Raw genomic sequence first — 144179 nt, 5'->3', positions numbered from 1 at the left:
CACATGGCACGGCTCAGAAGGGAAGGTGTGGCATGTAGCATTATGTATAAGCTGTGGAGAGTATATGAGGGAAATGACTAAATTATATATCCAGGGAGGTGTGATGAATCCTAAAAGTGTCCTTCATACATAATCCAGGTTTATCAGGGCACATATCACACATATATATAAGTATCTGTGACGGTTGTATGGTACTTTGTCACATGTATGTTATTAGTAAAGTCTTTTTATATATAAGTATCTGTGAGGGTTGTATGTTACTCCTGTGATGTATGAAGGACGGCAGTGGGTGCTACAGATGAATTGTAAAGACTAAAGTTGAATAGAATTAAAGGAACCCATAGGAACTTAGGAAAGAGAACCCAAACCCCAGTCAGCATAATGCGAAAACTTATGGATGGCTTCAAAGTATATCCTGCGCATTGCCATGCGGAACATCGAGCTGTGATACAATAAGTCTGTGCTCCAATTGTCCCTGATTTAGTGCTTTTTTACCAGTCCCATGAGAAGCACTATGCCCCAATATTTCTCCATCTCTGCTGCACTGACAAGGGTCCACCTGTGGGGTTGTGTGTAAAAAGAAGTGGGGTTTTGGGCAATATATTGTGCAGCATAGAGATTGGTCTGGGATACATTCATAAAAATTAGGTCCTCACTAAAAAAAATAACTTAAGAAAGTCCACTGTTCTGAGCCCTAACATGTCTCTGTGTATCCCAGGACTCACTCTAAAATCAGGGACGACCTGAAAGGCATAGATACTGGGGGTCATCCATGTCCCAGACACTTCAGGAGAAGTTTCAGGCACTTCACCGAAAGCCCAAAGCACTTCTTCAGCAGAAGTCCAAAGCACTTCTTTAGCAGAAGCCTAAGGCACTTCTTCAGCAATAGTCCAAAGGCGCCTTCTCGGGGGTTCCTTGGGGTTACTTTGGGGTGACAAGGTAGACAAATAAAATGGACACTCATCATCACTAGCAGTAGTAGTGCACACTACAACCTCCTCCACACTCTGAACTTCTCTACACGACTACTTCTTGTCAGGCTCCAGAGGTAGTGGACCAACGCGGACATTGACGTAAGCCGACACCTGGGACCAGAGTCTAAGTGGCACCCTGTTTTCACTTGAGCCACAAATTGGGTTGGACTTGCTGCGCCTTGGTACCACCAGGTTGTTCCACAGGTGCGAGGTACATTAACAGAAGGCAGGTTTGTGGTCAGGGAAAGGCAGGATGTCAGGACAGGTGTCACAGGATCAACGTCAGAGGCAAAGCAGAAGGTCAGGGCTGGCTGCGGAGGAGGGTAAACAGGAACAGGTCTGGGGTCACAATGGGAAATCAATACAGGAGCACAGGCCAACAATACTAGCTTTCTCAGACGCATATAGCACAAAGATCCGGCAAGGTGTGCAGGTATTCTGGGAAATAGCCAGCGCAAAATAACAGCGCACTGGCCCTTTAAATCTTCTGAAACTGCGGTGCGGACCTACGAGTCGGAGATGAGCGTGCATGGCTGAGGAAGCAGAGACAGGAGCGGGGACAGGTAAGTGGAAGCTGCAGGAGATCGGGCACATGGAGGACACCCATGACACTACTACTCCTCCACACGACTACTACTATTCCTCCACACTACTACTACTACTACTCCTCCTCCACACTACTCCTCCTACTATCAGATAGCACTTAAAAGTGGGGTTGGGGGGGGAAATAAAAACGGATGATGGGGGGATTACAGAAGGAAAAATGGACAATTGGGGGGTAATAGAGATTTTTGGGAACAGTAATGTGAGACAGATCACAAGCACTCCTCTCTCCAACACCACCAAAAGCAAAATAAGCATGGAACTACTTCTATCTACCCTCCAGGGCTATAGATCACTGTCATTGACCAGTCTGTATTGACTGCCCAATGGCAGCGATCGACATCTCAGGACCAATCAAATCGGTCCTTTGATGTCATAGGAGAGTTTCCCCTAGCGATCTTGGCCCTTCCCCATCGCCCCAAGCTGTCACAAACGCAGGAAGTGCCTGTGTAATACTTAGGTAAATATGCAAAGTGAATCTTATTCACGAGGCCCCTTTCCCACAAACATTTTTTTCATTCAATGTGATCCATCATTGCTTTGGACACACACTAAAATCTGACATATAGCTATTCAATAGATCTTTTCACAAATGTTGCTGTGCATTTGTGTTGCAACGCGATGGGTCAAAAGTTTGCTTCACTATTGATAAATCTGCGCCATTGTGTACAGAGTTTGGTCAGCATTCATTCAGATTGCATGCTCTCAGCTACTGTGCAACAATGCTTTTTTTTTTTTACAAACCACATGCAGTACAAACCATGCTTCACCTTTTTCGGATTCTCTCTGCTCTCAGCTGCTCTGAGAGGAAGAAGTGGCACAGGAAGAAGTGGCACAGCTTTCGGGGAACTCACTACCACCTTAGGCATTCATTAATAATTTCCATGAAGCAACGGGTTAAAGTAAAGTCAGAAAAATGTAATTTCTGAACACAGTTTGGAGGATTATGATTACAGTTACATCTTGTTTTTTTGTTTTCAAAATGTCTACCAATCTGGTGATTTGTGTTAAGTATGTTCCTTTTTTATTACTTTTCTCAAACCACTCCACTTTTTACTTTAGACAACTTACTTATTACTTTTAAGATTTAAGTAATCCAACTTTTCAAAAAGTCCCAAATTTAGGTGCAAATCCACTCCAGACCCTCAAGGGCAAAGGAAAAACAAATTTGCACATTTTTAATTGAAAAGTTGCAGATACTAACACCTCATATGCCACATTTATACAGCTGTCTACGCCACTAATCTGATGTGAAAAATACATCTAAAAGAATTGCTTAGAAAGCCCAGAGTAAGAACTTGCCTAACAAGAAATTTGTCCCAATGAACTACTCATTGTAAACATTTATGTAAAAGACGTGCCATTGTTTCTTTTATTCGGAATATATTTTTAACATGCAATAATTTGAGACATCTTTTTTAAAATATAGATTGATGTCAAGAATTGGGAGATTATAGTATTTGTATATTTTTTATTGGTACTGGTCATATATTTTATTACCAAGAGATAAAGAAGTAAATACATTTTATAAAACAGTACACATACACAAGTCAAAGTCCATTTGGCATCCATGCAGACGTTTTGCTGTTATGTTTAAAAGCATCACACAAATCAGTAATAACAGCAGTGGGGCGAATTGGTGAGAAATGATGCAAGATACAACAAGTGCCGTCCCACTGAGCTTCTGACAACATTCACTTTTTTCTCAACTCTTATTTCATTGTAACAATTGCACACATTTGGGTAATTGTGACTGATTTTCTAAAATACATCATTTTCAGGTTTCAAAGTGGGAACAGTCTTATTGAAGCAATAAAAATATATTTCTAAAAGGCACCACATGGTTAGAAAACAACATGCATTAGTCCTATCACAAGGAATTTGACAATTTTATTGTTTGAAAATTGCTTACCCTGGTTGTATATGTTTTTATGCACTAAATGTCAGCAATTGTAGCTGTGATCTAAGTGATCCCGTTTAATCCTTGGCTTTGTAGATAGTTGGGGAAAAAAGAACTGAATGTTCAGTAAAAAACTGTAATCCTCAGCAGGTTTACCACATACATAATTTGGAAAATGTGCAGGGGCCCTTATGGATCCATATAATGTGCACCAGAGTGCACAATATTCTAAAAACATTTTATGAAGAGTATTGTGATGTGACAGCATTGTTGTTTTTCTATCACGATTATGTTCACACATGTACTAAGAATTTGTTTTGAAACACATTGGGGCTCATTTACTAAGGGTCCGAGGAGCAAGCACATTTTTGTCGGGTTTCCCGACAATTTCCATTTTGCGCTGCATTTAACAGGGGATTTTGGCACATGCAAATCAGGTGGCGGGCCGTCGGACAACCCGATGGATTCGGACTACGCGCGGGATTTAACATTTCGAATTGTGTCGCAAGACACACACTTACAAGCACCGGGAAGAAGAAGGTAAACTCCGGCGGACCTTGGCGGAGAAGCGACACATGCAGGAACTCGGGCGCATGAGCTTTGTGAATCACCGGACCGTCTGAATCACAAGACCAGGTAAATAAATTTGTCATAGTGGGTGCATCAGCTGAAATTCCTGATGAAAAACACATGTTACTACTAACCGAATGCAATTGTTTTGGTCAAACACATATGTGTTCAGGGCTGAGTTTCACTTGATGTGCCTGCAATGCATTTCAAAAAGCTTTCAAAATGCAAAACTTATGGCCACCTGGAATGTACTGCATATAGTGATTTTTGGTGTGCAACCATTGCTAGGGAATTAAGGAATTAATTGAAACCAAACTTTTCTATTTCTTTGTCAGACAACATATACAAAGTAATATAGGAAGAAATTTTATACATACAGTGGCCAAATACATTTAACATCTTGCCGATCAACGTGGAATATATATCCGTTGCTGGACTCTGGCACTTAACGCTCAGCAGCACATATATTCACCGCTGAGCTGGTGCCGGTTCAGCTCTAAATTGGGGCTTGGCCGGCATCAGTATACACAAGATGTCAGCTGTAACTAAAAGCTGACACCCCAGGGTAATACCCGCAGTCGGAGTAAGCTCTGATCACAGAGGTTTAACCTGTTAAATGATGCGGTCAGCGCGACCGTTGCACTTAAATTACCTGCATGTGGTCTCTCCACCACAATCAGCACCCCTGCTCCATCTTTGGGGGGTGCTAATCGTTTCTATGGCAACCCTGAGGTACTATCATGACCCCCAGGCTTTTCACAGGCAGTGCCTGTAAGATCCAATCTGTGACATGCATAGGCTGACTGAGCTAATACCCTGCAATACTTCCAGGCAATCAGATAATTACTTGTTCATATCCTATGGTGGGACTAATAAAAAATTGTAAAAAATTATTTTAAAAAATTCTTAAAAATATATTTATAAAAATGCCTATAAGTACCATTGAAGAGTAACTGTAAAGGGTTTTTTTCCCACAAATCAATAGCTCTTGGGATGTAAAACAACTTTGCCTCTTATCTGCCTATTACCTATATTCAGTAGTTTTCTTGCTATGGCTTGGGAACCACAGAAGAGACCATGATGGGTATTTGTTGAGGAACAAACCATGCAACAGGACTGGCAATCTGGCCCCCAACAAAGAATTTTCCCTGTCTTCCAACTAAGCACAGGAGCATGGAGCTGCAACCACGGAAGACCCAGCAGGAGGGGCGAGGTGGAGTGAGGCAGTACATAGAAGGACAGTCTCTCCTTATGTAGGGCTCCAACTTGCAGTTACAAGGGCTATGTGCGGTACCAGACTGGATCGGAGAGAATCTGGCCACTGACTGAGGTGATGACCAGGGGCTTCTCGAGGTTAGTGAATCGCGCCAGACCCGAATCCTCGTCGGACAACGCACCGCGGGATCGCAATGTCTACAATGTGTCACAAAGAAAACTATCTCAAAATCATTTTGGTAAGATAAAGGGGCAGATTTTTCAAGCTGTCTGAATGTCAGAATATTCTTAATTGCCCATGGCAACCAATTACAGCTCAGCTTTCTTTTTACCAGTGCTCATGAATATTTTAAAGGGGAGCCGTGATTGGTTGCCATGGGCAACTAAGAATATTCTGGCTTTCAGACAGCTTGAAAAATCTGCCCCAAAGTGTTCAAAAGTTATAACCATATTAAGCAACACATAGGGGCTCATTTACTTACCCGCTACAGTCGCGATCCCGCGGCTCGTTGTCCGCGGGTCTGCAGGAGTTCACCTGCTTCTTCCTGGTGCATGTAAGTGCTTGATCTTGTTTTTTAAATTCCACTGTTTTTCCGAATCCATCGGGTTGTCCGACGGCCACGCCCCCCGACTTCTGTAGCGTGAAAGCCGGCGGTTATGCACCACAATCCGATCGCGTGCGCCAAAATCCTGGTCCAATTTGGCGCAAAACAGAAATATTCGAAAACCCGACGAAATTGCGGCATTCGGGCCCTTAGTAAATGAGCCCCATGGTCATACAAAGTGGCTGCGTCCTGAAGGGTTTCAACATCACAAACAATAAAAACAATCAATCAGATCTCAAAACATTTTCAATGTATCAAATTCAATTTTAAAGCAAATCTTAAAGGGAATCTGTCACCAGGATAGATTCTGTAGGTAAGCTGCAGCCAGTATGAGGTATTGACCCTAAAGTTATTTGTAACTCATACCATCATTTGGACTGTTATTAACAGCAGGGCTGTGAAAAATGCATTTATATTCCAAGATTGCTGGACATGGAGCATTATGGTACTCTGGAAGGTAAAATCCTATAACACAACTTCCACTCTGCTTTGAGTGACAGTTTAGAAAATACAGTAATTACTCAGGGTAAAGAGCTGTGATGTGTTCAAGGAAGAGACCTCACACATCCCTGGACCAAACTGCTCCAAGTTCAGCTACAATCCTGTAATGTAAATACATTTTTTTTACAGTCCTGTTGCAACTAACAACGCATACTAATGTGCGATATGCCACACTGGTTAAATTTTTTCACAGTTGGTCAGAGGTAATGATGGGTTTCTTTTAAGTTTCCTTCCATGTGAAAATGTTCATCATTATGACAGAGGAAGGAAAAACATCATCAATCGTAAAAAAAATGTACAATATCATGGTTAGCCTGTGATTTTGTGCAAGTTTTTAAGTTTTGCTTACTCTTCAAAGACTGCTACAACAGGACAATATCACAATAAGTTGGGGAAAATCCCCTTAACTAGGTAAGCAGTAAAGTTTAGGTTTTTAGATTTTTTTTTTATTTTTTCCTTTTTCTCTTTCCTCTTGTCCTCTTGCATTTATTCCTTTCCATTTTATTTTATGCTTTATCATGCTTTCTAACTTTTCTTTTTTCCTTACTCTCTATATATATCTAACACTTTTTTATGTGAAGAGTAGATTTCTGGTGGATTCACTGTGATAAACTATTGAACGTACCGTATAAAAGCCATAAGCCTAGTTTTCCAATACAATTTTTAGATAAAAAAAATACTCACCGTCCGACGCTGACCTCAGGCGTCCTCTTCTCCCTGCAGCACCTCTTCAGGTTCTCACCGGCCCAGTGGATGCACTTCTTTGCTATCTGCCAGTACACAATCTGTGGCATGGCAGTGTCACTGCCTGCTGACGTCATAATTTGTGTGGCGGCAGATCGCATAGACATGCATCTGCCAGCCCAGCCAGGAACCCAAAGAGTTGCTGCGAGGAGACACCAGGGGTCAGCCTGGAGGGTAAGAAGTACATTTTTTTAAGGAGGCACTCTGCTGGGCTTTATATTAATTAGGGGAACTCTGCTATGGGCATTATATTATTGGGGGCACTCTGCTATAGGCATTATAGTAGTGGGGGCACTCTACTATGGCCATTATATTAACCGGGCAGTCTGCTGGACATTATATTAATTAGGACACTCTGCTATGGGCTTATATTTATGGGGCACTCTGCTGGAGGTTATATTTATGGGGGCACTCTGCTGAATATTTTATTAATGGTAGATATTTTAGAGATTACACACTGTAGTTCAGATTCTGTGACTGATATGTATGTACCACTCATCCTTATATAACTGTAAAAGCATGTACCTTCAAAGCTTTCATACCCGCTAGAAATCTGTTTATATAGTAGGAGAAAACAAAAGATGATAATTATATTTTGATGTATTGTTTGCAATATTGTTTTGTAGTAGGTTTTTTAATCATAGAATTTTATCAAAATAAATGAGATTCATACTGTGCTACTTTATGTACTCATCATAAAATAAATATTAAGTTACATTACTAGGTATAGCTACTGTAACTAGAAGAACAATATAGTAGTTAACCCTTTTTAAGGACACTTTGGTAAATAATTACTCTATGCAGTACATTACCATATATAAATATAACAATACAGTAGACTAGCCCCATGAGAAGACCCCTTCCTTAACCCCTTTGCATCTCAGCCTTTTTTCATTCATTTTCTACCCCCCACCTTCAGAAATCTATAATTTTATTTTTTCCATATACAAAGCTTTGTGAGGGCTTATGTTTAAATGAAATGTATATAGGTTGTATTGTATTAACTGCTTCATGTCAGAGAATTATATAGATTATCCTAATTAGTGGGATGTTGCCGCATTGGTACGATCTGTATCATCCTGCTGATCGCACAGGCACTGTCAGTGTGTTACATATAGCCGGGTCAATGCGTCTGCCCGGCAGGGAGATCTCTCCTTGCCGGGTATTTTAAGGCCCCTTCTACACTCGCGAGTATGATGCGATGAACTCACATCACACTCGCAGCGCTTGCTGCTCGGATCACACAGCGCGAACGCTGAAAACCGGAACTAAACTCAGTTCCGGTTTGCAGCGTTCGGGCCGTGCAATCAGAGTAGCATCGCATCATACTCGCAAGTGTAGAATAGGCCTAACCCCCTTAATTTCTACAATAAAGCATGATCACGGCAGCTAAGCACAGAGACAGAGGGAACAGTGATCAGCTATCGCAGGTTCTAGGTGTGTTGAAGACCTCTATGTCCGCCAGGTACCGTGTCCTATTACACCGAGTCCAAGACTGGGTCTAATAGGCAAACGGTCAGTAAAACTCTGACATTAATAAGAAATAATAAAAAAAAAAATGTGTGCTTAAATAAAATAAAATTATTCCCCCCCACACACAAACAAAATTGGTATTGTCTCGTCCGTAGCGACCTTGGCCAAGCAGATATTATATTGTTGTATTCGTATTGTGAGGCGTATGAAAAATAAAAATAAAATACTAATTAAAAATTGCAGTCTTCCTAACTCCCAAAAATATGTAATAGAAATCAATTAAAAAAAAAAGTCAGTACCAATATAACCAATACCTTTTCCCACAATAAACAAGCCCTAATAAACATATTTTCATTGAGGAATAAAAACGTTGTAGCTCTCAGAATATGGCCACATTTAGGCAAATGCGGTTTCCTTAAAAAAAGTGTTTTATTTGCTAGAGTACTGTACATACGTCCCCCCGGCGGTCATGTGCATGGGGCCTTACTCTTACTGTCAAGTGATTGAATTAGGTCTACACAGCTTAGTGGACTGATACAATAAATATATTTCTCATGAAGAGTGCTAATAGCTATGTTAATGACAAATGAAATAGAAATCATAAATCAAAGATAGACAATATTATGGCACTGCCATGACAAAGAAAGAAGATAGATAGATAGATAGATAGATAGATAGATAGATAGATAGATAGATAGCATTTTATGGTGTTGCTAACTGGTTTTAGTAAAAGGTTACATTATGTGACAGAAATGTTAGCATGGTATCTGAAGGAAAAGGTGTTTTTTCCTGGAAGCCACTAATTGGAAGAGATGAAAGAAAAATTGATCTGGTGCTATATAAATTATACAGTAGCCTTACTTTTATGTTGATTAAAAAGAAAGGCTGGGATGTGATGCTCTGTAACAGATGTTTTTGTTTTTTTCTGGGGATCTGTCTCAAAGCTTCAGGCACTTCCTTATTTACTGACTTATCATTTCTGAATCATATAACTATATGAGCCATCTTTTCTGTGTTACATGCTACAATATATATTAAGTACTTCAGGTTCTTGGTAGTGTGTAAATGCTATAATGTTTTATTACTTAGTAGACAACTAGTGTAGACATAATGTAGACTGTAGTAAAGTAGTAGTTATAATATATATATATATATATATATATATATATATATATATATAACATTCAGTAGCAATAACATTCAGAATATTATCTATATTATACAAATACTTTATGTATTATATTATAGCCAAAAACAACAAACACATTAAAATACATAGATATGTAATTTAAAGTCCAGTGGTCCATGGTAATACTCGCATACCCACAGGTGCTCCCCTCAAAATATCTGCACATCGGTTGTCACTATCAAATGAATGGAGCCAAACAGCAAAGTTCAGGTTTATACTAACGATGTCTGGGTCTTTATTCAAGTCTAACTCAAACCCCTGTCTGGTAACGCCAGGAATTCCACTGGTAAGTTCACTGGTGACATTTAAATTGATCCGGCATGTGCCTGCTATTATCAACATGCTGTTGATTCTGAAAGTCGCCATTTTCGGACATCATGGGGAGTGCCGATCCTCCCAAAATTGCGGCATGCAGTGTACTGGCACATTAGTACCGGCTTGCAGGCACCACATCCATTTAAATGGTGCCAATGACTTTGCCAGCAGCATTGAAACAGTTAACGGTGATGACACTGATCATGGGTGTTACTGGGTTCCTGGTCCTGGTCCCAGACAGGATTTTTAAGTTAGGGTCTGCCCGAGTAGAGTGTATACAGACCAATATGACAAGTGTTCTCAGTTGTAGAGGATAGAGGAGGTCCTACTAAAACCCACGTATATCGTCTGCAATCTGGCTTTCTTAGGGTTGGTTCACACAATGTTAATTGCCATACGTTGTAAGGACATGTCAGGAGGATTTCAACTTGTCCTTACAACGTATGGCACAGATGCAGGGGGAGGAGTGTACACCAGCAGCAGATAGCGATTGGATGCTGCTGATGAACAGAGTGTTCCCCCAATAATGTCATTGTCGTAATATGGACAGTGACATCACTGAGTCCTCCCTTCTGCCGAGCAACACATGTGCTCGGCAGGACTGGGGGTAGAGATACAATATGCTGCATGCGCTAACCATAGCCGTTTATTGCCTCCATTGAGCGCATACATTGCTCAGGTGGAGACTGCTGGATGAAAAGACATAGCCTGCTTTTTTTGGCGCGTGGCCAAATAGTTTCAAGTTAAAGCATACTCCCCTCCGACTTCTTCTTTCCACAGCTCCGTCTTTTCCTCTTGCACTATACTATACTCATTTTATTAAATGAGGTTCTGCTTTGGACATTTCTGTAAAGGGGGGCTCTGCTATGAACATTTCCGTAAAGGGGCCTCTGCTGTGACCATTTTATTAAAGTTAGTTCTGTTGTGGATGTTTCATTAAAATCCTTCATCCTGGTCGTAGATGTCCTTCAAAGGGGTTTTCCGAGAAACGAAAATTCTTACATTTCAATCTCAAGTGATGTTAACACAATAAAGATAATTTTAACCCCTTATTTTACAGTATTACTCAGTTTTATTGCTGTTTTAGCTCCTATAACTCTTCTGGCTGCTCAGTGCAAAATTCCAGGGTGTGGGCAGGGACTCTGTAAGCAGACACATTGGGGGTCATTTACTAACGGCCCGATTCGAGTTTTTACGACGGGTTGTGCCGATTTGTGCCGTTTTGTGCCGATTTTCCCTGTATTGCTCTGGGATTTCGGCACACACGATCGGATTGTAGCGCATCGGTGCCGGCGCGCACACGACAGAAATCGGGGGGCTTGGCCGTACGAAAACCCAACGGATTTGGAAAAACCGTCGCATTTTAAAAAAAAAAAGTGTTGCTGGACTCGCACTTACCTGCACTTAGCCTGGCTTGGTGAAGATCAGGGCATTCCGATGAACTTCAGCGCAGCAGTGACACCTGGTGGACATCGGAGGAACTGCCTTAGTGAATCGACAGAAGACCCGAATCCACCGCAGTGAACGCGCCGCTGGATCGCGAATGGACTGGGTAAGTAAATCTGCCCCACTATTATACATCTGGTTCTGTGGGGTGACAATGTGGTTACATTATCAGGGTACAGGTGTATATACACTTTCATCTGGCTTCTGACATTTTACTAAAACACTGACACAGAAAGAGAGATGAGACAGACGAGAGATGCATGATGCCTATTACACATAGGCTGACAGAGAGAGGCTGATAGACTTTTACACTGGTACACTGTGAGCTCTGCTACTTCTCACAGATATGTGCCTACCTCCCCCTTCCCCCGGATCACTTATCTCCTTGTAGCTTATGCAACACCCCTGCCGACCTAGGGATCCTATCTGTAGGATCCCTCTAGAGGAGTCTGATCAACTCACTTTTAGGGTAATACAATCATTAGAGGTAATTACCAGTGGTAGGCCCTGTCTGTACAGCAAGGGTTAACAGGGTATGTGTTTTGATTTACTGTCATCCAATTGTAGTCCAATCTGTAAACTGGAGTGAGATTGGAGAGTGAGCCATCACCTGACCAGGGTTTGATAAAACCCCTGGACAGGAAGGGGCAAGTCCTTTTTCCAGCAATCACTCTTACAAGAGAGATCTTAGAGCACATGCTCTTGCTACAGGCCTCCTAGGCCTCAGCTCTCAATATAGAGCGCAGACTGTCAGTGACCAGAGAGATAGTGTGACACACCTCCAGTGCCACACACAAAACACCCAGGATAAAGCTGCAGCTTCTATACCTGGACACAGCTACCTCCCAGCCTGCACCTACTACCAGGATGGTGAATCTACTCCTGAGGATCACTCTCCATGACCACTCCAGTAATCCGGAATCTCCAACAATCCAGCATCTGTAACCAGATTGTTTGGCTCGTTGCCTGCAGTGGTTTGAATAAAGAACCATGAGTTATTTTTGCACAATGTTGCCTCCATATCCGTTCCCTGAATACGGCTGTAACACCAAGGGCACCCCATCCATTACCCAGGGACTCATACTATGGACATTAAAGGGGTTGCCCCAGGGAGATTCAAGTACATCAGCCTCTCCCTCTACATTTTCTTGCACACACCACCTGCTGGAGACCTGCCCCGGCTGCCTCCAGGCCCCAACAAAAGGCTAGGCCCCCAGTGGGGGATGTTGCACTTGTAGTTTGCAGCCCTCTCTCTCTGCTCACAATCTTCAGGTTCAAAGTGATCAGTGAGTGTCTCTGAGCTCCATGCAGGGGGGTTAGCCACAGGCATACAGCATATGTATGGGCAAGGGTCCAGCATATGAGAGACAGAAATCTCAGCTCCACGATCTCACACAGAAATCCAAGATGGTAGCAACCTCACCCTAAGTCAGAAGTTACAGGGTCGTGTCTAGGGGTAACTGAAATTGTGTACACCAGGACTGATAGAGACAGGTTGGACTAGATTAGATATTAGATATAACAAATATCTCAATTAAAATCTTAAGGAGGAAAGCAAATTCAACCAGAACGGCAAGGGTTGGAGGGAAGGGATGTGGGGTAACAGAAATCTATACAGTTACATAAGGATCTTTCACTCCTCCACTGTTTATTTGCTGTAACAGAGCATCTAGACCAGTGGTTCTCAACCCTCCCTAATCCTGCAACCATTACAAAACAATCATATCCCAGCTTACTAGTCTCTTCGCAAGACTTAATAAATGTAATTCTTTAAATCTTTCCTCATAACTGAAAGCCTCCATGTTCCACATCACTCATGTAGCTCGCCTTTATTTCTTATTTACAGCCGTAGGTTACCGCTGACATCCCTCGACCCCCGATGCCGGTTCGACTCCTGTGCAGAGCTGAACCGGAATCATCTCTGCGCAGTAGCTGTACTGCGCTGAGTGCTATTTGCAGAACTCAGCGCAGTACAGCTATGGCGCAGAGCGCTAAGGGGTTAATATTGTTGCTTGAATGGATGTATTAAAAACATTTTCTGCAAAATTTTCTGCAGCTTGAGTATAATGGGAGGTGAGTGCCTCTAAACTCAGAAAGGTGGATGAGCTTCCTGGAAAGAACAAAGGGGCAAAAGAGATGAAAAAATGTTTAATGAAATTACAATAGAAACGTGATTTTACACACAGTCCCCCGGTTACGTACAAGATAGGTTCAATAGGTTTGTTCTTAAGTTGAATTTGTATGTAAGTCGAAACTGTATATTTTATAATTGTGGTTCCAGACAAAAGAAAAATTGCCCCAGTGACAATTGGAGTTTCATGATGTTTTGCTGTAATGGGACCGAGGATTATCAATAAACCTTCATTACAGACACTTTATAGCAGATCATTGCAGTCTGGGACTAAAGTAAAGCATTCAGAGAGCTTCACCAGAGGTCAAAGGGGTCTGTCTGTAACTATGGCTTGTCTGTAAGTCGGGTGTCCTTAAGTAGGGGACTGCCTGTATTTGGATTTGAATCCCTGAATTGAATCAATGGCAACATCTGCATGGTGTCCTTGAACATATATTCTTGGTGATCTAGTTTTTCTCACACAAGAAAACTTAATTGGCTTCCTAATGAAAAGTCTGAATGATTTCCTGAGATACCTGAGTGCATTGTGAGAATTATAGTAGCACTGGCGACAGGGATTGGTGACAGTTTCTTTGTAGCATGTATTGGCACTAAATATAAGAAAACGCAAGTATAAAACATTTACTTATAATGACAGTTTGTCAAAAGAAACAAATGACTGTAAGTTTACACCAAAGTCATCTACATTTCTGTGCATGTTTGTGTGGTGTAAAGCACCAGTAGGTTATTAAAGACTCCAGCCTAAAATTCATCTTTTTTTATAGTTTGTGAGATTGATGCATGTCTTGTCTGGGTGACAAATCGAAAATCAATCAGATAAATGGATAATGACTTGTATATTCCACGACTCCATAACACCAAGTTCTCTATGCAATGTAGATAGAGAACTTACTAGGAGTAAAATGTCACTCAGAATTGAATTTATCAGCATACATTATTCCAATTTAATTACACAAGATGATATTCATTGAACTAGATTTATGTGTATAAGTTCTCATTTGTTATGTGCTCTCCTTTTTATGGTATTATGAATGTTATTGCTGTATTACTATTTCATCATTAGCACAGAAATATTCTATTTTACATTAAAATGAAGATGGTTATTATTCATGCATTTTTCAAAAACAGTCGACTGATGAGACTTAATGAGACATAAATAAGAACAGGAATAGAGGCAAGAAATGTAAAATAAATGATGCAAATAATGGTTTATCCAAACAACCTGAGGGTTTTCTCCATATGAACTAGCTAACATCCACATATATAGACCCTGATCATTTCTAATGAAAATATATTATTATGGTTTCCATTTATCTACAATTACTGTCAAACTTAATTAGTAGAATTTCTGTAGTTGGGCCTTCTTTTCCTTATATGATTCTATTAGATGGTAACTCCAGAATAAATAGTATTTAAGAAAGTTTTGTTAACTTTTTTGTAAAAATATATTTTAAATTATAGGACCTGTTTACATATGTTTAATACTGTGTTTGACTATATAGAAATGAGCTGCGGAAACTGATGGCATAAAATATGGTTGACACTGTAAGGGTTTGTGGACACACATAAATGCCATTTGCACACAGTATGGACTGTGGTTCATAGACCCCCATATAAGCCTTCACTGTGCATCATTAGTTACTCTGTGCTCCATTGTGTGTTGCCTATGTACAGTGGTGTGCTCTACTTAAAAGCAATGCATCTGTAATATTTATTGTAATTTGGTATGTCATAGTGTTTGTTGCAAATATGTTTCTGCTGGAAACATGTGGAATGTAACGGCCCATTAAGAATGGCTGAGGAATGCGCTAATGTGCGTGATCTAATTCTAAGGCTATATTCGGTCCTTACTAGTCTGAACACACCTTTATTTAATTCCTGGCTCACTTAATTGATTTCCACCACACTTAACTTGTTGCAGACAGTTAAGTTAGCTGAGATGGACATATTCTTCCTTCACTCACATTTCTCATCTGCTGGTCTGTGTTGTCTGGATGTCAGGGATCTGGCCCAATTATCTTCTGGACCAGGTCTCTGATATCACATTAACCCCTTATCACCAGCGATTGTTTTCAGCTTAATGTCCAGACTCGACTTCATGTTAGTTGAAAAATTTAACTGATAAGTTTTGAGCTTCATTCTGAAAAAATATGAAAATTTGGCGAAATTTCTGAAAAAGTCTTCATTTTCAAAGTTTTAAATGTTCCGCTTTCCAGGCAGATAGTTAAACTTCTCAAAGAGCCTGATAACTAACATTTCTGGAATGTCTGCTTTATGTTGGAATGATATTTTATGAAAACGTTTTCTTCCAATTTTGAGGGACAATTCAGCTTTCAAGTGACTTTGAAAGGTCTAAATTACCCCACGATAGACAGTAGACCCCTCAACGTATGTAAAACAACTTCTATAAGTGTATTAACCCTTTAAGTGTTTCACATGGGTTAAAACAACATGGAAGTGCAATTTAGAAATTTTTTAATTTTTTTGGAAATACATTCAATTAGATCAAAAATGACACTTTCATTATGAATAAAATGATGACATGCTCTGCAAAGTTTGATGCCCAATTTCTCCCGAGTGCACCAAAAGCCCATATGTAACAAGTAGACAGTACTCAGCACTCATGGGAAGCCACCAGGGTAAGTGTAAAAGCAGTCTTCTTTATTAGCATCTCAGGAAACGTACAACGCACGTCTTAGTAATGATCTGATAAAACAAGTCTTGTTGCAGTACTTAAAACCACCTGGGTTGATGACGAAGTGGGGCGGCAACCTAAGAGTGAGACAGGCCCTCCTTACCCACCGCGGATATCATCAAGACAGGTAATATACAAACTATTTACAAAAAATATATATGTGAAATTGTTTTTAAAAACAATTGTATACTGAGACATATTGTGAGAAATACAAATGATTTTTCTTAGTCATGGAAAGACAAATATACAGATTACAGTTTATCATCAGCTTGATCAAATGTTTAAAGGGGTATTCCGGGAATATGAATGTCTGACACAAAAACCCATGATGATATAAATAAATGAATACAACAATATTCAATGTCATTAGTTACAAAACAGAGCTTAAATATTTTGATTTTATGATTTACAAAATTTATGGCCTCTCTAAAGGAGGTGGAGTTATCACTAAGATGGCCGCCACTGGAAACTACAAGTTCCATGATCCTTTAGTTCTCAGTAACTCCTCCTCCCTCTTATGCTCTGCTCCCAGTGATGATGTAACAGGTTTTCTTGCTCTGTTACCATAGTAATGATGTGTAACTGCCATCACCACAACACTGGCCCTACTGGATGCACTGCAACCAACAGACTACAGCCAAACCTAGTGGTGATTACATGACCTGCCCAGGCAGGTGCAGGACATGTGATGTGGACATGTGACCAGCGGCCATTTTCTGTTCTGTGTCTGATCCGCAATGGACCGTGCGGGGGAAATTAACGGACTGATTAAAGGGCCAATAACATTTTATTTCTTCATGTCAGTCTATGTCACCAGCATTTTCTACTAAGGGAAGCAAAATTTTAAATAACAACTAATTGCACATTGGCTTATATTTTGAGTACCCATATGAGTTATGCTGATTCCTGGAATACCCCTTTAAGTACTATACTACCATGTTCTCATTTGTATTAACCGTATGTTACCATTTTTCAGTGCGGAAAAAATTTATTATGAAACCCTGTATCAAGTGATACATTGTTATTATGATCTTTTTAATAGGTTATTTAAAAGGATATTTAATATATTCCTATCATAAGAATTTTATTTTTACAAAGATTATTTATCGCTAGATTATTATGTGTGAATATGTCATCATGTTTGTCCTACATAGACACCAAATTGTCTAAAAAGATGTCCAAAAAGATACTTTCAAAGCTACAGGGTTGTCAGTCCTAGCTATAATTTTAGCACAGAACAAGTGAACACCAACAAAGAGCCAATTTATCGAAATAGTTAATACCAGCGGAGCATCAAGCCGTTTGTCAGTATACATTTAATATGTTAAATACATTTTCACATTAAAATTCAACTATATCCCCTTCAAAAGAATCCTTGAGTATTAGGGGTCAGTATTAACAACATGTACAACATGCCCACAATCCACCAGACTCTCTAATGTTCCAAATTTGCATCTCACGACTTCTTGAGGGTTAGAAGTTAAGATGAGAAAACATTATTATAAAACATTTAACCAGAAATGTGCCAATTTGATCCACCAGAATTCAAAGCGTATTATTAAAATGTACTATTAACATTAGTATAGAACCACAGTCCCAAAAGAGGCTACAATAGACCTTGAATGTTAGAAATCAGTATGGGTAAAGTCTTACTCGTAGTCCACCAAGTTCTCCGAAACTAAGCACATTACTAATTATTGGTCCAGATTCAGACACCAGAGAAATATGTTAGTACTATAGTTATGTATTACTTATCTTTCTTACTTGACAAAAAGTTCTTGGAAGTTAAGAGTTTGTATAAACAGTTAACCCTACTCCTCATAGATTAATAAGCCAGACATGCAGGCATTAAAGGTAGTTTTCCAAGGTTTAGTAGAACAAACTTATTGCATTAGTTACTCTATTGACACAAGTCAAAGGAAGTCCAGTAAAGAAAATAAATTCAGGAGTACACGAGGATAGAGCAAATGACTCACTATTAGTTAGTTTGATCAAGTAATGCTGTGGAAGAAAAATAGAGAACGAAAGTATGACCTGTATAGGCCAGACAGCCGTGGCAGCAGAAGGAATCTCCCATTAAACCTCACGGGACTTCCAGTAGTTCCGAAAACACGTGAACTCTGATGTCTCCTAAAACTCCTCATCAGGACGCTGGCAGGGACCTCCACACAATATCCAGAAAAGCCAATGGTTCCCTGTCTAAGGCTTACCAGTGCTCAATCCGCTCACTTGGACGCTTGATATGCTTCAAACTACCCTCTTTACTTCCACACCTGGTCTACACGACAGCTGCTGAAAAGTCACATCCTCAGATACAACTCTAGTGCCCCGTTCACAGTGCAATCTATTGACCTCAGACTCTCAGGCTTAGCTGAACAAAGCTGCAACCATGGTTCTCAGCCCCGTCAGAGATACCAGGTATTCACTTAGAGACCAGGTAATTCACTAAGATACCAGGTAACACTAAGGCCTTCATGATCCTGGTGCTGCAGGGTGAGGATTCGGAGTGACACCACATCCACTCACATGCTCTTTCTGTTTCCTCCAAATGTCAAAAGAAATGTAAACATCATGGCCACAAAATAACTGCTGAAAAGAATATATTAATACAAGAGTTGGTTGTAGACGGTGGGAATAAGAGACTTGGCAGGAGAAGAAGGGAATAAGTGGGTTGCTTGAAGTGCAGCAAGCCTTTGGGTTGATCCATTGAGCAGTTCAGTTAAGATAGCAAGAGAAACCTTTGTGCAAGCACCACCCATTGTTATGACAGAGGATACATTGATGGAAAATAAACTCCTGCTGTATATACACTGTATTACATATTCTTATGTTTGTAATATTTATTGAAAGTCTAGGTTTTGTTGTAACATATCTGTCCTTTGCTGTTTTTCTTCTTATATGGTAGAAAACAGGTTGAAAATATTTAGAGGCAAGCTGTTTGGCGTCCAAATGGACTTTTATGTGATGCACACTTTTATAAATGTTCTTTTTTGAGTATAAGATAATAAAACATTTTTACTTGTTTACGCCGGTAATCCGCCCTATCTGTACCAAATTTCCAGCACAGGATCTTCGTGGAACGAGGTCCACTGTCAAGACTACTGCAAGAAATTCACAGAAAGCCAGGAGTAATTACCGAGGAACTCCTCTATTTTTAACCATTTCAGAAGCTGGTGAGACTGTTCTGTGGATCAAATACAGATTTATTTGCATATTGGAGTAGAGCACTAACTTCTTTTTGGTTTTGTTAGCATTTTGTGACCAATTGGGAGTGGGCCTTGTTAGTTGTTCTTCTGTGTTTCCCTTAGTCTAAACATCAAGCTACTAGATTTGAAAATGTAACGTAGTCTAATTCTAGACCAGTACTAGTGTGAAAAATTCATCAATAATGTTGCAACCATGTTCTTGTCTAATTATGGTAAACTGGCATGGGTAGTATCTCTATGTATGAATAGATGTATTATTATACCTATGAAGCACTAAACTGTTACAATGTTACATTAACATTTCTATCACTAAGTTCAGAAGCATAGTTAATATTTGAAAAATTGCTAAATATAAACAGATTAAATTAAACCAAATAGATAATGTTCCATCAAAGAGATTAAAGCAATCCCCTGCTGAGGGGAAGCCTATCTTAGAAGCCCATAGATAAACAGGGAGCATCTGTGGCTTTGGAGAAAGCAATTATATGTGTACACAGATAAATACAATGTAGCAATATAATCACATAATTATATAAATATGTTTTTAACTGTAACAACAACAGAATTGCTCTTGATAATTAGCCTCAAAAAACAAAACTCCTCTGATAAATGAATCATAATTTGGTTATTTTTATATTTTTACTGTAGAGCTTATACAAGGGTGAATAAAGTATAAATTAAGAATTAACTTCAAATTCACAAATATTTCAATATTATTTGTTTACTAGATGAAATCAGGCTATAAATATTAGATCACAAACCGTTTTACCCATCTATAAACTACCCAATGTTGATAGGGTTTTCACACTCTCCCTGGGGAAAGGGAGGAAAAAAAGTTAAGTTTGTCAACATTGTTGATTAAAATACATTAACCCCTTAGTGACCAAGCTCATTTTTTCAAATTTTCAAGAACATTTTAGAATTATTTTAGGAACCATTTTATTTTATAGGGCTGTTTGAAGTAGGATTAATAGAAACCTCCACAAATCACCCCATTCTAATAATATTACCCCTCAAACTATTCAAAAGTGCACATAGATAGCATGAGTGATAACCATTTAATTTTTTTTTACAGAAATGAAAACAAAAGGAAGATTTTTATGTGGAATTTACAAAAATATTGTGCAGTTTCATCTAAGTATGATGACACCCCACACGGGGATGTAACCTGCTATATGGACGCATTGCAGGGTGCAGAAGGGAAGGAGCGCTATTGAGATTTCATCACTGGAAAAGTACAATTTGTTACACAGTAAAAAAAGGGCAGATTGGGTCATTTGTAAGGAAAAAATGTTATGGCTACTTAATATCTTCAACTCATATTTCTGGTCTCATTTTTTTTGTAGATAGATACTTTAACCCCTTAACGCTCTGCGCCGTAGAACTACAGGGAATGTATGAAGAGGGCTCTTGGGCTGAGTCCTCTTCATACAAGGGTGGGGGTTGTTGCATATTGCAGCAAACCCCCACCGCTAATAACCACGGTCGGTGCTTGCACCGATCGCGACTATTAACCCTTTCATTGGGCGGCGCTTGGGCACCACCATCTTTATTCCGATCGCCACGTCCCGAACGTCATCGGGGGGCGGCGAACGGTTGCCATGGTAGCCTCAGGTCTTCGTTTGACCCGAGGCTATCTGGCTTCTGCAGATTCGTTACAATGAGCCAGTGGCTCATTGTAATGAATGAGCTGCAAAAATGCCTTATATTGCAATACAGAAGTATTGCAATATATGGTAGGAACAATCTGACCATCTAGGGTTAATGTACCCTAGATGGTCTAAGAATTACTGAAAAAAAAAGAAAAAAAAAGTTTAAAAAATAAAAAAAATTAATAAAATATTAAAAATTCAAATCACCCCCCTTTCCCTAGAACTGATATAAAACATAATAAACAGTAAAAATCACAGACACATTAGGTATCGCCGCGTCCCAAAATACCCGATCTATCAAAGTATAAAAACGGTTACGGCCGGCGTTGACCTCCAAGACGGGAAATGGCGCCCAAATGTCCGAAATGCGACTTTTACACCTTTTTACATCACATAAAAAATGGAATAAAAAATGATCAAAATGTTGCACAGACCTCAAAATGGTAGCAATGAAAATGTCGGCTCATTTTGCAAAAAATGACTCCTCAAACAGCTCCGTGCGCCATAGTATGAAAAAGTTATTAGCTTCAGAAGATGGCTAAATTTTTTTTTTCTTTTTGTACACATTCGTTTAATTTTTGAAAATGTATTAAAACACAATAAAACCTATATAAATTTGGTATCACCGCGATCGCACCGAACCAAAGAATAAAGCTGAGGTGTTATTTTGAGTGCACAGTCAAAGAACGTGTCGCACTTCCGTTTTTTTTTTTCAATTTTTCCACACTTGGAATTTTTTTTCAGCTTCGCAGTACACGGCATGTTAAAATAAATAACATTACGGGAAAGTAAAATTTGTTACGCACAAAATAAGCCCTCTCACAGATCTGTACACGTAAAAATGAAAAAGTTATGGATTTTTGAAGGTGGAGAGCGAGAAATGAGCAAAAAAACCCTGCGCCCTTAAAGGGGTTGTGTCACCATAGCAAATGGCTGTAATTGGGTCCAATGCATTGTGACCAGTACTTTCACCATTTACACTTATTACAAAATCTGCAGCCTTACTGAGATAACTCATTTTGTCCTGCTTGCTGGCGCCCCCTGGTGGTAGCTGTGTCCCGTCCTGAGCTACAGCTGATCTGGCCGAGTCTGCGCACAGAGATTCCCCCAGCTGCTCTGCACTACAGATCACTCCAGGGGCTCACAGCTCTTCTCCACACTGAGAGATCAGCTGACACACTGCAGCCAATAGGAGGTGAGAGAGGAGGAGGGGCAGAGATTGTGCTGTGATGGCCACTGCTTACGAACTTCACAGGAGCTTCCAGGAGCAGATACAAGGTAACTGCAGCCAGACATGACTATCTGCTGCACAGAGGAGTCCTCCCCCAACATGGATCATAGCAATGTAGCAGCCCTCTGCTCCCTCCACCAATAGTCAGCTCACACAGGAGGCTGCAGAGATAACACAAGTAACAGGCTGATGCAGTCCTCCTCCTGTACTCTCCACCATTTACTGTCCCTGCATGCTACCCTGCTGTCCTGCAAAGGGGCCCCTGTGCCTGACTAGCAGGGAAGTAGCTAAAGATCAGTAACATGTGAGAAGCTGTCACCTATTTATCTATCCAAGTCCTATTATCTATCACATCTATCTATCTATCTATCTATCTATCTATCTATCTCATATCTATCTATCTATCTATATAAAATAGAAAAATAGGAGTGCCGCCTATTTTTCTATTTTATATGGACTGTGGGACCTAGCCGTCCCGTTTGTGCGTGCACCCAGCCATACCTGTTAAGCAGTGCCGCTGTGAACTCTCTTTTTTCTATCTATCTATCTATCTATCTATCTATCTATCTATCTATCTATCTATCTATCTACAGTATCTATCTATCACCTGTCATCTTTCTATCCATCTCATATCTATCCATCTCATATGTATCTATCTCATAAATATCTATCTATCTAGTGATTTAGTTGCAATTCCTTACAAAATACACAGAAAGAGATGCAATTAACGTCCCCAAAGTAACATACAGAAATACAAAAGTTTATTAGTAAAAGTCATAAAAACAACTGAAAAGGTCCATGTTAATGCACCTAATTTTGTGCAATCAATGCATACAAGTAGAGCAAAACAGTGGGGCAGATTTACTTACCCGTCCCATTCGCGATCCAGCGGCGCGTTCTCTGCGGTGGATTCGGGTCCATCCGGGATTTATTAAGGCAGTTCCTCCGATGTCCACCAGGTGACGCTGTTGCGCTGAAGAGAATCGGAACGCACTGGAATACACCGAGTCGGGCTGAGTGAAGGTAAGTGCAATTTTTGCAACACATTTTTTTTTAAATGCGGTGGTTTTTCCAAATCCGTCGGGTTTTCTTCGGCCACACCCCCCGATTTTCATCGTGTGCATGCCGGCGCCGATGCGCCACAATCCAATTGCGTGCGCCAAAATCCCGGGGCAATTCAGGGAAAATCGGCGCAAATCGGAAGTATTCGGGTAACACGTCGGGAAAACGCGAATCGGGCCATTAGTAAATGACCCCCAATGTATTCTCACAGCATCATTTAGGTCCCGCGGACAGTAAAGTGTAAATATGTCGGAGGTCTAGAAAAATGCAGGGACGGCAAACTTCATGCGTATCCTCACTTTGTCACTTTGGAGTGACGATACACGTGGGGTTTGCCTCCCCTGCACCCACCTAGACTTCACCCATGCATGTCAGCCTGACTGACCATGATGCTGTGAGAATACATAGTACATGTGTAGTGTGCAGGGGGCGCCAGATTCAGGATTTCTGGCACACGTTCTTCATGAATCTGGTGCCCCCTGCACTGTTTTGACAGACTGCACCAACTTTTTTTGGTGCACTTTTAACATGGAGCGTATGACACATTTCTATTGGACTTCTATTGGATCAGTAAATGCAGGGACTATTTGAGCACAGCAGGTGGAAGGAGACTCTGAAGGCTGAGCGCTCTGTAGCACTGAGTTGTGCAATAACTGCCGCTATCAGTGCTGTCCATGTACCTGGCTAGGCCCCTCCCACATCTGCTTCTGTGTGAAGCTGAATAGAGGCTGAGCATGCATCATAATAACAAATAGGAAGGTATCTTTAATTCCATATTACCATTACAAATAGATTTTTGAAATATTTTAACCTCTTTGACAGCTTTTTGCAGTCAATTGTTTTGTGGCATAACCCCTTTAAGGGGTTAAGAAGTAATAGTACGTCACATGCCGGGTGCGGGTGCATGAAAAGGGCTGATGTGCTGTGGATTTCTCCATAGCCGGTAAGTCTTTGCTGCATATTGCATACTGTGGAGGGAAGGGGTTAAAAAGTATATTAATAGTCCCTTTTTACACCACATGTAAAAAATGTAAACATCATGGCCACAAAATAACTGCTGAAAAGAATATAATAATACAAGAGTTGGCTGTAGAAGTTGGGATTAAGAGAGTTGGCTGTGAATAAGTGAGTTGCTTAAAGTTCAGTAAGCTTTTGGGTAATTTATAAGGAAAAAATGTTATGTCTACTTCATATTGATCCAGTTCATGTTTCTGGTGTCATTCTTCTGCAGAGAGATGCTTTAAGAAGACATTTTTAAAAAGTGTCTATTAATAGTCCCTACAGACAGCCATTTCCTAAATGTATCTCTTCACTGGGCTAAATTATGAAGTGCATTATTATCTTGGCCTGAATCATGTTACATTTTCAGTATAGACCTCATAACAGCTTTCTGAAACTCACTGCAGGGAAGAGGTTAGGGATAATAGATGTTCCATTCATCTTTCTACCAGTTTTCTTCACCTATTTCTTCTATTGGAAAAGAGGTGGAGCAATCCCCATACAAGCAAATTTGGCTACCACAAAAACATGTATCTAATGTTTGGGCCCCTTTTGGTGACTTCAGCCAATAGCTATTAGTATTGCCACTAACATGTAAATATAAAAAATATGGAACTCCAGTGGATAGACAGTTTCCTATTGGATGTAGTTGTTATATAAGTGCATTATTGCTACATGGTTTAATCAAGTACTTAGACACAGGGAACATTTTGTTAAAATCTGGAACTCCATCCAAAAGCACACATAAAGAAACTAGTGTTTATTGCTGAATCTAACTGAATGTCACTTCCTCTTTCTTTCAATGACTGTTATTTGTCTTAATGCACTTAGGAAGACATCCTTGGTAAAAGAAATGTGTTACCAGTGCAAGTTATCTATGGGAAGCTAAGTAAAGGTAATTGTAGGACAGATTAGATGAGGCTAAGTTGATTTCTTAACAAAAATAAAGTGGGAAGTGACACTGAAAGAGAACTGTAGTTATTAATGGAAAATAGATTTTGTTTGCCCCAATAATATGCAGATTATATTAATCTATGGGTAGTTTATAACAATCAATTTAGATTTCTATTTATTTATATATAAAAAATATTTTAAATCCTTCCTCATAAATAAATTAAGCTGCACTAACGAAACAAGAAAATACAGTCACAATCTATTCTGCACTCTTCTTTTGATAATGTTTTTTTCCATTCAAGAGAAACTTTATTAAAACATCAGCTATAAATACATTGATAATGTTTTTTATTGAGATCACAGATTCCATGAATAAGTTGATTGTAGGTAACACTGCTGCCACAATGGAACCCAACACGTGTAAACATTCCATGAAGTTCCCATGAAAATGAAGCATTGCAAGAAAAAAACAATTTAGTATCCTGAATTATCCTGATGACTTGTCACTAAATGTAGTAGGAGTTTGATATCATTTTCCTAGCATTTCCTAGCATTTGTATGTTATACCAAACATTTTGCAGTCTCTCAGAGGCTACTTTAACAGTTTTAAGCGCTGAACACATTCCTTTTATGTATCCAAGGGTAGCACAGCACGCACACTTTGGGGAGTAGACACGGTGTATGCAGGATATGCCCCCTATTTACTATTTAAATGTCCTCAAGTCTGGTAGTTGTAAAGCATTTTCCCAGTGTCTGGAAATCTGCCTGCTCAGGGGCAGACTTCTAAATGTACATATTACACTTATATACACACATATTTATATACCTTCACGTATAAATATATAGTTCTTCACTCTACACACACATTTAAACATTCTTACACACATATGCATACATATAGAGCATATACAAATCACATACACAAACACACACACAGACATACAGCATATATACATCATATACACATACAGCATTTACACATCACAGATACACATACTGCACAAAGTACAGCATAATATGTATATAATGATGCACATCCTCTATTCTTTAGTGTTAGGTCGATGATGGGGCCCCCTGACACTGCAGGCTCCATGCTCCTGCTGCTCCCGCTGTAGTTATGCCCCTTTGCTACTCTTTCAGTCTTTCCTCTTATTCTGTGTAGTATTGTGGAAGTTTTCTGGTAGAGTAGGAAGATATGTTGTATGCTGATAAATGCTGCTAAGTATAGAATAGAACTAATATAGAAAGCTCAATTGCTGGGCCTAGTGGTGGTGGAGGTTCCTGCTTTCTTGGTTTAGTCTGTGCTTTTTTTTTTGTTTGAATAAAAATGTCCAGATTCCTTCTGTACAAATATTCCTAGCATGGTGACCACAATACTTAACTCCGACCAAAGCACAAAGCTGGTAGCTCTTCTTTTGGAAGAGTAATCACCTTACAGATACTTATTATGTAAACAAGGGTATGGATAGAGCTTTTTATAAAAAAAAAGTTTATCCAGTTTTTTTTAATTGACAGCCTGTGTTTTGGATAAAACCTGTGAGTCAATCATAATGTATTGATCTACTGTTCCAGATCACATACTTACAAAGTTATGCATACATAGAAAGAATCAAACAGGCACCCACGGTATAAAAGTAATATTCTTCAGTTTACTATTCACCTACAGAGTTTTTCTCTAGCTTAGGAAGGAGTAATCAGCCTTTTAATTTTTTTTACATGATATAAATAACATATCATGCAAGATATATATACATATACATCATGGAATGTACACAAGGTGTTTTCAAGGTCATGTAGATATCTCCCTGGCACTAAAAAGATTAAATTCTTCTTGAATAACTTCTCTAGAAAATCAAGTAATTAGGACAGCTATTAATATCAAATAAATAGGGGGTTTGAGAAACCCCTATCAATACCACTGCAAGTCAGCTGCTTCATACTACACATACGGTACCTTTCTAGTGGCTAAGGTTGGTGTATCAACCTTTTATTACTTAAGTGAATGGTTTAAAGCTGAAGTACCAAATACCAACACCATATAAAATATGATGCATGCAATAAAACCTAGTATAACCAAATATAAATAAATTTAAACAATCATGGATGCAGAGCACACATGAAGTGTAGCCGCTCTCACAAATCTAGGTTGGACTGATTATAAAGGTTGTCCAAGTTTAGCAAATAAATGATTGAGTAATGGAAAGTTATGCAGATTTCCAATACACTTTCTGTATCACTTTCTCACAGTTTCTACATCTCTGCTTGCTGTGATTCTATAGGAAGCTTCATCATTTACTTCCAGTGGATAAATATCAGTCCATGGCCATGTGGTGGACACGCAGGAGTATCCTACAATTCTAATTATTCTCTGTGATAGTAACAAGCCATTTATGACCATGGAAAGATTTCTATACAATGAAGTATGCAGAAATGTAAAAAACTGTGGGGAAATTGATACAGAAAGTACAGTATATTGGAAAATTGTATAACTTTTCATCATACAAACAATTACAATTGCAAGCCCTATTTCATCAGTTTTAAAACCAGGATAACCCCTTTAAGGATTGTCTATTTTGTCAGTAAGCTGCACTGATTTTTTTTTCAGTGGTCAGCAGCTTGTTAAACCTGGGCATTCATGCAAAAAGAGTTTTTTGAAAAAGGCCATCATCATAAAATGGAAAACAACTTGTGACTGTTTGTCATTTTTCGATATGGGTAATACAAATAATAACAGTCCACTCTTCTAATAATAGCAATTTAATGTAAAAGTTTCAGTTTATATATTGGAAATGCTGTTACTATCTGTCAGATGCATTGTGTTTCAGACAGCAAAATATTCAGGACACAGTGTATGTGGGTAAACAAATACAAATTGTTGTTTGGGCTTATTATGAATTCACCATTTCCTTTTTGTTTGCACAATGGATGGAAGGAGAAGTATAGGTAATTACCATAGATTTCAAAACAATCAAAATTCACATAGCATTGATAAAATATACATCATGACCACCTTTCTAAAAGTTACAGAAAAGATCCAGAAAAGAACATTGGGAATATTGTATCAAAAAATGAAATTCAGTGGTCTCACATGTTTCAATATTAGTTTATTCTAGAAGGGCCACCGATAGCATTGTATTTTGAAATGGTGGTTATTTATCATAAGCCAGCGCTTGTTGGTTCCCTGCCGTGCATAAGTCATAGTCGAATACATCAAAAGACTCCGGCCTCTTGATGTATTCAGAGGGGGCCTCCCCAGCATTCATCTCCAGGGCCTGACGTAGAAATAAATGCAACCCATATGAAAATTCACTGGCTACGCAGGCGCAGACACAGGATCACCTGTGACGGCTGACCTGTGGATGGCCGCACCCCTCCCCGCCCCCCTGGCATGAAGGTTGTGGATTGGGAAAAATAATCGCAAATGCTAGCTATAAATATCCCCACAATAACACTGTGAAAAACTAGTCTTTGGCTCCAAAGCTGCCAGTTGGACTTGCAGTATGTCTTTTTCTAACCTTTTTTACTATGATACTTTCACAAAGGGTGAAAACTGACAGGAGCACTTGGATAACACCTTGTTAGGTGACACAGTGAGTACACACTCACTATAGCCAATCACATTCATGGTTAAAAAAACATCAATGGTTTCCTAAAAATAATACAGAATACAGTAGTTGATAAGGTTAAGGTTGTTAAGGTTCTACTTTTAAAAAAGGTATCTGCACATATTATGGTTGAGAGTTAAAGGAAATGTACCATTTGTTTTGATGCATTATGAAGCAAACATACCTTAAGAATGCTATAGCTACACAGATGCAGAAACATATTTTGTTTAATCTCTGAGACAAGTGGATTTGCTATAAAAAGAACTATAAAATCATGATAATGAGGCTATATTGCTCCCTTGGCTGACTCAGCGTTTCTTCTCACCCGAATTATGCACTGCTCCAGCCACTGTGTTGTCCCTGACAGACAGAAACAATCAATCGATGCACCATCCCCCAGCTGCTGTATATGAGTCATCAAGTTCATGTTGATTAGTCCTGTCTGTACAGTTCAGGAAGCTCCATATGTAATGTGTTAATGTAAGCACTCAAAATCTATAAATTTTTTTTGAGCACAACTACTCAGTTCAGGAATTAACCTCTCTGGGACCACCCGCTGCAGTTCCGGAGTCTGCAGCAATGTCTTTTTTTGAAGTCACTGCAGTTTCCTACTGCTCTCATGCTAGCCCCAGTAGCAGGACCCGAGTCTCCGGGTGTCAGAGACAACCAAAGAGCCTAGGGAGAAGGGAGTTCTCGTTTATTACCGCTTCTCCTTTCTCCCCTCCTCACAGCATTGCACTGCAGCAGTGCAATGCACAGAAAGGCAGAGCAAATAAAGGTAGCACGCAAAAAAAAAAGTTATGTTCCTTAAACTGCCACTTACTAAATGTCCGGTCACTAGAGCCTTTTCAGGCCAAGTCACTAAATAACAAGATATGGTTCTGCATCAGTGTAGCTACAGCATTCTCAAGGTGTGTTTGATTCATAATGCATAAAAACAAATGGTAGATTTCCTTTAATCCTGGTGGCCTCCATCTTGGATCCGATTTTTTTCATCCCACTACTTGGCATGGAATATTAAATACCATCACTATGAAGTGCAATTTGTTACACAGAAAACAAGCCCTCTTTATGTGGAAAAATAAAAAAGTTATAGATTTTTGGAGACGGGGAGTTAAAAATGAAAACGCAAAAACAAGGGCCTCGGTTGGAAGGGGTTAATTGGATACACAGGTCCTCCTGGTGGATGTAATGGAGTAAACCCAATATTGCAGTGTTCTTTTGGGTCGAATATCGCATCCAGCAACCTAAAATGTCAAGCTAAGAAAACAAAAGACAGATTAGATAAATGTGATATTTTATAATCTGGTTTAAATAGTTATCAAAACATTCCCTTCAAGAGAAATAATTCCTATTTGCATCAAAACATCCATGTCTGTTGTCCCAACTCCAATAAAAGGACTTCTGATGGAGGGCTTCTTGAGACACATTCCAAGAAATCAGTAAGGCAAACTGCTGCTTGTCCTCTGGGGAGTTAATTTCATTTTTCAGATGAAATGATAATCCGTAATTATTCATCACTATTACAAGCACATGTTCACAAATACAAAGAGCAAACAACAACATGTATAACAGCTATTTCTCAATCTTTGAATTTACATTGTTAACTTAAAGGAAACCTACCACCACAAATCTACCTATAAAGGTAGATCGGGTGGTAGGTGAATCAATGGGACGTGAGGATAGCACTTTTTTGGAAACTTTTATTACCCTAATATGTAAATTTTGTTATGCGGCTACTCGGGCGTGGAGTAGCCGCATCTGAGGTTACACGAGGCGGATGCTCCACGCCCCGGTAGCCACTTTACCCCTCCTACTCACCATCTTTGGCGTGCAGCTGCTCGTAGCTGCGTGCCCCCGTCCGACGATCCTGCCGTTTGCGCTGCGCATGCCTTACTGATTGCCTTACTGCGCAGAACAGCTTGCCCGCGCCTGCGCGGTCACTGCTCCGAAGCCGGGGCTGCAATGGCAATTTGCATAACTTTTATAACTATATTTCTGCAATCGCGGCATGCAGAGTTATAATAAAAGAAGTCCTGAAGAACATCAACAACTGATGGTAGATGTCCTATAAAGAATGGTAGATCTTGCCAGAGGGGACACACACCATTACGTCAGTGTGCTTTACAATCCTTGATACTGGCAGATTTCCTGTAAACTACCAGCAGCCTAAGGTTGGGTATGAAATATGCTTTCTAGAAATCCCTCTTTTCATGGCATAGAATTCTCCAGGGTGCACTGTATACCAAGAGTCTGTGCCCAGTAATGATAAATTCCCCCCAATGGATTTTATTTAATCGTATCAGTGTGTAAGGGGGCTGAATAAATACGGACACCACACTTTGTTTTTTATTTTGGAAAGATGTGCAAATCCACTTTATAAGTGCGTGAATATTTTTGCAATTTACTGTATAAAATCCACTGTTCTTGAGTCTAGAGCAGGGGTCGGGAACCTATGGTTTGCAACCCAGATGTGGCTCTTTTGATGTCTGCATCTGGCTCAGAGAGCCCGGTGGGCCGATTAGATGTTGCCGGTCTGCGGCTGGTTAAAAAATAAAAAAAACATGTACTCACCTTCCAACCTTCCCTCGCAGCTCCACTGATACAGTCAGGCAGTAACAGCTCTATGGATGGCTATATACTGGAGTGGGGCTGGATGTCTATATACTGGGGGGACTGGCTGGCCATATACTGGTGGGGCTGGCTATATGTAGGGGGTGCTGTCTGTATACTGGGGAGACTGGCTGGCTGTATACTAAGGGGGGACTGGCTGTATACAGGGGGAGGGCCAGCTGGCTGCATACAGGGGGGGGAGCAGGCTGACTGTATACTGGGGGGGGCAGGCTGGATATTTACTGGGGAGGGAATGGCTGGCGATATACTGGAGGGACTGGCTGGCTATATACTGGAGGGACTGGCTGGCCATATACTGGGGGGGGGTGTCTGGCTATAAACATGGGGGGCTGGCTGTATACTGGATGTGGCTGGATGGCTACATACAGGGGGGGCTGGCTGGCACTATACAGGGGTGGCTGGCTGGCAATATACAGGGCTGGCTGGCTGGCTATATACAGAGGGGTTCGGCTGGCCATGTTATGTGGCATAGTAGTTATATTCCTGTACATAGGGGCAGTATTATAGTAGTTATCTTCATGTACATAGTGGTATTATAGTAGTTATATTCTTGTTCATAGGGGACAGTATTATAGTAGTTATTTTCTTGTACATAGGGGCAGTATTATAGTAGTTATATAATTGTACACAGGGGACAGTATTATCGCAGTTATATTCTTGTACATGGGGGAAGTATTATAGTAGTTATACTTTTGGACATAGTGTGCAGTATTATAGTAGTTCTATTCTTGTATATAGGGGGCAGTATTATAGTAGTTCAATTCTTATACATAGGGGGCAGTATTATACTAGTTATACTTTTGGACATAGGGTGCAGTATTATAGTAGTTCAATTCTTGTACATAGGGGGCAGTATTATAGTAGTTATATTCAGGCCCGACGCCAGCACCCGGCTAACCCGGGCAAGTGCCGGGGCCCCGGGGTACTGGAGGGGCCCACTCGGGTCCCCGGATCTCCCCGGGTCAGCAGGACATCTGCCCCGCTGCCCGGGAGGTTCCTTCCCTCTCTCGTCGCGATCTGTGTCCTCCGGACACAGATCGCGATGAGAACATGTGCAGTCACTCACTGCTTTCCCCGGCAGGAGCTGCAGCATGAGAGGTTGAAGGACCTGTGATGGGGAAAGCAGTGACCACACAGAGAGACCTGCATCAGTGAGGTGAGGGGGAGACTTACAGGGGACAGGGAATATACAGGAAGAGGGGGGGCAGAGTGTATACAGGAGGAGGGGGCAATGTGTATACAGGAGGAGGAGGGGGGCAGTGTGTATACAGGAGGAGGAGGGGGCAGTGAGTATACAGTATAGTAGTGAGTATACAGGGGTAGGGGTGGCACTGTGTATACAGGGGGAGGGGTGGCAGTGTGTATACAGGAGGAGGGGGGCAGTGTGTATACAGGAGGAGGGGGGGCAGTGTGTATACAGGAGGAGGGGGGGCAGTGTGTATACAGGAGGAGGAGGGGCAGTGTGTATACAGGAGGAGAGGGAGCAGTGTGTATACAGGCGGAGGGGGGGGGCAGTGTGTATACAGGAGGAGGGGGCAGTGTGTATACAGGAGGAGGGGGAACTGTGTATACAGGAGGAGGGGGGCACTGTGTATACAGGGGGAGGGATGGCAGTGTGTATACAGGGGGAGGAGGGGCAGTGTGTATACAGGAGGGGGGATGTGTACACGGAGATGGGGGGCAGTGTGTCCACGGGGGGGAGGGGGGGTGCAGTGTGACTACTGGAGGGCGGCCCATAAAGGGGCCCACTAGAGCTCTGTCGACTCAGGGGCCCACTAAAGCCTAGAGCCGGCCCTGGTTATATTCTTGTACAAAGGCTGCAGTATTAGAATAGTTCTATTCTTGTACAAAGGGGGCAGTATTATAGTAGTTATATTCTTGTACAAAGGGGGCAGTATTATAGTAGTTATATTCTTGTACATAGGGGGCAGTATTATAGTAGTTATAATCTTGTACATAGGGGACAGTATTATAGTAGTTATATTCTTGTACATAGGGGGCAGTATTATAGTAGTTATATTCTTGTACATAGGGGGCAGTATTATAGTAGTTATATTCTTGTACAAAGGGGGCAGTATTATAGTAGTTATATTCTTGTACATAGGGGGCAGTATTATAGTAGTTATATTCTTGTACATAGGGGGCAGTATTATAGTAGATATAGCCTTGTACATAGGGGGTTGTACTACAGTAGTTATATTCTTATATATGGGTTTACACATCTGAAGAACTTGTATAATGGTCAAGACGTTTTTATAAGGGAATCGAATAAAAATAATTTAAATTTGAACCAGCCATCAGCTTGTTATATATACTTATATACAACGTGCAACGTCAGTGGGATTGCAGAGAAGCATTTTCTGGATAACAGACTGTGGGAGTACCCAAAATTGGTTAAGTAAGAGTTAAAGCTGCTTTCAGTTAGTCAGTGTGATAGGCCTGCCTAAATAAATGGGTTTTGAGAGCATGTTTGAAGCTTTGGGGGTTGGGTTTTAGTCTGATAGGGGATTTTTGAGAATTGGTGCAGCTCTGGAGAAGTCCTGGAAACATGAGTGGAAAGTTCGCATTAAGAAAGAGTATAATCTAAGATTACTGGCAGATTGAAGAGCACTGGTTGGGTGATAGAGTGAGATAAGGGAGGAGATTAAGGGAGGTACAGCATTATGAAGAGCTTTGTGTATGAGGGTGATTAAATTAAACTGTATTCGGAAGGAGATGGGGAACAAGTGCAGTGATTGGTGAAAGTCTTGCATGGATTGTAGAGGAGAGTTTTTATTAAGTGGAAGACCGATTAGTTGAGAGTTACAGTAGTCTAGACAAAAGTGAATCAGTATTAGTTTTAGAGGTTTCAATTGTAAGAAATGGTCGGATTCTAGAAATGTTTTTAAGGTACATATGGAAAGAGAAAGCAATATACGGTGCAAAGGAGAGGTCAGAGTCCAGCACAACCCCAAGACAGTGGGCCTACTGCCTTGGTGATATGGTGACTTCAAACACAGAAATGGAGAGATCATGGTTCGGTAGGTTAGTAGCAGGTGGAAAGACAAGTTCCGCTTTGGAAAAATTAAGTTTCAAGAAGAGAGAGAGAGATGGAATAAGATTCCTCAAACTATCACTGCAGTTTGCAAAAAAACACATGAAGGACTCCGACAATGAGAAGTAAGATTTTTTGTTCTGAAGAGATAAAGATTGAACTTTTTGGTGTTAATTATAAGCTGTATGTGTAGAGAAAATCAGGCAATGCTCATCACCTGCCAAATACAATCCCAGCAGTGAAACATTGTGGTGGCAGCCTCATGCTATGGGGGCGTTTTTCGGCTGTAGGAACAGGAGCTGGTTGCAATTGAAGGAACGAGTAGTACTGAGATATCCAGGATGAAAATCTCTTCTAGAGTGCTCTGGTCCTCAGACTGGGTCAAAGGTTCACCTTCCAACAAGACAATGCCCCTATGCACATAGATAAAATAAAAAAGCAGAGGCTTCAGAACAACTCTGTGACCATTCTTGACTGGCCCAGCCAGAGCCCTTACCTAAACCCAACTGAGCATCTCTGGTGAGATTTAAAAATGTCTGCCCACCAACGTTCACCATCCAACCTGAGGGAACCTGAGGACCACAGGAAGGCAGGACCTCTGAAATACGGCTAACAGGACCTCTGAAGGACGGCTGACAGGACCTCTGAAGGACGGCTGACAGGACCTCTGAAGGACGGCTGACAGGACCTCTGAAGGACGGCTGACAGGACCGCCACAGGATTGCAGGACCGCCACAGGATTGCAGGGCCGCCACAGGAATGCAGGACCGCCACAGGAATGCAGGACCGCCACAGGAATGCAGGACCGCCACAGGAATGCAGGACCGCCACAGGAATGCAGGACTGCCACAGGAATAACACAGGAAACCAGGAACACGGAAACACCACGGAACACGAAAATCACAGAGGCGTCTGGAAACGCTCGGGAACACAGAGGGCTTTCTCTTCAGTAACAGGACATGAAGATCCGGCAGGGGATGCTGGGAGTCGCCAGGCTATATAGCCGAGCCAGGAATGCCAGAGCCAATAAGGAGGACGCTGGCGCTTTAAGGCTGGGAGAAGTCCGCGCGCGCTCCCTCTAGTGGCAGGAGCACGCGACTGCATGGAAGAAGCATGCGGCCTACACGCTGGGAGCAAGAGTGCAGGCCGGAGCCTGGAGAGGTAAGTGAGAGCTGGGGGAGCGGGGACCGCGGCAGCAGGCACGGGTACACCCTCAATCCGTACCGAGGATCATGGGCGTAACCGTGACAAGACTTATGGCTGTACTAGCTCAAAAGGTGCTTCTACTCAATACTGAGCAAAGGGTCTGAATACTGATGACCATGTCATATTTCAGTTTTTCTTTTTAGTTTAATAATTAGCAAAAATATCTACATTTCATTTTTTCTGTCAAAATGGGGTGCAGAGTGTACACTAATGAGCAAAAAAATAACTTTTTGATCTTGCCAGTTGGCTGCAATTCAACAAAGGGTGAAACATGTAAAGGGGTCTGAATACTTCCTGTACCCACTGTATATTAATATACCAATAAACAGTATGTGCTGAGGAGGAAGGTGATTGCCAGTTGACTTTTCGCCTCAGGAAGCAGAAAGACCTGGTGCATCCCTGATTACTATCTGTTAGCACAGATTGCAGCACACAACAATCCATCCTTCAATGTTCCTATCAGGTAGATAACGCCAGGCAAGGAGAGAGAAGCTGTGAAGTTAGTGATCAGATCATTGTAAAAGCACTTTATAGGAGAGGATGGTATAGTTATCTAAAATGTCAATGCCAAGATGAGAATGTTCAGTTAATTCATCTACTATATAAATATGTTTCTTCAATTGAATGTTATTAAAAAATATTTTTTTTGCCCCAGTGACATTTGGAGTTTCACATTTTTTTGCGTTAATGGGACCAAGGATGATCAATAAAGCTTCATTACAGACACTTTACAGCTGATCATTGCAGTCTGGGACTATAGTAAAGCATCCAGAGAGCTTCACCAGAGGTCACAGTGGGCAGAGGGGTCCGTCTTTAACTAGAGTAATCTGTAAGTCTGGTGTACTTAAGTAGGGGACTGCCTGTAATCATGCTGTCCCTTAGAAACAAGATTGCTGTCATTGGATATGACTACCTCTCCAGTAGGGATTGCACAAAGAAATAAACAGTTTTTGCATTTGAAATGTTGGGTAGTTACAGTATGTCCTACAGCCATCCTCCAGAATGAATCTCTGAATTAGGGGTCCACAATGATGCATGTGGTGGGCAACTTAACCAGGGTGCGGGGGTGGTCGTATCCAAGAAAACTATCTTATTTCTAAGTGACAACATGGCTACATTTCTGGGGAATTATCTTAACACTAGTAATTTTTTTTAGTGACATCCAAATGAAGAAATAGATGTATATGGAAGATAAATTAAATGTGAATGTCTAGATGGGAATACCCCTTTAAGGTGGTTTGAATCACTAAAGAATGTTCAATAGCATATGGATGTTACAGACTTTACAGCCAGTAAGCAGAAGACTTGCCCCAACGTAATATTGAACAATTACTGAAATAACAATTAAACAATAGAGGGAAACAGTGAATAACAATTAAATAATCAAGAAAAACTGGGACTTTTTTCCAGTGTAGTAATTTATGCTTACTGCACTTTTAAAGATCATTTTCCTATTTGTGAATCCAGCATACACTAGCTTTGTTCTTGGTTGTGGTGTTAAATTTTTTATGTTGTCTATTTAAAACAAGAGTCCAAGCAGTAATGTACTAGTGAATAGTTAATGGAATAGTGTTTTATGGATTCTGAAATATAAATAAGAATTCTGGAAAAGTGTTTCATCTTTGCTTACATCCTTTCCCTGTAGGACAACGAGTTTGTATGCAGTTTGTTGTACTGTTTTGTCTTGTCCATAAACAGTATGGACTTATGGGAGAATATAAAACACAAGGCTTTTCAGGACAGTGTCCAGAGACATTGCAGTGAGGGAATCAAATATTAAATATAAAGATAGAATTGCCATGTGTTCTGACAGGGGACAGACTTGTTGAGCTGGAGATGTCTCGGTCTTTGGAATAAGCTAGAAAAATATTATATAGTAGAATTTAAATATACTGAAAATAAACATTCTTTGTATTTCATACACTGTGTGGTTCATATAAGCAACATTTGCAAGTTAACCTAATTAATTTTCTGGTGACATCTGGTAGAAAAATAAGAATGTTATTTGGTCTTTGTAAACAGTCTGCTTGTTGCCTAGAATATTTAGCTGACATGTGTCAATTCAGTATGAGCAGAAAAATTGTCAGCGTGTTCCATTCCCCTCCTGTTTCTGTCTATTACAGCATAACATGGCAGGGAGTCAAGTCTTCAATTTTATATCTTCTTTTATTGCTGTTATTGTCAAGTTGGTTTTGACTTCTGTGTCTCCCTTCTATGAGGGTTTCTCAATAATGGTTTTATCATTTCTCTAATAGTGTTGATCTGCTTTGTTGTTGTGTCCATTCACACATATTTGTTGCTCCTTCCAATCAGACAACCTAGAAGATGTTTTAATTTGGGTCTTCATCTTTTCATACCTGTTTCCCAGAGCCATGTAAAATATTTCATCAGTGAAGTTTTCAAGATACAGACTACATTGCAAAGATTAACAACCAGTAGGATCCCAAGCAATCAGGAGACAGTTCCCCTATTCTTTCCTGTAAATGAAATATTACAGGGAATATTCTCATGCAGTCCCACAGAAGTGGATTGATCACCAGTCACACGTGTGTACACATTGGGAATAGTTAATTGAATATGTACAATTATAGCCTTATTGGTTTGTTGGCCATGATCTGTAGTTACCCATTAAAGGTGATCATTGAAGTTATCTGAGGATAACGTATGCAGTGTCGGACTGGCCCACCAGAGTACCAGAGGATCAATCGGTAGTCCCTAATTCAAAGGTCCAGGAGAAAACATCCCAATTTGGAGGCTGCTAAATTCTATTTCCTGGGAGACGATGAAGGGTGGGCCCACAGATCAATTTTCTCTGACAGGCCTAAGGAACTCCAGTCCGACACTAACTGTGTGACACACAGATGGGTCACAAGGGTGATGCCTCCCAAGGATTAAGGTAATAAATTGGCTGACATCAGGGGCGTAGCTAGGAAAAAAGATCTGGGCCACATCATTTGGCCAGAGCCCCGAATGTCCCTGTCTCCTGTCCGTCAGCTCTCTCCACTATCATCTCTATATGCATCCCCTGGATGCATATAGAGATTATAACTGTAGTGGCGAAGGATGCCAGTAGCATCCAGCTCCACTGCAGAGCACATAGAGCTCCACTGCAGAGCATCCAGTACCATGGATTAGTTAGATCTGCAGGTGGCGATGGTATTGCGTCTCCTGCTTTAAGTAGCTTCCTACAGCAACTTGTAGCCGGAGACACGATGTAGTAATGTAGCGCGCCTCTTTCTTCACACATAGAGAAGAAGAGGACATTCACAAGTGAAGAGAGGTGAGCATTAGTGTTATTTTTTTTGTTATACCGTGTATGAATGAGGATTTGGGGGCATTACTGTGGGGTGGGAGCTATCCATGAGTTAGGTGAAGGCTGTAAATGAAGTTCTATTACTCAGCATGAGGGGGCAATTCCTCAAGATGGGGGCTATCAGTGAATGTCAGGGCTTGTACTAAATACATTTGGGGCTAATAGTGAGGGGCTATTAGCGAGTGCTTGGGCCTAATAGCGAGTGTGTGGGGCTAATAATGAGTGTGGGGGGCTATTATAAAATGTGGTGGCTATTAGTGATGGGGCTATTGCTGAATGAATGAAAGGCTAATAGTTAGTGTGGATGGCTGTTACGGAGTGTGGGGGCTAATTACAAAATGTGGCTATTATTGAATGTAAGGCAGATATTAGTGAAAGTGAGTGTGGGGGGGCTATAACTGAGTGCATTGGGACATTAATGTGTGGTGAGGTGCTTACTGGGTGTGTAGGGGGGGGGTCTATTTCTAAGGGCATTATTACATGCTAGGCCACATTACTAAGTGTGAGGGTCACAAGATAGGAGTGTGATGTAAAGTATCTCTCACTACACTGTGTGGGGCCATAGTTGGGGCTTAATTGTAAAATGAGTAAAAAGGGATATATTACAAAGGACTGTTTCACACTATTCTATTATAAGTCTGTGGTCACGGCCGTGACAAGTGCCATGACAAGGACTGATGACTCTGCTACATATCGGGGAAACAAGATCAATATTATCCAGAGAGTTCAACCCCCAACATAGTGATCAGTCCGTGGCACAGGACACCCCAGGACACCCATCATGGCCATGATCACAGAGTAATGTAAAACAGCCCTAAGTGTGAGGACCATAATTGGGACATAGTAAACCAGAATCTAGAGCAGTGATGGCGAACCTTTTAGAGACCGAGTGCCCAAGCTACAACTAAAATCCACTTGTTTACAGTGAAGTGCCAACATGGAATTTTAAGCAGTAACTTATTGCAGCCTGTTCTTCCACATATTTCAATTGTATCAGCCCCTAAGGCCACCAATACAGTTGAAAGAAGGAGGGAAAATTCAGACTATCATTGTAGCTTCTCTCCAGAGGAAGAATGAAGGGTCCAGCAGGATGACCTCCAACAGAAAGATTTGGTGGATTTGTTCCTGTTTGGTGAACTCTGTCCTGGGGTGACAACCTGAGTGCCCACAGAAATGGCTCTGAGTGCCACCTGTGGCACCCGTGCCATAGGTTCGCCACCACTGATCTAGAGTATAATGCTGTGTGAGGGGAGACAATAAAGTGAGACTATATGCATTGGGGCCCGTGCCCCAGATCTTTTGTGACCCTAGCAACGCCCCTGGCTGACAAATATTCCTACATTGATAAACTTATTGGGGCTCATTTCCTAAGGGTCCTGCAGATAGTCCGATGATTTGGGATTTTGGCGCATCGGCGCCGGCTTTCATGCAACACAAATCGGGGGGGGGGGGGGTGACCGTCGGGCGACCCGACTGATTTGGACTCAGGCCCCTTTCACACTTGCATTTTTCATGCACGTTTTCTGCGCGTGCTTTTGACGCGCAGAACTTGCATTGCACTCTGACCCATTGTAAGCAATGGGTCTTTTCAGACTTGCTTTTTTTTTCACGCACGTTTTTTTTAACGCGCGTTTAAATCTCGACATGCTCTACTTTTGCAAGTCACGAGCATGAAAAACGCACCATACAAGTCTATCGAGACGCATCAAAAACGCATTGCACTCTGAGACACTTGCAAGTGCAATGCAAGTGCAATGCGTTTTTCACGCATCAATTGCCATAGAAAAGATACAGCTCAGCCCTGAAATTGCATTGAAATTGCATTGAAAACATGCATGAAAAACTGAGACACTGAACAAACTCTGACTGAAAACTGATTGCACTCTGATGAAAATGTGCGTTTTTCACTGACCAACCCCTGATCGCACCCTGATCAGACTCTGACGTGATCTTCAACGCAAGTGTGGAAGGGGCCTAAGTGCGGGATTTAACTTTGAAATTGCATGCCAAGCACTTACATGCACCGAGAAGAAGATAGCTGTCACGGGTGCTCCCGTGATCCCCGTCTCGGATGGCAGGCGCACCCGTGTACCTGCGTGTGCACCCGGACCACGGCAGAACTTCCCTCCCCTCGCTCCAGCGGTGGTCTCTCTGACTCCCGTGGTCGATAATTGCCACTGGCCTTCTATAAGTTTCTGCCCCTTCCTGTGACCCTTTCCGGATCTTCAAGCCATCCCCTGAAGAGAAAGCTCCCCTGTGTATCCTGCGTTCATGTGTATCCTGCATTCCTGCGTATGCTGCATTCCTTTGAATCCTGCGTTCCGTGTGCCAGTCCGTTGCTCTGTCCCTGATATGTGTGCCAGCTCCTGCGATTCCTGACGTGAGTCCTAGTGTGCCTTCTTGTGCTGTTCTCCTGCTATCTCCCCGTGATACAGTCTGTCTCCTTCATTACTACCTTGGCAGCCACCGCGGGCTATTCGCACCTGTGGAACGACCCAGCGGGTAAGTAAATGTGCCCCATTGTCTTCCCTGTTTATGATATGTTTCCTGTATGTTTATTACAAATTTTAATAAAATACATAAAAATAAAAAATAAATTAATAATAATCTTTATAAAGTGCCCTAAAATTACATAGTGCTTTAAAGATTCAGGGAACATATACAAATGAAATGAGACATTACAGAGTAAGTAAGTCATATGAAACAATAGAAATGAGGGCCCCAATCGAAGTTCTATTTTATGTTTTTCGGTGTTTTGAAGCTGAATTATTTCAAGATTTATTTTTTGCTCCTTCCAAGGGTCACAGCAGTTTTAAACTCATCAGTTTTATAATTAAACCTGCGTATACTAGGAATTACCTAAGTAGATGTTTGGTCTATGTGTCTGTGGGATAAAGAAATTCTATTGTCTTCATTTGGCTTTTGCATAGTAAAGCAGTTAGAAAACTTCAATTTAGGCCAGCTGGCTATATAACATGCTCACAGCTTGTGCGGAGGACAACATTTCAGTTTTGACAGATACAGGGTTGCTGGATGGATTTTAATCTTCATGCCTGTGCTTTGTCCGCTTTTATTATATTTGATGAGGGTATTTATATATATATATATATATTACACACACACATACCTAATATATAAAAGTTGAGGGTATGTATGTCCACTAAAGGAATCTGCACCATCACATTTCCCGACTATTTCCGATCTGTGCTGCATTTAACAGCGGTTTTTGGCACACACAATCAAATTTTGGTGCTGACTTTCATGTGGCCGTCGGATTCGGACTAAGCGCAGGATTTAAAATTCAAATTGTGTTGCAAGACATGCACTTACATACACTAGGAATAAGAAGGTGAACTCCAGCGGACCTCAGTGGGGAAGAGATACATGCAGGAACTCGGCGCACAATCTTAGTGAATCGTGCCGGACTTCATCCTCGTCGGACAATGCACCTCGGGGATTGCGACAGGACTGGGTAGTAAATTTGCCCCATTGTCTGCTGTTGCTGTGGCAGTTAGAAGCTGAGCCGTGATTGGTTGCTATTTGACACAGGTCATTAATATGAGCTGTGATTGGTTACTAAGCATAGACAATAAGTTTAAGACAGATTATGTCTTAGATAATATACATAGGGATACAGAGATAGGGAGAAATTTATCAAAAATGTGAAACTGTTCCAGTTACCCATGGAAACCAATCAGAGAGCAGTTGTAATTTTATAAACAGCTGTGGGAAAAATAAAACTTGAGCTCTGACTGGTTGCCATGGGAAACTACAACAGTTCTTCCAAAGATAGTCATTGACAGAGAGGATCAGAAAAAAAGTCAGTCAGAGACAAAGGGGGACATGTATCATTATTTCTGCTAGTCAATTTGTCTCATTTTTGTGACTTTTGACGTATTTGTGACTTTTTTGCGACTTTTCACTTGCGTTTTTCAAGTACGCCTTGGTCTGCACCTTGTGCAGTGTGCCTTATGTATCTTACTTTCCCAGATGTTCCATGCGACTTTTCACCTGTATATCACTTTTTTGCTTATTTTTGCATCTTTTTAGGCACAAATCTGAACCTGGTCCAGGGCAGGTGCAAAGGAAAGATTTTTTTCATGGACCCTATTTTAACATGTAAATTGGAATTATTCCACATGCTTTAAATGTTTAAAATTTTGCACAGTAATCTGTTTTATGAAAATACTGACATTTTTGCATTTACATTTTTTTTTTAATTTATTGGTTACTTCTAAGGGTGCAGTCACACGTTGCATTTTGATTGCTTTTTGAAACCTATTACAACAGCTGAGGAGAGGTGATTTGCCTAATTACATTACTGTTAACATCGCGTTTACTATGCATTTTGTAAATGCAAATGTTAACAGTAATGTAATTAGGCAAATCCCCTCTCCTCAGCTGTTGTAATAAGTTTCAAAACGCAAGCAACACGCAACGTGTGAAAGCACCCTTAACACCACGTGTGACCGCAGCCTCATATGTTATCATCTCCCTGGGGTGTGACTAGAGTGCCTAAAAGTGCTTGTGTCCTCTCCTGTATATAACCCCTCACATGGCTTGTATCCTCTCCTGTATTTTACCCCTGACGTGGCTTTTGTCCTCTCCTGTATATAACCCCCGCTCACATGGCTTGTGTCCTCTCCTGCATATAACCGCTCACATGACTTGTGCCCATGTGGATTTGAGACATTTGCAAAAAAAGAAGCCAAAATTTTCCGCCTGCAAGGATAGGAAAAACTGAACATGTATCACAGGTAAAAAGACAGGATCATACATAAGGTGCAAAAAAGAGCTGCCAAATGTCTCAAAAATTCACCACAGAGAGACAAAACTATGATACATGTCCCCCAAAGACAGTCAGAGAAAACTATATTCAGAGACATACAGAGATAGTGAGAGATAGACAGAAACAGCCAAATAGAGACAGTCAGAGACAGACACAGATACAGAGACACTCAAAGTGAGAGATAGAGACGAATAAATATTTTTGTTAACACATAGTATTTTGTTATAGATAAGAGAAGTTATTTTAACATTCGTGGTTGATCCAGCTCAAACAGGGTGATGATTATCCTCACCTGGTGCACAGCCCAAAGCTACTACAGGCTGCTACAGCACCTTCAAATGGAAAAAGGATCCGGTACTTCCCATTTAGGTGAAGAAATCCTTTTCTTTATTGGTTAAAATCCGAAATAGCAATCACAAATTCAGGTACATCGTAATGTTAGCGATCGACGCGTTTCGGCTTATAGCCTTAGTCATGATCTAAAATTGTGCGAACAAACCCAGTTTTAAAAAGGCCTCCTCACATAGACCTCATGTCCCATGGGAGGGGAAAAGGTGCAAACCAACATTAACCCTTGGATTGCTGGCATATCATATGTTAAAGAGAGATCACTGATTATACAAATGTGAACATAAGGCTATGGAGAGCATGTCCTAAGACAGACATATGCACACAATTCACTAATGTTCGAAAACATATTATAAACATTATCTGTGTTATCTTCACACAGTGTGCTTCTTTGCAAAGATACAGTGAATATTACACAAGTTTTGTAAACAAGCTAGTCATTATTACAAAGTAGCTATCTCATAATTATTGTTAGTGATTTGTCTACATATCTAATAGAGACATCTATACATGTTACAAAAATGGTAACCACATGGTAGATATTGAAAAAGTGACAGAGCCCCTCCAAGCATATCCCCACAGTGGCCAAAAAATAGATCTGGACCAGTGATAACGAGCCTTTTAGAGACTGAGTGCCCAAACTACAACCAAACCCACTTATTTAAGTGCAAAGTGCCAATATGGCAATGTAAGCAATAACTTGTTGCTATTTGTTTTGTCAGGGCTTTTAATTGTATTAGTGTCCCCAGGAAAGTTGAAAAAAGATTATCATTGTGTGCATATGTCTAATGTCTTAGGGTAAGCTCTCCATAAGCTCATGTTCCCATTTCTATGATTAGTGATTAGAGATGAGCGAGCACTAAAATGCTCGGGTGCTCGTTATTCGAGACGAACTTTTCCAGATGCTCGAGTGCTCGTCTCGAATAACGAGCCCCATTGAAGTCAATGGGAGACCCGAGCATTTTTTTGATAAAACTGAACAGTAAAAGAACAGTGCAAAAAAAAAAAAATCCAGATGTTTGCAGATGTGTCTCCCGCTAAGTTAGAAGATGTGCACGAACATCTGGAATGTGAAGAATAGTGTTATTTCAATGTGTTCTGCACTTAAATGCTCCTGTGTTCACTGTTTTTAATGTTTTAATTCTATTCTTCACATTGCAGGTGCGCGCGTGTCTCCCGATAGGTTCGGAGATATGCGCGCACAGCTGCAAAGTGAAGAATAGTATTAAAACATTAAAAACAGTGAAAACACGAACATTTAAGTGCAGAACACATTGAAAGAACACCATTATTCACATTCCAGATGTTCCGAACATCTCCGAACCTAGCGGGAGACACGCGCGAACACCTGGAAAGTGAAGAATAGTGTTATTTCAATGTGTTCTTACAAGTAAAACATCTGAAAACATGTGTAATATTTTTTTTTTACAATAAAAATACTTTTATTCAATTCATTTTATTAATTTACTGCTCGATCTCGAGCCGGCAAGATACTCGTCTGAGTAACGAGCCGGTCCGAGTATGCTAATACTCGACCGAGCAGTATACTTGGACGAGTATACTCGCTCATCTCTATTAGTGATCTCTTTAAAATACGATATGCCAGCAATTCAAGGGTTAATGTTGGTTTGGCACCTTTTCCCCTGCCACTGGACATGAGATCTATGAAGAGGCCTTTTTAAACCGGGTTTGTTCATACAATTTTAGATTATGACTAAGGCTATATGCTGAAATGCGTCGATCGCTTACAATACAATGTACCGGAATTTGTGATCGCTATGTTGGATCGCTTTGTGAATTAGAAGTGACATATTTCTAAGATTTGATTATTCCCAGTTTTAAAGTATTCTTCTGTTGAATATTGAGGAATGTTTCTTTAAAAATAAGGCTGATAATATGCAGAAATAATCGAAATGGAAATGGTAATTGAATCAAAACCAATCTAACAAAAGGTTTGACAGAACACAGCTTGTAATCCTCTGCCATATAGTATGGCCAATCTGTAGGCTGTGTTCCTGGCAGAGCTGTCAGGATCTCTCCTTGCTGTTGAATGATGTCTTTGTTTCCTGTAATTCATAGCAATGAACAATTATTCTCCAAACTATACAAAATTACATTTGAAAAACAGGAATTCAATGCTATTCAGAGATGACAAGTAGTTTTTTTTTTTATCAGCCCTGATATAAATTTCTCCAAAAACAAGAAATGTAAATGTATACATTTAGACTTCATGATGTCTAAATTCTGGATGTAGTAGTACATCACAGGCGGCAGGGTCTTCCTGGAAAGTGACATACTACTACGCCCTGCTTCTGGAACTAGCTGCTGAAGGGAGCCAGTGCCAGAAGACGCAGGTGTCAGCTGTATATTACACCTGACACCCGCCTTTAAACACGATCAATCGGAGATTCCTACAATCCCAGGTGTTAACCCATTACTCGCTATGATGTAAGGGTCTGACGTGAATCCGATGAGGGGCTGGCTGGCTATATACTGGGGGATTGGCTGGCTATATACTTGAGTCAAAACAAGCAATCTTGCCCTGACTTGTGATGTCCCCTGCCTTCCACAAGCAACAAGAAATCACTTTGCAAAGTTTCCATAATGTCCTTTACTGCAGGTAAATTACAGCTAAAGGCCATGATAGAAACCATATATTTTTTCAGCTATTTTTTGTTTCAGGTCGAACACTGCAGCAGCCTGCAGCCAATCATAGTATCATAGTGCAGTTTGCGCTGTTTTTAGTGAATGTGGGCCAAGGTATCACTAGTTTAGGGCTAGAGTTTTTTAGGTTTGTTTCTTTTTTTATGCAGATTTTGTTGTAGATCTTTGAGCCATACTGAGTGAATTCTGCAGTAAGTGTTTATTTTCTATTACCTATTCTATGTACCCAACTCTCAATCCCAGTATAAAAGCTGCTTCAAACATTAAACCGTTAAAGGAGGTTGTTTTTGAAACTGGAGTGAATTGAAATACCCCTCAAAACTACATTGGTCCCTCAAAAAAAAAAAAAATAGTTTAGTAAATTTTCTTGAAAATTCTGAAATTTGCTGCTAGATTTTCAAACCTTCAAGCATCCTTGACAAAAAATTCACATTTGTGTTCAGAAATTCCCCTCTCCAATATTATATTTTTTTTTCTTTCAGTAACTGACAAATATATACGTCAGTATGGCTTGAAGGCTGTATCAAGAGGACCTAGGTGATGAGCTCCCAGCCCCCTCCATGCTGGACACTAATCACGGCAATTATTATTTTAGGCGCTGTAGTCCATTTAGACCATGGCGGCGTATGGGTGACTCTCTGACACTCCCATGCCTTCCATTCATACTGTCCTCTAAGGGTACGTTCAAACGTTCAGGTTTTCAGATGCCGTTTGTGATCTCCAAACCAGGAGTAGAGGGAAAAAACAGTAGGTGCAGCTTCTCTCAATTCTATGTTCTGACCCATTGTGATCCACCTGCTTTTGGCTTCAAAAACTGCATCTGAAAACCGGAACATTTGAACAGCCTACCAAGGAGCTGAATGGCAAAATTCAAATTAAATCGAATTTCGTTGGTGATTCGCGGATCAATTAGAATTGATATTTAAAAAGTCCTCCTCATCATGCTGTTCACATGTTGACATCATGATCCCAAGATGACACCTAACAATTGATCAATAGCAGTGTGTTATCAGACAGAAGTGGCCTCAGAGAGTCACAGAAAAAAAAAAACAGATAAACTGGAAGAGCTACATTAACCCCTTAAGGGTGCAGCCATTTTGTAGATAAAGGCTCAGCCCCATTTTTTTGTATTCTGACTTCCGTTGCTTTTTATGGTTAGAACTTTTGAATACTGTTACTTATCAAAGCAATTATGAGATTGCTTTTTTCCTCACATGTTTTTAGCGGTAAAAGTTGGCTGATAAGTTTTGCGTTTATTTACAAAAAAAATGATGAATTCTTTGAAAAATTTGCCATTTTTTTATTTGAAATCATTCCGCTTTCAGGCAGATAGATTTACCACCTAAATACCGTATTTACTCATGTATAAGCCGAGTTTTTCAGCACATTTTTTGTGCCTCACCTCGGCTTATACACGAGTCAATGATAAAAATAAATAAATTAATACTCACCCTCCGGTGTCCCCGATGTTCCTCGTGGCTCCCGGCGGCTCCCAATCCCTGTCGCGGCTCCCGGCGGCTTCTTCACTCTTCACTGGCCGGGAGATCGCGCTGGCCGCCGCACACTGTGATGCGACGCTGTCGCCGCGGATGACGTCATCAGCGGCGACAGCGCGGCATCACAGTGTGCGATGGCCAGCGCGATCTCCCGGCCAGTGAAGAGTGAAGAAGCCGCCGGGAACCGCGATGGGGATCGGAAGCCGCCGGGAGCCGCGACGAACAGTTAATTAAGTTTATTTCTTTATCTGTATACTAATAGGGGCTGCTGTATACTACTGAGGGCAGACTGTATACTGATGGGGGCAGGCTGTATACTACTGGGGACAAGCTGTATACTACTGGGGGCTGTGCTGTGTACTACTGGGGGCAGGCTGTATACTACTGGGTGCAGGCTGTATACTGCAAGGGGACAAGCTGTATACTGCAAGGGGACAAGCTGTATACTACTGGGTGCAGGCTGTATACTACGGGGGCAAGCTGTATACTAATGGGGCAAGCTGTATACTACTGGGGACAAGCTGTATACTACTGGGGGCAAGCTGTATACTACTGGGGGCAGGCTGTATACTGCAAGGGGACAAACTGTATACTACTGGGGGCAGGCTGTATACTACTGGGGGGCAGGCTGTATACTACTGGGGGCAAGCTGTATACTACTGGGGGCAAGCTGTATACTACTGGGGGCAAGCTATATACTACTGGGGGCTGGCTGTATACTACATGGGGGCTGGTTGGCTGTATACTATATGGGGGCTGGCTGTATACTACACCCTCGGCTTATACTCGAGTCAATAGGTTTTCCCAGTTTTCGGTGGTAAAATTAGGGGTCTCGGCTTATACTCCGGTCGGCTTATACTCGAGTATATACGGTAAGTTGCTGAATAACATTTCCTATATGTCTACTTTACATTTTCATATTTTTTTAATTGTCTGGATAATTTATTTTGATGTCACGTGGCTACAAAATTGAATACTGATTTTCCGTATTTTCAGAATTGACAGAATTTTGGGATACTGTTTTGAATGAAAGTTTACATATTTAACATAAAAAACCCTAAATAATCAACCCATTTTCAAATCTGCAGTCCTCAAACGATCAGAAACAGCTTTTAGGAAGATTGTTAACCCCTTCAGATCTTCATAGTAATTACATCAAAATGGAGGTGAAATTTACAATGGCCAAATTTTGTCAGTTATTTAGCCCTAAATTTCACACATTTCCAAAAGATAAAAAGAGAAAACTCATCCTACAATTTGTTATGCAATTTCTCCCGAGTACAAAGACCCCCCACATGTGGCTGTTTCTTGTTTTATGGGCACATAGTGTGACACAGAAGGGAAGGAGTGCCCTGCAGCTGCCAGGATTTTATTTTCTTCATGGGCCCCTTTTGTAGGCTATAAAATTTTAGCTTTTTCGTTATTGGGGCCATGTGATGGCATTTTTTTTGCGGGATGAGATGCTTTTTCCAGTTTTACCATTTTTGATCTGATCAGTGGGGGTCTCAGTGCTGAAACACCCACAAAACACGAAAATGAGGGGATCCGATGGGGTGCCACGTAAGTCCGTCGGACTCATTGTTGTTCCTTCAGACTAACAAAGCAGACGTACGCGCATGAACATTAGTCCAGCAGAGGTTGTTTTCGTGATCTGTAGAAAGTATTAACCCCTTAACGCCGAAGCCACTTTTCACCTTCCTGACATGGCCCATTTTTTCAAATCTGCCTATAAATGGTTATAACTTTGAAACGCTTTAACATAGCCAAGTGATTTTAAAATTGTTTTCTCGTGACACATTGTAATTCATGTTAATTGAAAAATTTTGGTTTTATGTTTTCCATTTATTTATGAGAAAATCAGATATTTGGTGAAAATTTGGAAAAATTCATTTTGCGGGAACGCACCTCCGGCCAAGCAGTACTATTACGTCAAATGTCAGGAAGGGGTTAAAAGTGGGTATTGGGTTGCAGTTTAGGGCAGTAATGGTAAACTTTTTAAAGATTTATTGCCCAGGGTACTTTAACCCTAGGGTGTCTGATCACGCCCACCATATACTGTAGTACTTCTGTATTGCAGTATATGGGGATTTTGCAGTGCATCTGTCTGTTACAGATGCTGCCTAGAGACAGGCCTAAGAGTTTTAACATAAACTCCCAGCTGTATTGGTAGCCAATTGTCACGCCCCAAATGACGTCACAGGTCGTGGCGATCGGAATGAAGACGGTACCCTAGCCGGCAGCATTTAAATAGTTAACACCCTCAATGAGCATGAGCCCTCTTCATACACCCCCTACCGCATTAGAATGTTCAGGAACTTACAAAATACAGTAGAGGGGTTAAAGACATGATCGAATGGTAAGCTTTTGTGTCAACAAGATAATGTTTAAGCATTCTCCTTTTGCATGACGGTAAGGAAATCTACAATATAATCCAAATCAAGCATGATAAACCTACTCATAGATCCAGACACAGTGATTGTGTCAATATTCTTATATTTATTATACACGACCTACTTCCTTCTAAATTACATTTTCTGAAACTATGCTCATAAGCTCCTTTGTGCTGTAGTTTCACAGGCTGCTACACTGTACAGGAAGACTTCTACATCCTAATGTGTGCTGAAGCTTCCCATGCTGCAGTGAGATTTCAGAAGGCAGAGGGAGGGGGAACTGCTGAGGGAGCAGTGAGGAGTGTGAGACATGCTGCTCTACAGTTTGACAGCCTATGAAGCTACAGCATGAAGGGACTCAGGTAATGCCCCCCACCAATTGCACTTTTGGTACATTAGCATAGTTTTAAAAGTTGACTTTAGAAGGAAGGAGGCCATGGATAACAAATATAAGAAGGATACCACAGTCACAGTGCCAGGATCTATAGTAAGTGCCCCTGGTTTATCATGGTTGATTTTGTAGATTTGTATATTTCCTTTAAAGGGGTTTTCCTATTTCAGCAAATTAATGTTAATGTTTTTATGATAAAAGGTTATACAATTTTCCAATATACTTTCTGTATCAATTCCTCACAGTTTTCTAGATCTCTGCTTGCTGTCATTCTATAGAAAGTTTCTATTTCCACTTCCAGTGGACAGAAATCTGACCATGGTCACACAGGAGCACAGCTAGTATCATAGAGAGTAATCAGATCTGTGGGCTATAACAAGCTGTGCACCTGGGGCAGACTTCTGTCTGCTAGTAGTAAAAATAGAAAATTTCAATAGAATGACAGCAAGCATAGATCTAGAAAACCGTGAGGCATTGATACAAAAAGTATATTGGAAAACTGTATAACTTTTTATAATACAAACAATAACATTAATTTGCTGGAATGGGAATATCCATTTAAGCTACTGCAATATCACATGTTGGTTTCAGCAAAATACGATAAAATACTGCTACATGAGAGTTGGCAATTATTATTATTGTTATACCTCAAGTGAGATGTTGACAGGTCATTGTTATAATATCACAACAATCTGGACTAAAGGGATATAATACTACCTAGAAACAACATTCTGCTATTTGTATGCAGTACATATAGCATCATATAATGTGTACAAAGCAATATCACCATAATAGGTGTCATTTGAACTATTAAAGGGTCAAAAGTAACCCTACAGAAATAAAGATTAGACATTGTAAAGTCCATAACAAGATGTTATCCTTCCATTTTTTTGTGAACATATCAGTTGTACATTGCCATTTGTAAAGAGGAGGGGTTTGTGATAGGAGCATGATGGAGGGTATAATTAATAATCACTAATACATGACAATGTGTAGAATGGAATACAATACATTGCCCACATTGAGGAAGTAACGCTGGGTTAAGGAGAGTAAAATGTTATAGTTAAGGTAAAAAGCAATTCCGAATATTTTCTTGCAGTTGCAGATAATGTGAATCATGCAGGGAAACACAGCATGTAATACTGAGACTGTATACGTAGTGATGCACTATGATTCATTTGATGAATTTTAATGGTGGTTTGAAATGGAAAAGTATAAATTGTCCTTGTTATGGAGAATATGACATCTATAACTTGCACCAGAGAATCTAGCATTTAAGGCAGGAAAAGGATTATAGGGAATGCATATAATGCAAAGGGAATATTATTTTAGCAATCATTGTATCTTTGATGGAATTATTGTTGTATCGCAAAGTGATATACGGCCGATATATGTCTCCCATACATTGCAATGGGTGCACGCCGTGCACCATATCTTCCTATGGAGAGGGGCGGGGTGAGCTGCACTCTCCCCCAGCACTGCCGTGTGCCCGCCATGCTATGTATTCCAAATTTTATATAGGTTTTTTTTTAATTTGTGTGAAAAGAATTTCAGCATTCTGCCATACTCTGACTAATAACTTATTAATTTTTTTGGCGTCAGGAGCTGTGTAAGATGTCATTTTTGCAGGACTGTACTACCTTTTGATCACATTTTATTTCAATTTTCCGTTACGATGTTCACCACCGTGAATAACTAATAGATTTATGCATTCATAGATTTTTACTATTTTTAGACCACCTAGGGTACTTTAACAGCTGTATTGCAGTATATGGTGGATTTACTCATGATCAGATATACTGTAATGTGCCACCGGAACATAGTTACAGATCTTCAGAAATTAAATGACTGGGAGTCTTGTAGGGACTCCAAGCTGTCACAGCAACAGTTGGTCTCTCTCCAATGACATCACAGGGAGCGACGATCACAGCCAAGATGGTTGTTACAAGACTGCGTTACAACCCTTATAAAGAAGAAGTAGTTCTGTAAGTGATTGAGAACAGAAAAATTGTCTGTGGTATTCTTTTTGTCTGTAATGTCTACAACCCACAGAAGTTGCTGAGGTAATGCAGCTGATGCAGGATGGCACATCAATGCAAGCTGTGGCAAGAAAGTTAGCTGTGTCTATCAACAGTATCCAGAGCATAGAGCAGATACCAAGAGACAGGCTTGTACAACCCAGCGTTAGGACCAATACCTTCACCAGGGCTCTGAGAAGTCCCAGAGCCCTGCAAAATAACCAAGCACATTTGGGACATCATGGGGGTCATTTACTAAGGGCCCGATTCGCGTTTTCCCAACGTGTTACCCGAATATTTCCGTGCATCGGCGCTGGCATGCACGCGACGGAAATCGGGGGGCCTGGCCGAACAAAAACCCGACAGATTCGGAAAAACCGCCACATTTAAAAAAAAAAAAAATCTGTCGCAGAGCTTGCACTTACCTTCACTCAGCCCAACTCGGTGAGCTCCAGCGCATTCCAATGCTTTTCAGCGCAGCAGCGCCACCTGGTGGACAGCGGAGGAACTACCTTAATGAATCCCAGCCGGACCCAAATCCAGCACAGAGAACGCGCAGCTGGATCGCGAATGGAACGGGTAAGTAAATCTGCCCCCATGTCTTATTCCTTCCAGAAAATGACTAGTGCTTTACCCGATGAGGACCAGCCCATAAAAATAAATGGCATGGGTGTATGGAGAGCACTAGAGATGGGCGAATTTGTTAAAATTCGTTTCGGCCCGATTCCCTGAATTTTTCGAAAAAAATTGATTCGACCCGAATCAAATTAAAACGGATCACGTTAAAAACAGGCATTTCCTGGCTGCAGAGAGCCGACCTGAGGGCCAAGATCCCACTATAACATCAAAGAGTGCACTATTTTTACACTGACATCAGATGATTCCATATATTACGACAGAACCTGATCTGTTAAACGCGGATACATGTGGAAAGCCCCCCAAAAGAGTGGAGAGGATGTCGGCAGTAATTTTGCATTGACGTCACTGATCATTTTGCCCCTCTTTTCACGCGTCAGTGTCCTCTTTCAATCGGTCAATAATCCATCAGTGTTGCTAAAGCCAAAAACAAACAGGAATTGATCCAGAATATAGATGAGCAGCAAATGGGATACTTGCATGTCCTCTGTATTCTGCATCCACTCCTGCTTTTGGCTATCAATCCTGAAGCTTTTCATCCTTCTGACAGATGAAATGAAGGGGAAAACCAAACATAGTGGCAACGTCATAGAGTGATGGAGGGTGAAAACAGCATTATGGAAATCACAGAGTGTTCCAGGGTGTCAGCGGTCAGTTGGCAGCAGCATGAGTAGGCTGCAGAATGGCACAATGACAAATTATGGAGGTGGCGGAAACATGGTAGGCCACAAAGTGGCACAATGATAAGAGTGTGGAGGTGGTGGCAGCAGCAGAAGCCCACAGGTGACAGCAACATGGTGGTAGCAACAGGGATAGCCACAGAGTGGCACAATGATTTAGTGTGGAGGTGGCATCAGCAGCAGGATCCCACAGGTGGCAGCAACATGGTGGCAGTAACAGGGAAAGCCACAGAGTGGCACAATTATATAGTGTGGAGGTGGCATCAGCAGCAGCAGCAACAGTAGGCCACAAAGTGGCACAATGATAAGAGTGTGGAGATGGCGACAGAAGAAGCAGCAGCAGGAGTCCACAGGTGTCAGCAACATGGTGGCAGCAACAGGGAAAGCCACAGAGTGGCACAATGATATAGTGTGAAGGTGGCATCAGAAGCAGCAGGAGCCCGCAGAGTGGCACAATCATATAGTGTGAAGGTGGCATCAGTAGCAGCAGCAGCAGGAGTAGCACAATGATATAGTGTGAAGGTGGCATCAGAAGCAGCAGCAGGAGCCCGCAGAGTGGCACAATGATATAGTGTGAAGGTGGCATCAGAAGCAGCAGGAGCCTGAAGAGTGGCACAATGATATAGTGTGAAGGTGGCATCAGGAGCAGCATGTGCCTGCAGAGTGGCATAATGATATAGCGTGAAGGTGGCATCAGAAGCAGCAGGAGCCTGCAGAGTGGCACAATGATATAGTGCATCGGTGGCATCAGTAGCAGCAGCAGCAGGAGCCCGCAGAGTGGCACAATGATATAGTGTGAAGGTGGCACCAGTAGCAGCAGCAGGAGGAGCCCACAGAGTGGCACAATGATATAGTGTGTTGGTGGCATCAGAAGCAGCAGGAGCCCGCAGAGTGGCACAATGATATAGTGTGAAGGTGGCATCAGAAGCAGCAAGAGCGGCAGAGTGGCACAATGATATAGTGTGTTGGTGGCATCAGAAACAGCAGGAGCCCGCAGAGTGGCACAATCATATAGTGTGAAGGTGGCATCAGAAGCAGCAGCAGCAGGAGCCCGCAGAGTGGCACAATCATATAGTGTGTTGGTGGCATCAGTAGCAGCATCAGCAGCAGGAGCCTGCAGAGTGGCAGAATGATATAGTGTGTTGGTGGCATCAGAAGCAGCAGGAGCCCGCAGAGTGGCACAATCATATAGTGTGAATGTGGCATCAGAAGCAGCAGCAGCAGGAGCCCGCAGAGTGGCACAATCATATAGTGTGTTGGTGGCATCAGTAGCAGCATCAGCAGCAGGAGCCCGCAGAGTGGCAGAATGATATAGTGTGAAGGTGGCATCAGAAGCAGAAGCAGGAGCCTGCAGAGTTGCACAATCATATAGTGTGAAGGCGGCATCAGAAGCAGCAGCAGCAGGAGCCCGCAGAGTGGCACAATGATATAGTGTGAAGGCGGCACCAGAAGCAGCAGCAGAAGCCCGCAGAGTGGCACAATGATATAGTGTGAAGGTGGCATCAGAAGCAGCAGCAGCAGGAGCCGGCAGAGTGGCACAATGATATAGTGTGAAGGCGGCATCAGAAGCAGCAGCAGGAGTCTGCAGAGTGGCACAATGATATAGTGTGAAGGCGGCATCAGAAGCCGCAGCAGGTGCCTGCAGAGTGGCACAATGATATAGTGTGAAGGCAGTATCAGAAGCAGCAGCAGCAGTAGGAGCCCGCAGAGTGGCACAATAATGTAGTGTGAACGCGGCATCAGAAGCAGCAGCAGCAGGAGCCCGCAGAGTGGCACAATGATATAGTGTGAAGGTGGCACCAGAAGCAGCAGCAGAAGCCCGCAGAGTGGCACAATGATATAGTGTGAAGGTGGCATCAGAAGCAGCAGCAGCAGGAGCCGGCAGAGTGGCACAATGATATAGTGTGAAGGCGGCATCAGAAGCAGCAGCAGGAGTCTGCAGAGTGGCACAATGATATAGTGTGAAGGCGGCATCAGAAGCCGCAGCAGGTGCCCGCAGAGTGGCACAATGATATAGTGTGAAGGCAGTATCAGAAGCAGCAGCAGCAGTAGGAGCCCGCAGAGTGGCACAATAATGTAGTGTGAACGCGGCATCAGAAGCAGCAGCAGGAGCCCGCAGAGTGGCACAATGATGTAGTGTGAACGCGGCATCAGAAGCAGCAGCAGGTGCCCGCAGTAGCAGCATCAGCAGCAGGAGCCTGCAGAGTGGCAGAATGATATAGTGTGTTGGTGGCATCAGAAGCAGCAGGAGCCCGCAGAGTAGCACAATCATATAGTGTGAAGGTGGCATCGGAAGCAGCAGCAGCAGGAGCCCGCAGAGTGGCACAATCATATAGTGTGAAGGTGGTATCAGAAGCAGCAGCAGCAGTAGGAGCCCGCAGAGTGGCACAATGATATAGTGTGAACGCGGCATCAGAAGCAGCAGGAGCCTGCAGAGTGGCACAATCATATAGTGTGAAGGCAGCATCAGAAGCAGCAGCAGCAGGAGCCCGCAGAGTGGCACAATGATATAGTGTGAAGGTGGCATCAGAAGCAGCAGGAGCATGCAGAGTGGCGCCATGATATAGTGTGGAGGTGGCGGACAATTCCAGTCCCTGGTAAAGATGGTAGGAGGCAGATGGTGCAACTAGCAGCAGATGTGTGGCATCAGGTGGGTGGCAGCATCAGAATAGTAGCTGAGGCAGGTAGTTAGAGCCCTGACTCATTTCTCAACGTTTGGAGGAGGCGTCATGGCTGATCTAATCTGATGCATTAGGCATTGGTGAGTTGAAATCCTGGCCGATCCAAGCCTGATTCATTTTGACAAAGGTAAGTCTCTCCACATTACGACAAGCGGGTTCTCCTGGGGGTAACGATGGCCCCCGCCGCACTGAACACCCGCTCTGATGCCACACTACTGGCCGGGCAGGACAGCTTCTCTACTGCAAACTCTGCAAGTTGCGGCCTCGCATCAAGTTTGGCTGCCCTGGGGTCCTCTACCTTAGGTGGTAAAGTGCTGTCCAAGTAGGCCACCACCTGCTGGTGCAGGGTCTGCTTTATGTCCTGCTGCTGCTGGTGGTGGCTACCCTCCTCACTAGGCGGATTGAAGGAAATTACTCATTAAGGAATCCAGACTTAAGCGACTGTTGATGGAACTGCTACTGCTCCTACCCCCCAGCTCCCCACAGCAGCCATGGTAGTAGTACGTGAGCAATGACTGCCAGGAATCCCCCGGTCAGACCAATGACTGCCAGGAATCCCCCGGTCAGAGTATGGACAATGGCGCACATAGGCAGCGGCCAACTGTGTGCTCAGTATTTCTCTATAGTATGCCAGTTGTTCCTTCCTCTCAGCAGCAGGAAAAAAGTCACCCATTTTGGACCGGTAGCGAGGGTCCAAGAGGGTGGAGAGCCAAAAGTCATCCCTATGCCGGATGTTGACTATTTGGCTGTCACTAGTTAGGCAAAGCAGCATGCTGCGGGCCATCTGCGCAAGTGACTCTGAGGGACACCCGGCCTCCACATCCACAGTATACTGCCACGGTGCTTCTGGGTCATCTGTCTCGTCTTCTACCTCCTCCAGATGCTCCTGCTCCTCCTCTCCTGTCACCTGAGTAGAAAAACCACAAATTGCACCAGACTCTGCTTGTGCTCCAATGTCCTCCTCCTCCAGTTCGGCCCCCATGTGGCCATGAGATGTAGTCTCCACTTCTCCAGTGCCCTGACCAGACAGATTTTGCAGCATGAGTTCCAGGACATGAAGCAGTGGAATGACGTTATTTATCCCGCAGTCCTGGCGACTGACAAATAACGTGGCCTCTTCAAAAGGCCTGAGCAAACCGCAGGTGTCATGCATGAGCTGCCAGTGGCTGACACAGGGGAGTACTACGGTCCGCTTGCATCATCAAAAAATCATTAATGGCTTTTCTCTGTTCATACAGGCGGTCTAACATATGGAAGCTGGAATTCCAATGGGTGGAATCATCGCATATCAGACTATGTTGGGGTAGGCCGTTCTGGCTCTGCAACTCGAGGAGGGTGTGCTTGGCTTTGTAAGAATGGCTGAAGTGCGTGCACAGTGACCTGGCCATTTTTAGAATGTCTTGCAGATGGGTGTAAGACTTCAGGAACTTGTTGACTACCAGATTGAACACGTGCACCATGCAGGGCGCATGGACCATCCCTCCTCGGTGCAGGGCGGACACCATGTTCCTCCCATTGTCTGTCACCATGGTTCCGATTTTTCGTTGTTGTGGAGAAAGCCACGCATTGATGTCTTCTTGCATGACGCGGAGCAGTTCCTTCCCTGTGTGAATTCGTTCGTCCAGGCAAACCATGTGTAGAACTGCATGACACAGCTGTGCCCTGCACATGTGGTATTATGGAGCAGCACTTGTGGAGGGTGAGGTGGTGGTGGAGAAGGAGAAGGCGGACACTGGTACAGTTTGACAACATGGAGGAGAAAGCGACGTCTCTTGTGGAAGTTGATGGTGTGGCTGGGCGGGAAGCACATTCACCCAGTGGGCCGTAAAGGACATATACTGACCCTGACCATAATTACAGCTCCACACATCCGCGCTGCCGTGCACCTTGGAAGAAACTGATAAGCTCAAGGACTGGCCCACCTTCTGTTGTACATATTGGTGAAGGGCTGGCACAACCTTTTTGAAAAAAACATTGCGGCTTGGAACTCTCCACCTCGGTTCGGCACAAGCCATTAGTTCTCTGAAGGGTGGCTGGACGCATAGAGTTGTCTTTTTGTAATCGCCTCGCTCAACGACTGCCGGCGTAGCGAGGAGCAGGAGCATCTGGACCGGGAGATGATGTCAAAGACAAACCTTCGGCAGAGGTGCTGGAGCCTTGACTTGCTGAAACAGCATGTGTGCCACTAGGTGCTGCTGCTGTTGCTGCGCCTGCAGGAGGGACCGCATCTGACACCTGTTTCTCCCAGGCCATTGGTTGGTGACGCTGCATATGTTGGCGCAGGGCCGTGGTGCCAAGGTTAACTCCCTGGCCACGCCTCACTTTCTGCCTGCAGATAAGACATATACCCACGTGTCTTTACAAAAAACTGCCACACCGCTGAGGTGGTAATTTTACCGCCAACACTCTGCACTGAGCGACTACTACCGCCGCTGCCTCGCTGAGCCCCTGTGCCACTGCTTATTTGGGCCTGCGAATCGGGATTTGTACCCCGCGGACGTTTGGCTCCCGTCCTCTCACTGCTGCCACCCTGCTGACACACAGCCACAGTAGCGACTTGCTGCTTGCTCCACGAGCTGACACTCTCTTTGCCCGACGATGATGAATCCCCTGCTACACCCGGCTCCCAAGTGTGATCGGCTACATCATCGTCAATTTGCATTTCCCAGTCACTGCTACTCTCCTCACCGGTGTCAGTATGCACAGCCTGCCTACAGCAGGAAGCAGCAGAAGTCTGCCCCACCTCTTCACTGCAAAGCAGCTGCTGACTGTCCTCAAACACTTCGTCCTCGCTGAATAGTGGCGGTGAGCCCAGACCACCTAGTAGCTCTCTGGCTGCAGGAAAGGAACAGGACAGAGCCTGGTTGAGGACAGGTGAGGGCCGCTGACCTGCTCCTGGGCCATGCCGACTAATTGTGGTATCAGAGGAACCCACAGACTCTTGGCTGGGGTTGTCAGATGTTATATTTGAGGAATTGGATGACCTAGTCAACCATTCAACAACCTTTGGGTTGTTGATCAACACACTGCCACTAGATGACAACGGCAGTTCTGGCCTCACAGAGTCACCCCTGCTGCGACATCCCCTTACTGTGCTGCCACCTCTGCCTGCTCCACCCGCCACCTTTCTGTCTGACATAGTGGTTTATAAACTACTTGGATTTGACACGTAAATCTTGCTGTAAACAAGAGCCCCCAAAAAGTATTGCAATGTGCGTTATACAGATACCCCACAACTGACAGTGTAATTTCAGCGAAAATCACTGTATGAACTATGTGGATTTCACACGTAAATATGTCTGTAAACTAGAGCCACAATAAGGTATAGCAATGTGCGTTATACAGATACCCCACAACTGACAGTGTAATTTCAGCGAAAATCACTGTATGAACTATGTGGATTTCACACGTAAATATGTCTGTAAACTAGAGCCACAATAAGGTATAGCAATGTGCGTTATACAGATACCCCACAACTGACAGTGTAATTTCAGCGAAAATCACTGTATAAACTATGTGGATTTCACACGTAAATATGTCTGTAAACTAGAGCCACAATAAGGTATAGCAATGTGCGTTATACAGATACCCCACAACTGACAGTGTAATTTCAGCGAAAATCACTGTATAAACTATGGGGATTTCACACGTAAATATGGCTGTAAACTAGAGCCACAATAAGGTATGGCAATGTGCGTTATACAGATACCCCACAACTGACAGTGTAATTTCAGCGAAAATCACTGTATAAACTCTGTGTATTTCATACGTAAATATGGCTGTAAACTAGAGCCCCCAAAAGGTATGGCAATGTGGGTTATACAGATACCCCACAACTAACAGCTCACTACTGCAGAATCATGAATGAACAGATTTCTTCCTATTCGATTTTGTCACTAAATAGAACTGCTATTTGGGGTATACAGATCCCCCTTAAAGAACAACCAGGGATTGGTCTACCAATCGCTACTGCAGATGCATGAAAGTCAAACAGATTTCTTCCTATTCGATTTTGTCACTAAATAGAACTGCTATTTGGGGCATATAGAACCCCCTCAGAGAACAGCGAGGGATTGCAGCAAGAATCGCACAGTACAATAGCAGCAGCTGGACGCTACAACATGAAGTGTGAAGTGCTGAGATAGAAAATGGCTGGGTTTTATAGAGCTGTGTGACATCACATAAGCCTGCCGGTCGCTGATTGGCTTGCAGGTCTGCAGATGTCATCGGGGGTGTTCCTTTCTCCTTCCCAGAGTTCTCTGCCCCATGTAACACGTTGTTCTCGCACCCATTTAGCAGAAACATGAGGGGAAAAAAAACAACTTCGTTCCCGCGAATCAGCATAAACTTCGGCTTCGTGACGAATCAAATTTTTCCTGAAATTCTAACCAAAGTTAGAATCATTAGAATCGATTCGCCCATCTCTAGAGAGCATACAAGGGCTCTGGACACACTCCCTTTGGGCGCTGAATTTACAATACAGATGCTTTTATGAGTAAAGGAGCAGAGCTCCTAATGAACACAGTGTTATAATCACTCTGCTGGGAGTTACCTTGCAGTGTTAAGCGTTAATCTGCCACTAAATAAGTAGAAGATGTCCTTGAAACAGGTCTCTGATTGACTAGTCTTGTCTATTTTTATAAAGGGTAAAGTCTCTTTAAAGCATCAATCATATGACTACAGCTAGATAGATAGATAAATAAATAATAACACTTTACTAGATATTAATTCTGCCAATGTAATTTCAGTAAAAAATGAACTGAAAAATCTGGAGTACAGCTTTTTAAGTTGATCATAGGGATTATAAAGTAGCATCAGATGATTACCACACTTGACATTTACATCCTGCCTAACATTTGAAGTGCCCTAAAAGGGCATTTTAAACAAGAGACAAGCTTTTCCTTGAATTAACACATGCTCGGTACCACATTGTAACAAATTAGGCATGGGGCACTGAAGAAATAAAAAGAATTTACTGATGACGATAATAATGATTACTGAAAAGAATAGCAAAGATGCTTAATATTAGCCATGAATAACTTGCACTACTTCAATTTTTATTGTAAGTGAATTTTGAGATTAATCACAGGAATATTAGATAGTGGTAATACAAATGGAAATTAACCCCTTAGTGACCTTCAATTTATGTTGGGTTTTTATGCTATGCTGATGAATTTTGACATTGCCCTGATGTAAGTACTGCATGGCTCTCCTGTGTCTGGCAAAGCAGGTGCTTGGCTGGCTTGTAATAGTGGGGCATCTGCTCTGACAGTCTGGATTGGAGGGAGATCTGATTCGGATTATTTAACCTGTTTGATACTTCAGTTAGTGCTAACCAAAGGAACTCTTTGGAGGTAGGGGGTTCCTTATCTCCTTATGTCTGGGCTGACAAAAACTTCTATGGCAACCAGAGGCCTAGCTATGGCTTCTGGGTTTGCAATGTAGGACTGTCTATTAGAGACCAATTTGTCATGCTTTGTGCAGCACTGCGTAATCTATAGGCCCTATATAAATAAAGAATTATTATTATTATTATCCCTCATCTACTTGAAGTGTTTAATATGCAACTTAACAGCAAATAATACACTGAAATACAGAAGTATTGCAGTGTATTATACATTTGATCAAATGATCTCATGTACAAGTCCCATAACTAAAAAAATGTAATTAATAATAGGGAAAAAAAGCCCCAAGTTTAGAAAAAAAACTCAGTTTCCCTGCACAAAATGCATATTGAAAATATAAAATTCAGATATTTGGTATCGCTGTTTCCATAACAACTCAACTAAATCAACTGTTGGAAAAAAATGTAACAAAACAATGCAAGATTGGCCATTGTGCATCCACTTCCAAATAAGCTAAATAAAAAGTGATCAAAAAATTATGTGTGGAAAAAAATTTTTATATGTAAAATAAAGAAAAATGTAAAATAAAAACTTGCACAGCTCTGTTGGTAGAATAATATACATGTTATGGCAGGGAAGGACGCAAAAACAAATTTTACTTTTTAGAAAAAGTAATTTTTTTATGCAAAGATTGAAAAACTCGGTATCGCCGTAAACAAACTGTTGAATAAAGATATTGGGGGTTGTTTATCATACACTGGTACATAGGAGGCTCCAGCCCTGCCTGGCATATAATTTCATTTGAACCTGCGCTCATTTCCTGCAGAGATGGTACAAAGGGGGAAATAATCAAAATTCCTGACATAGTGCCAGAAAATGCAATTATTTCAGGGCTTGTCTGCCAGAAAACAGCCCTGTACGAGCTCTGATAAATAAACCCCATTCTGTTATTTATGCAGCAGTGGGAACACTGTAAAATTTATCTTGTAAATATCCAATAACAGTATTATCATTTTTTCACATTTCTCCACAGAAAGAGTAAATTAATTTAATCATGGCTACATTGATAAAAAAAAATAAAAGTTATCACTCTTGGTATGCAACAAGAGAAAATTGCAAAAAAATTTCTTATTCAGTAAGGCACAAAATAGTCCGCTCACTAAGGGTTAATTAAAGACTTGTCTATTTTCTTAGGTACTTGTATCCCTTATTAAACAACTATTCTGGGACTCATTTTCTAGAAATTAAGTCCAGCTAGAAATTGAGCTAATGGACAACTCAGTGTTACCATTCCTCTTATCAAAACAGTGGGTGCCAACACAGATTGAGGTTTGCAGCAGCTTAAAGGTTTCAGAGTCTCTCTTTGCTGCGGCCGCCATCCTGAAAGAAACAACAGATTTTCAATCGCTCACAGTTTCAAACAAGTGCAACATCCCCCACCGGGGCCTAGCCTTTTTTCGGGACCTGGAGTCAGCCGGGGCCCGCAGTACCTGAGTGGCTGGCGGTTGCGGCCTAGGCACGCTAGTGTCACGGTGCTTGGTATGGGGAACCGGAGGGCTGTCCTGCAGCCTGGCAGGTCTCCAGCAGGGTGGTGTTGGCAAGAAATGATGAGGGAGAGGCTGCTATAGCGGATCTCCCTGGGGCAACCCTTTGGTGTCTAGAGTATGAGTCTCTGTGTAATGGACAGGGTGCCTGTGATGATGGCAGCCATAGTAGCAGGGACCAGACGGAGGCAGAGGTTGAACAAAAACAACTTACAGTTCTTTATTGGAACCGACAGGAACCGCAGCAACGTGCCTTCAACAGAACGGTGGGGTACTGAGATGCAGTTGGAGGAAGCCACAGGAGGTAGATCGCCAGCCTGGATGCAGAGGGCAGGCTGGGAGGTAGCTGTGTCCTAATAGGAAGCTTCAGCTTGTCCTGGAGTGCTTCAGGTATCACCATTGAAGATAGGATGATACCCCTTTCCTCACTAACTCTTACCTATTAGCTCCACTCTTCAGAGGCAGGGGCTAGGCTCTTCCTGCTCTGGTATGGTATGCTGGCTGAATAGAGTCTGGACTGGGATAACCCAGTCTGCTTCTGCTGATCTGAGCTAGGCTAAAACTAAACTCTTCTGGTGTCCTGCAGACCCGCAGGTCTGACTAGAACTGAGCTCTTCTCCCTCCAGGGAGAGACTGCTCTCTAGAACATTTCTGGCCAGGGGTTTTGTAACTTCCCTGGTCAGGTGGTGGCTGCTCCTCCAATTACATCTCAGCTTACATTGGATAGAATGCAATACAAGTGATTGGACGACAGATCTTGCATCATACAAAACACTTAACTCCTGCCTTGCCAAGCAGGAGCTACCACTGCAATGTCCCCTGTGTGATGTGATGACATGCTGTGGGACGTATTCGCAAGCACTCCTTCGCCATTGCATCGGCGAGGGTGTTGCACAAGCATTCCTCATTCCCCCAGACGACATAGGGATCTCTAAGCTCCTTGTGCTCCACAGTTCAGCTTCCAGAACCCTGGACCCAGTGGAAACAGAGTGCCCCAAAGCAGAACGGCCCTGTATTTGGAGAAGAAGAAGGGGACCATAGAGTATCCCCACTGCCTGACCACTCTAAAGGTGAACACGAAGTCGTTCTGAGAACGGGAAGAACCTTTGTGGCCCCTACTGGTGTGGTTTACCCACAGTGTCCCTCAAAGATTCCTACACTCACAGGGCACACACACACCATATACACAACATAGCATATGGACTCTCAAAGCACATACACACACATCACATATACACACACAGCACATACACACACACACACACACAACATACATACAGACACACACACAGCACATAAATAGAGGGACTTACAGCTGGCTGTCGCATTTGGCGGGAGGAGCGGAGGATCGGGTGGAGCAGAGGATCGGGCGGCCAGCATTGTAAGCAGGCAGAAGGGAGAGTGGCCGGCTGTGCCGCTGGGCTGTGGTTGAGGATGGCTGGCTGTGCCGGCAGGCAGGAGGGAGGGTGGGTGGGCAGGTCAGCCGCAGATGGGATGGGACCCTAATAATATTAGGGATAAATGAACAAAAAGAAAAAAAGGGATAAAAAAGACAAAAACAAGAAGAGAAGCAATGATTGGCAGTTTTGGTATTCAGTCTGTCGATGGGACCAGCTGGGACTGGTTAGGTGGGGGGAACAGCTTACTTCTGTTTGGGCCTCGTTCGTTGAACAGCCTGATCACAGCGGGGAGGAATGACTTCCGATAATGCTCCCTCTCACACTCGGGGTGAAGCAGTCGGTCACTGAAGGTGCTCCCCACTGCCACCACAGTCTCATGCATGGGATGGGAGCTATTCTACAGAATAGATTTCAACTTACAAAATGTCCTCCTCTCAGCTAACACCTGCACTGTGTCAAGAGGACCCCCCAGGACAGAACTGGCTTTCCTAATCAGTTTGTCCAGTCTACTCCTCTCCCTAGCTGAGATGCTGCTTCCACAACAGACTACACCAAAAAGATGGCGGATGCCAATACAGAGTTGAAGAAGGTCTTAAGAAGTGCCCCCTACACTCCAAATGCCCTCAGTCTCCTCAGCAGGTATAAATAGTCATCAGCTATTTATTATGGCCCTATGAGTGCCTTCCATAAGCCACTGCCCCATACAAATGCCTGTCACAGACAATTTAAATGGCAGCCTGTCAGCTACAGTGCAAGCTCATAATTATCCAACCACAACTTTTGTTAAAGGTATTTTCAACACAATTTTTATGGAATATTGTCAGCAGACAATAAATATCTGATAGAAACAACACCAGAACCAGGCTCTTCACATAAATACAGCATCTGGACAAAGCTCAGTTTATAACCCCAGAACTGGGCTCTGTACAGACTAAAACCAGACTCATTACATACACATTATGCCACATTATTTTACAAACACATATAATACTATATATTTCTTCTGTCCACAACTACGTTTTACATACAGAATGCCTCAATTCATTTAGATATAAAACAGTGTCCAGTGCTTAGTCCATTTCATGCTGGACAAAGACCCCTTCTGGACAGATTGGCCCTAGGTGGTGTAACCCCCTGCCAGATTATAGAAAAGGGAAAATATAAAATTAGATTTGAATAGGAATTAAATGTATCTCCTTACTATAGCATCTGGTTGCTGTTAAAAATGAAATTTTTCTTATGATATATGTAGCGTAATTCTGCTAGCACAAGGAACTGTTATTGTATGCTACGCTTCTACAATTATGATTTGTGAACATAGATGGCAATAACTTGTAAACTGATGAATATGTCTCGACCTCTTTGTTTACTACACTGTTGTTTGGTTTTAAAAATCTAATTAAAACTTATGAAAATAAAAATGCAATTTTTTATATTTAACATGTTATTCAATCAAGAAACAGGAAAGAATATTCTTTCCTTTTTTAAAATGGGTACATAAGCTGACATCTAGTGGTTATGTACATGTATAGCAATAAGATATTTTAAAAAGATACTTAAACAATTTAGAAATATACTTGATGTAAAATATATAATAAAAATAAACAAAAAAATGAGTACAGGCGGTCCCCTACTTAAGGACATAGTTACAGATGGACCCCTATGCCCACTGTGACCTCTGGTGAAGCTCTCTGGATGCTTTACTATGGTCCCAGACCACAGCTATAAGGTGTCTGTAATGAAGCTTTATTGATAATTCTTGGTCCAATTACAGCAAAAATTTTGAAACTCCAATTGTCACTGAGGCAAAAGAAAAAATTTGTCTAGAACTTCAATTATAAAATACACAGTTTCGACTTACATACAAATTCAACTTAAGAACAAACCTCCGGACCTATCTTGTACGTAACCCGGGGACTGCCTGTAATCTCAAAGACACATGTGCAATTAGCTGAGAATTCAGTGGAGTTTAATGTTGGGAAGTGGGCCCCTTTACAGAAATGTCAACAGCAGAGCCCCCCTTTCATGAAATGCCACTGTAGATTCCCTTTTACAGAAATGTCCACAGTAGAGCACTCCCTTTACATAAATGGCCACAGCAGTGCCCCCCTTTCATGAAATATCCACAGCAGATGCCCTCTTTAATGAAATGGCCACAGAAGATGCCTGTCTTCAATGATATGTCCACAGCAGATGCCCCTCTTCAATGATTTGGCCACAGCAGATGCCCTCTTCAATGATATGGCCACAGCAGATGCCCCTCTTCGATGATATGGGTGCAACATCCCCCACCGGGGCCTAGCCCTTGAGGTGAGGCCTGGAGACAGCCGGGGCCCGCGGTACCGGAGTGGCTGGCGGTTGCGGTCTAAGCACGCTGTTGTCACGGTGCTTGGTACGGGGGAACCGGAGGGCTGTCCTACAGCCTGGCAGGTCTCCAGCAGGGTGGTGTTGGCAAGAAATGATGAGGGAGCGGCTGCTATAGCGGAACTCCCTGGGGCAACCCCTTAATGTCCCGAGTGTGAGTCTCTGGGTGATGGACAGGGTGCCGGTGATGAAGGCAGGGGTAGTAGCAGGGACCAGACGGAGGCAGAAGTTGAAGAAAACAACTTACAGTTCTTTATTGGAACCGCAGGAACATCAGCAACGTGCCTTTAACAAGATGGTGGAGTACTGGAGAGGTATTTGGAGGGAGCCACAGGATGTATTTCACCAGCCTGGATGTAAGAGCAGGCTGGGAGGCAGCTGTGTCCTTAGAGGAGGCTTCAGCTCGGTCCTGGATCTCTTCAGGTATCACCCTTGAAGGTAGGAATGATACCCCTTTCCTCACTACACTAGCTCTAGTCTAATCTTCCACTTCAGGCAGGGGCTAGGCTCTTCCTGCACTGGTCTGGTATGCTAGAGTCTCTGAGCTACTGCTCAGCTAACTACTCTCTGCTTGCGTCCTGCAGACCCAGAGGGCCTGACTAGGACCGGTCTCTTCTCCCTTCTGGGAGAGACTGCTCTCTTCTCTCTCTGGGGAGAGACTCCTCTAGAACATTCTGGGCTAGGGGGTTTTATTACCTCCCTTTGGTCAGGTGGTGGCTGCTCCTCCAATTACCTCTCAGTGCACAGTGACAGGATGTAACACAGACATTGGTCAATAGCATCTTGCATTATACAAAATACTTAACCTCTGCCTTGCCAGGCAGGATTAACCACTGCAATTTCCCCTTGATCCTATAAGGACCATGTAGTGTAATGTGGTGTTACCTACAGGTGGGACGTATTCGCAAGCACTACCTCGCCATTGCATCGGCGAGGGTGTTGCATACCCCGGGGGCAATTGAAAGAGCCGCCCTCGGCTCGGCTACCGTTGTTTTGGGGCACAGAGGGGGCTAAGGGCACTTCTGGGAAGTGCAGGCTGTGTGAGGTGTAGGGACAAACCGCCCATGGTCCTGGAGACAGGCACCTGGGTTGGTGTCGGACTAAGACAAAAATATAGCTGTATGACAGTTGGTCGCTGACGCCATTAAACCGAACTGTACAGTAGGAAAGGTGTGGTGTCATGTCCTGTAATCCACTCCTTGCACCAAGGCCTGTATATTTGTTTGATCAACGCTTCTTCCCTGGCGGCAATTATATGGTGTCTACCTGCATTGCATGAGCATATGCGACACGAGTACCTCCTGACTGACAACCTTACCCATGTATGAGTGGCATCCAGGTGCTAACTGTGTAACACCCCCGGTCCCCTAAAGACCCGCAGTTTACGGACTACCCCCATGTGCAAACCTCAGTTTGAGGGATCAGGTAGCGGTCAGTGTTTTACACAAAAAAGACGGTCCGACACAGCCACACTACAACCTGAAAAGCCTATGAAAGGGTTAATGCAGACTACTGGCAGATATGACAGTGTGCAAATATTTTTTGTAAACTCACATTGGCTTAGCAGCCTAATGGGTACACATCTTATAACATAACGTTACAGATAGATAGGCTACTCAGAGTAGCATGGTAGCAAATGTCTCTTTTCCTGCAAAGGAAAGGCATAAAAAGTGCAAGCAGAATGTCCATACCTAAAAGGAAGGCATTAAGTGCAAAATAGTAGTCAATAGCAATAGCAACTTTTCCCTGGAGTATCTGGCAAAAGTCTCACAGAAGGTCTCTACTGACAAAGTCCATCTTCTGGGTACAGCCCTTGAGGTGGGGAAAAGTGCACTGAGAAGCAAAGGGTCTCCTCTTTTTTTGGAGAGGGACAGAGTCCTTTGAAGCAATCTCTGCTGTGGCAGAGGAAGGGTGCTATCATAGCACATGACAATAATCAGTTCAAGGTATGTCTCTTGACTGAGATAAATAAGGGTGAGAGTCTCAGGACTGTCTCTGGCTCTTTGGGGCAAATGGAGACATAAATACACAATATGTACAGTGGACATAGTACCTGGAGAGGGCTACAGCCCTTCAGGGATTAGTCAGTATCGCTGGGTTCAGCAAAGACAGGATCCAGCTCCTGCAGGGAATCCTGTGCATCCTCAACGGGAGTAGGTGCCGGCTGGGGACACCCGGTGGCAGTAGTGGGTACTGCAGGTGCAGCAACATCCTCCGGCCCTTCAGGGGGAGGAGCACTGTCGCCCGGGGTGTCGGCAGTTCCAGCCGGGGGCTCAACTGAGCCAGGGACCACAGAGGGGTCCAGGAAAAAATAAACGGAGTCCAGCGGCCGCGCCGCGGCTCCTTCCAGCTCCGGTTCTTCCGGGGCCGGGTCATCACCCCATTGGTAACCGGCAAGGGGAGATGCGGGCCTAGATGGAACCTCCGGACAAGGTTCACTAGCCGGGATGTCTTCTCCCACAGAAGAGCCGCGGGACCTGGCAATGCTCCCGGCAGGGGAACCGGTGGGGGTGGCGCCCTGTATCATGCCCGGCCCATGGATGGCAATGGGACCCGTACTCACAATTACTGTGGATGGGGCATTCACGTGGGTCACCGCCCGGGGACTTGCAGCCGAGGAGGAAGAGGTGTTCGGAGATTCCGGCCACTCGTCGTCCTCATACCAGTCGTCCTGCGGGAAGTAGCGGTCCTCGTCGGAATCGGGGATCCGGATCACGCCAGCCGCCCAGGGTCCTCGAGGTCCTTCCTGCAGGGAGAACTCGATGCACTCGCCTGGCTTGAGGTTGTGCTGGCTCTCCGGCAGATCAGGCCTTTTGACGGACCGGCGGGGTATAAATACTTCCCGTCCGGTGTAGTCCTGGGTGGCGAAGCCATAGCCCTTCCGCTTGTCGAAGAACCGGACCATGCCGGTGGTGCGGTTCTTCTCGACCCAAGCTCCAGCTGTAGATCGGCCGGCCATGTACCGCTGGGCCTCCTTCTCTCGGCGTCGCTGTTCCGAGACAGCGTCTCAGAGTCGCCGGCGGGTGGCCTCACCTCGGCCTTGAGGCTGCGGAGGTTTCGGTGCTGGGGCTCGTGGCTCCGGTTTGGGTTCGGATCTCCTTGGACGACAGGTAGGTGCCGGAACAGGAGCAGGAACCACCGGAGGGTCAGGAACCACTACAGCGGGGCTAGCAGGCCGCGCAACAGGAGTAGTAGGCCTCGGAGCAGGTGGAACGGCAACACTAGGCCCAGGCGTTGGCTCCGCAGGAGTCGGGGCCTCCCCACGTGGCGCCTCCACGTGGACCCGCGGTACCGGGATGGTAGCCGGGATAGGGACGAGGAACCGCCCGGGTGGAATTTGATACTGCGTCACCGTTTGGTAGCATGTCCTGGTGATGAAGGCCCGAGTCAATCCTCGGTGCAGCCGATGTCCAGCGGAGGGTCTTCGGACAGGCTGCGCAGAGACCACCACCATAGTCTCTAGGACCTCATAAAACTCCGGACGCTCCACAGGAGGGAAAGGCGGAGGACCCCACATAGCGTTGTCCTCTCTGTCCAAAGTCCACTCCAGTTCTGGCGCTTCTCTGAGGCAGGGCAGGAAGTCCGCCTCGAGCCAGTGGGAGGAGTCCAAGTCCTTCCCGCCAAGAGCTGTGGCGGGCTCTAATTTTTCCTGCGCCACAGGAGGCGGGGTTCGCGCCCTTCGCGCGTGGGTGGAGCTTGATGCGTCATCTGGGTTTCCCGCCAGTGAAGGTTTTGGCGGGCTTGAATTATTTGCTGCGCCACAGTTCCTGAGGTAAAAATCTTCAGGCGCGGCAGCGCAGGATGTAGCAGAGCTGGTACAGTTCTTGCCAGGATTAACCTCTGGAGTGCGGGAGCGGCGCTCGACCGCACGTGGCAGCAGTATAACACAGTTCATTCCAGAAACGCACAAGTCCTTAGGCCTAAACCCGGATGGCAGCAGGGTTAGGCAGCACAGTCTTTTTAATAAAGGAAAGTCTTTAATGCCGTAATAAGGCACAGAAGTCTATATCCTGTTCGTGACGCCACTTGCAACATCCCCCACCGGGGCCTAGCCCTTGAGGTGAGGCCTGGAGACAGCCGGGGCCCGCGGTACCGGAGTGGCTGGCGGTTGCGGTCTAAGCACGCTGTTGTCACGGTGCTTGGTACGGGGGAACCGGAGGGCTGTCCTACAGCCTGGCAGGTCTCCAGCAGGGTGGTGTTGGCAAGAAATGATGAGGGAGCGGCTGCTATAGCGGAACTCCCTGGGGCAACCCCTTAATGTCCCGAGTGTGAGTCTCTGGGTGATGGACAGGGTGCCGGTGATGAAGGCAGGGGTAGTAGCAGGGACCAGACGGAGGCAGAAGTTGAAGAAAACAACTTACAGTTCTTTATTGGAACCGCAGGAACATCAGCAACGTGCCTTTAACAAGATGGTGGAGTACTGGAGAGGTATTTGGAGGGAGCCACAGGATGTATTTCACCAGCCTGGATGTAAGAGCAGGCTGGGAGGCAGCTGTGTCCTTAGAGGAGGCTTCAGCTCGGTCCTGGATCTCTTCAGGTATCACCCTTGAAGGTAGGAATGATACCCCTTTCCTCACTACACTAGCTCTAGTCTAATCTTCCACTTCAGGCAGGGGCTAGGCTCTTCCTGCACTGGTCTGGTATGCTAGAGTCTCTGAGCTACTGCTCAGCTAACTACTCTCTGCTTGCGTCCTGCAGACCCAGAGGGCCTGACTAGGACCGGTCTCTTCTCCCTTCTGGGAGAGACTGCTCTCTTCTCTCTCTGGGGAGAGACTCCTCTAGAACATTCTGGGCTAGGGGGTTTTATTACCTCCCTTTGGTCAGGTGGTGGCTGCTCCTCCAATTACCTCTCAGTGCACAGTGACAGGATGTAACACAGACATTGGTCAATAGCATCTTGCATTATACAAAATACTTAACCTCTGCCTTGCCAGGCAGGATTAACCACTGCAATTTCCCCTTGATCCTATAAGGACCATGTAGTGTAATGTGGTGTTACCTACAGGTGGGACGTATTCGCAAGCACTACCTCGCCATTGCATCGGCGAGGGTGTTGCATGGGCACACCAGATGCCCTTCTTCAATTATATGGCCACCCCAGATGCCCCTCTTCAATGATATGGCCACAGAAGATCCCCCTCTTTAATAAAATTGCCGCAGCAGAGTCCTCTTTAAGGAAATGGCTGCAGCAGATGCCCAATTTATTGAAATGGCCACAGAAGATGCTCCCCTTTAATGAAATGACCGCAGCAGAGGCCCCTTTAATGAAATAGGCGCAGCAGATGACTCGTTTAATTAAATGCCCACAGCAGAAACAGACCCCATAAATGAAGTTTCCACAGCAGGGCCCTTACAGAAATGTGCACTTGAAAAAAAAATACTCACCAACAGTTTCTCTCCCTGCGGCCCTGACTTCTCCTCTTCCCACCCATGCACAACACTATGACGTCACATGGCCATGACCCCAACATAGTGATGAGCGCGGGCCGGAAGAGGAGAAGACCTAGCTGCAGGGAGAAGAAGCTGGAGACTAGTATACAGGTTTTTTTAACCTGAAGCCGAGCTTCATATAGGGACTGGGTACAGTGTCGAACTGGGATACCTTGGGCCCTGATCTTGGGACCTCCCACAGCTACAAGATTGTTACATGTCACATCACAACTTGTGAATTCAGTTTAAGTGCTTTTTCTTAAAGAGGACCTCTCAGGGCAATTTGGGACACAACTACCAGCAGGTCTTTATGGATTTACGCCCGCTAAAAAAATGATCTTATATACCTCAGTCCAGAGCTCACCGTGCCTGCATACAGTGATGTCAGCATAATACACCACAGCTTCACAGCACATGTGACATGGGTATAGGTTTACTGCTCCAGCATGACGGGCAGCACCAAATATTGGTCTAATGAGACGCGTTAGACCCATCTCTAGGGTATAAAGGTTTTTTTTTTTAAGCCTGACCACATATAGATTTCAAACAGTGTGATTTCAGTCACCAAAACCCCATTCCTAAGGACTTCTGGGTGGTTTAGTGTCCTGACAAGTACTTTTTTGTGCTGCAATAGCAATAGTACTTTTTGTAATTTTGTGTCCCTTCCTGCTCCCAACTACACAGTTTTTGTGACTCCTCATAAGTTGGTGCCTCATTTCTACAATAGTTTAATGGCCCCATATAAAGCCGCCTTTTACCTCCAGTTTCTGTCCTCCCTCATAAGTTTTGTATATCAGCTCCCAATAGAATTGTGCCTCTTTCGTGCTATTTCCTGCCACATCCAGTTTTCGTGCCTCCCTCATATGGTTTGTGCTCCTCTTTTAGACTTATGTTCCCCCTCATGTTTTGTGCTTCACCAACCCCTCTTTTATACCTCAAATGTGGTACCTTTCTCACTGTAAATAGCATTCTAATAAAAAAATAATACTCTGTAGTCCAGTGATGTAACTTGTGTCCCCCGGTGCTGGGATGCAGATGTCTTTAGTGTGTGTCAGAGCAAGGAGCCAACTTATTGTGCCTTGCTCTACCACAGTAATAATACTAATAATAATAATTCTTTATTTATATAGAACACACAGATTATGCAGCGCTGCACAGGGCTTGCCAAATCGGTCCCTGTCCCCATGGTGGCTCACAATGTAATCAAACTACCAGTATGTTTTTGGAATGTGGAAGGAAACTGGAGGACCCGGAGGAAACCCACGCAAACACGGAAAGAACATACAAACTCTTTATTGCCATCCTAAGGACACTAAAACTGTTGAAACAAGGAGGGAAAACATGGACTATCATTGGAGCCATAATCCGGACTGCGGTGTCCAGAGCAGGAGCACATTGTTATACAATGTCAGTAGCAGGGCCGGATTAAAGGAGGGGCTCATGGGGCTCGAGCCCCGGGGCCCCCACCACTTTCACTTTATAAGGGGCCCCCACCAGTTTCCGACAGTCAGCGACTCAGCTCAGCTGAGTCGCTGACTGTCTCTGTGTGCAATGCGCAGCAGCCCGTGGATGACAGCTGTGTCAGTGAGACTGGGGGAGATCGCCGAGATCGCCATTTTCTACAGGGGACTAGCGGCTATATACTACAGGGGTCTGGCAGGCTATATACTACAGGGGGCTGGTAGGCTACATTTTACAGGGGGCTGGTAGGCTACATACTACAGGGGGCTGGGAGGCTATATACCTCCAAAAACATTGTTGGAAGGGCCCCCCCCAGTTTGTGCCCAGGGGCCCCCACCACCCTTAATCCGGCCCTGGTCAGTAGTAAATTGAGTGTGAAAGGAGGAAACAACAAGTTCTGCTAAACTAGTCTTAAATAAAATATTCTCACTTTCAGCCAGAAAGTTAAAAGTGCATCAAGATATTGGGGCACATTTACTAAGGGCTTTGCACCACAGTTTTGTCAGACTTTTGCACATTCTTTTAGGCGAAAGCGGCTTTCACAGGTATTTAAGAAGTGTCTGTGCCACTATTGCACTGGACTGAGTGCCGTATTTAACATGCAAAGTCTGTCGCACGCCCCACATCAAAGGTCCAGATCAGTGCTGAACAGACGTCTAATCACTTAAGCGCTACAGCAAGATAATGTGCGACACAAACTCTCAATGGGAGACATGATCAACAATACATTATATTATTATGGTAGTAAAATAATTTTCCACTTACAGAAATACTGTAGAAATATCTGTCATGTGGGGAACCCGTTAAAAAAACGTTAACACTCATACTTGATTACAAATATGTTAACACTTAAAGGGTTTGTCAGACATTGTAGAATTTGAGGCTTTGAAATAAAGGCTAAAAAATCACCTCCCTCCTCCTTACATCTCCAGGCACATCCACCATCCAGCTGTATACTATTCTGAGCCAAACATTGCTAAGGCCAGTTATAGGCCACAGTAGTTGAAATCAGTGTGACACCAATGAAAGTGCAAGCAGGGTGAAAGTAAATGTAACAAAGCATCTAGGCTTTTAGATTGTCCATGTGGATTTAAGTCTACTTTTGTGAAAATTCCAGTAGTATTGAAGTACATTTCAAAAAGATTACAGGAGATGGGGGTACGAAAAAATAATGTAACACCCTAGTGGCATTCGCAGTATCGTTAAGTGCTCATGGACAGAACCCGTTCCATGTCAGGCAAAATTATACAGCAAAGACCCACCAGCCAAGTAGTTAAGTCAAGTACTATCAAGACTATAAGAAAGTGAAGTATTAATTGATTTATCTAACCCACATGAGGTAGCAAATTGACATTATATTTAATAGAAGTCTGTAAATGGCAACAGTATGTAAACCCTCTGGATTATTATTCTGAAGGTAAAATTGTAGTCAGGTGTCTTCAACCACATTGATGTGTGTGTGTGTAAGAAAACATGTTTCATTCAAGAACAGAGCTGTATCCAGTGTCAGACTGAGGTGCAGAGGGCCCACTGGAGGGATCAATTTGAACGTCCACCTTAGATCAGATCTTTAATGGCTGCTCTCCAGTGTCTGTCTGTGCCACTAGAGTATCAGAGGTTCCTCCATTGGGCCCAAGCTTTAACCATTGAATGAGGTCCTGCAGAAGACAAACGAACTTTGAGGCTGGTAAGGTCGATTATATAACAGTTCATGAAGGGTGAACTCCCATAATAATTTTATCTGGTAAGACAAGGAAACACAGTCAGAAACTGCTGCTATCCCTACATACATTGTACACTGGGGAGGAATTATCACAACTCTGAGGAGTGTTTTTGTACCCAAAGAGTCTCATATCTGTAAATTGCACTATTTTGGGCACCAAATGGAGCATGCCCAACTGCTTGCCAAAATTGTATGAAAAATAGCACAATGATGGACATGCAACAATCGTAAATCATCCCCATAGTATACTCACATTGGCATAACTAGAAATTGAAAAGGATTTAGATACTGAAGCCTTCTTTAACCTGTTGTATGTGCTCTTGGGGAAAAAAAAATCTTACCAGAAGTTCCGATACTTCTGCCATTTTCAGGGATACCCTATGTGTGCTTCTTATGTATTGGCCCATATCTATTAAACTGGTTGTACCAGTTATCTATCTGACTTTGCACTAGATAGAATGTCTTGGGCCCTTGCATATGTATTTAAGAAGTGTTTACGGCAGTTTTGTGCTGACAACAAAGAAAAAATGTGCAACTAAAGGGGCTTGTTATTTGGAGTTTGTGACACATTTAATACAGCAGTATTGTATATATGCATATATATGTAGGTTAATGGTGCACTTAAAAAAGGTGGTGCACACTTCCAGAGCAGTATAGGGTGCACAGTTTGCACTACTTTTGGAAAATCTGGGCCATCGTCTGGGTTTGACACATGACTTGAAATGACAGGATCGCATTATGGATTTTGGAGGCTTTCCCCATTGCTGGCTTTTTGGCACTACACTGCTATTACACATGTTGTAGTAAACTAAAACATTAGAAACCCCCTCAAAGTGACTCATTTTGAAAAGGGGTTAATTTAGGAAAACAGTAGTTACTCACTGGTAATTATGTTTCCTCGAACCACTACGGCACCAACCAGAGAGAGGGATCCCTCCCCTGGGACAGGAAACCTGAGCATAAAAAACACGCTCCTCCTCTTGACTCAGTGTTTACATAAACTTGGAAGAGCCATATCGTTAGTACATAAGAAAATATATTTCCATGTATGCGTAGTTTTGACATACACTCACCGGCCACTTTATTAGGTACACCTGTCCAACTGCTCGTTAACACTTAATTTCTAATCAGCCAATCACATGGTGGCAACTCAGTGCATTTAGGCGTGTAGACATGGTCAAGACAATCTCCTGCAGTTCAAGCCGAGCATCAGTATGGGGAAGAAAGGTGATTTGAGTGCCTTTGAACGTGGCATGGTTGTTGGTGCCAGAAGGGCTGGTCTGAGTATTTCAGAAACTGCTGATCTACTGGGATTTTCACGCACAACCATCTCTAGGATTTACAGAGAATGGTCCGAAAAAGAAAAAACATCCAGTGAGCGGCAGTTCTGTGGGCGGAAATGCCTTGTTGATGCCAGAGGCCAGAGGAGAATGGGCAGGCTGGTTCGAGCTGATAGAAAGGCAACAGTGACTCAAATCGCCACCCATTACAACCAAGGTAGGCAGAAGAGCATCTCTGAATGCACAGTCCGTCGAACTTTGAGGCAGATGGCCTACAGCAGCAGAAGACCACACCGGGTGCCACTCCTTTGAGCTAAGAACAGGAAACTGAGGCTACAATTTGCACAAGCTCATCGAAATTGGACAGTAGAAGATTGGAAAAACGTTGTCTGGTCTGATGAGTCTCGATTTCTGCTGCGACATTCGTATGGTAGGGTCAGAATTTGGCGTCAACAACATGAAAGCATGGATCCATCCTGCCTTGTATCAACGGTTCAGGCTGGTGGTGGTGGTGTCATGGTGTGGGGAATATTTTCTTGGCACTCTTTGGGCCCCTTGGTACCAATTGAGCATCGTTGCAACGCCACAGCCTAGCTGAGTATTGTTGCTGACCATGTCCATCCCTTTATGACCACAATGTAGCCAACATCTGATGGCTACTTTCAGCAGGATAATGTGCCATGTCATAAAGCTGGAATCATCTCAGACTGGTTTCTTGAACATGACAATGAGTTCACTGTACTCCAATGGCCTCCACAGTCACCAGATCTCAATCCAATAGAGCATCTTTGGGATGTGGTGGAACGGGAGATTCGCATGATGGATGTGCAGCCGACAAATCTGCGGCAACTGTGTGATGCCATCATGTCAATATGGACCAAAATCTCTGAGGAATGCTTCCAGCACCTTGTTGAATCTATGCCATGAAGAATTGAGGCAGTTCTGAAGGCAAAAGGGGGTCCAACCCGTTACAAGCATGGTGTACCTAATAAAGTGGCCGGTGAGTGTATATATGTATATATATATTTTATTTTTAAATTTTATATTTTTGTAGGAAAAACACCAAGGTGGGAATATACCATATACTACTGTTCTACCCAGCACCACTACGGCACCAATCAGAGATTTACCGAGAGAAAAACTAGGGAAAAACTACCTCTTGGGACCTATGTAAATTTGAGACTATTTTAGGGCCGAATTCAGGTTCTGGCTTTAAGATAATCCTATCCTGGAGTATAGTAAAAATAAGGAGGCCTACAAGATAACGCTGCAACCTCCCGTACCCGTTTTGCTGAGATAATGACTGTTAGAAGTACTAAAATCTGGGTTATCCATATTTATTTTTTTTACTGGCCTATAAATGATAAAAAAAAACTTCCATGTTCTTGGATAAATCCTGTAAGTGATAGCCCTTCTGCTATTTTGAAGGGTGGAAACTACCTTAGAAGAAAGGCCTTTTTTCTCCAGGATCAGCCTTTCAATAGCCATGCCGTGAGATGAAGACCCTTCAACTATGGATGACAAATATGACCTTAGTATAACAAGTCTTTTCTATCAGGAAGGATCCATGGATCCTGTCTTGAAAACCAGGCGTGGCGTGGCCAAAATGGGGCAATGAGAATGACTCTTGCCCTGTCCCGGTTTATCTTTCCCAGAGTCCTTGGAATCAGATTCATAGGGGAAAGGCATATAGCAGATGATGATAACCCCAATTGTGAGAGAAGGCATCTATTGCTAAGGGTCGATCTCTGTAATTGAGGGAGAAGAATCGCTCCACCTTAAAATTTTCTCTGCTGGCACAGAGATCTATTGTCAGAGAGCCCCACAGTTTGGTTATCATGAGGAAGACTGTCTTGTTCAGAGACCATTCCCCTTGGTGAGCAATCCTGTGACTCATCTTCCTGAACATTCTCTGAACCCTTTAGGCCTCTTCCACACTAGCGTTGCGTTTCACGTCAGGGTGCAGTGCGTGAAAAACTGACGTTTTTGGCTGCGTTTTTGTTCCATTTTTCCTTGGAGTAATTAGCGTTTTTGCGTTTTTCACGCGCGTGTAGTTAGCGTTTTTTTTGCGTTTTCGGCGCATTTTTCACGCGCGAGTCAATGGGAGAATCGAGCATTTTTCAAAGGGACCATGGTTTTGGATTAAAATGGGTTATTTAATTGAAAAATAATGTCTTCTGATAAATTGCAAACATCTGCGATCTATTCTTCACTGTTCCCCGTGTATATTATCTCCCGACAAGTTAGCAGATGTGAAGAACAGTGAAGAATAGAATAAAAACAGTGAACACAGTGAACACAGGATCATTTAAGATAAAAACACAGTGCAGAACACAGTGCAGAATAGATTACAGATGTTCGGCACATCTGCTTACTTGTCGGGAGATACGCGCGGAACGGTGCGAACAAAATAGCATGTGAAGAACAATATATATGTGTGTGAAGAACAAATTGCAGATGTTTAAATACATCTGCAATGTGTTCTTCACACATATATATTGTGTGCTGCGCGTGCAAACGAACGCAAGCACGCGCGTGCAAAACAACGCAAATGAAGAAAGACCCATTGAATACAATGGGACAGAGTGCAATGCAAGTTCTGCGCGTCAAAAACCTGATAAGCAATTTCCATAAGGTGTGGACCCCTTGTACCCTCTTGTTTGTTTATGTAGGCTGTTGCTCTGGTGTTGTCTGATCTGACTGAAACCTTCTGATTTTTTACAAGCAGAAGTGCTGCCTGTAATCCTTTTAGGCAGCCAACAATTCTTTCCCATTAGAGGATAGCTCAACCTCCTGAGGGTCCCAGCAGCCTTGAAATGTCTTGCCCTCCATGTGAGTCCCCCCCATCCCGCTGGCATCTGTAGTGATTAATTTCCCTGAATTTGAAACCCAGGGGAGACCTATTTCAAATTCTGAGATATTAATCACCAATTTAGTGATTCGAGCACTATAGCAGGGATATCTATCACCATATCTAGGAAGGCTGGACTCTTATCCCAAGACTGGAGCAGAAAATTCTGAAGCACTCTAGAACGATACTCTGCCCAAGGTACTGCAGAGATTGTTGCTACCAGACAGCCTATTAGGGACATAACCCCCCTGATAGAGATTTGGGGAGCGAATTTTAATCTGGTTATGCTCCCCTTTATCTTTTCCTGTTTCTCTGGCGGAAGAAACGACCTTTGTCATTGGGAATCTAAAAGCACCCCCAGGAAAACTTTTTGAAGGGAAGGTGCTGTGCAGGACTTTTCAAAATTTATGATCCACCCTAGGTAATCCAGGATTTTGAAAACCCTGACAACCTTGTCCTCTACCTCTTGTTCCGAGGGACCCACCAAGAGAAAGTTGTCTAAGGTATAAAAAGGCTCTGATCTTTTCTTATAAATGCTGCCATTCCTGAGATAAAAAACTCTTGGTGCTTATAACTATACCGAAAGGCAGTGCTCTGTATTGGAAATGAAAGATTTCTTGCTCTATCTGAACCGCAAATCTTAGGTTTTTTTGGTATTCTGGATGAATAGCTACATGATAATAAGCATCTGTCAGGTCTATAGACGCCATGAAACATCCTAGAAATGAACAGATTTACTGCAGATTTTAATGTTTCCATTTTGAAGCTTGGAACCCCAAGGTGTTTGTTTAAAGCTCTTAAATGTATTATTGTTCTTAAGGCCCCATTGGGTATTTTTATCCAAAAGAGAGTCAAGTAAAATCCTCGATGTTCTTCCCCTGTTGGAACTTGACACAATACCTTCGTAGAAAGGAGTGTAGCAATTTCTGACATCTTTGCTACTCCATTGTTCCCCGATGGGACTTTTGTAATTCTGAACTTTGAGGAAATGGATTCATGAAGTTCAGAAATATCCCGTGTAGGATGGACCTGAGGATCCATTCGCTGTTTGATATCTGATTCCAGGCATGGAAGAAACAAGATAGTCTTCCCCCTATCTGGGGCCTCATGTCATTGTGGGCCTGTTTGGGTTGATCCTAAGGTTGGTTAAATAGGAAACCTCTATTCTTCTATGGTGGTCTTGAAGAATTAGGATTGAGATTGAAATCTTTCTCTCTCCTAAGGACCGAAAGGATTTGCATCTGTAGGGAACAAAAGAGGAAGGAAACCCTTTTTTCTTGTCTCACACCTTTTCCAGCAGGTCATCTAAGATGGAACCAAAGAGAAAGTTACCATCACAGGGAATACCACAAAGACTACTGCTAGAGGGTATGTCTCCAGACCAGGTTTTAAGCCACAGGGCTCTCCTTGCAGAGCTGACAAGGCGGCTAAACTAGCTGAAAGTCTCAACTTATCACCTGAGGCATCTGCCAGGAATGCCTTTTGGATGTTAGCCAGCGAAACATTCAGAACTTCTCTGGGTACTTTATTCTGCGTATCTCCCCCAAGCTGATTTAACCACAATAAAACTGAGCGGGCCACATATGCTGCTTCTTTAAACAATGCTGGTTTGAATGTGGCTGTGGAGGGCTCCCAAGTTTTCTTAAGAAAACCTTCCGCTTTTCTATCCATGGGGTCTTTTAAAGAATTTATGTCCTCAAAGGGGAGGGAAGAACCATGGGACATCTTTGTAATTGAGGCAACAATCTTTGGTGGATGGCCGAGGAGGATGTCAGATTTGATTCAAAAGGATACTTCCTTTTAACTGCCCTGGGAATGAAGGACTCTTTATGAGGGTTTTGCCATTCTTTGGATATTATTGTAGAAATGGTATTGTGAATGGGAAATGTACGCTTTTTCTTTTCTGCTTACCCCTCAAACATAATGTTCTGAACCGATTTGGGTTCTTTTTTATCCCAAATTTGTCCATAGTGGCTCTAATCATTTTCAGTAAATGATCCGTGTCCTCTATTACAATTAAGGGGAGTCCTTTTTTCAGTTCCTCCTTTGAGACCGAGGAAGCCGTCTCATCCCTTATTATTTCCTCCTCCTCCGAATTTGAAAGTTCCACCTGTCTTGTGACCGCAGATGAAGGTCCTTGCAGGTCTTTATCCACTAACACAGGTCTAGGGTTAATAGTGTCTCTGACCGTCATCTGAACCTCTTCTCTGATCACAGAACGAGAAGAGTCAAGCCATGAGGAGGATTTTTCCAATACAGATTGCACAGGCATTTTATCATAATTTGATGGTTATTTTCTACCACAGACTCTACATTCCCTGTGGTGGGTTTTCTTAGTGGCTTTCTTGTGAGCCTCTTCTCCCTAGAATCATTAACACATTACCATCAGAATACCGATATAAAATAAACTGAAAAAAACTTTATGCCTCAAGGAGACACCACTTATGGGCAATACATATAATTTGTAATTAGAAAATCAGAAGAAAACTAGCTGCATAGGCCTAGAGAAGACTGAAGTTTCTCTTTACATTTTCCTGATGTGGTTTAACCACATGATGTCGCTGTTGCATTGATACCAAGTCTTACTTTGTACAGAACATAACTGAGGATAAAATCTAGAATAACTATTTCTCATATAGTTCATTTACTGTTGTACATATGTAGAGGATGAACATGTCACACAGATTAGTCTCGAAATGAAGGATCAGAAAATATTTCATTTTTAAAATGATTCATTTTTAATTTTGCCGATCAAGCGGTAGGAGGCCTGCTGCTGCCCTGCTCATGGATGACATACTTACATGATGGAAAATATGCTGAAAATAAAGTGAATTACCGCATTTTTAGTAAGATGCCACTTACTATAAGACGCACTACAGATTTTGTCTTCCAAAAAAGGAAAAATATATTTTACAATACAAGATATTACAATTAAAATATCTCTGTTGGTTGCACAAAAGCACCCCGCACACACAGATGCTACATCCATATATTTACATACACAGCACCCATAATTTATTTAGATACATATCTGATTTATTTACAGTTCCCCTAATTTATTTATAACAGCCCCCATATACATATTCCTAATTAAATTATATACAGTACTCCACATAACACTCAGACTCAGGGCTCATTCACATGGCCGTCTGCGGGGACGTACATGCGGCCGCAAATTTGCCACATGTACGTCCCCATAGACGGCAATAGCAGCATGGCGCAGGTACGGTGCCACACATGTGTGGCACCGATCCGGGCCGCACACCGCAGCAAGATAGAGCATGCTCTATCTTTCGGCGTGTGTGCGGCCGTGAGCTTCTGTTCTCTATGGAGGGAGAAGGGGTCGCCTCCTCCTCCACTCCAGCACACGACGGTATGCGTGTAAATGTACCCTCAGTTTAATTAAAATCCAGCCCCTATATACAGATCCCCATAGACAATTTATAGTGCCACTGTGCACACAGTATACAGGGCCTCCCCCCCCAGTACCTCCCCCCCACAGTACCTCCCCCCCCCCCAGTACCTCCCCCACAGTATATGCACAGCCCCCCCCCCCCGACAGTTTCATGCACAGCCTTTCCCTCCACAGTATTATGCACAGCCTTTCCCCCCACAGTATATGCACAGCCTTTCCCCCCACAGTATTACGCACAGTCTCCCATTCCTCCACAGTATTATGCACAGTCTCCCATTCCTCCACAGTATTATGCACAGTCTCCCATTCCCCCACACTATTATGCACAACCTCTGTTCTCTGTCTGTAAAGTAGGGAAGTGATTTTGTTCTTTGGTTACATTCTGTCCTTACTAGTCTGAACACTGCTTTATTCCTTTCCTGAACGTCTTATTTGATTTCCACCACTCATCTGTCTCTTGTTGTTTTCACTCCTGGTTGCAAACTGTTTAGTTATCAGAGATGGACAGAATGTTCCTCCATTCACATTTATCCCCTTCTGTCTTGTCAACTACTCTTCTCTGTTTGTATTGTCCAGTCTTTGTCTCATTGTTTGCACTATGGTGCAGGAAGGGAAACTTAAACAATTGTCAACTAAATCTTAGAGTAGGCTGGGCAACTGGGAAGAGGGCTTAGCTGTCACGGGTGACCCCGCGATCCATGTCCTGCTGTGCTGCCATGGTCCCCACTCCCCCAGGTCCATACTCACCACACCTGGCTCCAGACTCCACGTCGATCCAGTCCGAGTCCCACGCCGGCTTCCTCCAAGGCTGCTCTCCTGCTTCCTGCCGAGTCCGCACGCTCCTGATACTAGGCGTGCGCGCCTGGCTCTTCAGGAATTTAAAGGGCCAGCGTCCTCCTTATTGATGCTGGCATCAAGACTCTGCTATATAGCCTGGCAACTTCCAGCATCCCCTGACGGATCTTCATGTCCTGTTACTGAAGAGAAAGCCCTCCGTGTTCCCGAGCATTTCCAGATGCCTCTGTGTATTCTGTGATTCCCGTGTTCCGTGGTGTTCACGTGTTCCTGTGTCCTGTGTCCTGTGGCGGTCCCGGTGTCTTGTGGTATCCTGTGGCGGTCCTGGTATCCTGTGGCGGTCTTGGTAACCTGTGGCAGTCCTGGTATCCTGTGGCGGTCCGGTAATCCAGTAGCTTCCCGAGGTCCTGCCAGCCATACGAGGTCTTGCTAGCCATCTGAGGTCCTGCCAGCCATCCGAGGTCCTGCCAGCCATCCGTGGTCCTGCCAGCCATCCATGGTGCTGCCTTCCCGTGGCCCCCGTGGCCCTACCTTGGCTGCCACCGCGGGCCTAGTCGCACCCGCAGAGTGACCTGGTGACTCCCCGCTGCAACAAGACCATCCTGCTTTGTGGCGGGCTCTGGCGAAGACCAGGAGTTCACTTGGACTCCGCTCCCGGGTTGCGGCTAGTATTGTTATCCGCCGTGGTGGTCCAGGGAGTCCACTGACTATTCCCATAGACTGTGACAGTAAGATCCGGCCATGGACTCCGCCAAGGTCATGATCTCTGCAAAAGTCATGGACAGTGTCAAGGATCCATACCAGCTTCTGGGTGACCTTTCCAGCACTATTGCCCAGCAGTCCCGAGAGATTGTTGTGCAAAAAAGAACTCTTGGACAAACTTTCTGCCACCCCGCGGATTATTGCCTCTCAGCAGCAGGCTCCTGCGACTTCTCCTGTTGCTTCTGTGTACCCCAGACATGTTTTTCAGCAGCAGACTCTGGACCAGATTTTTTGATGCCTAACAAATTTGATGGCAACCCCAATTTTTGCAGGAGTTTTGTTGTCCAATGCATGTGTTCTTTCTTTGCTCACTGGAGAGGCGCTGGACTGGGCTACTCCTCTATGGGATAGTGGTGACCCAGACATGGTTACCCATACCAAGTTCCTGAGAAAAATCCAGTCTAGGTTTGAACCACCTCATGTTTGGCTACTTCTCCCCTCCTGCCTGGGCCCAGTGTCCCCAGTGACTCTGCAGTTTCCCGCTGCTGCTCCCGTGACTCCGCAGCTTCCCGCAGCTGCTCCAGTGGCTCTACAGCTTCCCACAGCAGCTCCAGTGGCTCCGCAGCTTCCCAGTGCTGCTCCAGAGACTCTGCAGCTTCCCAGTGCTGCTCCAGAGACTCCGCAGCTTCCCAGTGCTGCTCCAGAGACTCCGCCGGCCTCCCCTGAGACCACGCCGGCCCGGCTCTTCAGAAATTTAAATTGTTGCTGGCATCAAGGCTCTGCTATACAGCCTGGCGACTACCAGCATCCCCTGCCGGATCTTCATGTTCTGTTACTGAAGAGAAAGGCCTCCATGTTCCCGTCCATTTCCATACGCCTCCGTGTATTCTGTGATTCTGTGACCCCGTGTTCCGTGGTGTTCCCGTGTTTCGTGGTGTTCCCGTGTTCCTGTGTCCTGTGGCAGTCCTGGTGTCCTGTGTCGGTCCTGGTGTCATGTGGCGATCCTGGTATCCTGTGGCGGTCCTGGTATCCTGTGGTGGTCCTGGTATCCTGTAGAGTTCCGGTAATCCAGTAGCAGCCAGCCATCTGAGGTCCTGCCAGCCATCCAAGGTCCTGCTAGTCATCCAAGGTCCTGCCAGCCATCCTTGGTCCTGCCTTCCCGTGGTCCCCGTGTCCCTACCTTGGCTGCCACCGCGGGCCTAGTTGCACCCACGGAGAGACCTGGTGACTCCCCGCTGCAGCAAGACCATCCAGCTTTGCAGCGGGCTCTGCCGAAAACCAGGAGTTCACTTAGACTCCGCTCCCGGGTTGCGGCTAGTATTGTTATCCACCGTGGTGGTCCAGGGAGTCCACTGACTATTCCCATAGACTGTGAAACTTAGCCTTAGGCTTTACTGTCCTTGTCTGTTCTCTCAAAACATTGCATCAGCACGTCATCACACGTAAATCACCTCCAATAGCTTTTAGCCATGAATTGCCACAATGTATCAATTTATTAAAGGGGTTGTCCCGGTTTAAAGATTTTTTTATATATATGATTTGTGTAATTTAAATAATAAAGAACATATGCTCACCCCCTCAGTGCTAATGTTCACACGCAGAACCACTGATCATTGTCAGGCCTCACAGTTGTGGGGACGGCCCTGCTGGCCTCTGAAATCAAACAGGCAGAAAACAGGAGGTCAGTATATATCCTGTATTATTTTTTAGCCCCCTCCCCCCCCCCAGTCAAAAATCTTTAAACCTGGACAACCCATATAACATGCTAATTTGATGGGAGTTTATCCCAGTGGTGAACATCCTTAAACTTTTATCCTGCATTAAAAATTTAGATATAAAAAAATGTTTATTGCAAAGAAAATCATATGTACAGTGTAAACATTCACAAGAAACTACAGCCAAAAGTTGATCTTATTGTGCACTTTTGTAATTTATTTATTGAATTACCAGCAAAAATCATGATACACATAAGGACTGTGCTGTAGATTCACAGTGATAGCATTAGATGCACTTATGTTAAAAAGTTTGGCATGTGAGCCAACACTGTTTAGCTACGTCCCTGCCATCTCCTGTCAAGACATAAAATAAGCTTGACGTGGAAGTAAAATGGTGTGGGATAGATAGCAGGTTTTCTAAGCCACTAATTGCTAAATGTGTGTATTAATTTTTTCCCTACAGTCTGAAACTTTCCATCGTCCTAAGAAAACACTTAAATATTTGTTCACATGAAAGAGTCACTATCGTTTGTTTTTGAGGATCACAGCATAACCTTGTCACATATTGAATATAAATGATGTGCACATCAACTTGGATTCTCACATTTTTAGCTGTTCTAGTAGAAAACACATCATTTGTAAGGACAGTGTGTATTTTTCTCAGCTCTGGCTGATAAGCAAGAAAAAGAAACAAAAGGCCACAACTATGCACTCAAAATGAAAAGTCTCCGGGACACATTTACTAAAAACAGTGCCAACTGCACTATGTGTAATGTGCAGACGGCACCAGATTCTGGATTTGTGGTGCATGTTCTTCACGAATCTGGCACTCCCTGCACTTTATTTGGTGCAACTTTAACATGGGGCGTGCAAAAAACACTTGTGTCATACTTTGCATGATAAGTGTAGCACATGGTCTGACTGTGCACCGGAATTCCCATTTCAATGACAATATTTGTGTCGCGTGAAGAATAGCGCAGCTACAACACAAGATTGTCGCAAGCAACACAAATGTGACACAGGCATTTCTTAAATACATGTTCAAGCAGTTTGCACTGAAAACAACGTGCAAAGTCCGCCAGGAAAGCACCTTAGTTACTGTGGGCCTACGTGTTTTAATAAGCACAAATTGGAACATAGGTTCAGCCTTGTCAAAGACCCAGAAAAAAAACATGCACTAAATGTCCTGACTAAAGATAAATGACACTCAATGACAAACCCCAGTCTGCTCTGTACCTCTAGATAACTACCAGAAAAACTTTTCCAGGTGGTCTTTGTTTACAAAATATGACATTCTATGGCCAATGCCAATGTGCAAAAGTCAGCTGTTAACAATGCCGCCACGCCACGCATTCTGCATGCAGCTTGCAATACGTAACACTGGTTGGCTGATCTGGCTGCCAGCCAAGTTCTAGCCAATCAGTGTTAGGTTTGCTTCCTCACTGATCACTCAGAATGCCTTCCCATCATCCACCAAGTGATCTGTTGGAGGAGGAGAGAGAAGGAGTGAATCGTGGAACTAGTCAGTAGTGGAGTCGGTACATTATTAGTTAGTACTACTAAATTGTGCCACTGCCACTGTGCCAGCCACATGCTTGCCTTGGGCTAATATGTAAGTAGGATATTTGAAACTAACAATAAATGTAAAGTATAAAATAAAAGTAGGTGTTTAACATCAACCCTAAAACGTGAATCTCTCCATTCCACCTATAACTCAGGGCCTCCCACCCAAAATAAAAAAGGAAGGTGCTCTTTGAGTTATGGGTGGCATGGACAATTATGGGTTTATGAGTTGCTCATATTGCGCCCTCAGACAGTTATAAGCCCTCTGTGTACATTACCCCCAAACTCTAAAATCACTGCATGTATTATCCCTGCACTGTGACATCACTGTGGGTATCATCCCTGTAATGAGATATCACTGTGAGTATTATGAGGTTCTACAGAAGATGATGTGCATTCAGCAGCTGTGGTGTACTGTGAAGTTCTGCAGAAGAAGAACCTATTAAAAACAAAGTTTAGATATTGCGAGAGCAATATTCCTTTTCGCTTACATTCTCCTCTCAAAAATCTGACTATAAATGATGATAACTACTGTCGTTTCATCTTGGCCCTTCTAGAATTGTAACCTTGAAAGAAAAGCTGTCTCTGAATAGCATTGTAAAAGAAGCATTTTGCCTTTAGGCATGTGGTAACACGGTCCCAAAGTGGAAAGACATTTTAGAGAAGCAATTGTTGATGTTGTCCAGCAAGGAATGGTTGTATGGCTATTTGTCAACAAAGCAAAGCTCATTATTTTACAGTAAGAAAGAATATTCACAATTGGAAAACATTCAGCATTCACATCCACTTCTGCAATATCCAGGAGGGGGCATCATAGAAAATAAACCTCATGGTCAGATCCTGCAGTAGTCAAAGAAATTGAAAAAACTGTCATATCACAGCTTATAAACACCTCGAAATGATAAATGTCCAGCTTTTTGACAATAGAATAAGAAATAGACTGAATTAGAAATAGACGAGCATGACTTGCTTGCAATGGTTGCCAGTAGAAAGCCTCTTCTTTCTTAAAAGAATATGGGTGCACAGATTGGGGCAGATTTACTTACCCGGTCCATTCGCAATCCAGCGCGTTCTCTGTAGTGGATTCGGGTCCGGCCGGGATTCACTAAGGTAGTTCCTACGACGTCCACCAGGTGGCACTGCTGCGCTGAAGTCGGCGATTTTACCGAATCCGTCGGGTTTTCGTTCGGCCACGCACCCCCATTTCCGTAGCGTGCATGCCAGCGCCAGGCGCCACAATCCAATCGCGTGCGCCAAAATACCAGGGCAATTCAGGGAAAATCGGCGCAAATCAGAAATATTCGGGTAACACGTCGGAAAAACGCGAACATTTCCTGTAGACATCACGAAAACACGAAATCACAACCCCCACCCCCCCCCCACACACACACACATACATACATATTTGGTATTTCCGCGACCGTAACAATCTGTACAATCAATCAGTAACATTATTGGATCCACTTGGTGAATACCGTAAAAAAAATGACCAAAAAAAAGTTGTGTGCCGAAATGGTACCACTGAAAAGGGCAACTCAACACGTAAAAAAAAAGCCCTAAACCAGCTCTGTCAATCAAAAATTATTAAAGCTATGTCTCCAAAAAGATGGGGATAAGAAAATAAATTAGATTTTCTCTATATTAGTTTTTCTTCAGTAAAATTGTAAAAATATATTAAAAACTATATAATTGATGTATCACCATAATCGTAGTAATCTATAGAATTAAGATAATATATTATTTTTATGGTGCAGTGTACGGTCCCAAAAAATACAAAAGAAAGGAACCAAAATTGACAATTTTCTCTTCCTCCATACATTCAAGATTCAAAATTTTATCAATAAGCTAATGACTAGAGATGAGCGAGCACTAAAATGCTCGGGTGCTCGTTACTCGAGCCGAACATTTCCAGATGTTCGAGTGCTCGTTTCGAGTAACGAGCCCCATTGAAGTCAATGGGAGACCCGAGCATTTTTCAAAGGGACCATGGTTCGGGAATAAAATGTGTTAATTAATTTAAAAAGAATGTCTTCTGATAAGTTAGCAGATGTATGCAAACATCTGCAATCTATTCTTCACTGTTCCGCGCGTATATTATCTCCCGACAAGTTAGCAGATGTGAAGAACAGTGAAGAATAGAATAAAAACAGTGAACACAGGATCATTTAAGTGAAAAACACAGTGAAGAATAGATTGCAGATGTTCGGCACATCTGCTTACTTGTCGGGAGATACGCTGTCTCCGTGCCCCGCTGTCTCCGTGCCCCGCTGTCTCCATGCCCCGCTGTCTCCGTGCCCCGCTGTCTCCGTGCCCCACTGTCTCCGTGCCCCGCTGTCTCTGTGCCCCGCTGTCTCCGTGCCCAGCTGTTTCCGTGCCCAGCTGTTTCCGTGCCCCGCTCTCTCCGTGCCCCGCTCTCTCCGTGCCCCGCTCTCTCCGTGCCCCGCTGTCTCCATGCCCCGCTGTCTCCGTGCCCCGCTCTCTCCGTGCCCCGCTCTCTCCGTGCCCAGCTGTCTCCATGCCCCGCTCTCTCCGTGCCCCGCTCTCTCCGTGCCCCGCTGTCTCCGTGCCCCGATGTCTCCGTGCCCCGCTGTCTCTGTGCCCCGCTGTCTCCGTGCCCCGCTGTCTCTGTGCCCCGCTGTCTCTGTGCCCCGCTGTCTCCGTGCCCCGATGTCTCCGTGCCCCGATGTCTCCGTGCTGCCGCTGCCCCATGTCTTCGTGCTGCTCCCCGGTGTCTCTGTGCTGCTTCCCGGTGTCTCTGTGCTGCTCCCCGGTGTCTCTGTCCTGCTCACCGTGTTCTGCAATGTCTTCTTCACACATATATATTGTTCTTCACATACTATTTTGTTCGCACGGTTCCGCGCGTATCTTCCGACAAGTAAGCAGATGTGCCGAACATCTGTAATCTATTCTTCACTGTGTTCTTTACTGTGTTTTTCACTTAAATGATCCTGTGTTCACTGTATTCACTGTTTTTATTCTATTCTTCATTGTTCTTCACTGTGTTTTTTTAATTAAATGCTCGATCTCGAGCAGGGGAAATACTCGTCCGAGCAACGAGCCGTCTCGAGTACCTTAATGCTCGAACGAGCATCAAGCTCGGACGAGCATGTTCGCTCATCTCTACTAATGACCCATTAAAATGAAGTATTTGTAAAGTGCCACTAATGTCACAGAAATGTCACTGATGTGTCCAAATTTCCAAAAATATAAAGATTGAATAGCCATTAAAAAGTGACTATGCCAATCTGCTCTGAATGGCGCAGCTTCCCTTTAATGCCCTGGTGTGTGCCCATACAGTAGGTCATCACCACATATGTGGTATTGTTATACTCAGGAGAGAATGGGTATCAAACTTTGTGGAGCGTTTTGGTATTTTATCCACCGAGAATTTGTACATTTTTTTGAAAAACAGAAATATTAAAATGTCTAAACTGCACACAATTGTTTTAACCCCTGTCAAACAATTAAATGGTTAACAAACTTCATAAAAGTTGTTTACATATGTTGAGGGGTGTATTTTCTATAACGGGTTAATTTATGGGGTTTTACCATTATTTAAGCCTCTTAAGGTGACTTGAAATCTGAGCAGGACCCTAAAAAGTATGATTTTGCATTTTTTATGAAAATGTGAAAAATCGCACCTAAAGTTCAAAGCTCCATAACATCTTACAATAATGAGAGGATGCATAAAAAACCATGTCAATAAATTCAGACATTCGGTAAATGTTAGTTATCAAGTTTTATTGCTTTTATGATTTTTTTCATAAATAAACGCAAAACATCACCAAAATGTTTTCACTAACATGAAGGACAAAGTATCACGAGAAAACAATTTCAAAATCACTTGGATATGTTAAAGCATTCCAAAGTTCTTACCACTTATAGTGACACATGTCAGATTTGAAAAAATGGGCCATGTCAGGAAGGTGAAAAGTGGCTTCTGCGGTGAGGGGGTAAAGCCGGATTTGGATACAAAAAAATTTCACAATCTTTAAACATCCCAAGGAGCACTGTGCAAGCGATCATTTTGAAATTGAATATGCTCAAAGCGGAGTTCTGCCCATGGGCAGTAGCTCCAGCTTCAGAGCCAAGATAGCACAGCCGCCGGCCTGCATTCTCCGCATGCATCGTAAGGCTAGGTCGTGGTCGGGGACAGGCAGGAGGTCGAGGCAGACAGCACAGGGTCGGAGTCAGGGACGTAGTGGAAGATCAGGACGGGCAGCAATGGGAAATCAGGATAATCGCACAGGGCATCAGACAAGCTTTCTCTAAGGCTATGAGGCACAAATATAAATTACACAGCCGGCACGCATGGGCCCTAGGAGACCGCTGCTGGAGCAAGGAAGGGTAAGTTAACATGCAGGCTGGCTCTGGGGGAATACAAAGGCACACAGGTGCACCTGTGACCCGGGATATGGTTCAAAGGGGCACCCGTAACAGTACCCCCCACCCCTTCAGCCTCCCCCTCTTCATGGACTGAAGGAACCTGTGTAGAAGATCACGATCCAGGATTCTGTCCTCAGGCTCCCAAGACCTCTCCTCCAGAAGGAATGCCTTCCAGTCCGCTTCAGTCTGACTGTCTTCATATCAAGGACCTCTTTCACCTCGAAGACATCAGTAGCATCAGCCTCAGGAGCCCGGAGGAGGTACTTGCCAAGAGAAGCAGTTCAAGATGACCAACTTCAAGAGAGAGACGTGGAAGGAGTATGGGATGCGCATGGAGGGAGGAAGGCAAAGCTTATACAACACAGGGTTAATGCGTTTCAATACCTCGAACGAACCCAGGAAGTGAGGACCGAGCTTGTAGCAGAAAATCTTCAGCCACACTTTATCCCCCAGAGAGAAGATCAGAGGGAGACTGCGCTTTTTGTTGGCCTGGGTTTTGGTTCGAGCAGAAGCCTGAAGTAGGGAGAGATAGGTATGCTCACAGATGTACTTAAGATCTGACCAACTCCGCCACAGCAGCAACATCGGAAGTTACAGATAGAGGTAGAGGTGGACGAGGATGCTATCCATAGACAATCAGGTAGGGGGTGGAGTCAGCAGATCTGGAATCCAAGGAAATATAGGAGAATTCTGCCCACAGCAACAGAGGAACAGTCGTCTTGATGGCCAGAAACAAAATGACGGAGGTAACATTCCAGAGTCTGGTTAACTTTCTCTGCTTCTCCATTAGAATGAGGGTGGTACACAGAGGACAAATCCAACTTCACTTGAAGTTGACTGCATAGAGAATGCCATCTCAGGCCTCTGCCTGATCAGAGAGATGATATGCATAGGAAGTCCATGTAGCCGAAGATGTGGGTGAAGAACAGGCTGGCAAGGTGAGAAGCTGACAACAGACCTGGCAGAGGCACAAAATGAGACATCTTGGTAACTGGTCAGTTATCACCCAGATGATGGTATTCCCAGAGGAAGATGGAACATCCATGATAAAGTCCATGGCCATGAGTCCACGGGCAGCTGGGTATCGGTAACGGCAGTAGTAGACCAGCTGGTTTGAGGCGAGGTGGCTTATTGCGAGCATAGGAAGTGCAGGCTCCCACAGATCTGGCTACCAATAGAAATGGTAAATGAGGGCTACAGAGTGTTGAACCCCAGGGTACCCAGCAACACAAGAGCAATGTCCCTAAATCAATATCTTATTTGAAGTGCAGGTAGGACATAGGTCTTGCCAGTAGGAAGCTGCCAAAGATCCACTGGAGCAGCAACAATCAGTCGCTCAGGAGGAATAATATGCCGAGGAGCCAGTTCCTCCCCAATGACATCAGAGGCACGAGAGAGGGCATCAGCCTTGACATTTTTCTCAGCAGGACGGAATTCAATCAAGAAGTTAAAACGTGAAAAGATGAGCGACCAGTGGCTTGCCGCGGGTTGAGACGTTGAGCAGTCTGGAGATAAAGGAGATTCTTATCAGAAGACTACTCTGATGAAATTGCATTTCTCAAGCTTGGCATATAAGCAATAGGTCCTTAGGTCCACATCCGGCAAGTTCTCAGGGGCCTGATGAGACTGCAAGTCAGAAGAAAACACCGAAATATCGTCCAAGTAGACAACGACACAAGTGTAGAGCAGGTCTCTGAAGATTCATCAGAGCAGAAAACCTTGGCACCCCCTAGGCAATCACAAAGTTCAGTGATGAGGGGAAAAGGGTAGGGATTCTTCACTGTGACTTCATTGAGACCGCGGTAATCGGCTGAGGGAAACCATCCTTCTTGGCCACAAAGAAAAATCCAGCCCCCGCAGGAGAAGACGATTTGCGGATTAATTCCTTCTGAAAATTCTCCTTGATGTAAACATAATCCCCACATGCTTCTCAGAGGAGACATCTCCATAGTCAGGGGCTCAGTACGATACTGGACATGGAGAATCTGTCCACTGACAGTAGAGGTAACCAGCGGCTTCTCTAGGCGAACCACAGTAAAGTGATGCTGGGAGACCAAGGCAGCATCCATGAAATTCCCTACAGAGCCAGAGTCCAGGAAGGCTGAAACTTGAACTGGGTTGCCTTTTTCCAAAACTGAGAATAACAGGAACATTCAGCTGAGGAGAAGCTTTGCTCTCATTTAGGGTCGCTACTCCCAAGAACCCTAGGTACAGGCGTTTCCTGGAAGCTGTGGACAGACTGGACATAAGAAAGGCATAAGAAAAGTGTTCCAGGCTGGCACAACAGAGACAGAGGTTCTCCTGTCTTTTTTTGGAATGCTCTTGGGAAGACAGATGAGCTCTATCCACCTGCATGGGCTTCTCTACAGCAGACACGGAAGACGGCTGAGGTGGTCTTTGACAGACTGGAGCCAGGCGGGGCAGTCGTCGGGTCCTGACTTGCAGTTGTTCCATAAGTTGCTCCTCAGAGCGCTCAGATGTCAATCTGAGTGGCCAGGGAGAACCTTGACGGGATCCATGGCCGGAGTTCAGAGGTAGTGGACCCACTGTACCACTGCGGACAATGACATAAGCCGACACCACTCCACAAGCACGACTTTGTCTGCGCTGTCGTCCAAGGCATAGTACAAAGTCGTAAGGCAAGGTGTTGGTCGGGGACAGGTAGGAGGTTGAGACAGGCAGCACAGGAACAGAGTTTGGGACGTAGCGGAAGGTCAGGGCGCACAGCACAGGAGCGAAGTCAGGAATGGAATTGAAGTCACAAGGGGAAATCAGGATAATCGCACAGGGCATCAGACAAGGTTTCTCTAAGGCTATGAGGAACAAAGATCCGGCAGGGGACACAAGAAGGGGCTGGAATTTATCAGGGCAAGCGGTTGGCCAGCGGCAATTATCGCCATGCTGACCCTTTTAATTTACAGAGCCGGCACGCGCGCCCCAGGAGACGGGGATGCGTGCTCTGAAGCACGGACACCACAGAGACCACCGCTGGAGCCAGGAAGTTAACCTGCAGGCTGGCTCTGGGGGGCACACGGGAGGTACACGGATATGGGTCGCAGGGACAGCCATGACAGTTGCATGAGCTTAAACAAAATCACAAAAGAAATCAATTGAAATCAAATTTATTAACAAATGGAGGCCTGGATTTGGAGTCACCCACAAAATTAAAATGGAAAAACACACTACAAGCGGATCCAACTTTGATCTAATGTTCTTAAAACAAGTCAAAATCAGTATTGTGGGTGGTCTCAATGTGCTTGTGTGTCCTAACTAACACCTTGGCATGCTCCTGGTGAGGTTGCAGATGGTGTCCTGAGGGATCTCCTACCAGACCTGGACTAAAACATCTGCTAACTCCTGGACAGTCTGCTGTGCAACGTGATGTTGGTGGATGGAATGAGACGTGATGTCTCAGATGTGCTCAATTAGATTTAGATCTGGGAAATGAGCAGGCCAGTCCATAGGTTCAATGCCTTCATCTTACAGGAACTGCTGATACATTCCAGCCACTTGAGGTCTAGCATTGTCAAGCATTAGGAACCGCACCAGCATATGATCTCACAAGGGGCAGTCAGTACCACTGGCAAGCACATGGAGGGTTGTGCGGCCCTCCAAAGAAAGGCCACATCATTACTGACCCACTGCCAAATCAGTCAGGCTGAAGCACATTGCAGGCAGCAGATCACTCTCCACAGTGTCTCCAGACTTTTTCACTTATGTCACATGTGCTCAGTGTCAACCTGCTTTCATCTGCGAAGAGAAGAGGGCGCCAGTGGCAAATTTGCCAATCCTGGTGTTCTCTGGCAAATGCCATGTGTCGTGCATGGTGTTGGGCTGTGAGCACAACTCCCATCTATTGGGCCCTCATATTATCCTCATGGAGTTGTTTTCTAACCATTTGTTCAGACGCATGCACATTTGTGGCCTGCTGCACAATGGCGGAGGTAGTAGTCCTGCTGTTTCGTTGTTGCCCTCCTATGGCCCCCTCCACATCTCCTGGTGTACTTGCCTGTCTCCTCATAGCACCTCCAGCCTCTGGACACTACGCTGGCAAACACAGAAAACCTTTCTTGCCACAGCTCACATTTATGTGCCATCCTGGATGAGCTGCATTAACTGAGCCACTTGTGTGGGTTGTGTGGAGTGAGGTTTGGATTCCATCTCATGCTACCACGAGTGTGAAAGCACCACAAACATTCAAAACTGACCAAAACATCAGCCAGAAGTGGTACTGAGAAGTGGTCTGTGGTCCCCAACTGCAGAACCAGTGAGAATGAGATTTGAAGAAATTAAAGTGTCTGCAAGAAATTATATAAATAAAAAACAGACATAACTAGCTTGTAGTATTTAGCGGACCCATTACCATAAGGTTTTTAAATCTGTCACCACCCCTTAGATCTTCTTCCACCAAGCCCTCAGCCATCTTTGTCCTTTGTCTCCACATTGCCTAAAGACGCAGAAGTTGGTACTTTGTTTTCTTCATCATCATCATTATAGAGGTCTTGTGATGGTCCACTGTCCAAATCCTCCAACAAAAGTTGTTAGGTATCTTGGAACTCTGCAGGGACAGAGGCAGGTGGTTGGGCCATGGAAACCCAGCTAGGAGAGCGATCATTATTGACTGGTCCATAACTTGTGGTTTAGAGGTCTTTTTATTGTTTTGGGGTGAGGTGGAGGGCCTTGCACAAAAGAGGCAGAGTGGGTTGAAGTCAAACCAATGGAATTTTAATCACTCTTTGTGATGTAATTGACCAATGCCTCAATGTAGTATTTCACACTGCCTTAAAAAGGCCAACTTTTTAAAATTTCTAGCTGCCCCTTACTTTCACTTCTTAGAGATTTTATCCAGGGCTCCAGCAACCCTTCTCAGTTGTAAGGTGTTCCTCAAATTAATTGTTACAGAAAGAGGATACACTGAGCACATGTGACATAAGTGAAAAAGTCTGAAGACACTGTGGAGAGTGATCTGCTGCCTGCAATGTGCTTCAGCCTGACTGATTTGGCAGTGGGTCAGTAATGATGTGGCATTTCTTTGGAGGGCTGCACAACCCTCCATGTGCTTGCCAGTGGTACTGACTGCCATTAGGTTTCGAGATGGGATCCTCAGGCCACTGGTACTAGGATGACAGAGAATAACAGGCACAACTCCACTCCTGTCATAACTGTCCTCAAAATAACACTTTATTCCAGATGCACAATAATGTATATAGAAACCAGAAAATGCTTTGAAGAGGGCATGAAAAGGTGATAAAATATTGAAATGCTATAGGTTAGTTTGAATATACCAGAACCTCCCCAAATGAACTCTAGGTTTTGTTTCTTGCAAAAAGCACTGCTTCTCAAGGGAAGAAAATGTTATCACAAATTTTTTTTTGTGAAGGCTCCTCAGAAGTCAAAACATGACCTTCAGGCAGGAGCTGCAGAGAAAGACAAGAGTCGGGGACAAATATGATCTCTAAACAGATTACACAAAATGGTGTCTGAATCATGAGATGGCTGACAGTGAAGAAGATGTAAGATTATTATTTATGTCCTTTCCTAGCAAATTTTTGTCAGGGAAATTGCCCTGTTTTTACCACCATTTTTCAACCCTATACCCCTTATTACCTCAATTTTACAGCCATGTTTGAGTGTTAAAATTTGGGACCCCTTTGACTTCAATGGAATTCAGGGTCTAGTTAAGGTCCCGAACCAAATTTTTTTATCCCCATTATTTCATTCAATCCTTTTTATTGTAATAAAAGTAAAAGAAAAAAATACTTAAATCCCCTCATAGTTGGTATTGCTGAATTCACAATGACTTGATCTATAAATCCACAACAATATTTTAAAACATCCACAACAAATCTGTATAATATATATTTTTAAAAGATCCACAACAAATTGCAGGGGGTAGACAACTAGAAGACGATCCCTTCTTATGTTTTAGTGTACAGACGGAACATGCGAAACAAACAAAAAATGCAATAAGGCGGAGTGGACAAACCAGGTTAGCAACAGCGGGATAAACAATGACAAAATCACAATCCAATAGACAAATACCAGAAGGTCAGCAAATAGACAAAAAGTGTGAACATGGCTTGACAGAAGTTTGAACAGCGAAGAGTGTAGGCTATGCTGAACACTAAGGCCCCTTCCACACTTGCGTTGCAGATCACGTCAGAGTTTGATCAGGGTGCGATCAGGGTTTGGTCAGTGAAAAACACACATTTTGCATCAGAGTTCAATCAGTTTTCAGTCAGAGTTTGTTCAGTGTATCAGTTTTTCACGCGCAATTTCAATGCAATTTCAATGCGTTTTTCACGCGCAGATAACAACGTGAAATGGACTCAGGACTGAGGCCTATCTTTTCTATGGCAATTGATGCGTGAAAAACGCACTACACTTGCAAGTGTCTCAGAGTGCAATGCGTTTTTGATGCATCTCCATAGACTTGTAGTCTTGTTATAAGAAACGCACGTGTGTGCGTGAAAAAAAATGCAAGTCTGAAAAGACCCATTGCTTACAATGGGTCAGAGTGCAATGCAAGTTCTGCACGTTAAAAGCACGCGCAGAAAACACGCGTGAAAAACGCAAGTCTGAAAGGGGCCTTATAGGTAGGCTAGACACTGCTACAAGTGGAAAGAGCAAGCAATCACTGGCACATAAAGTTAATTCTTGCAAGACAAAGGCAGAGTGAAGGGTGTCAGATATCAAGTAAGTCAGCCACTAGAACCCAGTACAGACTGCCAGATGAGACAATAGAAGTAAAACTCAACATCTCCCAAACCAATTAACACAGAGGAGGGGGCTGACACAGACATGATAACTCGTTTGCAAAATAAATGCTTTTAAAATGTGATAACAAAGTCACACAAACCCCAAAATAGTATCAATATAAATTACAGCACATCATGCAAAGAAAAGCCCTTAACTATCTACCTGGAAAAATATAAAAGTTATGACTTTAGGAAGATGGTGATGCAAAAATATATATATTTTTTTAGAATAGTGTTTACAATTTATAACCCTTGCAAAATAAAACATATAAATATATTTAAAGTTTCATCCTAGATATTATTTATGCTAAACGGCAAATTTTTCAATAAAAAAATTAATGCAACTATGGCATGGTTCCACTTACTGAATGATTAAAATGTTCAAACTAAAGTTAATTACTGTATAGGTAATGTGTAATGGACTAACATTGCATTGGAAAATCCATGGGAACAGTGATTTTAAGTGTTAATTATTATGTTACAATACTGATCAATGCAAATGGAAAAGCACACACCTTTTCCTCATAATAACAAGGTCACAAGTGCAATTTTAAATAAGATTGTCTTGTTTAATAAGGAATTGATGAGTTGGACGTTCAGGCTCTGCAAACATTTCCACTGTTTAACCAGTGGCAATAAAGAATTATGGCGACTCTTTGATCTTCAATTATGTGTTGAAAGAATAACATCTGTAATTTGTTAACAGTTTTGACGCAAAATATAACATAATGGGAATTTGCTAACCAAATATATACTTTTACATACTAATCATAAGTGACGATATAACTGCAGTCACCCATATAAGTCCAGACAGTCCCCTAAATCGATCAGCTAATGCTTAAAGATGATGAAAAGGCATGTCACAGATTGTAAGTTATCTATGTTTTATACAGACTCATTATTAAGCATAGTTATAGTCTGTTTGTATTTATGTATGTATGTGTGTATATATACCTATAGAACTATTGCACGTCTGATCGTAGATGTCTGAGTAAAGTATTTATTTATGAAACAGTTCTGCTATTTTTGGTATTGACCTTACATTTTAACCCCTTAATGCCTCTGCCCTTTTTCGTTTTTCTGTTTCCTTTTTTTGCTCTCCAACCTCAAAAATCCACTTTTTTACTTTTTTATTTTTCTGTGTACAGAGCTGTATGAAGGCTTGTTTTATGCAACAAATTGTCCTTCTTAGTGAAGATATTTAATATTCCATGTCCTGAACTGGGAAGCAGGAGAAAAATTCCAAATATGGTGAAATTGGCTAAAAAACACACTTGTGTCATTTTCTTGTGGGATACATTTGTATGACTTACACTTAAAACCTTTTGTACAAAAAAGGGGTGATTTGAACATTTAGTTTTATGCAATTTTAAATTTTTTTAAAAAACTTGTTACTGAATTGTTAGACCCCCTAGGGCAGTGATGGCAAACCTTTTAGAGAACGGGTGCCCAAATTTCAACCAAAACCTACTTATTCACCATCGAGTGCCAACTTGACAATTTAAACAGTAACTTATTGCTTTCTTTTGTTCCACAACAGTCAATCGTATCAGCCCCCTGAGGACACCAATACAGTTGAAAGCAGGAAGGCAAATTCATACATCATTGTAGCTTCTCTCCAGGGTCTCTCTCTACAGGAAGAATCGTGGGGCCAGTAGTAGGACCTCCAAAAAGATTGTGTCCCTGTTCACACCTTCTTACTCTTCTTGCAGTTCCAATCAGTCAAGGATATGACACTTTAAAAGAGTGCCAAGAGCTGCATCTCAGTTGTCTAGGACTGCAGGAAGATTTAAGTCCTCTGTCTGGTGAACTTTGTCCTGGGGCAACAGCCTGGGTGCCCACAGAAAGGGCTCCGAGTGCCACCTCTGGCACCCGTGCCATAGGTTCGCCATCACTGCCCTAGGGTAAGTGAACCCTATGGAGTCTGATCATTCCTACCATATATTGCAATACTACCCTTATGAGGACTCTCACCCTCCATTTCCCACCTTGGAAAATGTATTTGCATATTTCCCAGAATCCAGTGGTGGAGCATCAGTGGCTATAAGTCTCCACATGCCTATAAGGTGGCCTTAATTGGCAAACTGTCCATAAGGAGAACTCTTAATTCATTCCTGACCCTAGTCACAAGGCTCTCACTCAGCCAAACCAGTTCCCTACGCTGTACTGAAGAGCCCCATTCAGGTCAAAACAGTGCTGTCTACAGTTGGGAATCTATTCCTTCTGGAATAGATATACTGGTTTGGCTTAATCCTACAGCATGTTATTAGGCTTCTTGTAAACCATGCTTGGTAATAGGGGGGATACCTTTCCCACCTTGGAAAATGTTTAGCATATTTTCTACAGGAAAGTGTATAAGGCTATGTATACCAGTGCAATGCATACATAATATGTTTAAAAGTGTTACCATAAGAATATGAGCATTGTTTTTTGGGTGGTTGTTTTCTGTATGTGTAGTAAAATAGTTTGCGGTCAGTAATTTAAAGCTATGATCATACAGTAAACACAGTGGCGAATGGGCAGAGATACACACCTGGAGGGGCATGGCCTTGTATGTACTGTGACATCACTGTGAGTATTATTGTGTACTGTGACATCATTGCCTGTATTTATCTGTACTGTGTATTATTCCTGTATTTTGACATCATTGTGTGCATTATCTATGTACTGTGACATCATTATGTGTATTATCCCTGTACTGTGACATCACTATATGAATTATGAGGTTCTGCAGCAGCTGATGTGTGTATTAGGAGGTTCTTCAGCAGCTGCAGTGTGTATTATGAGGTTCTTCAGCAGCTCTGTAGTGCCCTGTAACAGAAGGTCATTAAACTTTGGACATGTGTGGACATTGTTGTTACTTTATTTTACATCAAGGGTTAACCTGCATTTTTCTATAGTGTTTTGTTACTTGCAATCTGTTTATTAGTACTGTATAGACTAGTAGAAAGGGTTAATGAGAGACATTTTGACTGTGTATCTCTATCAAGTCAGTATTTTTCCACAGCTATAGCAGAAGTTGTTTTGCAGAAAAAAAAAGTTTACCAGACAAGCAGACACCTTGACACTTTGTCATTGGGGCAGATTTATCAAGCTGTCTGAATGTCAGAATATTCCAAGTTGCCCATGGCAACCAATCACAGCTCAGCTTTCAGCTTCCAGTGCTCATGAATATTTTAAAGGGGAGCTGTGATTGGTTGCCATGGGCAACTAGAAATATTCTGACTTTCAGACAGCTTGATAAATCTGCCCCAATGTGTTTATGCTAAAACGTAACCACTCCTCCCCTGATAGAAAAATGAGAATAGTTCCAGTCCTTAATGTCTTGCAGTTAGAGATGAGGTCTTGCAGTGTGTGTGTGTGTTTGAGGATCTGTAGTTGATAAACTGATACCGAATAAAAATCACAACCTAAAAGGGGTTTGCCCATGAAAGAAAATTCTTAAATTTCAATCCTTTAGTGATGTTTACACAATAAAGATAATTTGAGCCCCTTAATTTAGAATTGTACTCAGTTTTAATGCTGTTTTAGCTCCTATAACTCAGTGATGATCATTGTAAGATTCCAGGGTGTTGGCATGGACTCTCTAAGCACATTGGGGCTTATTTATTAAGGGTCCCGCGGCCGCATTTTCGTCAGCTTTCCCGAGTTTTCGGGGATCACGCCAGGGATTGTGTCACACAGGATCGTTTTGTGTGGCAATCACGCTGGCCTTCACGCCACACAAATCAGGGGGCGGGCCATCAAACAATCCGACGGATTCGGACTATGCGCAGGATTCAACATTTAAATTTGTGTCGCAAGCCAAGCACTTACATGCATCGGGAAGAAGAAAGTGAACTCCGGCGGACCTGATCGGGGAAGTGACACTTGCGGGATATTGGGTACACAACCTTCATGAATCGCGGCAGAGTTCATCCTCGTTGGACAAGTTTATAAACACTTTCATTTAGCTTCTCAACATTGCACTAGTATCTGACACATAGAAAGAAACATGAGACAAATCAGAGATAAGAGATGAGATCCATGAAATGCATATTACATATGACAATCTCAGTTCTACAATCACAGCCATAACATATACAGCTCTGCTATATACCTCCACCCCCCTCCGAGGGATAAAGATCTTATCTGTCTGTAACTTTACTCTCCTCAAGATGCTGTTGTTATTTGCAGGCAGGAAGTCAGTGTCTGTGTCTGTGTGAGCTCCTTCTGCAATGCAAGGGTGGGGAGAAGCTCGCAGTATCAGACAGGTGAACAATATGTCTGCCGACACTAAACTCAGAAGATCCAGGGTCAGGTCTAGGGACGACCAAAATTGTGTACACCAGAACTGATAGAGACAGGTTGGAATTATATCTGTGAAATGCTGTATTTTTGTTAAAACATTGAATTAGAGAATGTGTTATTTTGTTATCCTGAGTACATTTAAGAAACTTATCTTTGTGGGAATAGCCCTTTGAGTACAATTTTGTTACCTGGGATTTCTCTTGATCCACCACCATGAATCCTGACTACATGTGTGGCAACTCTCTGTGTTTTACCTTTAACCACCAAGCTTGATTAACATCTCCATGGCTTCTCATTTATTCATTTATAAGGCTCATTATTGAATTGGTTTATTTTTTTAAAAATGTTAATTTAGATTTATGGTCTTGATGGTAGCACATAGAACTGGAAAGGTTGGAAATTGATAAGTGCCACTACAATATCCCCAAGCAAAACTTAATTTAGATTTATGCCTAAAATTCTGCTATGCCAATTTAGCCATAAGCCATGAACCCATATTTCCAGGGGGAGGGATCTTCTTGTTTGGTGCTATCTTTTTAATCTTTTTATCTGTGTATTCAATAAAACACCTAGATTTATTTTTCTAAAATGTTTCCCATATTTGTTTTTTTTTTGTAGGTGTTATATTGTATTCGAAAAAGATAGAATGACCTGCAAAATATCACAAAGGTAAAAAAAAAACCTTAAAGGGGTTCTCCAGTAAGCTATATCTTTTTAAGTTTGTTTAATGATTAATTTGGACCAATTAACAAATGTTAGCCATTCTCTTGATATAAAAAACATTTATATTACATTCTTTTCTTTAGTTTCTTTATAGGTCTCCCAGGTAACAACCTGCTCTAGCAATAATTTACTATGGGTTGCGGGGCCACTCATCTGTATTTCCTGTGAACGCCCCTGATGCCGCACATAGTAGGGAGTGCAGGCGCTTTGCAATCTCATCTAGCAACGTGTATCATAGACAAGGTAGTTTATGGGAAACACACAAAGGATGATGGGACTTGAAGTCCCGAGGGGGCGCGTTGTGGCCATTTTAATTAGCAGAGCTGCATTACAGACGACAAAAGGTACTTATAAAAGGTAAGGGAAAGAACAGGGGAAGTTTTAAATCAATTGATTGTATATATATATATAAATATATATACACACACACACATTTAGTTGATTGTCCAAACTATTGAAAAAAAAATGTTATGCTTGTGGCTGGAGAACACCTTTAACTGATTCCAGACATTGTCAGGCTCCAGGGGCGTTGGACCCACTGGACCACCGTGGACAATGACGTAAGCCGACATCTGGGAATCTAAGTGGCACCGGGTCTTCACCAGGTCATTCCACAGGTGCAACTTAGTCCTTGGTGGCAGCCAAGGCAAGGTACACATACGTAAAGCAGAATCGTTGTGGGGTACAGGAAGGTGGTCAGAACAAGCAGCTCAACAGGTCAGCAGGTCAGGGCAGGCAGAACAGGATCAAAGTCTAATACAGAACCAGGGTCACAATGACATAAGCTCATAGATCTGGAATGAAATGCTGGTAGAGGCTGGCTGTTAACAATTTCCTGGAAATGGCCAGCACCAATGGCCATTTAAATATTTATGAGCCGGCGCGTGTGCACCCTAGGGGTCAGGGACGCATGCAAACAGCCGTGGGAACTGGAACAGGAATGGGGGGGGCAAGTGAGTGGCACGTGCTCTGCGCTGGGGGGGCACGAGTGAGCCCACAATATGGGTCGCGGGAGCACCCGTGACACAATGCTTTGCCTTTTCTGAAGTTAATAGGCATACCATTTGACAATACATTGTAAAAAATCATTGTAGATTCCCTCTCTTGCACTGCTCACTTCCTGTAGCTGCTTAAAGTGAGCAACTATCAACAGTGCCCGCAGCATCTAAGAGGTGCTCTTACCCCACAGCATCCGTTCCTGACCTTTGCCTATGAAATGTGATACAAGTATGTTCAGGTCTTACAATGAGGCCTGAAATAGAAAGACTCAAACAAAGGTTACTTTTTATTTATGCTGTACAGTGAGCATTATGCAATTTTTATCACAAAACAATTACAGAAATGCAGCTGTTGTCAAGTTCCCCGCAGATGAATAAATAAAGGCTATACCCTAAAAGGGCCACTTTATAAATATAACTAGAAATAACAGGCCCTCACAACAAAAATTTTTTAAAAAATTCAAAGAACATGAGTAAAAGAAAAAACAGAACTAATCTATGTACCTAAATGGGTAACAAGGCTTGGATTTTCCAAACATACAAATAGGGTGCCAGCGCACTCGTTCCATCGCGTGTCGCCATGTCACATTACATGGTGATATCGTGATGGGACTCCAGTGACAGAGGCAGGAGAACCTCCTACCGATGTCACCCGGCCAATCAGATCGGTCACACCCGCAGATCACTGCAATTGGCCAGTCAAGTGTGACTGGCCAATTGCAGCATTTTGGGGCTGAAAACAATGGTTTTAGATTCTTCCTCTTTCCTACAGCACCATTTTGGTTTTGTTTCCCAGGAGAAAGGAGCTGAGTGTTACTGTTATACCAAAATCACTATTACACTGTCCCTATCTGATCAGATCCCTATATTTTAAGTGCACTGTGTTAGCGTTGTTCTGCACTGGACACACTTGTGTGAATAGCGCTGCACAGTACCTTTAGCGGTAGTGGGGTAGTAGGGGGCGTCTTAAGGCAAGCTAGGTGCATTCGTGCCTTTTTGCACAGTGCACATAGGTTTTTTTGGTGCCTAGAGGGGTTTTTTTTCAGAGTGCCCGTAGGTGTCCCCTAGATGCACTTTTCAAATTTTTCCAGCTGTGCAGCTTGTCCGTGCAGTTTGGTGCGCATTATATAATTTATCTGTGTGCCAGCTGTGCTGCTTGTCCATGCAGTTTGGTGCGCATTATATAATTTTTTTCTGTGTGCCAGCTGTGCAGCTTGTCTGTGTAGTTTGGTGCCCATTATCTAATTTTTCTGTGTGCTAATTGTGCAACATTGCTACTTGCTACTAACATTATAAATAGAGACGGGTGAATGTATCAAAATTCGATTCGACCTGGTTCCCGAATTTTCAGAGAAAATTTGATATGAATTAAATCACGGCATGTGACGTAACGGTATGTCACATGCTGGGTGAGGGTGCATAGAGAGGGCTCACGGACTGAGCCCTCTCCATGGCCGGTAAGTCTTTGCTGCATAATGCAGCAAAGGCTTACCAGTAACACCCGTGATCAACGCTAGCACCAATCGCGGGTGTTAAACCGCACATCGCTGCAGGTGGCTTCAAAGAGATGACGGCCGTCATCTTGCAAAGGATTGTCACTCCCCGTGACGTCAACGAGGCTGTCTCGGTTTAACCCCTTCAGTACAATGTGCAATCAGCACATTGTAATGAATGAGGGAAATCCCCATATACTGCCATACTGTAGTATGGCAGTATATAATAGGATCGATAAGACAACCTAGGGTTAAAGTACCCAAGGGAGTCTGAAAAATATTAAAAATAAAAAAAGTGCCGCCATGTTCTTTTCTTCTTCCCAGAGTTTTCTGGGAACATTGTACTCACAGCCATTTTGCTCATAAAGGAAAAAAAATTATAAAAATATAAGAAAAAAATAATTTGAAATTCGATCCCACGAATCACCATTGAATTTTTCCTGAAATTCTAAACGGGCATTTCCGCCCACAAAACTTCCACCTACTGGATGTTTTTTCTTTTTCAGACCATTCTCTGTAAACCCTAGAGATGGTTGTTTGTGAAAATCCCAGTAGATCAGCAGTTTCTGAAATACTCAGACCAGCCCTTCTGGCACCAACAACCATGCCACGTTCAAAGGCACTCAAATCACCTTTCTTCCCCATACTGATGCTCGGTTTGAACTGCAGGAGATTGTCTTGACCATGTCTACATGCCTAAATGCACTGAGTTGCCGCCATGTGATTGGCTGATTAGAAATTAAGTGTTAACGAGCAGTTGGACAGGTGTACCTAATAAAGTGGCTGGTGAGTGTATAATACAATCACAAAAAGTTTGACCACCCAAAGGTATAACTTTATATAGTAACACATGCTAGCACAGGAATGCAAATTATAGTTTATCCTAAACTATAATTAGGATTTATTTAAAGACCTGCTTAAAAAAAAAAATTACTGCATTTGATTGGGCACTTTGGTCAAGACCAGCAGCTTTAGTATGTTCTTTTTTTATGTAGCTGAGCCAAATTTCTTTATACATTATATTTTATATGACATATTATCTTGTTTTTCAGAATGGTCAAGCTTACATTAGTGCTTACCCTTATGCTCTCCATATGTGGTAGCCTAAGTATAGCCCAGTGTCCAGAACTCCAAGAAGTCCCGTTCAGTGGTATTATTGCAACTCGTATCCCAGGAATGCTAATAAATAATGTGGATTTCATCCATATACCTGTGGTTCTTAACTTTTCTAACTGGAAAATGGCAGAAATCAACCACTGTGACTTAGTGAACACATCATTGATTTATGCTTCTCTACTCAAAGATATTGTCACAGATTACCAGGAAAGAAGCCAAGACTTATCAAGTTTTCAAAGGACTTTCCTGCAGTCAGACATTTTGCATCTAAGCAGCTCACAGGAAGAGTTGGATAAACTTGCTAAATCTATGTCAAGCCAATTTGCCCTCGGTATGTCAGTGTGGAACACATTTGATATAGAACACATAAGTAAACATATTAACTACTTCCAGACACAAACAGGAGTAAATTCTCCCAATTCATTTCTCAATGGAATCAAGGGACTGGCAAATGAGAAATATTTTACAATGTATAATATGAATAATTTAGGCAAAATACTAGAGGAAGCAAATGCTAAAATTACTCGGCTGATGACAGAATTCAACAAAGGAATGCAATATGGTCAGATGAAAGAATTTTTTTGTAATGCCTATGGAAGTTTTGCTTTAAATACAGTAAAAGACATTCTCAAAGATATTGGAAATGGCAAAATACCAGATGTGATAACTGATGAAGAACTGGCCAAATGGTATTGTCCAAAATGTACATCAGGTGAAAGTTCTAAAGAATTTTGGCAGTGCATTACATCATGTAAGAAACTTAAATTGGACACTATCCGAAAACTAGGATCTGTAACTCCACATCCCAATAGAGTCTGTGATCCACTTTCTTCATGCCAAGAAGATTTAATGTATATTTCCTTTACATTGTCCCTTCCTGTTTTTAATATAGTGTCGTCTGTATTTGATAAGCTGGCTACTATTAATTCTGTAGGGGTGCTGGAGGATAGCATTTTGAAAGAACGTTTAAATATACCAGGGCTAGTTATATTTCACCCAGAACTGAACTCATGGCTTACGCCAAACACAGATTGTTGTTCCTCACGTGGCTACAACTATTTTTGTCGATGTGACGTTTTTGATATTATTATTCCAGTTTGTGGTTATGAGAATGAAATTCAGAATTCAACTACTTCCACAATGTCTTGTCCCATCAAATTAACCAAATGGCGTGTTCCTATAGTCAAAGTGACAAAAAATATTGGAGGTTTATATTGTGTTGCAACTAACCAAAGACAATACTTCTATGGGGGCTTCTCATGCAACATTACCATGCCAAATTTTTGTTTTTCTCCTCAGAAGCATACAGTTATTGGCCACACTGTTATAGGAGAATCAGTCAATGCAATAAGCCAAGAAGTTTTGTTGCCTCAGTTTGATGTGGCTATTAGCCCTTTGTCTTTAAGGTTAAAAAAATTACTAGAGTACAAAAATTCCCATGTGATTCAGATTGGCAATCAGAAAGATGTGCAGACATTAAATGAAATGATTAATGATGCTGACAATAATCTTATTAATAATTCCCTGGACAAGTTGGAGATGAGAATCCAAATTCTAATTGCCATGGAAGTTATTATTATCTTAGTTGTCCTGTGTATGCTCTACTGTTTGTGCAATTTATTGAAACATAATGGATTCAAGGTGGAGGAACTTTTCTCACATCCATATTTGAGAATTTCAAAATAAATTTTAAAATGTTTTCTGAAACTTTAGTTACTTCTAATGATTTTACATTGCTTCTAGCCACACCATTAGATCCATTTGTGAAATGATTTATATGGGAGCAGAATTTGAATGTAATTCCTACTGAAATCATTGGGAGCTCAATTTCTGATTCCATATTATAAATCTACATTTAAATCTTCATGCAAAATGGTGGTAGCAGATTTTTTTCCTTTTCCTTCGAATATACACAATGGGGCAGATTTATCGAGCAGTCTGAAAGTCAGAATATTTCCAATTGCCCATGGCAACCAATCACAGCTCCCCTTTAAAATATTCATGAGCACTGGTGAAATGAAAGCTGAGCTGTGATTGGTTGCCATGGGCAACTGGAAATATTCTGACTTTCAGACTGTTTGATAAATCTGCCCCAATATCTGCTTTTCACTCTGCTGAATTCCATCCTGCCAATATGACAGAAAAAAAGCTCAATGATATGTTAGATTAAATAGAAGCTCATAGAAAGGGAAAGGAGAAACAAAAAGTTACTAGAGTTAGGTCCCCATGCTACAACACAGCAAGAATTTCAAATTTGTGGACTGCAGAGAAAATGGCTAGTGGAAAATGAAGATAAGAGGGCAAATAATGATGGGGTTATTGCTCATGTACATACAGTGGATTACTTATTTCGGTTTAAAGGGGAGATAGGTGAGTAAAAATGGCAAATCATATGGGTGTACAAACACATCCTATATATGCATTTAATTATCTTTCCGGTACGGTATTTGCAATGATCATATGGTCAGGTAGCAACACGTATAAAACCTACCGTGTTCCAGTATATAACTTTCTACAATTTCATTGTATTTAGAATTTTCCTTCCTGCTTCTCAGTAACCGGCATGGGATATGAAATGCAGTCACTAGGAAGTACAATTACAATCAAAACCATGGAAAAGACCCATTTCAGCTCAGAATTAATGAGGTACCTAGCAGTTGAAGCCCACCATTCAGTGGCATAGAAAGACTGATATAATCACAGCTTCTTGCTTATTGCAAGAATTGAGATTACTACATCAACTACGCCATCTTCATGCCATGTGGGCATGGAGGAGCGCTGCCACCAGCGGAGTGGGCAGGCAGGGGGCATTTCTGCCCCGTGCCTGCACATATTGTAAAAATGAATGTTCACAGATTTTTACTGAAAACTATGCCAGGTCGGACTTGGCATAGTTTTGTATGAATCCAGAGGTCTAAGCTTCATGATCTACCCGCCACAGCCACGGGGATATGGCTTTAACATACACCAACGATCATATGATAAATTTACCCCAGCCTGTCAGTATGTAGTCTTCTTGTGACCTTCACTTATTCTGAAATGTAATACTAGAATCCATCATGATCTGTTTATATCAAATAATAAAATCATACAGGCCCTGACATCTGCTGTTTTCCTACATAGTGCTTTTTGCATTGCTTAAAAATGTGTATTTTAGATATACATATATTTTAAATGCAAATGAAATAGACGCTGAGTGACATATGCTTTTTTTCCCCACCACCTGTGTGACATATATTTTCAAGCAGTTGACTATGGTTAGCTTTGTGCTTACATGTCAGTCAACTTTCATCTTGAATCACTTGCCTTTGCCTGTGATCCATTGAAAGCATTTAAACAACCTAGAGTTGTCCTTGTCATCACTATGTAAAGTTTTGCAACAGATTGGACATATGACACAACCCATGGATTTCTGCAAGAATGACCTTTATCTTACGTGTCTCTCCAATGATGACAGCTGATGGGGGACTTTCTACTGGATTTTCGAATGCTAGATTTCAGCGTACCCAAGTCTTTGGTCTTGCAGGAGATAAGCCATTGACATATTTTTTAACCGACTTAACCTACCTGCACAAGACACATGTGCATTCATGGGCATGGAACAATGGACTCCTCTTCCATTGTTTGTGACCCTTTGTCATCGGCTTTTAGTCTAACATTACTGCCTGGTGTCATAAATTTGTTAGGTGTCCTGGTTATTTCTGACAAATTCGCCACTAGAGATCAGGTGAGCTCTTGCACAATTTTCATTTTCAATTTTCAGCTTTGCAAAAAAAACGAATCCAGGAGCACATATCCTTACATTCACAATTGGTGAACAATGTAACAATCAAGTCAAGTACTTGTTAAATTTCTCCAAAATATCTCCAAAAAAAGGAAAAAGGTTGAGTTGTGATGTCTTACTTTCGAGAACTGCATGTTGCCTATTCAATTAGGTATCTGGTACTAAATAATACAGGAACATCTAATAATAAGAGAACTGGTCAGAACCAAACTCGGTTCTTAAACATAGTCAAAGTATTTAGCATCTTTTCATTTATTTACCTGTCAGCAATTTTTTGTTGTTAGTTAACTTTCCCTTGTCCTGTCCCTGTGATCTCTACCCTTTTAGATCTAGTAAGCTTAGTTTCGTAGGCTGCTCAGTTATATCGTACCCGTCAAGGCTATAACTGCAAAGTTACAAGACAAAGTCAATTATGTGGTAGGGTTTAAGACAGTCAATGCCTGTCTAAATCTTCGAATGGAGTAATTTGTTTCATTAGACTCGCACCAGGTTCCCCATATTTGTTCAAATTTATCTGGGCGTTTCCAGTGCTTATATATCAGCTTCTCAAACGGTAGCATTTGGTTAATTTGTGCTTTCCAATACGATACGTTTGGGGTGTTAGTGTCTCTTGGTAAAGAGACCAATCTTCTTCAGCAAGGAGGCCCAGAAGGCATCCCTCAGGGGTATTGGGATGTGTATTAATTGGGCTAGGAAGTCGACCACTTCTTTCCAGAATTTCTGTATTGGGCGGCAAGTCCAACTCATGTGCCAAAAGTCCGCTCCCAGTTCCCCACAGCGGGGACAGGTGGTAGTAGCGCCCCTACCCATTCTTGCCAGGCAGACCGGTGTAAGATAGGCCTGGATTACGTTTCATTTTGCAGGACTTTTTCCTCATCAATTTAAAGTGACAGAGCCTCCAAAGCAGATGTGAACATACTCCTAAACAAGGTAGAGTTATAAAATGCACAACTCACCTTCCTCTCAACTTAAGCACAAAGTAACAGGTGGCAACTCCTACCTATTTGGGCATCAGAAAAGGCACTGGAATAGTGCTCAGTTGAAGAGCATAATGACATATTGCAACACAGTGTTCCCACATGTAACAACTGCAATTTTACTTGTAATGTACAAAATAACAATGCTAAATAATAATTCATATGTAAAGTCTGTTTTACGTCTGTGCAAACAATTTAGCTTACCATGAGCAATACAAATGAAACATCCTGTGTAAAGCAAACATTGTGGCTATTGTGTTTAATGTTCCTCCACACCTACATGACAATCACCACATTATTAAAACCACTGGGTCACTACATCCTTCTGAAACAATTATCCTGACGCTTCACTCACTTCCTTTCATCTGTTACCTTTTAGAAGTACATGACCACTCTTAAAGTTCATTCAAGTTTGTCCTTTTTCAAAATTAACTGTTACATTGTGCTCTATCCAGTTTCTTGTGCACAAGTTGACATGCAAAGACAAAAGGATTTATTTCATTGATGGATATAACCCATAAAACTAGGTTATAAAAATAGACAGGCATATATTGATTTGGGTGCAGGGTGGCACAGTAAGTGTGCTATAATTTTCAGTGGGAGTTTGTGGCACAAAGGATTAATGAATTGGCGCACAAACAAAAAGGTTTAGAAGTGTCTCCCGACTCATGTAGGTGAAATACAACTCCATAGATCAGCTTTTAGCTAGTCTAATTCTGTGCAAAAAATTGCGGCAAAAAAACAAGTGGGAAAATTAGATGCGCTATTGCCACAATTTTGCACCCAAAAAAAGAAGCCGTGAGTGTCGGAAAAGCACCAATATTTCAACTCAGAATAAAAACATATACAGGCAGTCCCCGGGTTACATACAAGATAGGGTTTGTAGATTTGTTCTTAAGTTGAATTTGTATATAAGTTGGAACTGTATATTTTATCATTGTAATCCCCGCCAGAACTTTTTTGGTCTCTGTGACAATTCGATTTTAAAAATGTTGGGTTGTCATAAGAATCAATATTAACACTAAAGCTTTATTACAGACACATTTGATAACTGTTACAGCTGATTATTGTAGCCTAGGACTAAAGTACAATAAATTACTAATCAAGAGGTCCGTTTGTAACTAGGGGTTGTATGTAAGTCGAGTGTTCTTAAGTAGGGGACCGCCTGTAATAGCCTTTATCCCTTAGGACAAAACATTTGCCCATATAAACATTTTTAAACATCCATAAAATATGCAAAGCGATGTGGAGTCTTGTAGCCATTGATGCTCCACCATGGGATACTGGGAAATATGAAAATAGGTTTTCCTAGATGGGACAAGGAAAACCACATCTCTTTTGCTACCTTGTAAGAGAGAGCTGTAGAAGGCCTTGTAGAAGGCGTTGATGAAAAAAACTGAAAGATAATGTGGACATTAACATGGAAAATAGGTACGTAGATAAAGGGTTAAGCAACCTACAGAAAAAAATGTGAAAATACTATGTTCTTATTTCCCAAGTTTTTCATTTTCACTAGGACTAATAAAGTCCACTTGTGATATAAAGAAACCTTTTTCCACGGAGTGCTGCCCGCCTGCCTTTTTCTCTGAAACTTCTAGGGTGCCTGAATCAGACCCTTCGAGCCTGCACCCACCTTTGGATCTTAATCCGCTATCTCACTGTGCCGCCCTCCTTTGACATGTGTTCTAGGACTAATAAAGTCAATGCAAATCATAGTTTGTCCTTGAGATACCAGAACAGTATGGAAACTAGATCCCGCGGGTCTTTTATCAAGAAGTATAGTACCATTTTGATCCCACAGGTTCTTTTAAAAACATAATGGCGCACATTTACTAAGGGTCTGTGGGACACATCTCCACCGCCAGGGGTTTTTGGTGCACGTAATCGGATTTTGGCGCATCGGCACCAGCTTTTATGCGACACAAATCGGAGGGCGCGGCCTCCGGACAACCTGACTGATTCGGACAAACCACAGAATTTAAAATTCAAATTGTGTCACAAGATACGCACTCACTCTCAATTGAAATTAAGAAATAAACCCCTAACCAGTAACCCCATTTTGTATAGTACATCCCCAAAGAAATGTATCAAGAGGTACACTGAGCATGTTGACCCAACATCCACCACTTCTATAAATGAATGCACAATGATTGGTGCAAAATGAAAATTGCTATTTTTCTACAGAATCAACATTTTAGTGACCAATATGTCATGCCCAACTAATGTCAAAGGCTGTGTAAAGGCTGCTCTCAATCTAATATAAAGAGATTCCAGATTACAGGAGCACCTTACATATGGCCCTAATCTGATGTTTAAAATAAGACAGGTATCAGGAAAGAAAGACCACCATGCACATTTTAGACATCGCATGTCATTTACATTGTGGACAACTGCATAGGCTCCAAGATTGAAAAGGTAACACCAAAGGTATGACCCCATTTTAATAACTATGCCCCCTATGGTACCTCTTTATGGGCAAAGATAAAAAAAAAAGCACATCTTATGGTGGGAAGTGCACATTGTACTGTATATTTTTTTTCCAGGAATATGACATTTTAGTGCCCAATGTTCTGTGCCAAGATTTTGTCAAAGTAGACAAATGCCCCATAAAAATTTGGGTGGTCTCTAGGGAACGATTTGGAGTGTGTGTTAATAAAAACAGGTTACAATATATTTAGCACTAAAAAATGTAAACATTTTTACTTTTTTTATATTTCAGCTGCTCATTAATTTTGGGAAACGTTTAACTCCCCTTTTTGTAGTTTTTAAAATGGGGTCATGGTGCTTCATGGGCACATCACTTGCTCTGCAAAAGTGACAAGGCATCCAGAAACCTCTAAATCTGTGATCCAGAAGCCAAATAACTCTCATTCCCCTCTGTGCCCAAAAAGCACTTTAAGCCCACATATAAGGCATAAAATGGATTATCCCAAGAACCACATTGTTATATATGTGGGTATAAACAGCTGGTAGGGCACACAAGGAAGGGGCAAAATTTGACTATAAAAAGCTTTAGGACTAAAATAATAAAGCTTTGATTGGCTCTGATCTACCCAGGTACTCTATTATGACCTCCTGACATCTGAGAAAAAGGTGGCTAGACAAGGATATCCCTAGACCAAAATGAACGTTTGTTGGCGATGCAACTCTGTAAGTGCCTCTCTGTATCATATCTTTTGGGAATCTGGCAATATACTATCATTTTGTAGAATGCTGTGGAACATACTATAGACTCCATATTATCTTATATTCACCTCATTTATTACCTCACACATAGCCTCAAATATAATCACCTCACATATGACCTTGCATATTACCTCACATTTTGGAGTACATTTACTTACCCAGTCACTCGAGTTCACAGAAAGTTCAATGTCCGTCTATAATACAGCATGTGGCTGCATTTCAGATCATGCGCCTGAAATCATGAATGTGTCTCTTCCCCATTCAGGTCCAACAGAGTTCACCATCTTTTTTGTGGTGCATCTTTAACATAGGGCGCGCAACACAATTTGAATGTTAAATACCGTGCTCAGTCTGAATGAGTCGGACCGTCCGACGACACGCACCCCAATTTGGGTCGCATGGAAGCCAGCGCAGCTGTGCCACCAAGGGGTCGCATGTGACAAAATCTCATTGCACACACTTCTTAAATACCTGTGCAAGCTGTTTTAGCCATGAAGAACAGGAACAGTCTGACTTAAATGCGTCAGAAAGCCCTTAGTAAATGTGCCTCGTTACATGATCACACCTCACATATGATCTTGCATATTATCTTACATATTACCTCACGTATAACCTCACATATTACCCCTTATCCCTTGCATATTACTTCTTATTTATTCACATATTACTTCACATATAATCTCACATATTACTTCATATCACTTCACATATGACCTTGTATTTTACCTCACATATTACCTCACACATAAGCTTACAAGTATACAAGTATAGCCTAAAGTAAGCAAAGCTCATAGCTCATATTAATGACATGTGGCAAAATAGAAACTGAGGTTGGTTGCTAATTGCCACAGCAGCTAGCAGACATTGGGGCAGATTTATCAAGTGTCTGAAAGTCAGAATATTTCTAGTTGCCCATGGCAACCAATCACAGATCAGCTTTCATTTTACGAGTGCTCATGAATATTTTAAAGGGGAGCTGTGATTGGTTGCCATGGGCAACTAGAAATATTCTGACTTTCAGACACTTGATAAATCTGCCCCATTGACTTTTGAAGATGGTTGTTAATTGGAAAGCGCAAGGTGAAAATTTTGACTCAAAACCTAGTCTATGACACAGAGTCACAGGGAGTGGCTGTGCAAAATTTGGTGATTGTAAATGCGAAGGTGCAGATTCTTTTAGCAAACATACAAACATACATTCACTCATCTTAGATTTTATAAATTCATTTTGGAAAGGTTTTTTTAATGCCATTCACCATGCAGGTCCAGTAATGGGTAGGGTTTATTGTACATATTGTTTTGGACACAGAAAAACCAAATGAGCGGACCTCAGGGGAGTGCCAATACAATAAGTCCAATCGTGGAGCCGAAGGATGCAGAAGTCACTGCAGTCATGCTTGACCATGAAATGTAAGGGGTTCAGGGAAGAATTAAGACTGCCATGGGCCCTGGGCTTTATGAATATTATAGCCCTTACAATTCTGGCATTCACATCCTACATATGTTACTAGAAACTGGTTTCTTGGACAAATGGAGGATGCGGCCCTTCTGTCTGCTATAAATTTGTGATTTCAGGACCATTGGAAGACTTTCAACGTTCCTGAAATGGCTCTTCTGTACATGTGTATTGAGATCATGAACAGATGTATGAAGATTTTATGGGTGAAGGCTTCTCAGTGGTTTGGGTGGCCATGGACTCCCTAGAAGGCATGGGCCTTGTGCTAGCACCAAAGCCGCATGTATAATAATCCACTTCTGAAGGGGTTATCTCTGATAAAGGTTTTTACAGTGAAGTGTCAGCTATAAATACCTTCTACGGTTACTTCCTGTCATACAGTACTATTTTGTCAACGTCAAGAACCTAGTAAAGCTATGTAGTGCTAGATCTGTGCTTATGCAAACTACTCACTACATTTCTCTGAATGGATCAGTTTTTCAGGCTTCTGTGCTGCCTGGATTGATAGATCCTGGGAACTTACTTTAGGGAAATCTGGGAGAGAGTTTGAGCTTGTTTTTTATACAGCTGTGGTTTGAGTGATGGAAGGCTGAACCAATTAGTTGCTGGGGGCAGTGGCCATTACTCCTTTTATATTCTTCCCAGTTCCATTGGGTGTTGCTGGTTATTTCAGTCTTCTCTTTGTTTATATCAAGTGCTATTGCTATATTGTTTCTATCCTTTGTATCTGACCTTCCTACTCCTGAGAAGCTACATAGGTTTGACCGCTTGCACCAATTCTAGCTGTCCCTGTGTTGTTTGCTGGACAGGTACGTTGTGATAGCACCTGGAGGGGAGGATTGTACAATAAAAGTTCATAAGATTATTTCGTACACTATCTCTTACTGGCCAATCATTTTTGTATGACTTGATTATAACTTACATATGACTCTGTATAAAGGGAAAGATATAACATTTCATTAAGATAAATTCACTCTTCATGGTCATTGAAGCATTGAATCAATGACTTTAACCCCTTAAGGACGCAGGGTTTTTCCGCTCATTTCTCACTCTCCAACTTCAAAAATCCATAACTTTTTCATTTTTACGGATACAGACCTGTGTGAGGGCTTATTTTGTGCGTAACAAATTTTACTTTCCCGTAATGTTATTTATTTTAACATGCCGTGTACTGCGAAGCTGAAAAAAAATTCCAAATGTGGAAAAATTGAAAAAAAAACGCATGTCACGTTCTTGTGGGCTCAGTTTTTTCGACTTTGACTGTGCACTCAAAATAACACCTCAGCTTTATTCTTTGGTTCTGTGCGATCGCGGTGATACCAAATTTATATAGGTTTTATTGTGTTTTAATACATTTTCAAAAATTAAACAAATGTGTACCAAAAAGAAAAAAAATTTGGCCATCTTCTGATGCTAATAACTTTTTCATACTGGTGCACTTTTTCATACTGGTGCACGGAGATGTGTGAGGTGTCATTTGTTGCGAAATGAGGTGACGCTTTCATTGCTACCATTTTGAGGTCTGTGTGACATTTTGATCATTTTTTATTTCATTTTTTATGTGATGTAAAAAGGTGTAAAAGTCGCATTTCGAACATTTGGGCGCCATTTCCCGCCTCGGAGGTCACCGCCGGCTGTAACCGTTTTTATATTTTGATAGATTGGGCATTTTGGGATGCGGCGATACCTAATATGTTTGTGATTTTTACTGTTTATTATGTTTTATATCAGTTCTAGGGAAAGGGGGGTGATTTGAATTTTTTAAACTTTTTTTTTCTTTTTTTTCCCACTATTTTCACTGGCCACTGGCTCATTGTAACGAATCTGCAGAAGCCATGTAGCCTCGTGTCAAAAGAAGACCCGAGGCTACCATAGCTACCATGGCGTGGCGATCGTAAAAAAGATGGCGCCGCCCGCACGCCGCCGTCTTTTAGACGCCGCCGGCGACTTTGCCGGCGGCAATGACAGGGTTAATAGCCGCGATCGGTGCAAGCACCGACCGCGGTTATTAGCGGTGGGGGTTTTCTGCAAAATGCAAAAACCCCCACCTTTGTATGAAGAGGACTCAGCCCGTGAGCCCTCTTCATACACTCCTTATACCTCTGCGCCGTAGAGCTACCACGCAGAGCGTTAAGGGGTTAATGAGTTTGTGTTAAAAGCATAAGAAATCTTCATTGTGTGAAATTTCCACTTGCTGTATATACTCCAGTATAAGCTTAATTTTCAGCACAATTTTTGTGCTGAAAAAGCCCCATTCAGTTTATACTCTAGTACATAAAAATGCAGAGTGACACACATAGACATGCCTCTGCCCACACGGCTGGGAAGCTGCAAGTTCCATGAGAAGAGCCATGGGGATAAAAGTAAGCTATACGTACAGAATATATTATTTGAGCTCTGCTGCACACTATTATTCAGGGGGCTCTGCTGAATACTTTATTATTGAGGGGGCTCTGCTGCTAATTGTATTAAAGAGGGGAGGGAAAAGTACATTTTATTTTTATTAATGAGGGGGCCCTGTTGGGCATTTTATTATTGAGGGGAGTTTGCTGGACATTTTATTAAATTGTAGTTTCTGCAATTTCCCCCCCAGGCTTATACTCCAGCCAATATGTTTCCCAGCTTTTATGTGGTAAAATAAGGGGCTTCAGCTTATGCTCAGGTTGGCTTATACAGAAACTCCAAACTTACTTTTGTGACCTTAAGGCATCACTGACAATGATTAAAGATTTTTCTATGTTGTAATCAGATGACAAACAATTTAACAAGGACAAATAAAACTTGGATTGTTAATATTTAAATAGTTAAAATCTATATCACTATACAAGCTCTATATAGCTCAGTTGTCTATGCTTCAGCTCACTAACATGTAAATACATATTTCCAAAAACATGCTTGATAAAGGCTCTACGTGAGCTGAAACGTTGCACATGGAATAAAGACATCCCATCGTTTTCATCACTATCCTGGAGTGCTGCCTGTTTTTGGAAATATATATTTAAGACGCTCTAGCCAGAGGGTCAAAGACTTTGCACCCAACTAAGTTGCTGTGCTGCTCTGGACTTTCCAACATTTAACATGTAAAGACAAGAGAACTAAAATGTGTACTGTAATATAACCACACATCAACTTTGTACTTAAACATAAATAGGAAGAAAAGAAAAATACTTTATTTAAATTAATAGACAAATAAAAACACTTAAAAATCAGAATAAATCTGGCCACAGATCAACTACCTCTTATTAGGAACAGGTAAAATAACAGGATATACACAGTAATGTATACATATGACTCTAGTATATAAAAAGTATATTGTAGTATATTGATATGCAAATGTTAAACAATCAAAATCTAGCAAATATATGATAATACTATGATGGAGCCATAGACAAATTAAAGAGATCTAATTCATTAAAATAATATGAGAGTGGTATAACCAGCTACATTACCATAGTATTGTATTAGCAAGTCCAAGGGGGGAAAGGAAGGAACCCCAATCGTATCGCCTGGTATACAGGCTTCCTCAGGGGATACCAATGTTTCTAGAAGTGTGCTTTATATATGGTAAAGAGCTTTTTGGTGAAGAGCCAAAAAGAAGACTTCCAGATATTCATAAAACCTACCATCCTATGCATGCGTTCCAGAGCTGAGTGCGTTCCACTCATAAATGACCAGTTACGCACAGTAAAATATGTGTGTCGGACATGCAAAACACCAATTTATCCAAACCTGTGTTATGAAGACCAAAAAGTAATATGTATAGTAACAAACTGTGGTGAACGCACCGTCCATTATCTAGACTGGACGCTTGTCACTCGCACAAGTCCCCCGATGCGTTCCAATGATCTACATGCATTCCATTCATCATGGAACACCTCTGAGATGTTGCCATAGCGAACACACCCATATTCATGTGGCAAGCATGCATAATGAGCAGTGGTTGCAAAACCCAACATACGTATAACCTAAAAAATATTTTTCTAGATATTCTAGTGCTAAATATATAAAAGTGCTTGATCGGAAATGTTGCCAAAAATCAATAATTTATGTGACCTAAAACTTTAAATAAAAATTATAATATATTATATTGTGCTATGCCATATAGAAAAATATTTATAAGAGATATATAATAATAAATAGTAAAGTGCAACTATCTATTCCCAATAAATGATGAATGTAAATATATATTTTATGCAACCATACATGTCCAGATATACGACTGCATCGTTAATTGTGCTATAAATACAAATAGAAAATATACAGAGTAAAACAAATTCATATCCCATAAACCAAAACCGTTGTATACATAATACGTTGGTTCAAATAAGTATATATAAGACATGTTTCCCAGTAATAGTAATATTCACATAATTCAGGTGTTGCAAATTTGCAACACTATAATAAGCAAACATCTACAGTGCATTGAACAATAAGACTAAAACCACGCAGAAGACTTTATATATTTGGCCGTAATGTGCTAGCCTTATTGTGCTAGTACAGTAGTGGTTATATCATTTATATATGTGTCCAGTAGTGCAACAATTTTTTTTATAGAAATCAAGTACATGCAAAAAACTGATCTTGCTGTAATTATGATAAACCCAATTTAACAGTCCTATAATAAGCAAGAATATACGGCACATTGCACTAAATGAACAGAACTGAAAACATGATCAACTGTGTTATATTACATATGTATAGAGTGTGAGACACTGAAGGGGTTAACTGTGGATGGGCGGTATGTTTCCCCTGGCTTTTCCTACTATGCAAGGCCTTAGTGCTGAGTTTGTGTTGTCCAGCACCTTGGACACAGGTGATGGGAGCAGCCTAATCAGGCTGCATAAAGCTGCTGAGCAGAGCTGAAAGCGTTGTCTCTCTCTGAAAGGAGGCTGGAGAGCACACAGCCCTGACCTCTGTGCCTGGAACAGTGAAATCTTTTTTTGTTAGTGGTGAGTTAGAGAATCACTGAATAGTTAGCACCCAGACGGGTAGGTTATTATTTGTTTTTGATGCCTGAATGTAAAGGCGGTTTTATTTTGTTCCTGCTGAAATAAACGCAGGCTAGACCTGTTTTGGACTGTACCTTGGCTTCACTGTCTTGAACTGCATCACAAAAAACCCGCTACCACGGTCTCTACTGGGCCAAATCCTCCACAAGAGTTATACAACTAATTTACCTGAAAAATCTCAAGTACTTGCACAAACATGATCTTAAAGAAATTATAATAGACTCAAGTTGACAGTCTTATAGTAAACTAAAATATACAGTGCATTATACTGAATTAACAGAACTAAAGACACAATGGGGCTTATTTACTAAGGGTCCCGTGGAAACATTTTCGTCGGTTTCCCAACTTTTCGGGCATTGCGCCAGGGATTGTGTAGACGCAATTGTTTTGTGTCACAATCACGCCAGCTTTCACGAGACACAAATCGTGGGGCGGGTTGTAGGACGATCCGACGGATTCGTACTACGCACAGGATTTAACATTTAAATTTGTGTCGCAAGCCATGCACGTACATACACCTGGAAGAAGAAGGTGAACTCCGGCGGACCAGATCGGAGAAGAGAGAGATGAAGGAAATCGGCCGCATGATCTTCATGAATCGCGGCAGAGTTCGGGAATTACGCAGGGACCGAGTAAGTAAATGTGCCCCAATAAATTATATTGAGGCAACCAATCACATAGAGTAAATTTAGTCATATAGACACCAATGTAAAGAGCCCACAAGACAAGATGAACCTCATCTATGTATTTATTTAAACCACATTGTGACATTAGAGTTATGATTGTCTCATATATACGTATCAGGGTGTACAGCGCATTTTCCTGAAATGGATAGTATTTGCACATCTGTTATCTTAGTGTGGTTAAAGTAGACCTGAATTTATAATCCTAAAATAAACATACACGGCCCATAACACTATGTAAATGTGGATGAAATTTGGAAGTTATATTTAGGCAACCAATCACACACGTAATAAAACATATACTGAAATAAAATACCCACCAAATAACTTAAAACAAGTTGATATTATATTATAGCTATCAAGATGGTAAAATAGCTATACTAAACATTTATTTATGATGGTAAAGCAAAACATGCAATATCTTATGGTAGATAAATGATAAACACTCACAATGCTATGTATTTAATCAGCCAATAGAATATACCTTATATACTCGAGTATGAGCCTAGTTTTTCAGCACAAAAAAATGTGCTGAAAACCCAAACTCGGCTTATACTCGAGTAAAAAAAATAGGTTTTACCAGGTTTTTCTGGTAAAATTAGAGGTCTCGGCTTATACTTGGGTCGGCTTATACTCGAGTATATACGGTACATATGAGTGAAAGAGAAGCCTGAATAGTGTGTACTAGATTGTCAGAATATTGCATGGTGGCATCATGGAAGGAACAAACATGCAATTGACTCTCCACCCAGGCTATCAACACATACCAAATTTTATATAAATTTTTATGACAATATAATCCATCATAATATAGCTATAATTGATAAATGACCACTTATATACAATATGTCAAGGTGAATCCTCACTAGTAAGGTGACATCTGCATGGACACAGACAAAAAGAGGATTTTGCTGAATTTTTGAAGAGAAAACCATGTTGACATATCATACTGAAATGCATACAGATGAAACCTACACTGACAAAGTCATTTAGGGAGGCTAAATTCCAGAGATGAATAGTCATTGCTGTCATCAGGTAAAAGAATGATTCTTTTCAGAGGAGATACATAGGATACATAGACCAAATATAGATATGGGGGCCTGAAGAGGTCTCCTGAACTGGATAACGCGATTTAGTGTAATCATTTGTTGGACCTTCTCTAGTCCCAAAATTCTGAGATCTCTAGATCGTCCCCCATGGTCTTATAAAAAGCGAGAAGCCACAGAGGTGAGAGCTCACTATGTCAGCTCAGTAACATGCCCGCACACTTTGTATATACATATGCAATCACTGGCACAAACACCTAAATAAATGTGGGCCAATGTTTTCACCTCCATGCTTGAAAGTGGGGATGGGGTTCTTTGAGTCATATTCAGCATTTCTGTTTCTCTAAACACAGCGAGTTTAGTTGATGCCACAGAGCTTAATTTTTTTTCTTCCTTATGATCAAGGATGAGTAGATAAGGAGTGAATAACTGGTCTGCAGGAGCCAGAATACTTAATGGTTGGTAGGGGATCAAATACTTTATCTCAGCGAAATGCAAATAAATTTCTACAATTTATATAAGGCGATTAAAATTAAAATCAGTGGGTAAACTTACAAAATCAGCCAGGTATCAAATAATTATATACTTCACTGTACACTCCAGTCTGTTTGTCTATATGTAAAGTGATTGTGTTCATTGTTTATGGACCAAAAAAAGCAATTACAAGAAAGTATATATATTTACACCACATTACTGCTAACCATATTAAACCTCATTACAACACGGTTGGTCATAGTAACAAAACAGTGGAACCTCTAGTCTTACAAGATATGTGCTTGAGTTAGTAAATTATATTGACTTACTCCCGAAAATCAAATAGATTCTGATAGCTACCAGGATCTACATCCTGTATATAACCATCAGACTTACAATAACACTTAAGTTACTGTCACGAAAAAGAAAGAATAACCATATGTGGGAAACATCAAAGCGTGAGACCACACAAGCAGAAAAATTGCTTGACTGATGATGATTTATAATAATTTCTTTACACTTGCCTTGTGTTTTCCATTCCTGAAGGACCCCATTTGGTCAGGTGATGTCTCTCTCATTTTGATCAGCACACCATGACAGAACTGCCAACAGGTCGCGGCACACATATGAACATAGCCTGTGGTTACTGATAGCTAAATATGTAAAGTTCCATTCTTCAGCATTTTGTGCTATTGAAGCAATCTAAAGGGACAGCCCATTATAATCCAACAGATAAGCAGTATGCAGGGATCTGCCCGTTTCTCTCCGGCTCACGAGAAGCTTGTTAAAATTGTAGCCCGCTCTGCGAGCCGCTGAGAAGCGGGCCTCGGTCCAGCTCCCTACCCCAGGAGGGCCGCAGAGAATGGGAACCTGCGTATGCTTGTGATCCCATCTCACAGAACATAGCAGGCCTTTGAGATAGGAAACTGTCAGCTTCCTCCAATGCAGGCAAAGCTATCTAATCACATCCACCTGCTCGTGGTCCCTGCCTCACAGGCCACAGGTCTGAATAGGCCTTTGACCTGTTATGCGTCTGACTGGGGAAATGACTTCTGACTACTGGGGCATGGGTGATGGTTACTGTGGGCATAATTGCAGGCTACTGGGGACATGACTGCTGGCTACTGGGGGCATTAATACTGGAGGCATTACTACTGGCTACTGGGAGCATTATTACTGACTACTGGGTACATTGCTACGGGGGGCATTATTACTTGCTACTGTGGGCATTACTGCTGGGAGCATTACTACTAATGGCTACTGACGGCATGACTATTGGCTACTGGGACCATGACTTCTGATTACTGGGCATACTGGCCATTACTGGCATAAATGCTGTTTAATGGGGACATTACTACTCGGGCCATTATTAATGGTTTTTCCCCCACTGTAGGTGTTTTTGATTTTGTGCATCAAATAAATATTACCTTATCCTGGACAAGCCCCTTGCAGGATAACTTAAAGCAGTTTTTCCACAAACAAAAGTTATCCACTGGCATTGTGCATGTGCCATGCGTACAGCACTTGTAGGTGAATCCGGCATGATCAAGAACATTCGCTTTACAGACTGTCATAGTTACTGGTGTCTCATAGCCCAAAATAGCTTAAAAAGTAGGTGGTGTGGCAGAAAGAAATAATGAATGATTATTCAAAATGGAAATCGTCGGGATGTGCGGTCCGCACATATATGAATATTAGTAAATATTCACTGTATGCTGAAAATGTGTTTAGATTATCAGGATACAGATTTATATACACTTGTGTTTACCTTCTGAACATTGTACAGCATCTGACACATAAAAAGAGAGGTAGAGACAGATCAAAGATGAGATGATGAGACGCATATTAAACACAATGGGGGACAGGTATCATAGTTTTTTTTTTTGGTGAATTTTTGAGACATTTGGCAGCTCTTTTTGCACCTTTGTATAATCCTGTCTTTTTACTTGTGATACATGTTCAGTTTCTCCTATCCTAGCAGGCGCAAATTTTGAGACTTTTTGTTGCTATTGTCTCAAAACTACATGGACACAAGGCATGTGAGGGGGTTATAGTAGTGGACACTACTGTCAATTTTGGATTTGAGGCTGTGTCCTGCATTTTTAAGCACTCTTGTCACACCCCATGGAGATTACGACATATGAGGTTGTGGTCACACGTGGTGTTAAGGGTGCGGGCACACATTGGAGGTCATTTACTAAGGGCCCAATTCGCGTTTTCCCGACGTGTTCGGGACGTGTTTCCCGAAATTGAGAATTTTGAGCAGGAGAATCAGCTTACTTAAGTTCACCCAGGATGAAAAAGGTGCAGTTTTGACCATGCCCAGGGCACTGGCAGACAAGAGTTAACAGGAAGAACACATTTAACAAATAGCAATCTACAACATTCGTATCCATCTTTTTATGAATTTCTTTAATTATTTCTGTTTTGCAGAGAGGTTTTTCCACCAGCAGAGGGTGCTGCAGTGTGTACATATCCTTACAAATGTCTGCTGTTCTGTGCCTTGCTAAATGAAGTGACATTGATGGCAATCATGAGGAGACAGACATTGTTAGCAGCCCTGTGTTTGAGAACAGAGAATTTGTAATACAATATATATTTATATATTTTTTAATATTTTTAAATATGAATGTTGAACATTGAAACATATTAGTCTGGGACAATGACTTACCTCTGAGATGAATACGTGGTCACTTAGCTTTTGTGACATGAGTATTTCAGAGGTAAGGGTGTTGTAAAAGTGTTACTCAGAAACCAAAGAGAGCTAACACCTCTTTTTGTGTGCAGAGCTACCCTAGTTTACTCAAAGTTAATATTTATATATACAGTAACTGCGTCTAAGACTCAGGTTCCCAAGACGGGTGATTGTTACAATCTTCTATCATAGCCTGCCAGAATTTCAGATCCCAAAACTTAAGAAGCCATAGATTGTGGAGCAGGACAATCAGAGGGTGTTGAGAGATTTAAATAAAAAGCATTCTGTTAATCTTGGACTATAATTTCAGAAGGTGGGGGGAGAAAAATTTTAAATCATGTGCTGGAAAACGAGCAATACTGAAGGGAGTTTCCAACAAGCAAAACAGTGGAAACCCCCTCTGTTTTAGGGTACCCTATTTTGTAAACCACACCCCTCCAATTATTTATCAAGAGGTAAAGTGGGCATTTCGACCATACAGGTGCTTTAAAAAATGAATGCAAAGAGGCTTGTGCAAGTTAAATTAGCAGTGTGACATTTTAGTGCCCAATATATTGGACCGTGCTTGTTCTTGTATGAAACATCATGGGGCGTAGGGTCGCGGATCGCACTTTCGTCGGATTGTTCTCGGTTTTCGGGATTTGCGCTGCTTTGACAGATATTTAACAGGGGTTTGCACTGGGATTGTGTTGCACATGATCGGATCATGGCGCAGTTGCGCGGCTTTCACGCAACAGAAATTGGGGGGGGGGTGCCGTCTGACGATCCGATTGATTCGGACTGAGTGTGAGATGTAAGTTTCAAATTGTGTCGCAAGACAATGCACTTACATGCACCAGGAAGAAGAAGGTGAACTCCAATGGACCTTAGCAGGGAATGATCTGTAATGTGTTGCTATTATTATGTCACAACAACAATACACAGCAATGCTAACTATATTATACATACTATATGGGCCAGTAGGAAAGTCACTCAAGCTCAGCTACTATTCAACAGAAAGGGAGCTTAGCTACTGAAACAAAGCCCTGACACTACACAGAGAACAGAGCTGTTAGTAGTTTTTGGACAGGTGGGTGCTGTGAACAGCTATTTGGTGGCTGTGCCAGGTGTCAGACTGAAACAATTTTATATTGCTGATCTATTCTCATTAGTATGCAATACATTTTTAAGTAAAGCATATTTCCTATTTTAGTATTCATTTGTCTTTCACTGCCTTTTACTGCATAAAAACTTTGTGACAAAGCATGTTCTACCAATCGATTGCATTTCCCTTCTTGCATGTTCTTCCCACGGCATCATATTACCAGAAGTCTTGAAAGAGTCCTTTAGATTGTTTTCTCCTAGGTAACCAGGCTTCTAGAATAATCCACAACTATTCCACAAATTAACCATGTGTTATGGGTCCTAACAAATTGTACAGAAAAAAACACTTCCTTGGGTTCCTCCACAAACACAATCTTTTCTTTGAATTAAAGGAAATCTACCACCAGGATCAAGGATTGTAAACCAAGCACACTGAAATACTGGTGTGTGCCCCCTCTGGCAGGATCCACTCTTCTTTAAGCTTTCTTTATTCAAATGAGCCTAAGGGGCTCCAGGCTCCATTAACACTACATGGAGACCAAAGCCCCTCAAGCGGATCTGCATAATTTTAAACGTCTTTTTTTAGAGAAAAAACAGGTCAAAGGAAGAGAAAATCCTGACAAAGATGGTGCACACCAATATGGTTTTCAATCCTTCATCCTGGTGGTAGATGTCCTTTAAGTGTTTGGAAAAAATGAGCATGCATTGTTAATAAAGTTTTAAATTGTAAATTTTTTCCTGTCATCCAAAGTGCCATACACTAAACATGCTAAATTTAATAAGGCACAAATAGACCAGCAGTATTATATACAAAGCACAGCACAAGCACATAAAGCACATAATAATAATTCTTTATTTATATAGGGCACACAGGTTACGCAGCGCTGCACAAAGCATGACAAATTGGACATTTTGTAGATGACAATAACAACTTACTACTTTCTATTACTTTAGACATTAAAATTGAAAATGCTAAAATAGGATTGCTAGTAAGTCAAAAGGTACCATTACACTGCACCGCAAGTACAAGACTGGCCTGATGTTAGGGGAATGTTAAGTAGCTTAAAGAGTGCCAAATTGAAGCTGTTACCCCTGTGGATTTCAAATATGAAATAAGGAACTGCTCTAATTGGACTGTACAATATTTTACAGAGTTGTGACTTGCCAAGGTGAATTTGGAAATAGGTTATGAGTTACAAGCAGAAACTGACCCTCTTGGAAGCAGTGTGTGCTTTTGTAGAGCATAGCCTCCATTACATCTAAAGCAGCACCAGAAGGTAATGGCAAGTCTATGAACTTTTATACAGTGAACTGTTGTCTGTTGTAGTGAGAGTAATCACATAGCTCATGCACCTCTTGGTACCACTTGAAATTAGAGTAATATCTAAAAGTGTTGTGTATCTTCTTAAGAAAATGTATATTTCCTGTTTCCACCAAAAACACTGGGGGTCCTTTACTAAGGGTTGCAAGCTGCACTTTCGTCGGACTTTGCACTTTTTTCCGGGATTGCACAGCTTGGACAGGTATTTAAGAGGTGTCTGCACTGGGATTGTGTCACCCGCGTCCAGGTTTTTGGCGTAGCTGCGCTGGCTTCCGTGCGGCACAAATCGGGGGGGGTTCTGTCGGACGATCAGACCGATTTGGACTGAGTGCGAGATTTAACTTTCAAATTGTGTCGCAATCCAATGCACTTACATGCACCAGGAAGAAGAAGGTGAACTCTGTCGGGCCGTAAGAGGGGTAGCGTCAGATGCAGGATACCGGGTGCATGATCTTAGTGAATTGTGGCACAGTGCATTATCGTCGGACAATGCACTTTCTGTGAACTCCGCGGACGGGGTAAGTAAATGTGCCCCACTGTGTAACATTCCAATTGGTATACAAGGCCAGTGAAACTTTGCTGAAACATCTCATGTGAGCAACAAGTTTCTCCTAGCAATGTCAAATACAATATTTCATTGCTAAGAATTACTTGTTTGTAATATAAAGGCTTCTCAAATATGATGAATAATGCCATCCAAACAGAAGAACAGGTGCAGCCAGATGAACACACCTTTACAGTTACAGACTTGTTGGATTCTGTTCCCTGGCACATGGGCAGAGAACATTTGAAGTCTTTCTTTTTATCGGTTTTCTCTATGTGTTGTAAAGGTCAGTGATTCTATTCAGTGTCTACTATTTACATTACCTCTCCTGAAAGCATTGTATAACTGGTAAAATTTTATTTTTTATCTGTGTAAGATTTTAATGTAACCAGTAGCCACAGATTGGCTCTGTCCCATGTCCGTGTCAATGTAGGCTGGTTGGCTATCACACTTTTACCCCTGTACTGATATCTTTCCTGTTCCTTTTATCATCATGACTGACAGCATTCTTTCTCCCTCCTGTCCCATGTCAACATTTATAAGTACAAGTCACATTTTGAAATTACCCGAAACCATTACATATTGTTTTTTATGTAATAATTCCTTTATTTATATAGCACACACAGATTACACAGCGCTGCCCAGAGCTTGCCAAATCCGTCTGTCCCCAACTGGGGAACACAATCTAATCAACATACCAGTATGTTTTGGAGTGTGGGAGGAAACCGGAGGAAACCCATGCAAACACGAAGAGAGCATACAAACTCTTTGCAGATATTGACCTGGATGGGACTTAGGGGCACAGCAGGTTAAAGAATGATCATTCTAGGCAATAGGGATATGAAGCCAGTGTAGCTATAAGAGAGACCTGCTGAAGTCAGAATGTTGGTGCAATGGGTAGCATAGTTTTATTGCAGAGCTGAAATACAAGCTTTAACTCTAGACAACCTCTCTATGGAATTTGTGGTGTATGATTGCAGTTATTAAGTTTTAAGCCTTTTGTAAATAAGTATAAAAAGGTATCATTGATCTTAAAGGGAACCTGTCACCCTGAAGGCATATTATTGGCATAGAAATATTACCAATCACATGTATAAGTATAAGTATGAGTATAAGCCGAGACCCCCAATTTTACCACCAAAAACTGGGAAAACCTATTGACTCGAGTACAAGCCGAGGGTGGGAAATGCATTGGTCACAGCCCGCCCCCCAGTATATAGCCAGCAAGCCCCCAGTAGTATATAGCCAGCCTGCCCCCTGTAGTATACAGCCATCCTGCCCCCAGTAATATACAGCCAGCCCATTCTGCCCCAGTAATAAACAGCCAGCTCATTCTGCCCCCTGTAGTATGCAGCCAGCCCATTCTGCCCCCTGTAGAATACAGCCAGCCCATTCTGCTCCATGTAGTATACAGCCAGCCCAGCTTGCCCCAGTAGTATACAGCCAGCCCATTCTGCCCCCTGTAGTATGCAGCCAGCCTATTCTGCCCCCTGTAGAATACAGCCAGCCCATTCTGCTCCATGTAGTATACAGCCAGCCCAGCTTGCCCCAGTAGTATACAGCAAGCCCATTCTGCCCCCCGAAGTATACAGCCAGACCATTCTGCCCCCTGCAGTATACAGCCAGCCAACCTGCCCCCTGTAGTATACAGCCAGCCCATTCTGCCCCCTGTAGTATACAGCCAGCCCATTCTGCCCCCTGAAGTATACAGCCAGCCCATTCTGCCCCCTGAAGTATACAGCCAGCCCAGCCTTCCCCAGTAGTATACAGCCAGTCCATTCTGCCCCCTAAAAATACAGTCAGTCCAGCCTGCCCCAGTAGTATACAGCCAGCCCAGTCTGCCCCAGTAGTATACAGCCAGCCCATTCTGCCCCCAAAGTATACAGCTAGCCCAGCCTGTCCCAGAAGTATACAGCCAGCCCATTCTGCTCCCTGAAGTATACAGCCTGCCGAGCCTGCACCAGTAGTATACAGCCAGCCCATTCTGCTCCCTGAAGTATACAGCCAGCCCAGCCTGCCCCAGTAGTATACAGCCAGCCCAGTCTGCCCCAGTAGTATACAGCCAGCCCATTCTGCCCCCTGAAGTATACAGCCAGCCCAGCCTGCCCCAGTAGTATACAGCCAGCCCATTCTGCCGCCTGCAGTATACAGCCAGCCCATTCTGCCCCCTGAAGTATACAGCCAGCCCATTCTGCCCCCTGAAGTATACAGCCAGCCCATTCTGCCCCAGTAGTATACAGCCAGCCCAGCCTGCCCCAGTAGTATACAGCCAGGCCAGCCTGCACCAGTGGTATACAGCCAGCCTATTCTGCCCCCTGTAGTATACAACAAGCCCAGCCTGCCCCTGAAGTATACAGCCAGCCCATTCTGCCCCTGAAGTATACAGCCAGCCCATTCTACCCCAGTAGTATACAGCCAGCCCGTTCTGCCCCCGAAGTATACAGCCAGCCCAGCCTGCCCCAGTAGTATACAGCCAGCCCATTCTGCCCCCTGAAGTATACAGCCAGCCCAGCCTGCCCCAGTAGTATACAGCCAGCACAGTCTGCCCCCATAGTATACAGCCAGCCAGCATTTAAAAAACAAAAAAAAGCTTACATACTCACCCTCCGACGGCCCCGATGCACAGCGCTGCTCCCCCGATGTCATTGCGGCTCCTCTTCTGGCTTCCCGGCTCCTCTTCTTTCTTCTGTAACAGGCAGCAGGACGCGGCGCTGCGCATCGGGGCCGCCGAAGGGTGAGTATGTAAGCTTTTTTTTTTTTAAGTATTTTTTTTTTTTTAAGTATTGACTTGTGTATAAGCCAAGTTGAGGTTTTTCAGCACATTTTTTTGTGCTGAATAGCTCGGCTTATACACGAGTATATACGGTAAATGTGTTTGGCCCACAAAAGCAATTGAGTATCTAGGAATTCTCATTGGTAAATTGATTGAAAAGATCATTAAATTAAATATGAAAAAACTCATGTTAAAATGAACAGGGGAACTAGATAAACTTGCTAAACTAACCTCTTCGTGATTAATATAACAAAAATGTGTACTAGTACGGCGCGCCGGGTCCCGGTGCATGGAGAGGGCTCGCGGGCCGAGCCCTCTCCATAGCCAGTAAGTCTTTGCTGCTTTCACCGCGATCGCCTCCGGCAATGCTGCCGGAGGCTTCAAAAAGATGGCGCCACATCTTGGCGCGGATCTTCGCTCCCCGATGACGTCACGGGGAGCGGTGATCCGTTGCCATGACAGCATCGGGCCTCACGAAGGCCCGAAGCTGTCTCGTTTTAACCTATTCATTACAATGTGCTATCAGCACATTGTAATGAATGAGGAGTAAAATCCCCATATACTGCCATATTGCAGTATGGCAGTATATGGTAGGATCGATCAGACAACCTAGGGTTAAAGTACCCTAGGGAGTCTGAAAAATAGTTAAAGTAAAAGTAAAAAAAAGTTAAAAGAAAAAAAATTATATTAAAAACACCTAAAAATTCAAATCACCCCCCTTTCCCTAGAACTGATATTAATATTAATAAACAGTAAAAATCCTAAACACATTAGGTATCACCGCGTCCGAAAATGTCCGATCTATCAAACTATAATAACGGTTTTTCACTGCGTTTAACCCCGTAACAGAAAATAGCGTCCAAAGTCAAAAATGAAATTTTTTTGCCATTTTGGAAAATATAAAAAAATTAATAAAAAGTGATCAAAAGGTAGCACAGTCCTAACAATGATAGCAATGAAAACGCCATCAAAAGTCGCAAAAAATGACACCACCTACAGCTTCGTACACCAAAGTATGAAAAAGTTATTAGCGCCAGAAGATGGCAAAATCAAAAAAAAAATTTTGTACAGGTTTTAATTTTTTTAAATGTATGAAAACATTATAAAACCTGTACAAATGTGATATCCCTGTGATCATAGCAACCCAAAGAATAAAGTAGACCTGTCATTTGGGGCACACAGTGAAAGCTGTAAAATCCAAGCCCACAAGAAAACGTCGCAAATGTGTTTTTTCACCATTTTCACTGCATTTGGAATTTTTTTCCCGCTTCCCAGTACGTGCCATGGAACATTAAATACCGTCACTACGAAGTGCAATTTGTTACGCAGAAAATAAGCCATAACAGAGCTCTTTATGTGGAAAAATAAAAAAGTTATAGATTTTTGAAGGTGGGGTGTGAAAAATGGAAGTGAAAAAACTAAAAAAGGCCAAGTCGTTAAGGGGTTAATACCGCATTTCTTATACCTGGTGAGATGCATACCGCTTAGATTCCCACAGGAATATTGGAGACGTGTACAAGATTTGATTTATAAATTTATATGGACAGGCAAGGCGTCGGATACAGAGGAAGATAACGAATACTTCGACAGAAAAAGGTTGGATGGGAGTCCCTGATACTATATCATAAAGCAGTTATTATTGAGCAGATGAAGTGTTTTTGGGATAATAAATGCAACAATACTTGGACCAAAATAGAAGACGCAGAAATTGTTCCATTCACGGTAAAAGGGGCTATTGTATTAAGATATATAGCTTAAATATATATATATATATATATATATATATATATATATATATATATATATGGAGGTAATCCCGCCAGAATTTAGGTGGACTGTAGTAAGAATGTTAGCAGAAGTAAGAAAGACCATAGCTCTTCATTGGAAAGATCCTAAGTGCCCAGATGTGAAAGTAATCCTGAAGAATTTTAAGCAAGTGTTGCAATATGAGAAAGTTTTGAATGAGCCATACTGAAAACTACCAATTTTGATGGAAAAAGGGAGAAATTGGCAATATTCGCAGCAAACAATGACATACCGTTGTAAACATAAGCTGTTAGTGTAGCTTTTTTTTTTTTTTTCCTTTTTTTTGTTTTATTCTTTTCTCTTGCTGTCTTTTTTTCTTAGTTTTCTTGTGTTAACTACAGCCTCAATTCTCAGGCTTAAACAGGGGTATAGACAAGGGTATAGACATATTTATGTATTTAAAGATCTGTATATAAACGTGAGCTGACGCCACAGAGGGGTGGCAGCCAGGGATCAGGCATCCCTCCTAGTGGTTCCTAGTGGCCCCCGTCCATGACGTCACATAAAGGATAAAGAGCAGACAATGGTTTGAATTTGAATCCCAGCACCCAAGACTTCAGGGGGTCCTTGGCAGGGAGCCAGGTACGTTGGTATAATGACGATATTAGCTGATGTACACATGCCACAAACATGACAAAAGCACATATGCATTTGTCATGTTATGGGCTTTTGGCACATGTTATTAGTGTAAAATAGTGCATTGGTGACAGGTTCCCTTTAAATACATTTATGTCCTCCTGTTGTATACCATCAAGTTCTCAGTGACTCAAGATTTGTTTCATTATGAAGTAGCTATATGCTCAGATTCTCAAATTCTAATGTACTCAAGATGGCTAAGCTCTCTAGGTAACAGTCATTCCAAATATTAGTCATTAAAGGGTTATATATGCGATTCCTTCTTTATATGCCATTCCTAGTTGACATTAGTTTTGAAACAATCACTACACAAACAACTAGGTACATGATATACATCTTCATATAGCAACGGAGAGTTTAGCTGTGGGTGTTTAGCATGCTGTCTGTCATGAATAGAACAATATGAATCGTTCCAGGATGAAAGAGTGGGAAATACCCAACACATGTTCATTGGCGTAAATGTAGGGGTCAGCAGTTCTTGAAGCTGCTCTCTTTTCTGTTCTCATCACATCACAAAACAAACATGACTTCTTCAGTGTTAAAGGAGTTCTGTATAACGTATGATAACATTATGAATACAAATCTCAATACAACTAAAAACCTTTCTGTACATGTGATTGGTGTTTTAACAGCAGAATGTGCACATGTTCTTGTAAACCTCATTGAGATGAATGTAGAAAAAGCAGAGCTTCATGTATGTTTATTTTATAAAACGGCATTACACGGGGGTAGACACGAGGGCTGACGGGGGTAGACACACACAATAGACGCATTTGGCCTTTGCCAATCACGGCTGTGCATTACACATGATCTGTCAGCTGTGTGAATCAGTGGTCCACATTTATCAAAAACAGTGCAGTCTGTACTACCACTATGTGCAGTTTGCCTGTGAAGTGTGCAGATTCATGAAACGTCTTATGCTAGAACAGATTTATCATCCAGCATTAGACATTAGAAAAAGGAATTTGGTGCAGAATAAGACTGTCTAGTCTAACTATGCACTGTCTAACCTTATGACACTTTTTATAAATCTGCCCCACTATGTCCACACCCATGGAACTATACTAGAAATCCTACGGCTGAACATACTAAGAGAAATTTGGCTCTTAATCGTGCTTGCCTTTCTGGAAAAGAATACCTGGCATTACTATATTGTACAATTCAGGATCTTTCAACTAAAATGAGTATGGCCACTCTTTTGATGTCACTGAATAGTCTGCTGTATGTTTTGACAAAAGTAATAAACCCCGTGTAGACATATCACCGCCTTCATCTGTATCTCATAAGAGGTCATTTCGAGATACTCTTTCAATGAAAGTTTAATGTTTGTCACAGATGCACCCGCGATCCTTGTCGTGGATCGGGAGCACACCCATACCCCTCTATGTGCCGCTGTCCCCACTGCCTGGTCTCCCCTCTCCACGCTCCTGGCTGTACTCCTGCTAGGCTGCGTCCCCACTCCATGGGGGGGGGGGTGCCGGCTCTCCTGGACTTAAAGGGCCAGTGTCCTCCTGATTAGAGCTCATTAATCTGGCACCTCCCTTCCTTCCTCGCCGGATCTTCAGCATCATTTCCTGCTAAGTGAAAGCCCTCCTGAGCACCCTGTGTTTCCAGTGTACCTCTGCGTTCCTGTGTCTCCAGAGATCCTCCGTGTTGCTACCATTCCTGTGTCCTACCGTGCCTTCCAGGGTTCCTGTCCTGCTGTGCCTCCAGGGTTCCCGTCCAGCGTTTTCTTCAGTCCGTGCCAGCATCACCAGTGTTCCTCTGTGTGCCAGCATTACCAATATTCCTCCGTGTTTCCTGCTGTCATCTCAGGTTTGGACTGTTTCCTGCATTTCCTGCCGTACTACCTTGGCTGCCACCGCGGGCCTAGTCACACCCGTGGAACGACCTGGTGGCACCCCGCCACAGCAAGACCATCCCGCTTTGCGGCGGGCTCTGGCGAAGACCAGGTGCCACATAGACTCCGGTCCCGGGTTGCGGCTAGTACCATCATCTCCCGCGTTAGTCCAGAGGGTCAACAGCCTCTTACTTAAGAGACTTTATGACCCATCGAACTGTGACAACGTTTCTTTCTGAATAGCCTCTTATCAGTCAACCTGTCCATAACTGCCAATGATTCCTGCTCTAATTGAAATTGATTTGAACAGTTTCTTAAACTGTTTCTTAAAGTTTCTTTTTGTACAAACAAATTCCCCATGTGGTATGTTGTCAGCCATGTGTCTTAGAGCGTTACGATAAGGCCAGTAATATGCCATTACCTGAAAACTTTTTACGAGTAGGTAGAACTTCAATCTGTTGTTCTCTGCCTCTAATTCTCACATCTAAAAACACTACTTCATTATTTCCAGATACATAGGTAAAATTAGATTTATGACATTATGATTAACGTGCTTCATCATATCTGCAAAGAGTACTTCTTTAACTTAACTTAAATTTCAGAAATGCAAAGAAATGCAAAACATCTCCATCCTGAACACAGAGCCTGGTGGAGAAGAGTATGTAGTAATGTTAACCCCAAATCATGAACGGCTCAGAACATTTGATGTTGTGTCTGTGTCTGTTTTTTTGAACTTCACTGGTGTAATTGAGATGGAAGGACAACTGGGAATTTTGAAGGACCACTTCCCCTTGACATCAATCGCTAAAATAAAAGTAAATTTCTCCAAATATTTAGCTAAACATAAAATAAAACTTACCCTGGGTGAACTGAAAGCCCAATTTTATTGATCTACCCTCTTTCCCCTAAAATAAGACGTCCCCCGAAAATAAGATCTAGTACAATTTTGTCCAAGCTTAGAAATATAAGGCTCCCCCGAAAATAAGATCTAGTACAATTTTGTCCAAGCTTAGAAATATAAGGCCTCCCCTGAAAATAAGACCTAGCAGCAGTCATTGCTACAGCTGCCCCCAAGCCGTACATTAGATGCTGCAATAGGTTGTGACAGAATTTGCGGAGTAAAATCACTGACTGTTGCAGGACAAATACGCTACACTCAGCTACATGGACATGAAGTGGTCATTTAAGGAAAGTGCTATTGCTAAACATAAGAGATTTAAGGCCAAATTTTCCAATAGTTCAGAGTTCGTTTACAAGGGCTTATTCACACTGCCGTCTGCGGGGCTGTACATGCGGTCGCATGTACGTCCCCATAGATGGCAATAGCGGCACGGCGGGGATCCGGTGCCAGCATGCTCTATCTTTCGGCGTGTGTGCGGCCATGAGCCTCTGTTTTCTATGGAGGGAGGAGGGGTCACCTCCTCCTCCTCTCCAGCACACGGCGGTATGCCAGCACGGCGGTATGCCCGCACGGCGGGCATACCACGTGTGAATGTACCCTTAGGATGTTTTCATTTATTGATTTTTTGTTCACCAATAAATGTAAATTCTTTTTCATGGAGAAATAATCCCCTGAAAATAAGACCTAGTGCCTCTGTAGGAGCAAAAATTTATATAAGACGCTGTCTTATTTTTGGGGAAACAGGGTAGCTAAAACCTCAATAGTATTATGCTTCTTTTAGTTCATAGAGGTGTCATGCCAATTTATCATGGGTGCTTTTTAACCCCTTCCCGCAAAACAATGTATGCAAAACGTAGTACATTAGGGTTCCATAAGGGGTGTATGGAGAAGGCTGTAGTATGGCAGTATATGGTAGGATAAATCAGAACCCAAATGGTTAAAGTACCCTAGGGGGGTCTATAAAATAGTAAAACAAAAATAAATAAATAAAAGTTCAAATCCACCATCAACCAAAAAAATATGTCATATTTTGCAAAAAAAATTGGACATGAAAAAATACGGAATAACAGATGCCATACAGAAGTGAAAAAAAGGGATGTGTAAAGAAAACAGACCAGTTTTTACTGCACAACAGACATGCCGGTGCGAAAAAACCCTAAGACTTTTAGATAGATAGATAGATAGTCAACGAATGGAAAAGGCAGGCAGCACTCCAAGGTTCAAATCAAACGTGAGTGATTTTTATTGATGTTTTCGGTGTTGGACACCTTTTTCAAGCATTTTATTTATCTAGCTTTGAAAAAAAATAAAATGCTTGAAAAAGGTGTCCAACACCGAAACGTCGCTACCCGTTTCAATAAAAATCACTCACGTTTGATTTGAACCTTGGAGTGCTGCCTGCCTTTTCCATTCGTTGACTACAAACCAGGATCAAGCCGAAATCCTTGGAGGCATTGCACCCCTCCTTCTCAGGAGTCACTTTACTGTGCGGACTTGAACTTTTTCCATTTTAGATAGATAGATAGATAGATAGATAGATATGACTAAATAGATAGATAGGATATACATTGATAGATAGATATGAGATAGATGGATTCAAGAAAACGGGAAGCACTCCAATTAAAGTGAAAATAGTATTATCTTCTTTATTCCATAGTGAGTAACGATAGCGACGTTTTGGTCCTGTACGAGCCTTTCGCTATTGTTGGAGGACCTAGGAAGCTTGCACCCACTTGGATACCACATGAATTTTGCTGCTTGAACTTTCTGTTTGTAGATAGATAGATAGATAGATAGATAAAAAAAGAATGTCCACAGCAGCACATTGTCCAAAGTTCCCCTACAAGGTGGGGGGGGGGGGCAGAGGCCTCAGAGTTCAGGGTGGGAACCCCTGCATGCATAAAATACCAAAAAAGGAAGCAGCTCTCCAAATCTAAGCTTGAGAAAGGTGGTAACACACCGAAATGTTGCCAGTTTTGGAATAAACTCTTACCTGCTTGGATTTGGAGTGCTGCTTAATTTTTTGGATTTGATAGATAGATAGATAGGCAGGCTTGAAAAAGGCTCTTTCAGGGCTGAAACGTCGCTGTTTTTGTTATTCACCATGGAATAGGGCGGCACGGTGGCTGAGTGAGTAGCACATCTGCCTTGCAGCACTGGAGTCCTGGGTTCGAATCCCACCCAGGTCAACATCTGCAAAGAGTTTGTATGTTCTCTCCGTGTTTGCGTGGGTTTCCTCCGGGTACTCCGGTTTCTTCCCACGTTCCAAAACATACTGTTAGGTTGTTTAGATTGTGAGCCCCATGGGGACAGGGACCAGTTTGACATGCTTTGTGCAGCACTGCGTAATCTGTGTGCGCTATATAAATAAAGAATTATTATTATATTATTATTATTATGGAATAAAGAACAATTTACTATTTTCACCTTAACTGGAGTGCTGCTCACTTTCTTGCATCTGCTACTGAGGGACTTGAGGTCCAGTCCCAGCACGCCCCGGGGCCCCCACCATCTTGCCCCCCCTAGGGGCCCCCACCAGATCGCACCTCCCGCTACCCCCCTCATGAGCCACACGCCGTCCGCTGCCTCCAAGCACAGGTGAGCGCCACTCCGGCCATCTCTATGAACAACCGAGCCGCCGTGCATGGCCGAGCCGGCCCACACAAACAAGCAACACCGCTCGACCCCGTCCCCCGCTCGACCCTGCCCCCTGCTTGCCACCGCTCGAACAAGCACCGACAACCCCCCATTCCCGGCCAAACAAGCAACCAACCTACCCCCCCCCCCCGGCGAACAAGCACCGGCAAGACCACCCACCCACCCAAACAGACACCCGGTCATCATAAAAGTAAGTATATACATATGTATTTATCTGTGTGTATTTATATATATACAGTGTGTATATGTGTATTTATGTATATACAGTGTGTGTATATGTGTATATATGTATGTACAGTGTGTATATACAGTGTGTATATGTGTATATACAGTGTGTATATGTGTATGTATACGTATATACAGTGTATATGTGAATATTCTGTGTATATATATATGTATATACAGTGTATATGTATATACTGTGTATATATGTATATACTGCATCTACTGTGTATATATGTAGGAAAAAATCGCGACTCCGTAAGATAAAGTCAAGTGAATATATTCCACCTTAGTGATACGACGTTTCGTCTTTTCAATCAATTGTCTTGATTGAAAATACGAAACGTCGCATCACTAAGGTGGAATAAATTCACTTGACTTTATCTTACGGAGTGCTGCTTCATCGCGTTTTTTTCCTGGATGTATGGGTCGTGTTGGACCCGCTTCTGAAGACCTGCACCCAATTTTTTCCTTTGTACACGGTTCTGCTCCTTTGCCCTCCTTTGGTTTGTGTATATATGCATCTACTGTGTATATATGCATCTACTGTGTATATATGCTTCTACTGTGTATATGTGTATATATGTATATACTGTGTATATATGCTTCTACTGTGTATATGTGTATATATGTATATACTGTGTATATGTGTATATATGTATATACTGTGTATATGTGCATCTACTGTGTATATACTGTGTATATGTGCATCTACTGTGTATATACTGTGTATAGATGCATCTACTGTGTATATACTGTGTATAGATGCATCTACTGTGTATAGATGCATATACTGTATTTATACATGCATATATTTATATAACCATATATGTGTGTACATTTATATATATGTGAATGATGTGGTTTTTGTATATGCTATGTATATGGTATGTATGTATATGCTCTATATACTGGATGTGTGTGTGTATTTCCCGTATGTGTGTGTATATGCTGTACATACTGAATGTGTGTGTATTTGCTGTATGTGTGTATATACTTTATGAGTTTGTATATACTCTGTGTATTAGTGTATAAATGTATATGAGTGCATAAATGTGTGTGTATAAGTGCATACTTGTGATAATATATGGATGCAAGTATACGAGTGAAGAACTTTATGTGTGTGTATATAAGTATATAAAGGTGTGTATATATCAGTGTATACATGTGTGTAATTGTATAAACATGTCTGTATAAGGGTACATTGACAAGAACGTATGGGGGATGTAGCAAATGTGCTACCGGATATACTTCCCTCAAAGTTGTCTATAGCGCCTAGGCTCGGTACAGTGAGCACAACGAGTGCTCACTGTTTCGTGCTGTGGCCGCAAAAGAGATAGAGCCTGAAATATCTATGGCCGTAAGAACGACCCTGCGGCTCTATTCTCTATGGAGAGGGGAGGGGTGAGCCGCGATCACCTCTCCTCCTCTCCACAACGCCCGACGTGTGCCTGCCAGGCTATAGTCTGGCCACCACACATTTATGTGAATGCAACCGACATGTTTATATTTTTTTAAGGGGAAGGGGGACCCCATGCAGAAATCTGCTATGGGGCCCAATCTCTCCTAGTTACACCACTGCATGGGACTGCATGGCTGTGCGGGCTGAGGTGTATGTTACATGGGACTGCATGTCTGGTGTGGCTAGGTGTATGTTACATGGGACTGGTATCTGGTACAGGTGAAGGATGTAAAGATGTGTGACTGGGGATGAGGTGGCTGTATGTAGATATGTTACTGGGGGCCAGGCGGCTGTATGTAGATGTGTTACTGGGGGCGAGGCAGCTGTATGTAGATGTGTTAATGGGGGCGAGGCGGCTGTATGTAGCTGTGTTACTAGGGGTGAGGCGGCTGTATGTAGCGGTGTTACTGGGGGCGAGGTGGCTGTATGTAGCGGTGTTACTGGGGATGAGGCAGCTGTATGTAGCTGTGTGACGGGGTGAGGCGGCTGTATGTAGCTGTGTTACTGGGGATGAGGCGGCTGTATGTAGCTGTGTTACTGGGGATGAGGCTGCAGTATGTAGCTGTGTTACTGGGGGCGAGGGGGCTGTATGTAGCTGTGTTACTGGGGATGAGTTGGCTGTATGTAGATGTGTTACTGGGGATGAGGCGGCTGTATGTAGCTGTGTTACTGGGGGTGAGGCGGCTGTATGTATTGTTGTTACTGGGGATGAGGCTGCTGTATGTAGCTGTGTTACTGGGGATGAGGCTGCTGTATGTAGCTGTGTTACTGGGGATGAGGTGGCTGTATGTAGCTGTGTTACTGGGGATGAGGTGGCTGTATGTAGATGTGTTACTGGGGATGGGGTGGCTGTAGGTAGATGTGTTACTGGGGATGAGGCGGCTGTATGTAGCGGTGTTACTAGGGATGAGGCGCTGTATGTAGCGGTGTTACTGCTGGGATAGTGGAAAGGAAGCAGGAGGACGTGTGTGTATGCTACAC

At 42.5% G+C, this 144179-nt stretch overlaps 1 long non-coding RNA gene across 2 annotated transcripts; it reads right to left on the bottom strand.

The window, feature by feature from the left end:
- Positions 1–46304: 46304 nt before the first annotated feature.
- On the bottom strand, positions 46305–121893 carry LOC140089861 (uncharacterized). 2 transcript variants are annotated; one of them, XR_011850063.1, is made up of 4 exons: positions 121831–121893; positions 118569–118871; positions 87175–87253; positions 46305–46400 (listed from the first exon to the last, which is right to left on the bottom strand). It is a non-coding gene; the product is annotated as an uncharacterized lncRNA (long non-coding RNA). The 2 variants fall into 2 exon arrangements; XR_011850064.1 differs by having other exon boundaries at positions 118778–118871.
- Between the last annotated feature and the right edge of the window lie 22286 nt (positions 121894–144179).

Source organism: Engystomops pustulosus, chromosome 1, assembly GCF_040894005.1.
Source record: "Engystomops pustulosus chromosome 1, aEngPut4.maternal, whole genome shotgun sequence".
NCBI lineage: Eukaryota > Metazoa > Chordata > Amphibia > Anura > Leptodactylidae > Engystomops > Engystomops pustulosus.
This window is presented reverse-complemented; position numbering and strand designations above follow the sequence as displayed.